The sequence below is a fragment of the Phyllobates terribilis genome, unplaced genomic scaffold (assembly GCF_046119375.1).
Source record: "Phyllobates terribilis strain yellow unplaced genomic scaffold, ASM4611937v1 Scaffold_3__8_contigs__length_932513732, whole genome shotgun sequence".
Classification (NCBI taxonomy): Eukaryota; Metazoa; Chordata; class Amphibia; order Anura; family Dendrobatidae; genus Phyllobates; species Phyllobates terribilis.
Window position 1 is genome coordinate 884606265 of NW_027362763.1, and position 144179 is coordinate 884750443.

General features: G+C 42.9%; 1 protein-coding gene across 1 annotated transcript; it reads right to left on the minus strand.

Moving 5' to 3' along the window:
* Positions 1 to 32435: 32435 nt before the first annotated feature.
* Positions 32436 to 103548, minus strand: PPP1R14C (protein phosphatase 1 regulatory inhibitor subunit 14C). The gene is made up of 4 exons (XM_073672681.1): positions 102944 to 103548; positions 56020 to 56103; positions 50637 to 50669; positions 32436 to 32712 (listed from the first exon to the last, which is right to left on the minus strand). The coding sequence occupies exons 1-4, from the start codon at positions 103184 to 103186 to the stop codon at positions 32638 to 32640; spliced, it is 435 nt and encodes a 144-aa protein (XP_073528782.1). The 5' UTR covers positions 103187 to 103548; the 3' UTR covers positions 32436 to 32637.
* Between the last annotated feature and the right edge of the window lie 40631 nt (positions 103549 to 144179).

The window sequence follows — 144179 nt, forward strand, 5'->3', positions numbered from 1 at the left end:
ATGTTGGTTCTATCTGTACTTCGACCCCCTCAAGAGGTGTGCAGGCCCGTGCGGGTAACGTGAGTACAGTTTGTCCTGGCGGTAAGGTGAGCGCCATAGCTGCTGGTACTATTACTTTCCCCAGGACCTTCCCTTCACTCGACGTCTCCTGAGCCTGGGAGGCTCGGATTAATTGTTGAAAAACCCTCCTTTGGGGGGTCCGTGGGTCCCACCGGTCTAGAGGAATCCCCTTCGGCTCACTAATCAGGATTTGCCCGATCTCTTTTAGCACATTCATTCTGATGGTCACCGGGGGTCCACTTCCGGTTCCCCCTGCGACCAAGACGACCCCTTTTTTTCCCACATCTTTTCCACACACACTCGGATCTTCATCCCCACCGCCCCTGCGACCGGGATGGGTAATTGATTAGCTGCCGCAAATCTAATTACTGGTCCCCATTCAGGCCGCGCTATCTCTGGAAATCGCTGTTGAAAGTAGGCTTCTGTCATCGTAGTCACCTGGGATCCTGTGTCAATCAGGCAGTGAACAGCCCGACCGCTCATTTCGGCCCAGACAGTTGGACTGGTGGAAACTAGGTCCTTGGGACTTCCTCTTTTTCTTTCCCCTTCCTTAGGCTCCGGGCTGTGTCCGCCAAACACGGAGCCCACTAGTTTAACCGCTGCCGCGACAGGGGCTGCCCTCGGCTAGCACAGCCCCTGGCATAATGTCCTGTGCCTCCACACTTCCAGCAGGTCGTGTCTCTGTCTGTGTAGGGCTGCCTCACTTCTCTACGGAACTCTCCTGCAGGGCGGGGCCTGAATTCAATTCTTTCCCTAGCTGGGGCAATCGATCTGGGTATCTCTGGTGTCGGTGCAGGGGTCTTCTTGAGACTGGACCATTCACCCCGCATCTCCTGTATCTCCTTTCGCATCTCTCGAGTCCATTCCGGTTCAGCTTCAGGCGGGGTGGGTACCTAGTTACTCCGGACCTTCCCTGCCAGGGCCGTCACCCCCATCTCCTGCTCTCTCACACGTGCCTCCGCCCCCACTTCTACAAAAGTCATATGTGGGTTGGCGCGCAGGCGCTCCTGCAAGGCCTGCTTCAGCTGCACATCCCTGAGGCCTGCCACAAATTGGTCCCTTAAGATCACATCAGGGGGGCCCATTCCCAAATTCCCCATGTCGTCTTTTCTAGTGATATAGGCATGCACCTCCTGTAATGCATTAACATATTGCGTCAGTCTCCCCCTCCTGCTGCACTTGGTGAAACAGCCGTATCCTCAGCTCTCCTACATTGGTGGGATCCCCATGCATCTCTTCCAATATCTGCACCACTTTTTCTACAGTATCCCGGTCATGGGGAGGGCAGTACATCACGGATTGTCGGGCCTCGCCGTCCAAGGCCAGTAAGGCTATTTCGACTAACATAGCTGGGGTCATCGGATGCATATGTAACATACTCCTAACTCTCTCAACCCAGTCCCACAGCATCATATTGTCCCCGTTGAACTTTGGGAGATTGCTGAGCATGGCCCCCCGTGGCAAGCTAGATCTAGGGGCTTCCAGGATGGATTGATCTGCAGTGTCTGTGTCTAAAGACTGCATCCTGCCGACTACGCCAAATGTAACACAGGTACTTTAGAGGCAGTGACACTGAAACACAGAGCAGCCAGTACAGGATTAAATAACAAGGGGGATTTACTGTAACAGGGTCAATCTCCACGCAGGGAGTAACAGGGAATATATGGGGACAACAAGGGAAGTAGCAGGTAATATGCTATAACTGACAATCCACAGTTGGGCTAGATGTAGCAGAGTCGACACGGTTGTAATCGTCAGTTTTTTCACTTAGCTGACTCTTGCTCCTCACAAGGCAGTTGCCGGCTGATGCCGGTGTTGCTTTCTTCTGGCTTCCCCGCCTAAACAATGCTCCATCTTCTGGCAGCAGCGGGCGGTCTCCGGTTCACTTGCTCGGCTCCAGGGATCCTGCGTCTCTTCTCCCTCTAGTCGGGCTTGACTCCCACTGTACACTGCCGCTTTTCCCGTGCAAAAACTCCTTTTCCACCCTCTTCCTAGACACGAGCTCAGCTCCCCGGTCACCTGACTCCTCAGCTCTCTTCCTGGACACACCCCCAGCTTCCCGGTCACCTGACTCATGTCTCGCAGTCTGTTTTCTCCCTGCAACAAGAGGCATGTTCCCGGCATTTCCGGATCCCTTGTTTTGAAGGTACTTACACCCCAGTCTTCCCCCTTACACCAGAGCCGGTATGTCACTCTCCACAAGGAGAAACGTTACCCCTTAGACCTCATATCTAACAGGAAATTTTCTCCCTAATATCATGTGTTCTCTTCCCTCCCACACTTCCATCCATCCAGATCACTTTCTGTCTTTGAACTGGTAAAAGAAGATGAAGTTTCCAGGCTCCTCACTTCTTGTGGTACTACCTGCACCACTGACCTATTCCCTCCCATCTCTTCCCTGTCCATCACTAACCACCTAACTTAAATATCTAACCTCTCTCTTTCATCTAGTATTGTTACTTGCTCCTGCAAACAAGCCATCATACACTCATTACATAAACAACAATCCCTCGGCTAGATTGGCATTGGTAACTAGAGACCTGTCTCTAATCTCTCCTTCATTTCTAAAGTCCTTGAACACTTGGTAAACTCCTTGAACACTTGGTCTACTCCTGTCTCATCCGCTATCTTTCAGATAAATTCCTGTTTGGCCTTTTTACATTCCAGTTTCTGCTCAATACATTCTACAGAAACTGCCTTTACTAAAGTCTCTAACGACCTACTAACAGTTACATCTAATGGCCACTACTCTCTTCGGATTCTCCTTGATCTCTGCAGCATTTGACACTGTGGACCACCAGCTCCTCCTCAGTATGCTTCACTCTATCAGTCTCAAGGATATTGCTCTCTCTTGCTTTTCCTCCTATCACTCTGACCCTTCACTGGGTCATTGGCCTGTTCTTCTTCCCCGTCTCTTTCCGTTACTGTCAGGGTTCCTCAGGGTTCAGTCCTAGGTCCTCTCCTCTTTTCTCTATATACTGCACCTATTGGACTAACCATCAGATTTGGTTCAGTACCATCTTTATGTTGATGGCACCCAATTATACACATCTCCTGACATCACCCCTGCACTACTACAAAATGCCAGTGATTTTCTGTCAGCTCTAACATTATGTCCACCCTTTATCTAAAACTGTCTTGGGGTTATCTACACCTAATATTTCCATTTCTGTGTGTGGTTCTACCAGAACTCCCAAGCAGAATGACTGATTTCTTGGGGTTATATTTGACTGAGAGCTTTCCTTCACTCCCCATATCCGATAACTCGCTCAGTCATGTCACCTACACCTCAAAAGCATCTATAGAATTAGACCTTTTCTTACCTTTGACTCTGCAAAAACTCTTACTGTTACTCTTATTCATTCCCGTCTGGACTATTGCAACCCTCTACTAAGCAGTATCCCGCTTTCTAAACTATCCCCTCTCCAATCCATCCTGAATGCAGCAGCCATATTCCTGTCTAAATGCTACACCAATGCCTCCACCAGTCATTGCACTGGTTATCTATACGCTACAGAGTAAAATAGAAACTTATCACTCTCAAAGCTTTCCACAGTTCTGTACCACTCTACATCTCCTCCTTATTCTCAGTCTGCCACACTACCTATGTTTTGCTTCACTAATGACCCAAGATTAACATCCCCTATATTCTGGACATCCCACTTCCAAGACTCCACTCGTGCTGCACCAGTTCTTTGGAATGCACTACAGACAATTTGATTAATTCCCATTACCCACAGTTTTAAGTGTGTCCTAAAAACACATTCCTTTAGACTAGCCTATCACCTCACTATTATTTTTTTTGTCCTTCCTTAATTTTCCTCAGAATCTGGTCACTTGTATCATCTGTTCTCACACCGTCCATGCACTTAATAGCACTCTGTACCTGTAGTTATGCACATACTGGCTGGTGACTGGTTCATGTAGCGTTATTTGAATGCCCCTATTATATTGAAGGCTGGATCACACAACACAAGCAATTTTTACCATCTACTTTTTGTGTCTCCCCTATTTCTTCATAGATTGTAAACTTGCGAGCAGGGCCCTCACTCCGTTTGGTATGTTAAATTATGTGTTACTGTAGTGTCTGATATTATCTCCACATGTCCCTTCTGAATTGTAAAGTGTTACTGAATATGCTGGCACTATAGAAATTAAAAAAATATATAATATTATTATATTTCCCTGCCTGCTTTAAAAACATGTTTTACGTCTAACAAAAAAAACAACCCTCCTAAGCAGTCTATATGGGCATGTAGGTCATAGAACACTGAATAAAATGATATCTAGATATCAGCGATCCAATGTCTTATTCTGGAAAAATCCAAATTTTTCTTATATGTAAATGAGCTGTTCAGGGCTATGGACAGGACACAAATCTACATTAGAATCTGCCCCCAGAGGTAAATAAAAGGAGGTGTTACCAGTGTGAGACGTGAGACATGTAACTAACACAGTACAGTAGAACTGAACTTTATCTTGTTACAAACTCATTTGCTACAGCTCTGCTGGATTACAACATTATTACAACACTGGCTGTCTATGAGATGGAAGCTGAAGTGAAAAGGAACCTGCAGATGTGTCAGGTATAATCACACACAGCTCTGCAGTGGCATCAGAGAGTGGCCACTACGTATCACACTGGTAATGCCCCTTTTCATTTAAAATCTCTGGGGCAGATTCTCATGCAGATTTGTGTCTGGCCCATAGTCATGAACAGCTCTTTTACATATAAGAAAAACATGGATTTACACCAATAGTTTGCTCATTATTAGCTCTATTGAACTGAAGTGGATATGCATTCCATAACCCATAGTGGTTGAGCCTAGTGCAAAGAAATCGTGTGAATATAACCTAAGGCATTGCTCACATCAGCACTATATCTTCCATTCTTAATGACACATCTGAGAGATTTGGTTTGAAACTGTTCCAAGCCAATTCTGATGAATACCACAGATTTAGAACTGGTTCATCAGGTTTCCTTTTAACTTTTTTCTTATATCTAGCATTAATAGTGCTGCAAACTACATTAATCTTGCCGGCCAAAAACAATGGAAGGCTAGAATTGCTAAATTCCCATGTACATCATGCATTGCTCTTTACATTGAGCATGCATTGTGCAAAAGCTTCCTTACTTACATGCCAAACAATTCTATAGAGGTCCATTATTCTGAAAAGTGTCCTTTGTCCTCCAATTGCCTAGTATACATCAGTAAACAGACCCCCAAAAATTTCATACAACAGTATCCAGTGAAACAACTGTGTGACAAATGCCGTATAAAATCTCAACTGCAATGGGTGCTACTGTGGTAGGGATAATACTTCGCAATTTTCCAAAGAAAACCACAGCACGTAAAGTAACGTTTGTTGCTTTATTGAGTCATCAAGCATATGTGGCTCCACAAGTGCTAAATTTGCCAACATTACAGTCCAAATTGCACCTTGATCACAGTTGAGTAGAAGAGCAGCAAGAGCATTGATAGCCCTGATGTAAAACTTTTACATCCGCTCTATATATGCTCATGCTCCTCTTCTACTTGGGTGTGACCAAGGTCCATTGTGAACCACAGTGAACTACAGTAGTGGCCAAAAGTTATTTGAGACATACAAATTTTGGTTTTCAGAAAGTTTGCTGCTTCAGTGTTTATAGACATTTTAGTCAGATGTTTCTATTGTTACTGAAGCACTATAATCAGCATTTCATGAGTTTTTAAACTTTTATTGACACATACATTAAATTTACGTAAAAACTCAATATTCATATTGTCATCCCTTATTTTACAAAACTTCTGCACTTCGCCGTGGCAGCTGATTATCAGTTTCTGGGACAAATCCTGACTGATGACAACATATTCTTGCCTATTCAGTGCTTGATTAGTTTATCCCAAGTTCTGTGTGTTTATTTGTCCACCTGCTTTTTGAGGATTGACCACAGGTTCTCAATGAGATGTATGAAGTTTCCTGGCAGTGGATCCAAAATTTCAATGTAGTATTCACATAGACATTTCATTATCACTTCTGTGACATACACTCCATCATGCTGGAAAAAGCATTGTTCATCACCAAATTGCTCCTGGATAATTTGGAGAAATTGCTCTTTATTCATGGCAGTGTTGTTAGGCAAAATTGTGATTGAGCCCATTCCCCTGGATGAAAAGCAACCCTGTAAATGAATGGTCTCACGATGCTTTACTGTTGGTATAACACAGGACTCATGTTCACATTTTCTTCTCCGGACAATTATTCTTCCAGATATCCCAAAAAGACTGAAGAGGCTTTATCAGAGAAAATGACCTGTGTAATAAACTGTGTAATACTAAAGAAATACTGAAAACATGATCTATTGGTGAACTTTCAGGACTAGATCTAGGGAACATTGATGTAAAGGCTGCAACATATAGTATCACTTCTAACAATATGTAAACTTACACAATTTTCTTAATGTTTAATAATTTGTTTTGGCAAGTGCAGAGATCTGAGGTTGTGGGTTGTAAGTAATCACCTAGGCAGGTTAACGATGCAACAATATTTTATTGATCACAGCCACGGTAATAAAGCAATTCCAGGTAAATGGCCAAAATACAGATCTCTCAGTCCTCCAATTCCCAATCTGGGTTCAGTAGTTCCACTGGTTTTGTAAAAGGCCATACTCACAGTCTCCCAACTTTTTGTTGGCCCACAGATTTCGTATCTCCAGCCAGTATAGTCTGTAGCCACAGTCCATGATCTTCTAGACGGCAGATAAAACGATGAAAGCACAGGTATCCAGTAGCAGCAGTCCTTTTAAGAAAGTGTAAATCCAAATGACATAATTCATAATGGTAACATGTTTATCCATTCATCCTTCCAAGTCCACAGTCTCCATCCTCTTCCTTCAATCCTTCCACCCCACTTTCTAAAACATGTCTCCACTTTCTTCCACTGGGTTCAGTCCCCTCCCATGTCAGAAGTGATCACACCCTCCCCCTTAAACATTCACTGTTTGCTAAAACAGTGAAGAATATTCTAGAAACCTTCACCTGAGACTGCCTGTAAGACCCCCTGTGGTGACGGCTCCACTGTGTCTCAATCTACACTCACCTAATGAGATTATTGGCTGTTCAGACAATGGACTCCTGAGATAAAGAGGAGATTAGTGGAATACTGGACATTTTACAAGTGAATCTTACATACTGACAAGTAAGCAGAATTCTATAAAACATAACAAGTAAATCATTAATAAAACACAATAATAATGACAAAAATGGTGGTCCGTTGCTGGAAAAGTATCATAGTCTTTAGTAGGTGGGCAGCTCCTCACAGCAAGTAATCATTAACACTTAAAACTTCTGAAAAGTTACTATAATAATACAGTAAAGATTTTACAGATTAGCCCAATGTCAGAATGCCTACCCTGCATCAGAAATTAGACCTCCCTTTAAAATGAGCTTACCATTTCCTTCCCTCTTGAGAAATGCCAATAAAGTATCCCCTTTGTGTCAAATGATCTTGTAAACTCACAGCTGTCAACACAAATGCCCAGACTTTCATCACACCTAGCAAGAAAAGTGAATAGTGTGATTGTAAATCTGGCTGAAGGCTTCAGGCATTACTAAGCAAGGAGTTTCTCAAACAAAACAAATGTCATCTACAGTATTGTATATCACTCCAGACCTACTAATAGAATGCCTGAGAAAAAAGGTAAAACACCTGCTACATTACTATATTTGTTCATAGGCATGCATGAGATTCTACTGTATGTGATAGCAAAGCTAATGTTTTGTAATTACATGTGTAACCATCTCTCTTAACATACAAATACAATAGACTCCAGAACTATAGGTACCGATATATCACAAACCTTTTCAGTTTTTGTCATTTTATTTTTCTTGTCTTTTTGCTTTGGTGAAATTTACACCAAATTCATCCAAATGGCGCAAAATGATGAATTTGGTGCAAATTCAAAGATGCTTTTTTTCTTTGCTCTTCTGCCTTATTTGCTCCTTTTTTGAGGAAAATGTCAAATAGCGACTTCACTAAGTTTTAAAATGTCACGTTAATCTTGAACTGTGTAAAAAAGAAAAATGACAAATTTTGTTTTGTATTCAACTAGGGTATTTGGCTATGTGCCCATGATGCAGAAATGCTCCGGATTTTTCCTGAGCGTTTCTGCATCTCCCTGGCAGAAAAAACGCATGCGGATTTTACATGTGTTTTTCTGCCCGGGACAAGCGTATATCCCGCGTTTTTCACATGCGATTTCGCATCTGGGTTGTCAAGCGCTTTCCAAGTGATTTTAGCATTACTTGGAAAAGTGCTTGACAACTTGGTCACACTATATAAATCCATGCAACCGGCATGGATTTATATAGTGTGACCAAGTTAATAGTTAAAAAGAATGGTAAAAAATAAACATTATACTCTCCTTCTGATGGCCCCCGGTCTCCTTAGCGATGCTAAATGACGTCATGGAAGGTCCTTTTAGACCATCGCAAGCTGCCGGGGAGCATCGCTAAGGAGACCGGGAGCCATCAGAAGGTGAGTATAATGTTTATTTTTAATTTTAAAATCTTTTTTTTTACAAGTACTACGGTACCCGGGTCTGGATGAGAGTCTCCTCTTCTCCAGACCCGGGTACCATCTGCACATTGAATCGCTTAATATCCGCATGTGCACATGTAGTGATGCGGGTATTATGCGATTCAATGCAAGTCAATGGTGGCGAAAATGGCGCAATTATGCAAAATTAATGGTAGTGCTGCGGATTTTTCCGCAATGATAATCCGCAGCGTAAATTTCCGCAGCATGTGCACAGCACATGTGGATTATCATTGAGGAACATTGCAGACCTTCTACCAAGCGTTTTTTTAAGCGTTTCCGTGGCTGAATGGCCGCTGCGGAAACACTTAAAAAACGCATCGTGGGCACACAGCCTTAAAATGCAACTGTTCAAAAATTTTGTGACATTGGACTGTCTCAAATTATGAATCGGCTTAAAACTTCTTGAAATAAAAATCACGCCCATATTGTCCAGTAATACTTAAAAATTTTTTTTTTTTAAATCTTGCATAAAAAATTTCAAAAGCCACAATAAAGTTGCTTCTAACATTAAAATAAACACAAAATAGAAATAGTCCTATACTATGTGTCCGCCAGACCAACAATACCTACAGAATGACACAATCCAAAATGCATAAAATGTAACATTTATTTGTAATCTAAAATAACAGCATAGAATAAAATAGGAAAGAAATGCCCAAATATACAGACACCATGGAATCGGCACATACTACAGCTTTGTAAATCTGATGACAGCGTAAAAAGTATACCATGAAAGTAACACATCCAAAACTACTGTACCTACAGTTGTGCTCAAAATTTTACATACCCCGGAAACATTTTTCCTTTTTTGGCCAGCGAATATGAATGATAACAAAAAAACTTTTTCTCCACTCATGGTTATTGATTGGGTGAAGCCATTTATTGTCAAACTACTGTTTTTTCTTTTTAAATCTTAATGACAACCAAAAGCATCCAAATGACCCTGATCAAAAGTTCACATACCCTGGTGATTTTGGCCTGATAACATGCACAGAATTTGACACAAATGGGTTTGAATGGCTACTAAAGGCAACATCCTCACCTGTGACCTGTTTGCTAGTAATCAGTGTGTGTGCATAAAAGCTGAGTGAGTTTCTGGGATCCAGACTCTTGCATCTTTCATCTAGCCACTGCCGTTTCTGGATTGTGAGTCATGGGGAACGCAAAAGAATTGTCAACGGATATAAGGGAAAAGGAAGTTGAACAGTATAACACAGGAAAGGGATACAAAAAGAAATCCAAGGAATTGATTATGCCAGTCAGCAGCGTTCAAACTGTGATTAACAAATGGAAAATCAGGGGCTCTGTAAAAATCAAACCATGGTCAGGTAGACCAACAAAAATTTCGTCCACAACTGCCAGGAAAATTGTTCGGGATGCAAAGAAAAACCCACAAATAACATCAGCTGAAATTCAGGACTTTCTGAAAACTAGCGATGTGGCTGTTTCAAGATGCACAATAAGGAGGCACTTAGACAAAAATGGGCTGCATGGTCGAGTTGCCAGAAGAAAGCCATTACTGAGCAAATGCCACAAAGTATCTCGCCTACAATATGCCAAACAGAACAGGGACAAGCCTCAAAACTTCTGGAACAAGGTAATTTGGAGTGATGAGACCAAAATTGAACTTTTTGGCCACAACCATAAACGTTACATTTGGAGAAAGGTCAACAAAGCCTATGATGAAAGGAACACCATTCCTACTGTAAAGCATGGAGGTGGATTGCTGATGTTTTGGGGATGTGTGAGCTACAAAGGCACCGGAAACTTGGTAAAGTTGAAGGAAAGATGAATGCAGCACGTTATCAGCAAATACTGGAGGCAAATTTGCACTCATCAACACGGAAGCTGCGCATAGGACGTACTTGGATGTTTCAACATGACAACGATCCAAAACACAAGGCCAAGTCGACCTGTCATTGGCTACAGCAGATCAAAGTGAAGGTTCTGGAGTGGCCATCTCAGTCTCCTTCTTACAGACAACTTCTTAGTAGCTGTATCTCTACGACCCAGCGGTTGCCTTCCTCTGACTAATTAACACTCTGGCCTGGTTGTATAAATACCTGCTGTGTGCTAGAGGGAGGTGCCGGCGATATTCATTACCCCTTGTGAAGGCTTGAGCAACAGCAGTACTTCTTCCTCATTGGTTCTGAGGACATTTTTTCTGAGACTGTACTATTAACCTGACCCCGGAGCTAAACTACCGAAGTCCAGACTGTATAATCTTTCCGGCCCTGAGAGACAAGCCATGAAGTATTTCATTGCGGAAAGTCTGGAGAAGGGACATATCAGACCGTCCTCTTTGCCCCTGGCGGCAGGGTTCTTCTTTGTAAAGAAAAAAGATGGCAGTCTATGTCCCTGTTTAGATTTCTGGGAGTTAAATCAAATTATCATCCATGATCCATACCCTCTTCCTCTGATTCCTGATTTGTTCAGCCAGGTTGTAGGAGCTAAGGTATTCTCCAAGTTGGATTTAAGGGGAGCCTACAATCTGGTTAGAATCAGAGAAGGGGACTAATGGAAGACAGCATTCAATACCCCGGAAGGACATTTTGAGATTCTGGTTATTCCTTTTGGTTTGACCATTGCACCTGCAGTATTCCAGCATTTCATAAATTGTGGCATCCCGGTACCCGTTCTACTACTGCTAAATGAGACAGTTGTAGTGTTGTATTAGATTTGTTCTGTTTTGTGTACTGAGTTAGGGGATATAATACATTGAATTGTAAATTGTACTTTCCTGCCATCTGCTGGCCAGTGTGTGTATATGAAGTAATGATTATTCTCCTCACAAGTGGTGGCCATAGCAATGGCTGGGAGGAGTCTCCCACAGCTCAGGGCTCTCACTTTGACTGAACTCTGGTACAGACCAGTTGTGGGCGGTTCCTGCTGCCTCAGGAAGATTGAGGAGACAGATTATTCTCTCAGAGAAGTGTTTTCAATGCCAGTCTATGCTGAGTGGACATTTTTCCTCACATAATCTTCTTCACAAAAAGAGTGAAGTGTCTTCTAGTCAGGAGAGAGAAGCTTTACATCGACTCTCCTGCTCTCTGGTTATCCTGATTGCTTCTAGCGAGGACCAGATCCACGTGGCTGCCACACCACCGACTTTGCTTAAACCTAACCCCTGCAAGAGGGAATGGCGGGATAAAAACTGTGAGTACATCCACACTTTAGTGTGTTTTCCACAGAGAGCCAATCTGTGGAGGTCCCTGCATCAGTTTAATATTTCCTGGACTGTGCATAGCATTTCCTGTAGTAACAAGTGAAGAGAACTCTGCTTCAGCCGCCTTGGACAATAACAATGCTTGTTTCATGAGGAGAAAACCATAACTTCCGTATGCACAATATACTGTGAACTTTGCCTGTAAGAGAGACTGTACCCTGTTAAATCATTCAGTAAAATTGTTATGTTTACAAGTTCCCCTGCGTGTCCACTGCTACAGGAGTGCCCCTGGGGGGTCCTATACCATCCACAAGTGCCACCTCCCACTTTTGAAATTGTTGTGGACACAAGGGAAGCGTTGAGGGGTCCAGCGACCCACTTCAGTTACCATGACATTATCTGCTGCCAGTGAGGCTACACACCCCAGCTAGCCCCTCTGCAACATCTGGTGCCTCCCCACTGGTCCACCACAAATGATATTTTCCATCATTTGGTGGAAAGGTTTGCCGTGGTCTATTTGGACGATATTTTGGTTTACTCACCTGATTTTGAGACACATCGGGGGCACGTTAAGCAGGTGCTCCAGATATTAAGGGATACCAAACTTTATGCCAAACTGGAAAAATGTGATTTCGCTGTTCAGGAGGTGCAGTTTTTGGGGTACTTGTTGTCATCTTCAGGTTTTCAGATGTATCCGGAGAAGATCCGTGCAGTCCTTGATTGGGATCGTCTCGAGAACCAGAAGGCTCTACAACGTTTTCTGGGATTTACTAATTTTTACCGGAAATTCATCCAAAATTACTTGTAATTACAGTAATTGTGAAACCCCTTACTGACATGATTAAGAAGGGGTCTGATTTTTCCAAATGGTCGGATGCCTCCCTCCAGGCTTTTTCTTCCTTAAAGAATCATTTTGGCACTGCACCTATACTCCGTCAACCCGATGTTTCCCAACCCTTTATTGTGGAGGTTGATGCGTCGGATGTTGGGGCTGGGGCTGTGTTGTCTCAGGGTCCATCCCCTGGTAAATGGCGTCCATGCGCCTTCTTTTCTAAAAAAATTGCCTTTGGCGGAGAGAAATTATGACATGGGTAATAGGGAACTTTTGGCGATCAAATTGACGTTCGAAGAATGGCGACATTGGTTGGAGGGGGCTGTTCATCCTATTAATGACCATAAGAACCTGTGATATCTCCAGTCAGCTAAACATCTCAACACAAGGCAAGCCAGATGGTCCTTGTTTTTTACTAGGTTCAATTTTGTCGTCATTTTCCGTCCAGGGGTCAAAACAGTCAAAGCTTTGTCCCGGAGCTTCATTTTTGGTGGTGACCATGAGAACCCTGCCCCTGCCCGATATTACAGAAAGGGGTAATCATTTCGGCACTTTATCCTGAACTGGAGGGTGAGGTGTTGGAGACTCATGGGGACGCCCCTGTCTACTGCCCTTCTAGAAGGTTATTTGTACCATCTAATCTGTGCTGCAAAGTAATTAAGGAACATCATAACGCTGTGACTGCTGGGCATCCAGGTGGTAAGGCAACAGCGGACCTCCTCTCTTGTCGTTTTTGCTGGCCGGGGTTGCATCGGGATGTGATTGAACATGTAGCTGCTTGTAGTATTTGTGTGCGTTCTAAGGTTTTGCATACAAGTCCGTCTGGTACTCTTCTTCCATTACCTATCCCTAGTAGGCCATGGACACACTTGTCCATGGATTTTATTACTGACCTACCTGTTTCTGCAGGCAAAACGTTGGTTTTCGTGGTAGTAGATACAGTACAGACCAAAAGTTTAGACACACCTTCTCATTTAAAGATTTTTCTGTATTTTCATGACTTTGAAAATTGTACATTCACACTGAAGGCATCAAAACTATGAATTAACACATGTGGAATTATATACTTAACAAAAAAGTGTGAAACAACTGAAAATATGTCTTATATTCTAGGTTCTTCAAAGTAGCCACCTTTTGCTTTGATGACTGCTTTGCACTCTTGGCATTCTCTTGATGAGCTCCAAGAGGTAGTCACCGGAAATGGTTTTCACTTCACAGGTGTGCCCTGTCAGGTTTAATAAGTGGGATTTCTTGCCTTATAAATGGGGTTGGGACCATCAGTTGTGTTGTGCAGAAGTCAGGTGGATACACAGCTGATAGTCCTGCAGAATAGACTGTTAGAATTTGTATTATGGCAATAAAAAAGCAGCTAGGTAAAGAAAAACGAGTGGCCATCATTACTTTAAGAAATGAAGGTCAGTCAGTCCAAAAAATTGGGCAAACTTTGAAAGTGTCCCCAAGTGCAGTTGCAAAAACCATCAATAGCTACAAAGAAACTGGCTCACATGAGGACCGCCCCAGGAAAGGAAGACCAAGAGTCACCTCTGCTTCTGAGGATAAGTTTATCCGAGTCACCAGCCTCAGAAATCGCAGGTTAACAGCAGCTCAGATTAGAGACCAGGTCAATGCCACACAGAGTTCTAGCAGCAGACACATCTCTACAACAACTGTTAAGAGGAGACTTTGTGCAGCAGGCCTTCATGGTAAAATAGCTGCTAGGAAACCACTGCTAAGGACAGGCAACAAGCAGAAGAGACTTGTTTGGGCTAAACAACACAAGGAATGGACATTAGACCAGTGGAAATCTGTGCTTTGGTCTGAGGAGTCCAAATTTGAGATCTTTTGTTCCAACCACCGTGTCTTTGTGCGACGCAGAAAAGGTGAACGGATGGACTCTACATGCCTAGTTCCCACAGTGAAGCATGGAGGCGGAAGTGTGATGGTGTGGGGGTGCTTTACTGGTGACAGTGTTGGGGATTTATTCAAAATTAAAGGCATACTGAACCAGCATGGCTACCACAGCATCTTGCAGCGGCATGCTATTCCATCCGGTTTGCTTTTAGCTGGACCATCATTTATTTTTCAACAGGACAATGACCCCAAACACACATCCAGGCTGTGTAAGGGCTATTTGACCAAGGAGGAGAGTGATGGGGTGCTACGCCAGATGACCTGGCCTCCACAGTCACCAGTCCTGAACCCAAACGAGATGGTTTGGGGTGAGCTGGACCGCAGAGTGAAGGCAAAAGGGCCAACAAGTGCTAAGCATCTCTGGGAACTACTTCAAGATTGTTGGAAGACCATTTCCGGTGACTACCTCTTGAAGCTCATCAAGAGAATGCCAAGAGTGTGCAAAGCAGTCATCAAAGCAAAAGGTGGCTACTTTGAAGAACCTAGAATATAAGACATATTTTCAGTTGCTTCACACTTTTTTGTTAAGTATATAATTCCACAAGTGTTAATGCATAGTTTTGATGCCTTCAGTGTGAATGTACAATTTTCATAGTCATGGAAATACAGAAAAATCTTTAAATGAGAAGGTGCGTCTAAACTTTTGGTCTGTACTGTAGATTCAGTAAAATGGTTGACTTTGTCGCATTACCTGCACTTCCAAATGCCAAGACACTTGCTCAGGTGTTCATAAATGAAATCGTGAAGCTTCACAGGGTTCCTTACGATGTGGTGTCAGATCGGGGGACCCAGTTTGTTTCCAAGTTCCGGAAGGCATTCTGTTCTCGACTTGGGGTGCAGCTGTCCTTATCCTCTGCCTTCCACCCTCAGTTGAATGGACAGACCGAGCGTGTCAATCAGAATTTGGAGACCTACCTCAGGTGTTTCGTCACTGAAAATCCGGAGGATTGGTCATCCTACTTACCGCTGGCAGAATTTGCCATTAATAATCATTGTCAAGAATCCACTGGCAGGTCACCGTTCTTTGTTGCATACGGTTATCACCCACAGTTTGTGACCTTTAGTGGGGGAGGAGCTTCAGGAGTTCCTGAGGAGGAACGGTTTGCATCGTCGCTCTCCTCGGTATGGCAGGGTGCTCTGAGTAATTTAAAGATCATGGGAGACAGGTATAAACGTATGGCTTACAGAAAATGCTTGCCAGGTCCGGACCTGAATGTGAATGACTGTGTGTGGTTGTCTACCAGGAATATAAGATTAAAAGTTCCTTCTTGGAAGCTGGGACCTAGGTTTATTGGTCCCTATAAAATAACCGCCGTCATTAACCCAGCAGCGTTTCGTCTTCAACTTCCTCAGGCCCTTAAGGTCCACAACGTGTTTCACAGGTCCTTACTCAAGAAGTATGTGGAACCTCTTGAGCCCTCACCTCTACCACCGCCCCAAGTAATGGTTGATAGTAATCTGGAGTTCCAGATTTCGACGATTGTAGATTCTCGTCTCCGTCGTGCAGAGGAGAGGATGTGGGTTTCAGCATCAGAGGTGAATGCTCCCTGGTTGGTTCGTTCATTTCACACCTCTTATCCTGAGAAACCCGGTCCTGAGTGTCCAGAGGCCACTCGTAGAGGTGGGGGTACTGTCACGTGTATGCCAGAAGTGACAGACAGTCCTGTAGTTGGTTGCAGGAGATCTTTTCGTTTGGCATTACAGACGTCTTAGTAACAGTATCTCTAGGACCCAGCGGCTACCTTCCTCTGGCTAATTAACACACTGGCCTGGGTGTATAAATACCTGCTGTGTGCCAGAGGGAGGTGCCAGCGATATTCATTACCCTTTGTGAAGGCAAGAGCAATACTTCTTCCTCTCTGCTGCTACAGGACGTGTGCGCATTTGTCTGGAGTCGACTAAAGCTAAGCGATTTTCCCTTGTTTGTCCCCCCTTGTTGTCGTTAGTGTTCAGTGGGGATTGACTAGCGCTCATCCCCTTCCTTCCCTAGCCTGAGCTTAACGCCAGGGAAAGACAGGGCGAGGTACGTGTGCGGTGATTGGCGAAGAACCAATTTAGGGACGTTAGTGGAAACAGGGTGACACTAGATCAGCCTAGGTGGTCTCCACTCCCTCCTTTCCCTAGAGTCTGGGCTCCCTTTGTGTTGCACTTAGTCTTTCCCTCACCTTGCGTGACAGGCAGGGGTCTAACCTGAGTAATGTATGGGCTGAATACAGCAGACCCATACATAGCTTGAAGGCTGCCGCCAAGTACTGCAATACATTATCTAGAATGGGAGATAAAGCACAATACACATCCACTAAGCATTGTACGATGCTGCTGCACACCATATTAAAACACTGCAGGACCAATTTTAGCTGATCAGCGGGAGTGGGACCACCACCAATCTCCTATTGATGGCTTATCCGATGAATAGGTCATTAATCATTAGATCCTGGAGAACCCCTTAATGTGGTTTCTCCCCTCTGCACCAATGCCATACATGTCTATGCCAATTCTAGTTTGCGCATGCTGCAGGGCTCAGAAGGAGCCATTTGTTTTTAGGAGTGTATTTTACTGGATTGTTTTTGAGAGCTGTTGCTTTTCCAGTCCTTTTGAGCTGTAACAAACATGGAAAGCATCCATTTTTACCATTGACAGATGAAAGTAGAGGATTATTTTGTTGTGGGATGCGTTGAAGTTTTTATTTTGTGCCATATAAGGGTACATTTGGAAAAACGGGGAGTTGGAAAAACAATAGCGCAATAGGGTCTTATCCCTATACAAGAGAAAACAATAATAGGAAATTTGCTCACCTGGCAAAGTTCTGTAACCACAAATATATAATGGCGAATAGTAATAGCTTCTGCAGATGTAAGGGTGTGTTCAGGGCAATTCATGCCATTCATCCCTTCCTAACGAAATAGGTACGCTGTTATGTGTATAAGGTTTTATGATTATTAACACTGAATGATTTAAATGTGTTTTATTTACATTTTCTAGTATTACATGATTAGATAGGGGTAGTGTAAGGCTAAGAAGCTAACACTAGTGTTCAGCATTCCGATACTGAAATATCAGGTATCGACTGATATTCGCGGTATCGGAGTTCCGATACTTTTAGAATATCGAATACCGGAATCGGAAGTTCCCATAATGCCTGCGCTCTGCAGTGTGTCTGAAGGATGACAAGCTGGATGGCAGCGCTCAGCTTACTGTACTTGTCATTTAGTGTTAAAGGATTTATTAAAAAAAACAATAGTGTTTTCATGCACCGTCTCTTTAAAATAGCCGGCCGGCAATTCAGCAGCGGTACCCGACAATTTAGAATAGAAAGAATAGAGCATCACACATAGATTAGATATATATGTGACTGACATGTTTCTATGTAAGAAGTACAGTGAGTGTTGATTACTGTACTTGTCATTTAGTGTTAAAATAAAGGATTTATTAAAAAAAAATTGGCGTGGGGTTCCCCGTAATTTTAGTCTCTAGCGGAGGTTAAGCAGATGGCTGGGGCAGATGTTTGAAGCCTGGGAAGGGGGTAATACCCACGGAGCATCCCAGGCTACTAATATCAGCCCCCAGCTGAATACCTAGCCTTTACTAGGTAAAAATAATGACGTGGGGTCCCCCTATTTTAATAGCTAGCAAAGGCTAGGCAGACAGCTGGGGGCTGATATTAATAGCTCAGGAAGGGTGCCATGAATAGTGGCCCCCTCCCAGGCTAGAAACACCAGCCGCCCCAGAAATGGCGCATCCATAGGATGCGCCAATTCTGGCACTTAGCCTCGCTCTTCCCACTGCCCTGTAGCGGTGGCAGTGGGGTAATAGGGCTGGGGTTGATGTCAGCTTATAATGCCAGCTGACATCAAGCCCAGGTTACTAATGGAGAGGAATCTATAAGACACCCCCATTACTAACCCCATAGTCATAGTCAAAGTTACAAAAAAAAGACAAACACCCAGAATAAAGTCCTTTAATTGAAATAAACACCTCATGCACGTCACTGACAGCGTGGGAAAATTCTCCTGCGCTCAGCGCTTCAGCAGGAGAATTCTCTCACGCTCACTGCAAGCGCAGGAGAATTTTGCCACGCTGTCAGTGACGGGCATTAAGTGAGCTCATGTCCAATGAACTCTGCTCACCTCATGCACGTCACTGACAGCGTGGGAAAATTCTCCTGCACTCAGCGCTTGAGCAGGAGAATTTTCCCACGCTGTCAATGACGTGCATGAGGTGAGCTGAGTTCATTGGACATGAACTCGGCTCATCTGGATGCCGTCACAGCCAGACACTGAGGAGCGCAAGCATGCCTGCGCTTCTCAGTGTCTGCGGCATGGCAAGCTGGATGGCAGTTTTCAGCTGCGATCCAGCCTGTCATGTGAATGCAGCAGAGCTGGAGCCGTCGTGGGAACCATGGAAAGGTAAGGATGAGGTTGCTTTATTATTTTACTTTTATAACAGGAGATCGTTGGCTTCAGCTGGAATGGGCGTGATGGTAAGTATGGTTTAACTTAGAACAATAAAGAATTGTGTCTTTATTTCAATTAAAGGACTTTATTCTGGGTGTGTGGTTTTTTTTTTAACTTTGACTATGGGGTTAGTAATGGGGGTGTCTTATAGACGCCTCTCCATTACTAACCTGGGCTTGATGTCAGCTGGCATTATAAGCGGACATCAACCCCAACTCTATTACCCCACTGCCACCACTACAGGGCAGTGGGAAAAGCGAGGCTAAGTGCCAGAATTGGCACATCCTATGGATGCGCCATTTTTGGGGCGGCTAACGGCTGGTGTTTCTAGCCTGGGAGGAGGCCAATATTCATGGCACCCTTCCTGGGCTATTAATATCAGCCCCCAGCTGTCTGCCTAGCCTTTGCTAGCTATTAAAATAGGGGGGACCCCACGTAGTTTTTTTTGGGGTCCCCCATTTTAATAGCTAGTAAAGGCGAGGTATTCAGCTGGGGGCTGATATTAGTAGCCTGGGAAGCTCCGTGGGTATTACCCCCTTCCCAGGCTTCAAACATCTGCCCCAGCAGTCTGCTTAACCTCCGCTAGAGACTAAAATTACGGGGAACCCCATGCCAATTTTTTTTTTAATAAATCCTTTATTTTAACACTAAATTACAAGTACAGTAAGCAACACTATCACTGTACTTCTTATATATGTGACTGACATGTTTCTATGTATCTAATCTGTGTGTGATGCTCTATTCTTTCTATTCTAAATTGTCGGGTACCGCTGCTGAATTGCCAGCCGGCTTTTTTAAAGAGACGGTGCATGAAAACACTGTTATTTTTTTAAATAAATCCTTTACACTAAATGACAAGTACAGTAAGCAACACTGTCACTGTACTTCATATATATGTGACCGACATGTTTATCTAATCTATGTGTGATGTTCTATTCTCTCTGTTCTAAATTGTCGGGTACCGGTGTATGCCGCTGCTGAATTGCCGGCTTTTCATGTAATACATTCTACATTATTCTTAGTTGTTTTCCTTCATGTAGAATTAACCTACAAGGAAAGAAAGGGTTTATTTTCATTCCGATATTTGTGTCCCATTGACTTGCATTGGTTTCCGGTATCGGAATCGGCGATATCCGATATTTTTTGGGTATCGGTCCGATCCAATCCGATCCGATATTTCCCGATGTCGGAAGGTATCGCTCAACATTAGTTAACACATAATCCTATACCTAACAGAAGACAAAGGCTAAAACTTTAGATAGGAAGTGTGTAGTGCCAGTGATGACAGTTAATTGTTCAAAGAATAACTCCAGTGTTGGAGGGGCTTAGTTAATGTGTTTAGGGAATTTCCCAGTTGGGAGCGGCATAGTTAAGATAAGGGAGAGAGCATTTCTTATCAGAAGTCAGAGGTACTGAAGTGCTTAGTGTGAGGTCCAAGTTCAGATGCTGTGGGCTGCTAGGAACATGTGGTTGTCAAGTGAGGCAGTAGGAGGCCAAGCAGAGAGTTATGATTGTTATTCCTATAACGTCTGTAGCCTACGGTTCCAACCAAGTAGCAGGCCTGGTCTTCTGAAATCTCGAGGTCAGTGGACGTGGAATTACTTTGGGGGCAGATGGCCGGTCGCGGGTGCAGTGCCAGAATAGACAGCGAATCCCTGAGGCTGAAGGAGCCATCAGGCTTGGGGTTAGTCCAAAATGAGCATGTAACAGAAGAGGAGTTGTGCTAAGGAGTCTATGTTGCTGTTTCCTATCGCACCTGTATCTACCTGATGAATTTGAACTGCTTAGTAAAAGTTTGAATGTTGCAAAGAACCTGGTGTCCCATGCATTGTGTGCGGCAGCTCCTGAGGACAGAAGCCTGGAGGAAGCAGATATATATAGCTCACAAGTGCACCCCGCACCCTACAGCACAATTGGACACCCATTTTTAAAGTGCCAGAGCGCAACCAGACAGCAGTTCGGTCACAACTACTGCTTTGTAGCACTTTATACAGACTCGCAAGATTATACATGCTGAATAAAATAAGGATTTTTTTTTTCTGCGCTGCATTTTTTTTTTTTTTTTTGAAGTTCACATACTTCAGGACAAACCACAATTCATTATTGAGCTTTGATGGTCATCATCCTTTTCGCATGAAGAATTCTCTACCATATGGCCAATTTGTAAAACTGCGCCGTATCAAACAGTTCTGCTAAAACACTGCATACATTTTTTTTGCATACATTACATTTAAAACAGATTACAGCAAGGTTTTCACAGAAATATAATATTCCAAAGAGCAGTCGCAAAATCGGATCCAATTGTTTCGTTATTGCAAAAAAAAAAAAAAAAAAGGAAAGATAAAAGGTTTGTGCTTTCTTTCCAATATACTCACATTATTAAACACAGCAAAAAAGGGCAGCAGTGTTTATCTGCCCAGGACTCCGAACAAATGCACCATCAGGATGCAGTAAACCCACATATTAAAGATGGCCGCAAAACACAGGTGCAAAATACTGATGAGACAAACACTCACAACCCACCAGTTAATGGAGGGGGTGACTGCTTAGTATTAAAATTGCAGACAAGAACAGCTTGTATAGGGTGCTGTTCACACATGGGTAGTGCACTGTGTCTGGCTTACAGCCTATTAGTAACGCCCATACTATTAGATTAGGCAGGCTGCCCAGCACCATCTAAGTGCACCCCATGAGGACAGACACCCTAGTTTACAAGGCCAACAATGATGGGCCTGGCTTCCCCCTGAAAAATAATGTGCAAAAAATGTATAATGAGGTATTGGTCGATATTTTGGCCAAAATATGCAAGCTTGCAATCCACGTCCTCATAATGTGTAATGTGCATCATTAACACGCTTTTTTTCATTAAAATTGGTGCAAATATAATGAGTATATAACATTTTATATACTTATAAACCTACCTGCTAGTTCAGTCATAGGGGTGTGATCCTCGTATTCAGTCATGGGCGGGCACCGCCCACTTATTTGAATTTTGCTCCCGGCAAGCGCGAATTGTAGGGCGCATGCGCTGTATGACAGGGCAAGGCAGTAAAGCTTTCAGCGCTGGGAGCCGTGCATGAGCTGTGAGGCTGTGTAGTTTCCAGCTTCACTGCGCAAGCGCTATGACGAGCTGCTCCTGGCGCGTGCGCAGTGAAGTTCCCAGCTTCACTGTGTGCGGCCGGAGCTGCCTCCGAGGGGGTGAAGATGTAGACGTTGGGGGATCCCATCATTTTCTAAAAAAAATCATAGCCACATCCCTGACCAGCCCTGCTATGAGTTACCGTAGAGGAAGATGTGGGCATGACTTGTGTTATTAAAAGGAAATACCGAACTATGACCAGTGACAGTCCTGGGAGACACCCGGCTTCATTGAACCTCAGCAGCCGGGTGTAAGCATCCTAGCTTTAGAGAGGCACACTGCGCATGATTGGAAGTGCAAGAGACTGCTAAGTGGGCATGGAGACACCAACACCCCATGGACTTGTCAAAGGCTTCATTTACACATCATAAACAGACCTTTAGAAATACATTTTCTAAAGATCTGTTTAAATGTAACAAAGGAACTGTTAAGAAGGGAATTTACATATGTAAACAACTGCTGGTGGTTCTGGGGCACAGGGGACCTGACATGAACAAAAAAAAAGGCAAATTGGACATAATTTCACATAAAACGTCACTGGGAAGAGATGACTGAGAACAGATTCGGACTATTCTGCCAATAGTCTCAGGTCAGATCTTCAAAGTACATTTTCTTTGAAATGCCGAAGCATTTCAAAGAATATACTTGGCTGCAATCATGCATCCAGGCTGTGATTCACACCGTCTGTGGTTTGGGTAGCCTGAATCAGCAGACAGGTTCCCTTTAACTTTGTTGTGCAACGGTCATTAATTTTGGGAAATGCATATTTTCATTAGAATGCAAATGGCAAGGGTGTGTGTCAGATCTGCAAAAATATCAGAATACTCAAGAGTAGTTTATTTTTAGCGGGTATGCTTTATCTGTAGAGGCTGTGGACTCATCGAACTACACATTTCTTAACATTACCTTTCAACCCCTTCAAGCCATGGCCAAATTACTTTTCCTCTATTAACCCCCCACTACAGCACCAAAGGAGGATGTCACCCCACCCCAATAGGGACAGGAAACACAAAGGTGAAATAACCCCTCCCTCATCCTCCCTCCAGTGTTTTTCCTGTCCCTATCGGGATGAAGAGGTCATCCAGTGGGCTCTGTGCTGGCGGCAGACACCTAGCCATACCTTTAAGCCGGACAGCTGGGACCGAGCGGTCTTCTCCTCCAGGACTCGGGACCCCCCCTCCCCACCGAGTCCGCACCTGCGGGTAAGGTCCGGTGGGTGTCGTGCTGGAGGCTTCCTCGAGCTTTCCAGCCCAGCTCCTCTCCCCAGCGGCATCCGGAGTGGCTCAGACGATGTCCATAGCAGAAGAGACGCGTGCCGGATCTCCAAAGTGACGAGGACCGCTGGCTTAGGTCACTTCCGGTCTGTGTTGCACCCTGGAATGCAAGAGCCAAAGAACTGCCAGAAAGTGACATGGGACGCCAGAACAGGGTCCCCGAGGTTACTTCCGGTCGGTTTAGGGCGCGCACACACAGAAGGCTAAAACAAAAGGGAGAAAACTGCAGGTGGTGATCTCAGTTGTTCCTGCTTCACACTTGGACCAAGGGGGAGGAGCTTCCCCACCCCCCTCCCCAGGGGAAGGAAGGAGAGCACCGAGTCCAGTCACCTATATAAGAGCCCTGCACAGAAGATATCTGAAGGCAGGACCTAATCCGTTTTTGTAGATTGTACACTGGATGGTCGAAAATCTCTCTTCTCCATGTCTGCGGAGCCCAGCGTGATTCGAGTCCCATTAAGTTCTGACACCTTTCCTAGGTGCAGGTTAAAATTGATACAATTACCCTTCTCCCTCTTTTTTAGGGGGACAAGGATCCTGCACCAGGAAATAAGTTTAGCCAGAAGTGTGCTACATGTGCAAAAAAAAAGCTATCTTCTTCAAACTAAAAATATCTATGCCAAAAATGCATGGAGAAAATTATTAGGGAAGAGCAGCAGTCTCTTATAGATGAAATCAAGGCGATTGAACCTCTTGACGGCCTCTTGACGGCCTATCTTCATTGGCCTCCTTCTCCCAATCCACTTCCTCAGCCTTTGGAGGGGAATCAGAAGATTTCCCTGGAAGAAAAAAAAAAGACTCGGACTCACAGGATGAGATATCCCTTCCAGAAGACCTCAGAGGAAGGTTAACTTAGCCCAGCAGAGGAAGGTCTGGAAAATAAGAAATATTATTTCTCAGTGGAATCTATTTAAGACCTCCTCACAGCGGTAAGAAGAACGATGGAGGTAGAAGAAGAGAGGCCCACTAGATCGGTCCTGGAAGAGATGTTTGGTGGTCTCCGTTCAAAGAAAAAGATGGGGTTCCCAATAGATAAAAACATTCAGGACTTGATCCTGGACGAATGGGAAAATCCGGAAAGACGACTGAATATACCAACAGAATTAAAAGATCCGTTTCCGGTAGATGAAGAAACCTCAAAATGTTGGACCGAGATACCCAAGGTCGATATTCAGGTGGCAAGAGTCGCTACCAAGCCAACATTGCCATTTGAGGATTCGTCACAACTAAAGGATCCTCTGGACCGCAAGATGGGAGAACCTTCTCAGGAAATCCTGGGAAGCATCAGCAGCCCTTCAGAACACAAATGTAGTCTCCACATGTATTGCACAATCCTTGTCAAGATAGCTTAACCAACTTGAAGAGCATCTGGCTATGGGCACATCCAGAGAAGAAATACAAGCTTCCCTACCTTTACTGCAGAAGGCCACTTACTTTCTGGCAGATGTTTCAGCGGAATTTGTGAGTAACCGCCAGGGCAGCAGTCCTATCAAACTCCACAAGGCGAGCACTATGGCTGAAATTGTGGAACGGTGATGTGGCCTCCGAAATAAAACTCTGTTCTATTCCCTTCCGGGGAGAATATATGTTTGGCCAGGCCCTTGACGACCTCCCGGAGACTTTATCCCCTCCGTCCCGGCTGCCGGCAGCAGTAGACTGAAGGACATGCCGACGTCAGCGTCACGTAATCCGTCACATGACTGACGTCAGCGCAGGTCCTTCATTCCATCGCGAACTGCCGGCAAGCAAGGAGGAGCGCACTGTGGGCCGCCAGAAGGCAAGTATATTTTTTTTACAGTTTTCTATGGTACCCAGGTCCGGAGGAGTCTCCTCTCCTCTCGACCTGGGTACCATCCGCACATTAGAACACATGGAATGCGCATCTACATTTACAGTGATGCGTAATCCATGCGATCTAATGCAAGTCAATGGCGGCGAAAACACAGCACTTCCGCAAAATAATTGGTAGTGCTGCGTTTTTTTCCGCAATGATAATCCGCAGCGGAAATTTCCGCAGCATGTGCACAGCACATGCGGATCATCATTGGGGAACATGGCAGGCCTTCTACAATGCGTTTAAGCGTTTCTGCAGTATTTTTTGCCGTTGCGGAAACGCTTAAACGCATCGTGGGCACATGGCTTAACTCATCTAACCTCCCTGAGATTAAAAACCGCCCTGATGTCTGGCCTAAGAAACCTGCTATCCTTGGGAGCTATTTCACCGATCCCAAAAAGAGAAAGACACACAGGCCACTATTCACGCCTGTTTAGAGTAAAAAAACAAACGGCACTTACAGAATAATAAATCTGAAACCCTTAAACCAATACATCTACCGAAGATTCAAGATGGAGTCCATCAAATCAGCAGTTCCCTTGATATTCTTATCCTATGTGATGGCAACTATCGACTTACAGGATGCATACTACCTGTGTGTTCTATTAGACTCCGCCAGACAAACCTTCTTCCTACCAAAGGACAAGTAGAGACTTTTGAGATGCAAGATAACAAATCTGAAGACGCGGAACAAGGTGTCCCTAAGATTTGCCATGTCAGCCCTCTGCTCCATGACAGCCTACATCCAATCCGTAGCCTGGGCTCAACCTCACACCAAGGTGTTGCAAACCTATATTCTCGCACAGTGGGATCCCCAGACTCCCTAAACAGGAAGATCATGATCCCTCATTATGTGAAGACATCCCTGTCATAGTGGCTCAGCCAAAGAAACCTAAGAACAGGGGTTCCATGCACTCAGTTCCCTCTGATAACAGTCACAGTAGATGCCAGCAAGACTGGATGGGGAGCAGTCGTTGCCCAGACCCCTTTCCAAGGGGTCTGGACAGAAGAGACCAGCAGACAATCCTCCAACTTCCGCAAATTAAAGGCAGTAGAGGAGGCACTCAAAATAATCGGCTCCAATCATTGCAGGCAAACACGTAAAAGGTCTATTCAGACAACATGACTACCGTAGCTCACCTTTCCCATCAAGGGAGTGCAAGGTACGAGAATCTAAAAAGTATCTCAACAAGAATATTCTTCTGGGCAGAAAGACATCTTCGTTCCTTATCAGGTCTGCACATAAAAGGGCTCAGACAACAGCCAGGCCGATTTTCTGAGCAGAAGGAATATCCATCCGGTGGAATGGGAACTGAACATTTTCCACATGCTGATGAGACGACGGGGTCATCCGGAGGTGGACCTTTTTTGCAAGACGCCAAAATATCAAGGCAGAAAAATAGTTCTCCCTAGATCCAGACAACGTATGCTAGGGGATAGATGCATTCGCTCATCCGTGGCGTTTCAATCTAGCTTATGCCTTTCTCCCAATTCTATTGTTACCCAAGACCTTACAGAAAGTAAGGACCGAGGAGGTCAAGATAATCTTGATAGCTCCCATTTGGCCAAAAAGGAGCTGGTTCTGTGCACTAAACAGTCTAAGCATAGAAGGACCCCTCATTCTGCCAGCAATCAAAAACCTTTTCCACCAGGGTCCAATACTCCATCCAGATCCAGAGAACCTCCATCTAGCGGCCTGGCTTCTGAGTTCACAATCCTGAAAGCCAAAAGGACTCTCAGACCGAGTAATTCATACCCTACAAAGAAGTAGGAAACAAACTCCATATACAGCAAAATACGGAAGACCTTCCTAACATGGTATAAACCAAATACGCCAGATCTTCGTCATCCTGACATGACCCAGATCTCGGATTTCCTACAAGAGGGGCTGGAAAAAGGCCTTAAACCCAGCACCCTCAAGGTACAGATCACAGTGCTAAGTGCCTATTTTGACCAAAGCCTGGCCGAACATCGATGGGTAAAAAGGTTCATGACAGCAGCTACTCATCTGCGTCCCAGAATAATCAGCCACGTTCCCTCCTGGGATCTTAATATCGTCCTTAAAGGTCTGATACTACCACCGTTTGAACCTTTGGCCTCAATAGAGCTGGTAAGTTAGCTTGGAAAATAACTTTTTTAGTAGCGATTACCACGGCCAGGAGAGTGGGAGAAATGCAGGCTCTCAGTGAATGACCTGTATTTGAGAATTCTGGATGATAGGATTATTCTACAACTGGACCCATCTTTCTTACCAAAAGTGGTCTCAGACTTTCATAGATCACAGGCGAATCCTCCCCTTCTGTCAGAACCCAAAAAATAAAAGAAGAATTCTATTCTTTGGACGCAAAGCGGGTCGTTCACTACCTCTAAAAAACAGAGGCCTGGAGGAAGGATCAGAACCTCTTTATTCAGCCATCTGGTCAGAACAGAGGAAAGAAATTCTCAAAGAGTACCATTGCTAGTTGGATCAAGAAAGCAATTGTAGAATCATATCAGATCCAAAATCTCTCAGCGCCAGAGAAGCTGAAAGCGCACTCTACTAGAGCCATGTCTGTCTCCTGGGCAGAGAAGGCTAACGCTTCCCTCGAGCAGATATGTAGAACAGCTACCTGGTCCTCGGTCCATACCTTCACCAAGCATTACAAACTTAATTTAATCCAAGTCCATTGAAGACTTGGCCTTTGGGCAGAAAGTGCTTCAGGCCATTGTCCCTCCCTAAACATGAGTCTTTGGTGCTCCTGCTTTGGTGCCGTCGTGGGTGGGTGGGTGTATTATTGGAGAAAATAGAATTAGACTTACTGGTAATTCGGTTTCTAATAACCCTCCACGAAAGCACGGATAATTCCCTCCCTGGCTTGGTTAGCCAAAAATCATTTAATTTGAATAAGAATAAATATAATTTGAAGCATTCATACTTGTATGGTCCTTTATAAAAACACATGAGGGAGGGGCTATTTGACCTCTTTGTGTTTCCTGTCCCTATTAGGGTGGGGTGACATCCTCCTTTGGTGCTGTCATGGAGCGTTATTAGCCTTAGACTTACCAGTAATTCAGTTTCTATGTGCCCACGATGCAGAAATGCTCCGGATTTTTCCTGAGCGTTTCTGCATCTCTCTGGCAGAAAAAACGCATGCGGATTGTACATGCGTTTTTTCCTGCCAGGGACAAGCGGATGTGAAGCGTTCTTCACATGCATTTCCGCATGCGGGTTGACAAGCGCTTTCCAAGCGATTTTAGCATCAATTGGAAAGTGCTTGTCAACTTGGTCACACTATATAAATCCATGCAAACAGCATGGATTTATATAGAGTGACCGTAAAAGAATGGTTAAAAATAAATCTATACTTACCCGCAGTCTTGCTTCCCTCCGTTCTCCCTTGCCGGCAGATTGCGGTACACAGCACTGAAGGACCTGCTGTCAACTGACTGACGTCAGCGCAGGTCCTTCAGTCCACCTCGAGCTGCCGGTATGGGAGGACGAGCGCAGCGGGGGCCATCAGAAGTTAAATATAACATTTTTTTATTTTATTTTTTTTTTCACAGGTTCTGTGGTACCCAGGTCCAGAGGAGAGTCTCCTGTCCTTCACACCTGGGTACCATCTGCACATTGAAAACCGTGGAATGCGCATCTACATATGCAGTGATGCGTAATCCATGCATTCCAATGCAAGTCAATGGCGGCGAAAATGGAGCACTTCCGCAAAATAATTGATAGTGCTGCGTTTTTTTCCGCAATGGAAATTTCCGCAGCATGTGCACAGCACATGCGGATTATCATTGGGGACCATGACAGGCCTTCTAACATGTGTTTAAGCGTTTCTGCAGCGTTTTTTGCCGCTGCGGAAACGCTTAAAAAAACGCATCGTGGGCACACAGCCTAATTCTATTTTTTTTCCCTCCACTTCTTCAAAGATCCATAAACTTATTTTTCCGTCCACAACTGTATGATGGCTTGATTTTTTTTCAGGACGAGCTGCACTTTTGAATGACACCACATTTTATCACGTGATGCACTGGAAGAGTGAAATTTTTTTTAAAGTGTGTTGAAGTTACAAAAAAAGTGCAATTCCATAATTGTTTTTTGGATCTTATTTACCATGTTCACTGTATGGTAAAACTGCCCAAGCTGGCAATATGATTGGTATCTTAAAATCATACTGACTTGAACATTTAATTTTTTTTTGTTACGTGGTGAAAAAAAAACACAAGACAATTTGCTTGTGTTGTCATTTTCAGAGACCCTTAACATTTTACATTTTCGAGATATGGGGCTATGTAAGGGCTTATTTTTTGCGCCCTTAACAGGACGGTTTTACAAATACCATTTTTCGTTCGCCTCTGTTATGCAACTATGTTGCGGCAGACATAAAACCCCTAATTTTTGAGTTTAGATATCTCGTTAAACCATTTACCGATCAAAATTAATTTTATTTTGGCAGATCAGACTTACGAACGCAGCAATCTGACTCATTTAATAAGCCATCAGCAGGGAAAGATGCAAGCTTGGCTAGAGAGTCAGGCACATGACATACCGTATTTTTCGGACTATAAGACGCCCCTAGGTTTTAGAGGAGGAAAATAGGAAAAAATATTTAAGCAAAAAATGTGGTAATGATGCCCTGTTATAGGGGAGGAAGTCTGCTGCTGACACTGGTATTGGGGTAATGTCCCCCAATTCTGTTAATATCCTCCATCCTGGTATGTATGGTGCCCATCCCATCCTGGAATGCATGGCACCACCTTGAGCCCCGATCCTGGAATGCATGGCACCCCCTTGAGCCCCCATCCTGGAATGCATGGCACTCTTGAGCCCCCATCCTGGTGCCCACAAAAAAACAAACAAAAAAAAAAACACATACTCACCTCCAGCGCTGTCCTGCTCTGCTGCTGACACTCACTGTGTGAGCCGCACATGGCAGGGCGCGAGCATGGTGTCCCGGCCATGCGCCCTCACACAGTGTGAGAGCGCGCACACTGTACCGCAGCGTGGCTCCTGCTGCCCTCTGTGGTCAGTGTGCCTGCTATTAAAGACCATGGATATTCACTACAACCCATGGGAGTGGGTTGTAGGGAATATTCATGAGCTTTAATGGCGGGCACAGACCGCAGCAGGAGCCGCGCTGTGGTACAGTGTGCCGGCTATTAAGGAAAATGAGTATTCCCTGCTCCCCACGCCCATGGGCATGGGGAGCAGGGAATATTAATTTCCTTTTCTGCGGGCACAGCGCAGGCTGCAGCAGTCGGCTGCTGCCTCCTGTGCCCAGCTGCTGCTCCCCCAGACCTCCTACCACGCAGAGCCACAGTATATACAGGGAGATAGTATTTGGACTATAAGACGCACCCCCCCACTTTCCTCCAAAATTTTGGAAGAAAAAAGTGCGTCTTATAGTCCGAAAAATACGGTAAATGTATGTCATGTGTCGTGAAGGGGTCAATTTTGGGTTAAAATTTGTTTCATTAACCCAAGTTGCTAATAAAACAAATGCGAATGAGAAAAACTTCAACATGGATGGTCCTTAATACAACTACTTTACATGGCTGCGCGCCCCCCAAAAAAATAAAAAGCAGACACATGACAATTTGACACAGCCAGTGTTTTATTTCAGCAAATATTCTTGTAAATAAAATGGTCAACAATACAAAATAAACCTAAAATTTGCCAGTAAGGAACACTGGAAATGTATCAGTTTGAAAAAAAAAAAAAAAACATTTTAAGAGCACCGTTTACATATAATGCTTTATCGGCATTGGCTTCTGTGCGATATTCCTATGCGAGGAAAAAATATATATATATACCACCATTATATATCACACAAAAAAGAAAAAAAAGTTGCACTATGGGTCAACCTTGCAAATATTGCTATAAAATCATTCTAACTTTGGCAGAACCATAGAAGCATTACAGAACAAGCCTATTTTTAAACGCAGTGCTTTAAAGCTGTTAAAGAGGTTGTATCAGCAATTCTGAGACATGAAAGTGTCTAAAACATATTCAGATTATTATTTCTTACAACTAAAAAAAAAATAAAATTATGATTGCCATCATCTTAACCTCAGCACCTCAATCCCATGGAATTGGTGATACATCCTCTTCAACGTTATTTCAAATATCTTCAATAAAGTGCTGGTAACCTTACTCTATGTTAACAATGAAATGAATTGTAAACCTGAAAAGGTCTTTATGATTCTGGATAAAAAAGGTAACACCTTTGGCAACATAATGTAAAAATTGAATTTTTTTTTCTAAAGGAAACATCCACACGTACAACCACTTATTTCTAGGTTTTGAAAGACACTTGTATCTGTAACAAAAGAAATTAAAATATTCAGAGGTATTGGAGTGATCGTAAACCCATTATTACAGTGTTTGCCCTTATCTCCATGAAAGCAGAACAAACAAGTCGAAAAAGGCCAATCTAACACTGATAAAGAGCCAGAATGGCAAAATCCACTACAAAGATTTACTTGTGTGGACAAAAACAAACTAAAAAATTATTTTTAAGAACGACGCAATTATTCAGACTGCAAAAGGCAAGTCTATCAGTTAGATTTACTATTGTATTTTTTTTTAAGTGACCTTTTTGCATAGAATTTAAAGTTGTATAAATCTGTATGTCCGTTAAGGTGCAAATCTTTTCCCATTTTGTGTTCATTTGGGAACGGCAGTCTGGTTTGCAATTTTTAGGTTATGCCAATACAACATAAATTTCCATGTCAGAAGAGAGCACTTTAAATATAATACAATCCCAAGCTTAGAGCCAACAGCCTTCTTGGGTGGCTGCTGCAAAAGAAATTAAATGGCAGCCATTGAGACGAAAGCCCACGGCACCTAAAGAACACAACTGCTCAAGTCCACCATGAGGATAACTACTCCTACAGAGACTCTTTTCTAGGTTATAGAGGAGATCCCAAGACTGGGGTAGCAGGTCTAATCCTGGAGTTTTTATGCCTTGAATAATGAAACCTTCAGCATTATACATGCTTTTAACATCAGAACCAGACTGATGGGATAAGTCAGTGTGAACAGATCTCAACATAATAAATCTTGCAACTATGGATCTATGGTTGGATCCACAAAAGGTGAGAAATATACTTCAGTGCTTCATTGTTACATAAACAACGGCAAAACCTTTAAAAACAGTTGAATTATATTTTTAAAGGGAAGTTCCAAACATAATTGATGAGATTATGACCATTATTAAAAAAAAAAAATACAAAAAATGCATTTATTATTATTATTAAACTACCACAAAAACAAGTATTCAGTTAAGAACTACATCTTGGTATACCCCACCCCACCATAAAACAGCAATATGTAGAGTTCTTAAGTTGCCTTGAAAAAGCTTGTGGTCTTGTGTCTTTTGCAATAGAAGTGGTCATGACCAATTTATATATCCTTTTTCTGAGGTGGACTCAGTTTCCGCATGCCTTGTATCCTGGACAAAAGTTGGTTGATAAAATCCTATAGGTTGAAAAAAAAAATAAAAATAAAACATTTATACATCGGATGTTGACATATGGATACATTACATCAGAATAATTAAGAGGGATTTTTCAGAGCTAAACTAAAAAATTACAGTCAAAATATAAACTCGTAATTTTTCATCTGAACTTTTTTTTTTTTTTTTAACCATAGTTAAGTTCCCACAAAAGCTCCATCTCCTCGTCACTGCTGCATCAAGAAATCCTACTTTCTCAAAACATCACCATACACATTTGAGAGAATTAGACCCAACAATTACTGGTAGTCTGGAAGACTATGTGCTGACCAAAGCAAAAATACTAGAGGGTAGCAGGCATGATGGAGTCACTACATCGCGCCAGCAGTGCCTCAGTACACCGCGCAAATGGGAACTGCAGGGAAAAATGGGATTAGGCAAGTAACGTTTTTTATTTTTAAGCATCATTCTGCGAGAGGTGGTGGGGGAGGGGTGTTCTGAGTAGGTACATCATTCTGCATGGGGGCATAATACTGTAAAAAATAGCTGCATGTGGATATTCTGCTTAGGGGCTGTGGGGACATCATACTGTGTAGTCAGGCTGTGTGGGGACTGTGGGCAATATTGTATTAAGAGCGGTTATTCAGAACAGAAGGGCTGAATAACAAGCTCTATGATTTACCGCTTTATACAAACTTATATGTATTATCTGTAGCAGCTAATCAAAACCAACAGGTCGTACTGTAACATGTATTAGCAGTAATAACTAGTCAGACTTAATTATGATTATTAATTCTAATTTTATATTGATTTGCATCACTTAATATTAAGCAGGATTAAGTTAGGTCCTCCTCAGTGACTCATGTAGACCTGTGGGAAAATCAATTACCCACCACTGTGCTACAGAAATGCTACAAGGACTTAAAGAGTAAAAGCCATTGTAATATTGATTTACGAAATTAAAAATGATTAAAAGTTGCTTATTTTCAGGTGTAATAGCTTCGAAATCAGCTTTTTTTCCTCTTCCAGAATTGGTCACTCAAAATTCTCAATTCTGAGGTAAAATCTGTATTCAGTGAAGACTTCCTCATTAATGAGAGGAGATGGCAGCTGCTACTGATACAATTCTATGTAGATAGGATGGGGAGAAGCTAAAGCCAGCTGCTCCCTTCTCCCCTATAGAACAGTATCACTAGAAGAGGCCATTTCCTATCTCCGCAATGTAACAATCTGTCTTCACTGAATACAGATTTTAACTCCCAATTTTGAGAATGACTGATCAATTCTGGCAGAGAAAGAAGCAGATTTCAAAGCTATTACAAAGTTGCTTATTTTCATGTATACTATTGATTTATGTAATAGAAATGAAACGCAGATTACTCTTTAAGCACATGAAAATGCAGTGCTGGTTTCCTTGATTTTAAGCCTAAATATATGTCTTACATGCTGTATGAATTCAGATTTAGTCTGCACAATTTTTCAACAGGGAAAAGATGCAAAATACTACAAAAACATAGAAATCAAGGAATATGATGTTGTTTGGGAGCAGCTTTTTTTTTTTTTTTATATTGTACTCTATAGATAAATAGATATGACAACTTAGATGGAAGTTGCATTGTGCAGAAAATCGTATTTATTGCTTTATTTTCAGGCATTAATTTTACTTTATACTTTTTCCCCCTACCTTTTTAAAGCTATACTGTGCACCATTAGACCATTCAAATTTTATGCATATTAGCTAAAATATTAACCCCTTTGCAACCTTGGGTGTTTTTTTTTTTGCATTTTCGTTTTTTGCTCCCCTGGTTCCCAGAGCCATAGTGTTTTTATTTTTTGGTCAATATGGCCATGTGAGGGCTTATTTTTTGCGGGACGAGTTGTACTTTTCAATGCCATTACTAGTTTTACCCCATCGTGTACGGGGAAAAAATTCCAAGTGCGGTGAAATTGCAAAAAAAAAAATGCAATTCCACAGTTTTTTGTGGTTTTTCTTCTTCTTTCCACGTTCACTGGATGCTAAAACTGACCTGCCATTATTATTCTCCAAGTCATTACGAGTTCGTAGACAAACATGTATAGGTTCTTTTTTATTTAAGTGGTGAAAAAAAATATCCACAGTTTGCAAAAAAAAAAAAAAAAAAGGCGCCATTTTCCAAGACCCCTAGCGTCTCCATTTTTCAGAATCTGGGGTGAGGGCTTATTTTTGCGTGCCCAGCTGAGGTTTTTTATTGATACCATTTTGGGGTAGATACGATGTTTTGAACGTCTGTTATTGCATTTTATTGCAAGGTTGCGGTGACCAGAAAAATGTAATTCTGGCGTTTAGAATTTTTTTCTCGTTACGCCATTTACCGATCGGATTAATTCTTTTTTTTTTATATTGATCGGGCGATTCTGAAAGCAGCGATACCAAATGTGTATGAGGAGTTTATTTTTTATTATTTTATTTTGAATGGGGGGGTGATTTAAACATTATTTTTAATTTTTATTTTTTTTACACTTTTTGCTTGCTTCAATAGTCTCCATAGGAGACTAGAAGCAGCAACTGTCTGATCGCCTCTGCTACATAGAGGTGATCAGCAGATCACCTCTATGTAGCAGAAATGCTCCTGTACTATGAGCGCCGACCACTAGGTGACACTCACCGTAATCTTTACATGACAACCACTTGAGTCTGCTGCAGACCCAGGGTTGTCTTGACCACCCATCGGTGACCCACGATCAAGTGACTGGGTCACCAATGGGCGGGGCTAATGCCACGCTTCCGGCGCGGCAATATTAAATGCCGTTGTCAGAGATTGACAGCAGCATTTAACATGTTAAGAATCAGCTGACATGTGCCCGGTTCAGTGCGGGCTCAGCGCTGGAGCCCTCACTGAACTGGGGGTGATGGCCTGGGGCGTACTAATACGCCCGAGGCCAATAAGGGGTTAAAATTGTATTTTTCTGCCTTTACGTAATTAACTAAATTGAAATGCAATAATGAGTGTTTAAAGGGAAGACATAAAATAATTAATTTTCCATAACAGAATACTATTACAACGGGAAAATATTTTAAAGACAGATGTAAATCTGTTCAGAGCTTCTGTACATTGCAAAAATAACCAAGTTGTCACATCTCCAAACTGATAAGCATGGTTTTATAAGGAAAATCCCAAATCTGACTCATGAACAGCAAAAGCTAGAAACTCGGCAGCCTGCATTCCTTTTAGCACTCAGATTTTGTTAAATCACAGTTTGGCTTAGCATAACCCAACATGTATGAGCCAATATTACAGCTCCATTCAGATCCTAATCATTATTCCCAATAAGAGGAAGCACCGTATTCCGTCATTTTATCCTACCATGGTGCCAGCTACACTAGTAAGAATTTTTAACCCCTATTTTTTTTTCAATGGATGCCCATTTATGAGAAGACATAGGGCCCGATTCAAAGCTTTTACGCCTACATATACTGGTGTAGAAGGCTGTGAAGATACGGGGTCTTCCATGGGCATAATACTACTCAGACAACACAGGGTGAGGGTAAAACAGTGTGGCAATACTTTTGTTGAACCACAAAACAGACAAACACAGAACAGTCCAAGCAAATACCCACGATGGTACAGCATTACACAGGCTCAACCTTCCGCTGGCTCACCAGGGATAGAACAGCTGCAACTCGAACTTCCAGGGTCAACTGCCTCAATCAGTGGCCCCCAGCTTTTGGCGGTCCCCCACAGAGGAGAGAGCGGCAAGCTTAGGAAGCAGATAGTCCATTGAGGTACAAGGCTAGGAGACCCGTGGGGCCCACCCTGGCCTCCGAGAGTTTCCATGGGGCCAGATGTCCAGCTGGTCCCAATCTGGCTTCTCCAAATGCCTCCATGGGTTCCAGGCGACTGAAGGGTCCAACCTGGCAACCACAAACATATCCATGGGGGTCAGGTGACTTAATCGTCCTAACCTGGTCTCCCCAAATGTATCCATGGGCTCTGATGGTCAATGGAGCAGATCCATATCTTTCCAGTCAGGGCCATATACCCATAGGCCAGAATCATGTAGAATCCAAATCTGTGTCTCTTTGGATAAAGCCATGCTACCAAGCTGATGGTCTGAAGAGAGTCTGATCTTTGATTCTCCTTGTAAAGTCTTTCAATTCTGCCTGCTATAGAGGCATATGGTCCTTAAATAGTTCACATTTGTTCTTCAAAGTACACATCGACAGGGCAAGGGTTAGGGAGGGTATTATTCCACAGGGCTGAGGCTAAGTGCCCACGATGAAGAAATGCTGCATATTTTTTCCACATCTCCCTGGCAGGAAAACCGCATGCGGATTTTACATGCATTTTTCGTGCCAGATTGACAAACGCTTCTATCGTTTTTGCATGGAGGGGGGGGGGGAGGGGGGGGGTCTTTAAATCAACATCTAGCTGGCTTTAGTACAGTGCTGGCCAAAAGTATTGGCACCCCTGCAATTCTGTCAGATAATACTCAGTTTCTTCCTGAAAATTATTGCAATCACAAATTCTTTGGTATTACTCTTCATTTAATTTGTCTTCAATGAAAAAACACAAAACGAATTGTCCTAAAGCCAAATTGGATATAATTCCACACCAAACGTAAAAAAGGGGGTGGACAAAAGTATTGGCACTGTTTGAAAAATCATGTGATGCTTCTCTAATTCGTGTAATTAACAGCACCTGTAACTTACCTGTGGCACCTAACAGGTGTTGGCAATAACTAAATCACACTTGCAGCCAGTTAACATGGATTAAAGTTGACTCAACCTCTGTCCTGTGTCCTTGTGTGTACCACATTGAGCATGGAGAAAAGAAAGAAGACCAAAGAACTGTCTGAGGACTTGAGAAACCAAATTGTGAGGAAGCATGAGCAATCTCAAGGCTACAAGTCCATCTCCAAAGACCTGAATGTTCCTGTGTCTTCCGTGCGCAGTGTCATCAAGAAGTTTAAAGCCCATGGCACTGTGGCTAAACTCCCTAAATGTTGACGGAAAAGAAAAATTGACGAGAGATTTCAACGCAAGATTGTGCGGATGGTGGATAAAGAACCTCGACTAACATCCAAACAAGTTCAAGCTGCCCTGCAGTCCGAGGGTACAACAGTGTCAACCCGTACTATCCGTCGGCGTCTGAATGAAAAGGGACTGTATGGTAGGATACCCAGGAAGACCCCACTTCTTACCCAGAGACATAAAAAAGCCAGGCTGGAGTTTGCCAAAACTTACCTGAGAAAGCCTAAAACGTTTTGGAAGAATGTTCTCTGGTCAGATGAGACAAAAGTAGAGCTTTTTGGTAAAAAGCATCAACAGAGTGTACAGGAAAAAAAAAAAAAAAAAGGCAAGAAAAGAACACGGTCCCTACAGTCAAACATAGCGTAGGTTCCCTGATGTTTTGGGGTTGCTTTGCTGCCTCTGGCACTGGACTGCTTGACCGTGTGCATGGCATTATGAAGTCTGAAGACTACCAACAAATTTTGCAGCATAATGTAGGGCCCAGTGTGAGAAAGCTAGGTCTCCCTCAGAGGTCATGGGTCTTCCAGCAGGACAATGACCCAAAACACATTTCCAAAAGCACTATAAAATGGTTTGCGAGAAAGCACTGGAGACTTCTAAGGTGGCCAGCAATGAGTCCAGACCTGAATCCCATAGAACAGTGTTCCCCAACTCCAGTCCTCAAGGCCCAACAGGTCATGTTTTCAGGATTTCCTTAGTATTGCACAGGTGATGGAATTATTGCCTGTGCAGGTGATGGAATTATCACCTGTGCAATACTAAGGAAATCCTGAAAACATGATCTGTTGGTGGGCCTTGAGGACTGGAGTTGGGGAACCCTGCCATAGAACACCTGTGGAGAGATCTCAAAATGGCAGTTTGGAGAAGGCACCCTTCAAATATCAGGGACCTGGAGCAGTTTGCCAAAGAAGAATGGTGTACAATTCCAGCAGAGCATTGTAAGAAACTCATTGATGGTTACCGGAAGCGGTTGTTCGCAGTTATTTTGGCTAAAGGTTGTGCAACCAAGTATTAGGCTGAGGGTGCCAATACTTTTGTCTGGCCCTTTTTTGGAGTTTTGTGTGAAATGATCAATGATTTGATTTTTGCTTCATTCTCTTTTGTGTTTTTTCCTTGCAAGCAAATTAAATGAAGAGAATAATACCAAAGAATTTGTGATTGCAATCATTTTCAGGAAGAAACTGAGTATTATCTGACAGAATTGCAGGGGTGCCAATACTTTTGGCCAGCACTGTATAATATGCAATTAGCATAGTAAGCATCATTGTTTCAGAACCAAGAGAAGACAACAATCAGGGTTATACAAATACTGGTCTGTCCTTCTTGACCAGCCAAAGAAACACACAAGTTCTAAAGTCAACACAAACAATAGTGCATTTCTCTTGGCTTATAAAATCTAGACATCTGGCTGATTAAGCTAAGAAGCAGTTTTGTCACAAAGGCTTTGAAAAGTTGCAACACAACTGGAGGCGGCGCTAGAATTATGGAACTTTTGGTGTTCTTGTTCCAAAGTGGGCAGAGATGGGATAAGGGCATGAAGAGCGGCGGTGTTTCCCATGCCATAAGTATTAATCCAGCAGGGACTTTTGCTGCATACCACTTGTCAAACACGCCTGATTATCTATCTACCTACACACACAACCAGTTTAGGAACATACTGTATGACTCAAGCACATTTCACCAAGACAGACGTTCACGCCAGTCTTCACAATTCGGGCCCATAGAGTGATTGCAGTGTAAAAGTACATTTTCTCTCCTACATACACTCCGTGTGTTCTAAAGGCAGCATAGTTTACAAATTTAGGCCAAAGAAAGTTTAAGAAAAGAGAACACTTTTTAATAAAGTTGTTCTTTTAAGAGCATTTTGGGACAATTATAGGAAGGTAACATGACAGCACAAAATTAAAACCTTCAAATGGTAGGCATATGCACTTCTGATTTTAAAGGTGCATTAAAAAAATGAAGTATTTAAATTATTCCTTGTCCTTCACTCCTATTACTCTCTGTAAATTCAGAGACCTCACATTTGCCTAATGAATGGATGGTTAGTTCTAGAAACCTGATCCAAGGACTGAATGAAAGAAAAAGACTTAGAAGTGAAAAATTACTTCTAGTTCCTTGAAATTGTACAATGAATGATTAATACTTGGGGCTTACAAGTATCAAATTTATGAATAATCTATAGCCTTTCCTGGAGTGTTTCACAATGACTGCTGCAAAGAAGAGTTGTTGGGACTTCTCACCCACAGACATCCCATAAACAGTGGCAGCAAGCTATGCATCTGGGTTGTGTTGCGTTGGGCTTTATGATCAATTCACATTAGAGGGGAACAGTAGATCAATCCCTTTGTAGGTGCACACACATTACATGCTTGGATGTCTATATGACAACTGGCTTTTTGACCAGCCATATAATTAGTATGAAAATCTGGATTATTACAGGATTTTTATTTTACCATTAAAGTACACACAATTTGCTGACCACTCAGTCTGTAGAGCAAAGCTGAAATCGTGGGTACAGAAAAACAAGTCAGCAGTAGTGTTGAGCATTCCGATACTGAAATATCGGGTATCGGCCGATATTCGCGGTATCGGAATTCCGATACTTAATTCCGATACTTTTACAATATCGGATACCGGAATCGGAAGTTCCCATAATGCCAGCGCTCTGCAGTGTCTGTGAAGGATGACAAGTTGGATGGCAGCGCGATCCAGCCTGTCATCAGAATGCCATCCCAGCGGGGGAGAATTCTCCTGATTGTTTAAAAGCTGGCAGGCGGTATAAAGCTGCCGGCTTTTAAACAATCACACAGCCCCATACTGCTTCCCCGCAGCCTCCCACCCCGATCCTCCGCTCCCCTCGCCACCTCCCATCCCGATCGTAAGTTAGGACCGGGCGGGGAGCGCAGCTCCAAGGAGCGGGGAGTGAAGGACCCGGGCGGGGAAGCCGGCAGTGAAAAGACTTCACCGCCGGCTTTCCCGTTCTGTGCTGCGCTTTCCCGCCGGTTATTTCAAATGAACAGCTGAGGTATCAGCTGATGCCGATCAGCTGTTCATTTGAAGTCGCCGCGTTGCCCTCAGAGGGTTCATGTGAGTTCATGCTTGACTGCATGAACTCACATGAACTTTCCCACGGCCGCACAGGTCAGCCTCACCTCCCAGACCATCAGCCCGTCATGATTAGTGTGTGTGCGCGGTGTCTGTGCGATGTGTGCGGTGTCTGTGCGGGTGTGTGCGTGCAGGCAGACATAGGCCGATGTCACACTACTACTCCCATCGGCCTATGTCTGTCCCCCGTCCACTCCTGCCAGCAGGATCAGCTCGATGGGAGCAGTAGTTCCCATCAGACTGATCCTGCTATTTAAATTGCCCTACTGTGTCCCCAATAAATGTTAGATACATGTCATTGGTGGCCAGTGGTTACCTACAATAAATTAGTTCATACATTACCTGTCCCAGCCGATCGCCACCTAAAATAAAGTAAAAAATAAAAAAAATACACCTATACTCACCTAGACACCTAATTCCCCGAAGCCATCGATCTCCTGTAATAAAATATAAAATAAACCACAACCTTATCCTTACCCCTCCGTAGCAGTCCACGAGTGTCCCACGAAGATCTCCAGTTCAGAGCAGCCACATAGAATGTGACCGCTCTGAACCGCTGCCGCCGCTAGAATGACGGGGCCGTAAGGGTTCACCGGAGTTCAGGCAGCGCTGCTCCGGTTAGCTCCTTTACGGCCCTGCTGTATCGTGAGAAATTCCCACGGTACAGCAGTGCCGTAAAGGAGGTCTCCAGAGCTGCGCTGCCTGAATTCACTCCGGTGACCTCAGTCAGTGGCTCCCGCTGCCGGGAGCGGACGTGTTCCCGGCAGCGTGAGCTTACAGCAGCCATGCACAGCTGTCACCATCTCCAGATGTGACAGCTGTGCATGGGAGATCAGCGCAGGAACGTGGACAGGTAACAATTTATTTGAAATAAAACACACAATTTTATTTAATTCTTAGTTTACTAAAAATAATAATTTTTTTCTGGGTGTAGTGTGTTTTTTCTTTTTAACACTTTGTAGGTTAGTAATGGGGGTGTCTTATAGACGCCCATCATTACTAACCTGGGCTTCATGGCAGCTGGCGCTGACATGAACCCCACCACTATTACCCCCTGCCACCGCACCAGGGCAGCGTGGAAGAGCGAGGCTAAGTGCCAGAGTTGGCGCATCCTATGGATGCGCCATTTCTGGGGCGGCTGACGACTGGTGTTTCTAGCCTGGGAGGGGGCCAATATTCATGGCACCCTTCCTGGGCTATTAATATCAGCCCCCAGCTGTCTGCCTAGCCTTTGCTAGCTATTAAAATAGGGGGGACCCCACGTCATTTTTTTTGGGGGGGTCCCCATTTTAATAGCTAGTAAAGGCTAGGTATTCAGCTGGGGGCTGATATTAGTAGCCTGGGAAGCTCCGTGGGTTTTACCCCCTTCCCAGGCTTCAAACATCTGCCCCAGCCGTCTGCTTAACCTCCGCTAGAGACTAAAATTATGGGGGATCCCACGCCATTTTTTTTTTAAAATAAATCCATTATTTTAACACTAAATGACATTTGAGGAGTTAATAAAGATGCAGTCCCTAAATTATTATTTATTTTTTAATTAATTTTTCCCAAAACTTTTGACGTGGGCTTCGCCATATTTTTGTATGCCAGCCAGGTACAGCATCCAGCTTCTATGAACGTGCCATTTTCCGGGGCGGCTGCGGACTGCAATTTTCAGCGGGGGGCAGAAAGCTTGGGCCTCCCTGCGCTGCAGATTCCATCCCCCAGCTGCCTAGTTGTACCTGGCTGGACACAAAAATAGGGAGAAGCTCCACGTTTTTTTTTTTTTAATTATTTCAGGAAATTCATGAAATAATTAAAAAAAAATTATGTGGGGCTTCGCCCTATATTTGTGTCCAGTCAGGTACAGCAGGCAGGAACGGGCTGCCCCCAACCACCAGCTGCCTATTTGTACCTAGCTGGACACAACAATATAGGGAAGCCCTTTTTTTCTTAATTATTCCATGAATTTCATGAAATAATTAAAAAAATAAAAATACGTGGGGCTTCGCCCTGTTTTTGTGTCCAGCCAGGTACAACAAGGCAGCTGGGGGCTGGAATCCGCAGCGCAGGGAGGCCCAAGCTTTCTGGGCCCCACCCGCTGCAAATTGCAGTCCGCAGCCGCCCCAGAAAATGGCGCGTTCATAGAAGCGCCATCTTCTGGCGCTGTACCCAACTCATCCAGGGCCCTGGTGCGGTGGCTCACTGGGTATGGATGCGCCATTTCTGGGGCGGCTGACGGCTGGTGTTTCTAGCCTGGGAGGGGGCCAATATTCATGGCACCCTTCCTGGGCTATTAATATCAGCCCCCAGCTGTCTGCCTAGCCTGTGCTAGCTATTAAATTAGGGGGGACCCCACGTTATTTTTTTTGGGGGGTTCCCCCATTTTAATAGCTAGTAAAGGCTAGGTATTCAGCTGGGGGCTGATATTAGTAGCCTGGGAAGCTCCGTGGGTATTACCCCCTTCCCAGGCTTCAAACATTTGCCCCAGCTGTCTGCTTAACCTCCGCTAGAGCCTAAAATTAAGGGGAACCCCACGCCAATTTTTTTTTAAATAAATCCTTTATTTTAACACTAAATGACAAGTACAGTAATCAACACTGTCACTGTACTTCATATATATGTGACTGACATGTTTCTATCTATCTAATCTATGTGTGATTCTCTATTCTTTCTGTTATAAATTGTCGGGTACAGATGCTGAATTGCCGGCCGGCTTTCTTAAAGAGACGGTGCATGAAAACACTATTATTTTTTTAAATAAATCCTTTACACTAAATGACAAGTACAGTAAGCAACACTGTCACTGTACTTCTTATATATGTGGCTGACATGTTTCTATCTATCTAATCTATATGTGAAGCTCTATTCTTTCTGTTGTAAATTGTCGGGTACCGGTGTATGCCGCTGATGAATTGCCGGCTTTTCATGTCATTCTACATTATTCTTAGTTGTTTTACTTCATGTAGAATTAACCTACAAGGAAAGAAAGGGTTTATTTTCATTCCGATATTTGTGTCCCATTGACTTGCATTGGTTTCCGGTATCGGAATCGGCGATATCCGATACTTTTTGGGTATCGGCCCGATCCAATCCGATACGATATTTCCTGATATCGGAAGGTATCGCTCAACACTAGTCAGCAGTCATGTCATCATTAGAAGAAAGAGGAGTTGGAGGGTTATTCCCAACTCGGCCTTTCATGGCAGAAATGGGAACCACGGTTTCTAGATTGAACCACCAGAAGTGGGGTAATGAAAAAGCAGAGTGCAACTGCGCTATGCCATTTGTGAGACTCACAAAATTGAATGGGAGTTATGGCAACAAAGCAAAGAAAGCCACGCTGTTTGTGTAACTCCTGAGATGTGGAAAATAGCTCACTATGCAACACCGATTAAATCCGACAAAAAAAGTCACAATCATACATCATACATCATGCAGCTGTGCGTTATAACTCCTAAAGTACTGGCTACCAGAGGAAGTTATTTCTGTCTCGAAAATGGAAAGCATAGATGGGAATAAGCCTTTAACTCCTTCACGACATTTGACATGCCTATACGTCATGGCCGGCTCGGGGTTCGTCATGGTGATCGTGCGTGTTTGGGTCTGCCAGCTACGGTAGCCTGTTTAGACCATGCAAGGAGTATTATCTAAAAAGGCTTCTGTCAGTGTAACATTGATAGCTATAATGCATTGCAGTGCATTATAATAGTGATCAGGGTAATACAAGTTGAAGTCCCATAAGTGGACTAAGTAAAATAAATAAAAATTTTAAAAATATTAAAAAAGAAAAAAAAAAATTATATTGTGGTTGTATACTATATATACTGGCCCGAAGAATAAAGCAGTCGTATCGCTTACCACGTGGTGAATGGAGCTCTAAAAAAAATAAAAATTTGCGCAGGCGCCGGAAAGTGGCCTGCGCAATAGAAACCTGTGGCGCAGTGCACAGAGATGGGCTGGGATGAAGCAAAGCGTGCTCTATGCGAGCAGCGCTTTGTGCATGGCCAGAAGTCAGGGAGAACAGTGCACGTCACAGGGCCCTGTGATGTGCAGGGGAGGGGGGAAATGATAATTAAGCAGAGATGCGGGATTTAGAGGAATAAAAGCATATAGGCGGGGATTGCTTGGCATCCCCCGGACGCCAAGCCTGTACAAAACAGAATTGATTAAAGCGCTTTTCTCTGCAATCATACCTCTACTATGGGCCATACAGGATGTATAGATTTACTTTTCTATACAGTGTATGACCATAGTAGAGGTCTGATATCACCAAGAGGGGGAGGGGGGGTAGATTCCCTTTAAGCTTGCATAAAAAAAGGGGCGTCGGCCAGTTTTGTGCATCTCTGGGACACTGCTGAAAAGAGGCCAGAGAGTCCACAGTAACTCTGCTGCCTCATTATAGTGAATGGTTCCCTAGAGTTTCATCTGAAATCACATCATTCGGAAATTTAGATGTAAGTGCTCAGTGTAGAGAACAGGATAAATGTGATCCAAAATGTTATAAAAATGTTCCCAATAAAAGATTCAACTCAGTCTTCAAAAAAAAGCAAGTCCCCACTCAGGTCTGTCATCTGTCAATGGAACTATAGGGGCTTCCAAGTTACTGGTGGTACAAAGGCTCTGGAAAAGTGCTATGGCTCCTCGCCCCCCAAAAGAAATCCAGCGAATTTTCTGCTCCCAAATTCAAATGCCCCCTCCCTTCTAAGCCCCAGTGTGCCTAAACCACATTTAGTGTCCACATGTTTTGCATTTCTATAGCGATGAGTGCCCGCCTAATTTACAGAGGCATGAGCTGGGCATAAATCTACTGGGCACTACAACGGCAGACTTACAATTTTCACTTAGCAACATCAACTGCTGCTTGTTTCTGGAAAAAAACCATGAGTCAAAAGCATTACTACACCAGTAGATAAATTCCAAGAGGGGTGTAATTTCCAAAATGGGTTCACTTATGGATGGAGGGTGGGAAATGAGGGAATATGTTACCTCAGGGGTTCTTCCAGTGGGTTCCGGCACCCGCAAACTATAAGAGCACAATGTGCACTATAATATGGCGCTCCTTCCCTTCTGAGTTTTGCACTGTGTCTGAAAAGTATTACATGATTACATGTATGGTATTGGCACACTCAGGAGAATTTGCACAAACTGAGAGGTCCATGTGGTGTCAACATGCTCACAGCACCCCTAGATGAATTCATGGGAGGGGGGGGGGGGGGCGTTTTGTAAAATGGGGTCACTTATGGAGGGGTTCTGCTGTTCAGACACATCAGGGGCTCTGCCAATGTGACAAGGCACCCTCAAACCATTACTGCAAAATCTGAACTCCAGTATGACGTTTCTTGCCTTCTGAGCTTTTCATTGTGCCTCAAAAGTAGTTGTCAACCACATATGGGTTATTTGCATACCAAGAAATGGCACTGTTCATTTTCTCCTATTATCCCTTTTGAAAATTAAAAAACATTTTCCATTTGCCAAGCCCAATGTTCTACAATTCAGTGAATCGCCTGAAGGTTATAGAAGCTCACTACACCCCTAGGTGAATTACTCAAGAGGTGTAGTTTCCAAAACTGGGTCACGTGTGGGGGTTTCTGCTGTTTTGGCATGTCAGGGGCTCTTCAAGCATGACATTGCATCAACAATCTATTACAGTGAAAACTGTGCTCCAGAATTCAATTCGCACTCCTTCCCTTCAGTGCCTCACTAGGTACCCAAAACAGTAGTTTTCTACCACATACAGGTTATCGATGTACTCTAACGAAAATGGACTAGTTTGTTTTGCAATTTCCCCTTGTTAAGCTGGCGAAAATGAAAAATTTGAGGCTGAAGCATTTTAATTTTTTTCTTCAACATCGCTTTAATTATTGTGAAGAACCTGAAGGGTTAATAAACTACTTTAATGTAGTTTTGAGTACTTTGAGGGGTTACAGTTTTTAATATGGTGTCACTTTTGGGTATTTTCTATCATATAGGCCCATCAAAGTCACTTCAAATGAGGTGTGGTCCTATATATATATATATATATATATATATATATATATATATATATATATATATATATATATATATATATATATATATATATATATATATATATATATATATATATATATATATATATATATATATATATATATATATATATCTCTATCTCTATCTCAACTTTCTTGGGAAATTGCTGATCATACATACACTTTAAAAAAAAATATAATGCAGATGTAAAGTAGACCGGTAATAGGAAAGATGATGATCCAGCTCCACAGACTCCAATAGTAAAAACAAATGTCTTATTTAGAATTTTTTTTAAATATCCAGATGGCAATAATGTAACTCCAGTGTGACACTTATTCATTCCAAGTTTAAGAGCGGTCATCGCTCGAAACGCATCTGGTAGCGCATCCCTCCTTGGAGCCCCTGTGTTTCCCTTATAGTATTGTTCTACCAGCTGGAATTACATTACCGCCATTTTGATATTTTTAAAAAAATTCAAAATAAAAAGACATTTGTTGCTACTATTGGAGTCTGTGGAGCTGGATCATAGTCTTTCCTATTACCTGTCTACTGAGCGCAAGTAGCAGCGCTGATCACGGATCCCAGAGACACCCAGCTGGTTCATGGAGGTGAGCTGTTTTTTTTTTTTTTTTTTTTTCTTTTCCCTTTCCAGATGTAAAGTAGACATGTGGTAATTGTTATTTATTATTAATTGTGTATGATAATCTGGTTTAAAGGGCATAACTATCGGAATTTTGATGAAAATTTTCAAAGTTTCAATTTTTCCACAAAAACAGACCCAAATTTAGCACTAACAAAGTACAATGCGTCATGAAAAAAAATAAATCTTCAAATCACTGAGATACGTTGAAGTGTTAGAGTTATTACCACAAAGTAAAACTGGTCAGATTTGTAGAATTTGGCCTGGTCAGGTAGGTGAAAACAGTTTCATTTTTACCCTATAATATATAGCTAATAGTTTGACATTGGGCTCCATATTTACCTCTATAGTTTAGAAATATATAGTAAAGCTTTGTAGACGATCTACACCGCGTGCAGAATTATTAGGCAAATGAGCATTTATCACATGATCCTTTTTATACATGTTGTCCTACTCCAAGCTGCATAGGCTTGAGAGCCAACTACCAATTAATTAAATCTGGTGCTGTGCATCTCCGTAATGAGGAGGGGTGTTGTCTAATGACATCAACACCCTATATAAGGTGTGCTTATTAGGCAACTTTCTTTCCTTTGGCAAAATGGGTCAGAAGAGAGATTTGACGGGCTCTGGAAAGTCCAAAATTGTGAGATGTCTTGCAGAGGGATGCAGCAGTCTTGAAATTTCCAAACTTTTGAAGAGTGATCACCGAACAGTCAAGCGTTTCATGGCAAATGGCCAACAGGGTCGCAAGAAGCGTGTTGGCCAAAAAAGGCACAAAATAACTGCCCATGAATTGAGGAAAATCAAGCGTGAAGCTGCCAAGATGCCTTTCGCCACCAGTTTTGCCATATATCAGAGCTACAATGTTACTGGAGTATCAAAAAGCACAAGGTGTGCGATACTCAGAGACATGGCCAAGGTAAGGAAGGCTGAAAAACGACCACCTTTGAACAAGAAACATAAGATAAAACGTCAAGAATGGGCCAAGAAATATCTTAAGACTGATTTTTCAAAGGTTTTATGGACTGGTGAAATGAGAGTGACTCTTGATGGGCCAGATGGATGGGCTAGAGGCTGGATCAATAAAGGACAGAGAGCTCCACTCCGATTTAGACGCCAGCAAGGTGGAGGTGGGGTACTGGTATGGGCTGGTATCATCAAAGATGAACTTGTGGGACCTTTTCGGGTTGAGGATGGAGTGAAGCTCAACTTGCAGACCTACTGCCAGTTTCTGGAAGACAACTTCTTCAAACAGTGGTACAGGAAGAAGTCTGTATCGTTCAAGAAAAACATGATTTTCATGCAGGACAATGCTCCATCACATGCCTCCAACTACTCCACAGCGTGGCTGGCCAATAAAGGTCTAAAAGAAGAAAAAATAATGACATGGCCCCCTTGTTCACCTGATCTGAACCCCATAGAGAACCTGTGGTCCATCATAAAATGCGAGATCTACAGGGAGGGAAAACAGTACACCTCTTTGAAAAGTGTCTGGAAGGCTGTGGAGGCTGCTGCACGCAATGTTGATCGAAAACAGATCAAGCAACTGACAGAATCTATGGATGGAAGGCTGTTGAGTGTCATCATAAAGAAAGGTTACTATACTGATCACTAATTTTTTTGGTTTTTATTTTTGCATGTCAGAAATGCTTATTTCTAAATTTTGTGCACTGATATTGGTTTACCTGGTGAAAATAAACAAGTGAGATGGGATTATATTTGGTTTTTATTAAGTTGCCTAATAATTCTGCACAGTAATAGTTACCTGCACAAACAGATATCCTCCTAAGATAGCCAAATCTAAAAAAAAAACCACTCCAACTTCCAAAAATATTAAGCTTGGATATTTATGAGTCTTTTGGGTTGATTGAGAACATAGTTGTTGATCAATAATAAAAATAATCCTCTAAAATACAACTTGCCTAATAATTCTGCACACAGTGTAGAGTATTCATCTGGAGCATTTAAGAACTTTAGTAGTGTAATTTACACACTGATCAATGAAACCATGTATACAAAGTTATTGTCACCCAAGACTGGACATTGCTCTTCAATAAAAATAATAAAAAAAAAAAGGCCATATATGTAAAGGCTACCCAACAGCGGATACATGCTGCCTGATTCACGGGTTGCATGTATCGGGTGCTGGCTGTATGATAGTCAAAAGTATCTGGCTGAAATCAAACAGCAGTGTTTCAGAGAAAGCCCATACTTTAAAGCCACCAGGAACCAAGCCACACAGGAGAATAATAGAAAAGTCTGGTCTCCAGAGGCTTTTCCCACCCACACCCCTTATGTGATGGATTTCTCACTGCATGTGTAGAGAGACCTGTCAATCATTGGCAGTGGGCGGGGAGAAGCCTTTCTACTAATTGCCCTTGTGGATTGGTTCCTGGCAGCTTCTAATGCACTTTTTTCTCTGAGACGCCACAGCATTTCTGGGTCAAAATATACCTAGTTTAAATCATATATCCAGACTTATGCATGCTACCCATGAATCAGACAGCAAATACATCAGCTGTCAGGTCCTCTTTAAAAATGTTAAATAATGCAGGTATTGATGGCTTCAAGTAATTGGTAATTGTACATGATGTTTTAGAAGGTTATAAATTGTGTAAGATTATGAGGTGCTTATGTCAGGGAGTGACATTACCAAATTCTCAGACCTTTTTATGGTCTGAACTACACGAGATCAGAAGTGTCTATGTTTGAGATGAATTGCATCAGCTCTCATTCATCTAGCTTGACATTTCAGTACATAGAGGTGGGAAAGTGATAATACAAGACATTTACTTGCATTATGTAATTTGGAAAGCATAACCTTGGAGGAATAGCGCTGTCAAGTGATTTGGCTAAGGTCATACAAATGCAAGATTATGGCTCTGTATTCCCATCCTATTCTCCTAAATATAGGACACCCGGTTCTAAAGATCAACCATCTTTTTATTTGGGAACAACGCTGCACAAAAATGCCTCATTTTAAGCAAACTGAACCTCAAGGTTTTATCAAATTTGTTGGACTTTCCTACACAAGAACTGATATTGTTCGCAACTAGTTTGTACAAGGTCAACTAAGTTTATTTTGAATTTGAGTGCATATTAAGGAATTGCAATTTGCTCACTAGTGCTGAAGCATGGCATTTTGTAATACAAAATTAGAATATGACTATATAAGAAAAATAAAAAAAGTGAATTACCTCTGTTGGTTTGTAGCAGTCTACTAATGATTCCTGAAAGAGAAAATACATAGAATGAAGATAAACAACAGTGTCACCAATCTTAAAGGGAAGCAATCAGAAATTGACCTAAGTGTTTTTGTTTTTTTTTGTCAACTCAAATTTGGGCAATGATATTTTTCTTCAAATCAATATAGGGAAAATATATATTCTTGTACCGTGTTAGCCAGTAGATAGAAAAATATTTAGATTTGAGAGTCCTCAGGGGTTGATACCTTTTAATGGCCAACTGAAAAAATGGTAGCAAATTGCAAGCTTTGAGACTACGCAGGTCTCTTCATCAGGCATAGTATAACACAAAATCTGAAGTCACATTTAGGCAGAGTTCACACGATGCGTTTCCGCGGCGTTTTTGCAGTTGCGTAAACGCATGAAAAACGCATGGTAGAAGGGCAGCAATGTTCCCCAATTGAAATCCGCATGTGCTGTGCCCATGATGCGGATTTTTCCGCAGCATGTCAATTAATTTTGCGGAAACTCTGCTCTTTTGCTGCCATTGACTTGCACTAGACCGCATGGAATCCGCATCACTGTATATGTTGATGCGCTTTTCATGCGGTCTAATGTGCGGATGGTACCCGGGTGTGGAGGAGAGGACTCTCATCCAGACCCAGATACCATTAAAAAAAAAGAGAAATAAATAAATATATATATATATATATATATATATATATATATATATATATATATATATATATATATATATATATATATATATATATATATATATATATATATATATATATATATATATATATATATATATATATATATATATATATATATATATATATATATATATATATATATATATATTTTTTTTTTTTTTTTTCACCTTCTGACGGCCCGCGCAGTGCTCCTGCTTGATTCCCCGCACTTCGCGGTTGAATGAAGAAGGACCTTCGCTGACGTCAGAGTCATGTGACGGGTCACGTGACGCTGACGTCGGAAGGTCCTAAAGTCTTCACTGCCGGCAGCCGGGACCGAGCGAAGCAGGACACCAGGGGCCATCAGAGGGTAAAGTATATATTTATTTTTTTGACATTCACACACTATATAAATCCATGCCGGTTGCATGGATTTATATAGTGTGAAGTTGACAAGCACTTTCCAAGTGATGCTAAAATCGCTTGGGAAGCGCTTGTCAACCCGCATGCGGAAATGAAAGTGAAGACCGCTTCATTTCCGCATGTCCCTGGCAGGAAACCGCATGTACAATCCGCATGCGTTTTTTCCTGCCAGAGAGATGCAGAAACGCTCAGGAAAAAATCCTGAGCATTTCTGCATAGTGTGCACATACCCTTATACACAACAAAAAATGCAATAGGTAAGACAGGTGATGAAAAGCAAAGTTATTATGGAATAAACAGTTCTGGCTATAAATATTTTAGCAGTTAATAGATAAGGAGTGTGAAGGTTTTATCGTCCTGTAACTAGGTTCAGTGTTATGATGGCCTCAAGTCTGAGGAGCACATTCCTTAGTTGGTGCAGAATGACAAATCCATGCAACACATTCATTCCTGCTCTGAAAGCGTTAAAGGTCACCATCAGTTTATATTCAGAGATTCTTTTTTCTCTTTGAGATTTGAAGTTACCTTTTAATACCAGTAACTTCATGTCTTTTGTGCTGTGATCAGGGGAACAAAAATGCTTGGCTACAGGTAGATCTATTCTTTTTTCTTTTATTGTGTGGCGATGATGATTCATCCTTGTTCTAAGTTTTTGCCCTGTCTCCCCTACATAAAGACCCCCGGTGGACATTTGGTACATATAATTAAGTACACTACATTAGATGTGATACAGCTGAACGTACCTGGGATCTTATAGTCCTGATGTGAATTGGGAATCTTTATCTTGTCTGTGGTCATTATAAACGGACAGGTTTTACAATTTTTTCTGGTTGCAAGGAAAGGTACTTGTAGCTGGAGGAGATGACAGGGAGCTTCTGACAATGATGCTTCTTAGATTTGGGGGCTGCCTGAAACACAGAAGTGGGGGGTCTGGAAATATGGATTGCAATCGGGCATCTTTTTGTATTAAGGGTTGTAGTTTCCGTGCAGCTCTTCTTAGCGCCTCCAGGTTTGGATTGTAGGTGACTACTAGAGGCACCCGGTTGTTTTCTGGTTTGGTTTTGTAATATAGGAGATGATTCCTTGATATTCTGGTGGCTCTTGTAATCTGGTTCTCAATTGTTCTTGGATGGTAGCCCTGTTTCAAAAAGGTCTTTCTGAGGCCATCAAGGTGTTTTCCAACCCTATGGATAGAGACATATATCCGATTGTATCTGTTGGCTTGGCTGTAAACAATAGAGTTTGTGTGTTTTGGATGGAAACTGTCCCATTTAAGGTATGTAGGACGGTCGATGGGTTTCCGGTACAAGGATGTCTCTATTTCATTGTTATGTAGCTTGATGGTGTCCAAAAAGTTAATTTCAGTACAGGAGTAGTTGAGTGTTAGGTTGATGATGGGATGAAATCGATTAAAGTGTTCATGGAACGTCTTCAGCTGTTGCTCAGACCCCGTCCAGATGATTAAAATATAGTCAGTCAATGAAACGATAGTAGGCCAGAGGCCTGATGGGACACAAGGACAAAGTCCCTTTCAAGCTTGACCATGAAAAGATTTGCGTACTGTGGAGCCATTTTACTTCCCATCGCTGTACCAGTTTCCTGTAGATATATGTTGCCATCAAATTCAAAGTAATTGTGGGAGAGTATGAATTCTGTAAGTTTGACCACAGTATGAATTCTGTAAGTTTGACCACAGTATGAATTCTGTAAGTTTGACCACAGAAGCCGCAACAATTCCTGTATTTTCTATGAAGATTTTGCAGGCATTTCCTCCATCCTTGTGTGGGATATTAGAATACAAAGATTCCACATCCATGGTGGCCAGGATGGTTCCTTCTGGTAGAGGACCTATTGCTGCTAGTTTATCAGTAGGTCTGTTGTGCCCTGAATGTAGCTGGGTGTACTCTTTACCAGTGGTTTAAGAACACACACTACCCATCCAGAAACTGGCTCAGTAAGGGTGCCCACACATGAAATAATTTGTCTTCCAGGATTTCCAGATTTGTGGATTTTGGGGAGCATATAGAATGTCCCTATTCGTGGACTCTCTGGTATCAGGTCATCGGCTCTTATGGATTCGTCAGGCAGACAAGATACCAACTTGTTTAGTTCCTTGTGATAGTCCTGTGTAGGGTCAGACTCCAGTTTTTTGTAGTAGCGCGTGTCCATCAGTTGTCTTTATGCTTCCTTCATGTAGTCTGATGTGTTCATCATCACTATTGCACCACCCTTGTCAGCAGGTTTAATGACGATTTCTTTGTTGGTTTTCAAAGATTGTATGGCCTCTCTCTCCTGGGCACTGATGTTGGATGCTAGTCTCCTGTTTGTGCCAAGCCATCAGATACAATCGGATATGTTCCAACCCTATGGATAGAGAAACACCTTGATGGCCTCAGAAAGAACTTTTTGAAAACAGGGCTACCATCCAAGAACAATTGAGAACCAGATTACAAGAGCCACCAGAATATCAAGGAATCATCTCCTCCAAAACCACCGGGAGCCTCTTGTAGTCACCTACAATCCAAATCTGGAGGCACTAAGAAGAGCTGCACGGAATCCAGACCCCCCCACTTCTGTGTTTCAGGCAGCCCCCAAATCTGAGAAGCATCATTGTCAGAAGCTCCCTGTCATCAGCTACAGGTACCTTTCCTTGCAACCAGAAAAAATTGTAAAACCTGTCCGTTTATAACGACCACAGACCAGATAAAGATTCCCAATTCACATCAGGATTATAAGATCCCAAGTACGTTCAGCTGTATCACATCTAATGTAGTGTACTTCATTATATGTAGCAAATGTCAAGCAAGGAAATTTGTATAGCGCAATTTGCGAAGCACTACACCAAGCACAAACTGCGCTATACAAGATTTCCCTGGACTCCCTGTCCCCTGAACCACATTAATTATGTGATTCCATGAATCCTTCCTCTTTTTACCTGGACGACCCCTTACCTAGCGACGGTTGATAAAGACCGATCTTTAGGTTGAAACGTCCTCTGTTGCTTCAAACAATCATCTACTTCTATTTTTTGGTGGTGAATTGTTAACATTAAACGCATTTTGAAAAAAAGACACCTCCTGAGTGAGGCCGATTACCGATATTTGATTGCCGGGTACCGCCCCGTTCAGCCAGCACCACCACCCTCTGAGCTGAGGCGACTCCTTTTGTTTTTCAATTTTCCCTATAAATTGGAAAACTAAACAAACTTCATGAAAGTTAGATTCTACTGGATGGATGCACTCAGGATTTGTAGGGCTTAAAAACAAGGAAAACAAAAAAAAAGAAGTGGTGTGTGAATGAGAGTTATAAAGAATGGCAACTCATTAAATCAAGGCTTTTCTCATTACCCATCTATATAGGTTACCAAGCACAATTGATCAGAACCATTGATAAACTTTGAAAAAGGGAGTGGGAACTGGTGTTTAGGGGCCCACACACAATGTTGTGCTACATGATTTATCATGACGAATAAGAATGAATAATAATATAAATCAGAGATGTGTCATTCAGTCCGAAGCCTCTATAGACTATGCATGCGCAATGCACCTGCGCAGTCTGGCCGCAGACAGAAAGACACATCCACATCCCAGACAGGGATGAGGAGTGTGGCGTAGGAGATCACGGTATGTGTAGGAGCTGAGAGCATACCGTGATGTCCTGCGCCATAAACACATACCGTCCTGTTCAGGACAGTTATCTCTGGAGAGGCTGGGGGAGGAGTGTGGCGCCGAAATCAGTGCCTGTGCATAGCACGATATCCGGCGCCATTTTAGTGAAGACAAATTTGCACGGTGTCTTTAACAAAATGGCACCAGTCAGCGTGGTATGCCTATGCGCTTATTCCGGTGCCATTTTGTTGAAAAACTCTGCACATTTGTCTTCAATAAAATTTTTAGTAAAATAATGCAGGCGACGCGCTGCAGGGGAGCGGTGGAAAGGTGAGTAGTGTGTGTTTTTTTTTTTTTTTTTTTTTTTCCTTCTTATGGCTGGAGAAGCCTATACCAGGCTGGGGGCACCTATACCAATAAAAATGCTCGCCAAGAGAAGAGTAGTAGTGTTCGGCATATCAATTGTTTCCAGTGGTATAAACATACACTGACTAGAATGCTCCCATTATAAAAGAAAAAGGTGATACTTTTTTTGTAGGAAGCCTCTGTATACATTATAGTCAATGACACTATTCCAGTGTGAAAGCACCCGTATACTTAGTGGGTAGATTTCTATATACGCTAAAAAGTAGATAGTGTAAAAGGTAACAAATATGAAGGCTGTACCTGTAATTTGACAACCCGTTCTTCTTCACTAGCTGCATCTAGAAGATCGTCTATATCTATTTCTACTTCTGGCATTTCTTCTTCCTAAAAGCAAACAAGGATACAATGAGTTGGAATAACAAGTGTTCACAATATGCTAAATAGTACAATAGACAAGCCAGCAGTTGTGTATAATTTACAATTTATTATTATAATTATTCATTAGGGAATCCTTCTGTGAACTCAACTGAACAGTTGCAGTAGTGTGCAGAAATCCAGCCAGCGTCAGAGCAGCGCTTGTAAGCTGTATAGCACCTAGGAAACCGGCCACCTCTGGAATTTGAGGCAACAAGCAGGAAAGTAGCACATTAAACAGCCCTCTGTTCTTGAGAATGGACAGAATGTTTGTTTAATAGGAGATAAAATTGCAAAGTTGATGTTTTCACAGTAGTTTAGAGGGGAGGGCTCAACTTTCTAAATGGTTAAAATTTTAATCACTCTAAGATACCAAGACATTTCAACAATTTTTTGTTCTTATTCTTCTACAATTTTAAGTAACTTATTTGAAAACAAAATAAAAAGTAGTTTATTCCCTAAAAAGTCCCTGCATTAGGTTGTTTCCCCAGTATCTCCGACACCAACATTAAACCTGTAGTTTGGAAAGACAACTTTTATTAACAGTTCTGCAATAAAGCTCTGCCCCCACAGGACTAGAAACAGGACTGAAGCTGGGCTGGAGATGGTCAAAATAATGTGACAGGTTCCCTTTAGTTGATTTTCAATCTCTGGGGTCTTCTACATCACAAACTCTCAGGAAAAAAATCCTGAGCATTTCTGCATCGTGGGCACATAGCCTTATGGTTAGGCCTACTTTAAATGAGCCAGGATCTCTAACATAGCATTTGTTTTGTGCGGTGCAGTAATATGACTAGCAGAACAATCACATATCTATGCACAACAGATTCATTCTCTGAAATAACCCGGAACCAGCGTGGTTGAGGAGGCTGAAGAAAAGCAAATTCCCAAGTATGCCTACGTCAAAATAGATCAGATACACAAGAACTGCAGGGCAAATCTGTTATTCCATATCCAATGGACAAAAGTGATGCAGGAAATGAGCACAGAGCAAGCAGTCACTAAATATGAGTAGGTGCTTTTATTTATTAAAATCAAGATTATATGAATACATGTAGGTGCCATCAGCAGTAATTTCCATTGCTAGGGATGAGATGCAACCTAAGGTGGAGACCATCCAAATGCTGAACGTGTAGGATAATAGGCACCACTTGACGCCATAGCAGAAAACACTGTTTCACATAGCTCTGTATTGTGCTGAAAATTACAAGCGAGCAGACTGCACGCAGCATGTACAAGTACAACCATTTAGTTCCCTGAGAGAAGATTATAAATAGCAGCAAACAGAGGGAAAATTCACAACAAACTGTTCTGAGCTTCCTATCAGCACAGCACCAGTGTCTGTGCAGCCAATGTCGAGCCAAGTGGCCTCTGGTAGGTTTTGGCTCTACACTGGGACATCAAGGATAAGTTGTAGGGACATTTCATGATCAGTTCAGGAAATGTATAGTCATAAGCAGAATGTAACTGGTCTAGAACATATGAGAAGTAATACTAATACAGTAAGGAAGAAGAGAAAATTGTATGACAATGTTCATTTGCTGGACTGGTTCCTTGTACACCATAGAAAACTCCTGGCAACTACCAAATCAATAAATCCATGAAAAAAAACAAAAACAAGCAAAAACCCTCTAATGATCTACTAACAGCTAAATCTAATGGTCACTACTCTCTGCTGATTCTCCTGGATCTTTCTGCAGCATTAGACTTGGTGGATCACCCACTCTTCGTTACAGTGTGCCTGCTCCATCAGCCTCAAGGATACTGCTCTTTTAGATCACTTCCTACCTACCTATCTGACTGCTCCTTCATTGTATCTTTTGCTGGCTTCTCTTAAAATGGGTAATCCTGTCTAAATGAATCTGCATGCGTTTTTTCTGCCAGGGAGATGCAGAAATGCTGCAGAAATTTTCTGCTTCATTTCTGCATCGTGGGCACATAGCCTTAATCTGCTCTTCCACTTACTGTCAGGGTTCCTCAGTTCTAGGTTCCCGACTAGTCAACCTATATACTGCCACTATTGGGACAAACCATCAGTAGATAAGGTTTTAAATACCATCTCTATGCTGATGACACCCAATTATACAGTCTCTTGACATCACCCCTGCATTATTAGAAAATTATTTAAGTTATTTTCTTTCTGCTGTCACTAACAATATGTCCTCCCTTTATCTAAAACTGAATCTGTAAAAATTGAACTCCTTTGTGTTTCCTCCCTCTACCAACCTTCCCAAAGCAATATTGCCATTTTCATGTGTGGTTCTACCATTACTCCCCAGTAGCACGCCGGCGGTCCAGGGGTTATATTCAACTCTGATCGGATGTGGAGAGTGAAGGAAAGTGCTCTCGCTTCGTTCACCTCAAAAACATCTCTAGAATCTGACTTTCTTACATTTGACTTTTGATAAGAGCTACAGTAAGTTTTTGCATTCTCATCTTGACTATTGCAACTTTCTACTAATCTTTCTCCCCCATATTAAACTCTCCCCTCTCCAAACCATCCTGAATTTGGCAGCCAGGATCATATTTCTCTCCAACCGCTGCAGCGGTGCCTCTACCCTGAGCCAGTCTTTGCACTGGTTGCCCATCCACTATAGGGTTCAATATAAACTTATCACCCTCACACACAAAGCTCTCCACAGTTCTGCCCTATATCTTCTCCCTCAACTCTGACCATCACCCTAACCTTGCCCTCTGTTCCACTTAGGACCAACATCCTCAATCCGAACCTTCCATTCCAATCTCCAAGACTTTTCGTGAGCTGTGCCAATTCTCTGGTATGCACTACCCAGGACAATTGATTAATTCCCAATACCTAGTGTTTTAAGTGTGCCTTAAAAACCACATTTCTTTAGACTGGCCTATAGCCTCACTTATGTAACCATTCCAGTTTTGCCCTTTCAAGATTTTCTTCCAAATCTGGTCCCTCAACGTTTGTTTACACACCCTCCATGGACTTAATATCACTCTGAATCTGTACATACATATACTGGCTGGTGACTTGTTCATGTAGAGTTTTTTTGAATACCCAATTACATTATATTGATGGCTGGACCGTACAATATAAGCACTTTACCATTTACCTGCGTGTCTCCCCTATTTCCTCATACATTGTAAGCTTGTGAGCAGGGCACTCACTCCTCTTGGTATCTGTTGAATGTGTTACTATGTAAGGTCTTTGTCTGTATAAGTACCCTCTGAAATGTAAACTGCTGAAGAATAGGTTGGCGCTATAAAAAATATAAAAAAAAAACAAAAAACAAAAGGGTTAGGACTATAGCATTTTCATTAAGCCCTGATCATAGAAAATTGTTAGCTCTACACTTGGTGTATACAGCAGGTGTACCCACAGGGCTCCTTTCACCAAGTAATTTTTCCTTCAGTAAGGCTGATACACCTAAATGTTTTCATTGCTCCAAGGAAAATAGTAGTAGACTACACTACTACTGTGCACAATATTTTTTTAACCACTTACCGACATAAGACGTACCGGTACGCGATATGCTGGCTCCCTGTGATGTGGGCTCACACGTTGAGCCTGTATCGTTCCCGGCACATGACGGCTGATTTAAATTAGCCATCATGTGCCTCCAAAAGCTACGGGTGGTGCAGAACTCCGCTCGTGGCTGTTAAATGCCACTGTCAAAGTGACAGCAGGAGTTAACATGCGCTGGCAGTGGGCACCAATGGGTTGTCATGGCAGCCAGGGGCCTGCTAAAGACCCCTGTGCAAGCCAGTTTTTAGCTGGCGCTCATAAGTGTTAGTCTCTTATGATTGACTTTCACTATACATAGCAGTATGGATGCACTGCTATGTAGAACACAAGTGATCAGACAATCACAGCTTGAAGTCCCCTAAGGGGACTATTGAATACAGTAAAAACAAGGTTTTTTAAAAAATAAGAAAATCAAACCCACAAAAGTTCAAATAACCCCACCCCATTCTATCCCATTAAACATAAAACAATCACACACAGTTTGGCATCTGTGTACTCATTTGGATCTGGAGAATTATACTGCCAGGTCAGTTTTACCATATAGTGAACATTGAAAATAAACCCCCATTGTGAAATTGCACTTTGTTTTATAACGTCAATGCATTTGGAATTTTCTTTTCTTCTTTCTAGCACATCACATGATAAAATGGCATGGCGTGAAGGGATTAAATGCTGCCTGATATCTATGGGTAAAGTATTCCTGCTGCATTACTCTACTTTGTATACGTCGCAGCCTTCCATCAGGGGTATACAGGCGGAGGAGATATACATAAAAACAGAGGCTCAAAACTTAACATGACCATAATACACTTTTTTTTATAAAAAACAGTAGGAAGAGAGACAATCCTATTAAAAAGAACATTAGTTTTGAACATTCTCAGATTTTACCTTTTATGTGAGATTACAAAATCATTTACACAGAGTGAAAGGCGACCTATAAACTTCAGTTGCATCAGAACGAGGTAAGATGTGAAGTGTCAGGAAAACCTTGTTTCTTGCAGAACAGGTTGCTTTATATAGCAAGTTAACAGAAGTCAAACCCTCCAGAGAAGTGCCACCAGCCTTTCATTGACTTTTAATGTGTGTTTTTATATAGGAATAATAGGAAACCAAATATTTGCCCAGGTAAAAGTAAAGGCTAAGCACACTGAAGTTTGCCACAAAAGCTTGTGTTTTGTTTTTGTTTTTAAAAAAGAAAAAACAAACATACATTCAGGCTTATTTTAAAATTACACGACTAAACTATCCAAGAGATATGGAAACCACAACCTTTGGTGTTAAAGGGAATCTATCACTGGGCTTTCTCCATCTAATCAGAGAGCAGCATAATGAACAGAAAGACTCAGATTCCAGCAATGTGTCACTTACAGGGCTACTTGATGTATTTGAATAAAATCACTTAGCAGTAGACCACCACTAGAGGACTAGTAAACCTACTGTTATAGTACTCCATACAGAAATGATGAATATAACCCCGCCCCCACCATGGATAGGCAGCTTTCTGGCTATGCAGTGTGCAGAGAATGCTGCCAATCATTGGTGTGGGCGGGGTTATACAGCGCTCAGCATTCAGAGAACTGCTAGACCTACAGCAGAGAACAGGGATATCAAAGCTGCAGCACCCAGCAAAGTAAGGGATACATTACTAGAACACAAAAAACATTGCAGAATGTCACCTTGTCATCTGCTGCTCTCTAGTTTAAATTTATTTTTATAAGAGTAGAAGTCTAGTTACGGTTTAAAGCAGATTATTCCCAGACTTATCTTCTCCAGATTTATTACAACTCTTCTCAATTTTTGAGATATTATGAATTTGCAAACTGACAATACAAGTCTTACAAACAGCCAAAATAGAACATTTCAGAACCAATGTGTAGCAATGTATATGTTTTCACTTTATAGAGATAATACAAAAACGACATACGATGAGGTCATGCCAATTAAATATCACAATGGTAAAAATAGCACCAAATGGAATGCAATCATTGCTGACAAGCTACACGCGCAAACAACTATAACTCAATGTCAAACAGGCAAACACAAAACAGCAAAGACAATGTTCTATAGACCAAAATAGCTGTCAGGTGGGTGTAAGGAGAAAAAAAAAAAAAAATTATGTTCAAAGCCCACAAGACACTCCTTCATTCTTTCATGTAGGCACAAAAAGGCAGGAGACAGTCTTCTGTGTGATAGCCCACAATAAACCATGGGCTGGAGGTCTACAATAGTCGTTTTGAGTAGCATCAGCCATTTATTGTGCTCTGCGTTAACCAATTTGTAGTTCTGCTTCATAAGTGCAAAATGAATGGAATTTTTTTTTCCATTGTCTAAAGGGGATGTCCATGATTTATATCTGGTCAGTGGATGTCTGGCAACTGGAAGTAAACAGTGTATGGAGCTGGGGCACATTGTGTCGTGGCCGTTATTACGCACTGCAGTTTGCTCCCATATGTAGAGTATGGATCTGTGGTGTTCCACTCTGGACACAGTTTACCTCCAACTTCTGCGGACCTGCAAACAGCTGGTTGGTGGGGGTGCTAGGTTTCAGACCCGTTCCAATCTGATAATCTTAAGAATTGGTCATCAGTTTAAGGCTGGGACAACCAATTTAAAAGGCAAAATGGATTCTACAATGCATTATTTAAAAGAAAGAAAAAAAAACAAAAAACACACACATGCCACAAACACCTTTCTATATATACAAAGTGCTCAGCTTAATTTAATTAACTACATCCCCTATGAAAGTAAGACTTTGTTCTCGCATTTAGTGATATATTAAACAATTTCCAAGACAGATTTTCATAGAACATTTTTAACCCATAACATGAAGAGTAAGGTTAATACCATAATCTTCATTTTTGCACCAAATAATTTGAGTTAAACTGAATACACCCCACAGAAAAAACTACTACATCTAGGATTGTGTGTGACCTCCATGATTAAGGGACAATACCAAATTCATAAGTTAGATATTACAATAACTCCAACTTTTTCCATTCTTCAAGATTAACCTCTTTTAGAGCCTGGATGCTGGATGGAGAGTGATGCTCAACTTGTCTCTTCAGAATTCCCCATAGGTGTTCGGTTGGGTTCAGATCAGGGGACACTTGGCCACTGAATCCCTTTCACCCAGTTCTTCAGAAATGCAACATTGGCTTTAGATGTGTTTTGGATCATTACCATGTTGGAAAAGTGCACGTCTACCAAGGACACTGAGCGATGGTAGCATCTCCTCTTTCAATATAGAGTACATTGTGAACACATGATACAAGCAGCACACTGCCATATTCTACCATGCATTTTTCTTTGTACTCAATCTTTGCAATGCCTTACAGTTTTGACATCAGTTAAATGTTTTGTTTTGTTTTTTTTTTAATCTTGATCTCATCACTCCAGAATATAGAGTCCTAGTAGTCTTCATATTTTCCAGCATGGGTTCAGTCAAATTTAGGCTGAATTTACGCTTTGACAGCGGCATTTAACAGAGCCGCGCCGGAAGAGAGTCACTTACTCCACCTATCAGTGACCCAGTCACGTGATCGTGGGTCACTGATAGGTGGGCAAGGCAACTCTGGGTCTGCAGCAGACTCCTGTGGTTGTCATGTTGATTGCTATGAGCGCCGCCTAGTGGTCGGCGCTCATAGCACATGAGTATTTCTACTGCATACAGGTGATCAGCGCGTCGCCTGTATGCAGTAGAAGCAATCAGAAAACTGCTGCTTCTGGAGACTATAGAAGCAAGCAGAAATTGTAAAAAAAAAAAAAAAGATAGAGATATATATATATATATATATATATATATATATATATATATATATATATATATATATATATATATATATATATATATATATATATATATATATATATATATATATATATATATATATATATATACATATATCTAAAAATTTTTATACATATAGTACCCACGTAGTTTGAATCACCCCCCTTTTGCCCCAAAGTAAAATAAAAAAAAAACACATATTTTGGTATCGCTGTGTTCAGGATCAGAATATACTTTCAATCGCTGCACTGAGTAAAAATATCTAAGATTCCATCACGTACAGTTTTTTCACAAACGATGACTATAGGTGCTCTTGTACCATACTTTGACCCCTTTGCATAACCTTTGGTGGATGATTCGGGTGTCATTAGATTAATTTCTAACGAATGGACTCTGTGCAGAGATTGGCTGCTGTAGGTAGAGACTTTGGGAATTTAGGAGGGATATGTATATGTAGAATACATAATCTAATCCTACAGGCAAACACTCGATTAAATAAAAGCATGATAATCAGAAAAGCACATACTCACAACTATTACAGATTTGTGTTGTATGGAGCGGTAGGTAATACAGTGCACATAGTGCCACTAGGCCCAATGGCAATCTATGGATCTGCTGCAATAAATGCAACTATAGAAATGCTGACCTGTCACATTAGACCTCATCACAGGAACCCTGGGGACAGATGAGCCCGGATCAGGGATTCCCCAGAACACAAGACTTGTCACGTTTACTATAGGGAAGGCAAGCCGATTTCAGCCTGCTCAAAGAGGATATGCAAAGCAGTAAAATATGAGGCAAATTGTAGCCCTGTAGAAAAATTATAATGGCATAAGGGGATCCCTAAGAATGGAAACCTTCTTCCCTGTGGTAGAGCTGTTGGCACCACTCCATATGTAACTGTTACTTACGACAAAGACATTTTAAAATATGTAGATCATGTTGTCTTACATATATTTAAGTTACGGTAACTATGTAAGCCTTGGCATATTTACATGGCATTGTGTAACCTATACAAAGACTGCTGAATAGGAATTCTACAATATTGCCAAAATAAAAATAGATTAAGGCAAGTCATTACAAGCTCGCTGTGCTTTTTTTAAATGGAATCTGTCAGCAGGCTTTTGCCATGTACAGTATTGTAGGGGAAAAAAAGCCCGATTCCAGCGATAGGTCACTTACTGGGCTGTGTTTTGCAGTTTCAGTACAATCAGTGTATAAGCAGGAGATCATTACAGGACAACTGGCCTAGTGCATCCTAGTCCAACCACTGATTAGCCGCTCTCCAACACTATATGATGTAGACAACTATGGTGTGGGTATACACAGCTCAACATCTGCTAGATCTGCAAGAGAAAACTGTTCTTGTATCACAACTGCTGCACCCAGTAAGCTAAGTGATACATTGACGGAATCAGGGTCTCTGCCCCTACATCATGCTGCTGTTTGATAGACATATCAAAACCTGCACAAGAACATAAAAATAAAGGGCATATGTATTTAAGGAGCTGTGGTACACCTGTAAAAAGGTAGGCTTCTGTAAGCTATAGAAAGTCTTAAAGGAAACTAGGAGCCAATTCTTACATCAGCAGAAGCAAGCAGAGAACAAACTGCAGATAGCACACCATTCATTTTCATTTTTTGTTGACTTTTAGACATACAAAAAACGATGTAACATATAAACAGTCATGTCTAGTCATGCCACGCCACCAAAAAGGTTAAATGTCTACTTAAAGAGGACTTTTCACCAGTATTACCATATTGATCTGGCCACATCATGGAATATAGTGGCAGCAGAACTAAAAAAGGTTTGTCTTTTTGCCAATTTCTACTGATTCAGGTGACATTAACAGAGATTAGCCTCTGTGGTAGTTACTCCAGAGAAGGCCAGAGCTGGCTGTGACACTACAAACACCACTCAACCTGGCCCTGGCACAGAGCTAGAGTGCAAGAAGAGGGAGAGGAGAACCGTCAGTGCTGTGAAATGAAAGCTGCAACATGTCACACAACTCTGGATCTGTGCCACATATCAGGGCAGTATTCCCCAACGTCTGGGATAGAAGCAAAGATCGTAACATACATAGTAAAATAGGTTGAATAAAGACCTAGATCCATCAAGTTCAACCTTCCTCCCCCAATTGTACTCCCCACACTTGTTTTATTTAACTTGGACAACCCAATATATAAATACATTTACTGCAATATGCTCCATGAGATCATACTCTAAACAATATACAATAACTTTGCAAGGTAACATAGTAAGATCTGCAGATATTTTAATGAGATTGTCAAGATTATCACAGCCCGGGAAGGTCACGCCGAACCACCCCCAAATCACTTGAGCAGGGCTGAGTTGTCGGAATAAAATGGACCGACTCGACTCCTAAAAAAAAATAAAATAAATTGGGTACAGTAGTTCAATACAGTTTGTGGGGAATATTTTTTCATAAGAATTTGGGAAAGTTATGAAAGGTCTTATAAATGTCTGTCCTATTGCTGATCTAAGAGTCTAGACTTTTAGTTGAGATTAATCTGTGCTGCAGTTTATGTACATGTTAAAGTAGTGAAGCTCCTCCTCTACAGATAAGGGAAAAAAAAACAAAAAAAAAAATAGGGAATGAATGCCTCATCTCAGAACTGCTGGAGTGAGCAGGAAAGCAGGAACAGGTTCTTGCTATTATAACTGATGATGCTTCAAACATGATAAGTACAATTAAAACTGATGAATGAGAATAATGAATGCGAATAGCAGCTAGAAGAACACTTCAGATTCAGTATCTTGGAGATGGAAGGCTACAGTCCTTTTCTCATGAGGGAGGAACAAACAGATATTACTACAGCAAAATAATTTCTTACAATTAGATGATCTTGTTGAAGCTGCTTCACAGCTCTCCTCTATTAACATGCGCCATGTTGTGCACACGCTGCAGCTGGCAATAAGAGATGGTTCTGACAGCAATAGCCAATTTGCAGACTCCTAAAATTGATTCCATCTTGAAGAGCCATGCTGGAAAAGGGGCAATTGTGGAATTACAAAATTTTTCACTTGCTCTCAAAGAAGTAGAAGCGTTCAATCGTTCATCAAAACTGACTGTGCATGAGGCAATTCCTTTATACCCTGAAATTGTTGGAGAAGTGGTCCATGTGGTTACTGTTTTGCCATCAACCCAAGTTAGTGTAGAGAGGTTGCTCTCCAGCTTTAACCCCTTCGCAACCCTGGGATTTTCCTTTTTTCGCATTTTCATTTTTTGCTCCCCTTGTTCCCAGAACCATAGCGTTTTAATTTTTTGGTCAATATGGCCGTGTGAGGGCTTATTTTTTTGCGGGAAGAGTTGTACTTTTCAACGCCATTACTAGTTTTACCACATAACGTACGGGAAAAAAAAATTCCAAGTGCGGTGAAATTGCAAAAAAAGTGCAATACCACAGTTTTATTTATTTATTTATTTTACGCCGTTCCTCATGTGGTATAAGTGATTAGAGGACTTTATTCTTCGGGTCGGTGCGATTACAGCGATGTCAGATTCATATCGGGTTTTTATGATTGACAGCTGTCACACTAGAAGACACTTTTTTTTGCATCGCCATATTTTGAGAGCTATAATTTTTTCCATATTTCGGCCAACAGTCATGTGGCTTTTGTGGGACGAGTTGACGTTTTTATTGGTACCATTTTCAGGCATGTGACATTTTTTGATCGCTGTATATTGCAATTTTTGGGAGGCAGAATTAACAAACCGCAACAATTCAGGAATTGTTTTTTTTGTTTGTTTTTTTTATGCCGTTCCGCGTGTGGTAAAATTGATAAGGCAGCTTTATTCTTCGGGTCCGTACGTTTACAGTGTTACCACATTTATATATTTTATGTTTTGGCGCTTTTGCATAATAAAAACTATTTTAGAGAGAAAAGAAAAATTTTGTATCGCTTTATTCTGAGAGCTAGAACTTTATTTTTCGGCTGTACCATTTTTATTTACATTTGTCTTTGTGATCGCATTTTATTACATTTTTTGTTTGGCGGTATGATAAAGCATAGTTTTTCGCTTTGTTTTTTTATTTATTCCCCCACATCCCCCCGTGCTCACTAAGGGAACAGTAGTGGAACAGTTTTATAGGTCAAGTCGTTCAGTAACGCTGCGATACCAAATATGTGTACTTTTATTGGTTCGGGTTTTGTTTTTTTTCAGAATATTTATTCATGGGTACTGTATATTTTGGCGGGATTATTTTCTCTTTTTTTAATATTTTTAACCCCTTAAGCCCCGCGGGTGGTTTGCACGTTAATGACCGGGCCAATTTTTACAATTCTGACCACTGTCACTTTGAGTTAATTACTCTGGAACGCTTCAACGGATCCCCCTGATTCTGAGATTGTTTTTTCGTGACATATTGTACTTCATGATTGTTGAAAATTTTCTTCGATATCACTTGCGTTTGTGAAAAAAAACGGAAGTTTGGCGAAAATGTTGAAAACTTTGCAATTTTCAAAATTTGAATTTTTAAGCCCTGAAATCAGAGCGATAGGTCACACAAAAGAGTTAATAAATAACATTTCCCACATGTCTACTTTACATCAGCACAATTTTGGAACCAAAATTTTTTTTTGTTAGGGAGCTATAAGGGTTAAAAGTTGACCAGCGATTTCTCATTTTTCCAACAAAATTTACAAAACCATTTTTTTAGGGACCACATCACATTTGAAGTCACTTTGAGAGGTCTTTATGACAGAAAATACCCCAAAGTGACACCATTCTAAAAACTGCACCCCTCAAGGTGCTCAAAACCACATTCAAGAACTTTATTAACCCTTCAGGTGCTTCACAGGAATTTTTGGAATGTGAAAGGAAAAAAATGAACATTTAACTTTTTTCACAAAAATGTTACTTTAGACCCAATTTTTTTTATTTTCACAGGGGTAACAAGAAAAAATGGACCCCAAAATTTGTTGTGCAATTTCCCCTGGGCACGCAGATACCCAATATTTGGGGAAAAACACTGTTTGGGCGCACGGCAGGGCTCGGAAGGGAAGGAGCGCCATTTGACTTTTTGATTGTAAAATTTGCTTGAATAATTAGCGGACGCCATGTTGTGTTTGGAGAGCCCCTGTGTGCCCAAACTTTGGAGCTCCCCCACAAGTGACCCCATTTTGGAAACTAGACCCCCCCCAAGGCACCTTTATTGATGCATAGTGAGCACTTGGAACCCCCAGGTGCTTCACAAATGGATTCGTAAAAATGAAAAAAAAAAAAAAAAAAACACTTTCACGAATCAATTTGTGAAGCACCTAGGGGTTCCAAGTGCTCACTATGTATCTAGATAGGTGCCTTGGGGGGTCTAGTTTCCAAAATGGGGTCACTTGTGGGGGAGCTCCAATGTTTGGGCACACAGGGACTCTCCAAATGCAACATGATATCCGCTAACAAATTGAGCCGATTTTCCATTCAATTTGTTAGCGGACACCATGTCGTGTTTGGAGAGCCCATGATGTGCCTAAACAGTGGAGCTCCCCCACAAGTGTCCCCATTTTGGAAACTATACCCCTCAAGGATTTTATTAAGGTGTATAGTGAACATTTTGAACCCAGAGGTACGGCACAGAATTTGTTTACATTAGATCATCATATTGAATAAGTTGTCATTATTCTTGAGCGCAAGTGCTCGCTACTTGAGTTTGCATCGGGTACTCAGGTATGCACCATGTACAGCGTGTGCTCGAGTGACATACTAGAGTCCCTGCTCCGCATGTTTCACGGTTATTAGACACCCAAAAAAAAAAACATGCGGGGATCGCTCGTGCATGGCAGGCAATCCCCGTAAAGTTTTTTGGCCGCGAAGCATATGGGGCAGAGACTCGAGCATGTCACTCAAATACCCACGAGATACTCAATGCATACCAGAGCACCCGATGCAAACTCAAGTAGCGAGCACTTGCTCTCAACACTAGTCGCCATATCGTCATCTTTTTTTCTTACTTTTGAAAAAAAATCCCAACCCCAGCCCTAGCCCCAGCACAACCCTAGCCCCAAACCCAGCCCTAACCCTAGAGTTTATTTTTGACGCTGTTCCTTGTGCGGTATAAGTGATTAGATGACTTTATTCTTCGGGTCGGTGTGATTACAGCAATGCCAGAATCATACGGGGTTTTTAGGACTGACAGCTGTCACACACTAAAAGACGCATTTTTTGTAAAATCTAGTTTTTGCATCGCCATATTTTGAGAGCTATAATTTTTCCAGATTTTGGCAGACAGTCATGTGACTGCTCGTTTTTTGCGGGATGACTTGATGTTGTTATTGGTGCCATTTTCAGGCACGTGACATTTTTTGATCGCTTTCTATTCAGATTTTTGGGAGGCAGAATAAACAAAAAACAACAATTCAGGATTTTTTTTTTTTTTTTTACCGTGTTCACTGAAGGGGTTAACTAGTGGGACAGTTTTATAGGTCAGGTTGTTCCGGACGCGGAGATACCAAATATAAAAAAAAAAAAACAATAAAAGTACACAATATTTATTGATGGGTACATTATTTTTATTTTTGGTGGATTATTTTTTTTAGTTTTTTTTTTTATTTTTGCAAATTTTTTTTTTTTTTTTTTTTTTTCCCCACTTTCACACAGTTTATACACTTTATTACTTTGTCCCACTCTGGGACTTTCACTTTTTTTTCTCTGATCGCCTGCATGGCACAGGAATGCAGCACCATCCCTATGCCATGCAAGCTGTCAGAAATGCAGTGTGAAGATTGCTTGGAGATGCACTGCGCATGTCCAAGCAATCTTCCTGCTGTCTAGTGACCCGGATGTTGTCATGACGACATCGGGTCGTCATGGCAACACCCGGGAAGCCTTTGCAGACTGCGCTGGAAGCCGGAAGAGGAGGTGAGTATCGGCGATCACCTCCCCTTGCCCCCGCAATGCCGCGATCGACTTCGATCGCAGCATCGCGGGGGTTAATGTGCTGGGAGCGGTGCAGGACCGCTCCCTGCACATAGTACCGGGTGTCAGCTGTGACAATCAGCTGACACCCGGCGGCGATCGCGCCCGCACAGCCTGTGTGCGCGATCGCCATGACGTACTAATACGGGTCTGGCTCTTAAGTCCCAGGGCACAGACGCGTATTAGTACGGCAAATGTTGTTAAGGGGTTAAAAAGGTCTTCACTTTGACACTTTGTCCCACTATGGGACTTTCACTTTTTGCAGGCTGATCGCTTATATAGCATAGAGATGCAGCAGCATCTCTATGCTATACAGCCTGTCAGAGCTGCACAGGCAGAAGTCACTTTGATTGCGCATGATCAAAGTAACTTCCTGCTGTCTGGTGACCCTGATGTCGACATGACATCAGGTCCACATGACAACAACCGGGACCCGGCAAAGACACCAGAAAGGGGGTAAGTAAGCCGAGCTTGCCACCCCTTGCTTCCGGAATGCTGCGATCGACTTCGATCTCTGCATTTTGGGGGTTAATTTGCAGGAAGCGGTGCGGCACTGCTCCTTGCACATAGCACCGGGTGTCAGCTGTGAGAATCAGCCGACACCCGGCAGCGATCGTGCCCGCACAGTCTGTGTGCGGGCCCGATCATCGGTCAGAAATAGTACGTACCTGGTCCAATCGTTGGTCCAATCATCCCAGGTCAGTATGACATACTATTACTGACCATGTCAGAAAAGGGTTAAATTAGTGATGTGTAGAGTGTAAACATTAGCTGAGCTATGTGTGAGATTGAACAATACCTGTGGCCCAGTGAGGTGTGATATTGAACAATGCCTGTGCATCTGAATGGCAGACCAGGGTAGTGCAGTACCCAGTCAGTGTTTAATAGGGGCAGAACCATATGCCTTTCTGAAACTACTGCTGGGACCCTTCTGTTGTACTCCTGCTCCATCAACTGGGGATCCATGAGAACCTAATACTGACAATTCATTGATGGGTGAGGACGTTCCAATTTATATCTTTTTTTTACTATATCTAATTCACCATTGGGGTGATTGTTGGTGTATATTTATGACCTAACAGTCTAAAATACAGCCTTTAAGGACGTCTGTAGTGTTTTGGTTTTTATCAAATGCATAGCAGTGCTACACTTTAATTGTGGTGTATACCATTTGATATCACTATCAAGTTCATTGGATTTTTTTCCTTTTGACAGGCCCACTTCTAACATCAACTCTACACTTATACATTTATGTGTGGAGTTGTACACTGGTCATTACTTGTTAAATATTGGTGCAAGAATACATCCTAACGTGGCACCATACATGCCTTATGGATGTTATTGCACGGCAGTACTGACCATACAGGTCTTTGTTCTCTTTGTATGTTTTTATCAAGGCAAGTGATTAGATTAAAAGTTCTGTTTTAGTTACCTTAGCTGCTATTACAATTCACCCCCACCACGATGCCAAAACCAGAAGAAGATTTGAAAACTGAGAAATTAAAAACGTTTAACAATTTTTTTTTTTTTTTTTGTATTTTGATACATGGTAGCATTGGGAATGACTGCATTACAGTATTACTAATGTGATGTGTATGGATGTTTATTTTTATTAAAGTGAGCGCTTTTCAGTTTGATAGCATTTTTTTTTTCCCCCGGATGTAAAACAGACACATACAAACATAAAATATGGTCAAGGCAATACTTTGTGAGCTAAATGCATCAGATGCACAAAAATCTTTACTGAAGTATGCTACATAATATGGCTTTTTTTCAGATCTTAAGCATTTTGCCCCAGCATTTGTAAGACTAGGGGACTGAATCTGTGCATCAAGTCTACATAAGTTAAGACCTTTTCATGACTTGAGTGTGCCGCCTCTTACCTGCCGGCTATTCTCTTGATTTGCTGGCCTAGCATCATTGTTGCAGCAGGAAGCACATGTGATGTCGCGCCAGGTTAGCTGATTAAAAGAAGCGCAGTAAGGTACTAGACTGCTCCTGTGCAACGACCACAAAACATTGTTGTGGCCGATTGAATGGGACATGAGACTCGATATCCATCAACTCTAGGATATAGGAAAGTAATGCAGACCGTGCTATTCTATAAGTTGACCAAACTATACCTTAAAATGAGGTCCATTATTGAAGTGTGCTTAGCTGGTACAGACTGCTTAGACTGAATACCAGTGTAGCAGAAGAGGACAAATGTGAAAGCAGCAACAGCCGCATAGCTACTGGGAAGGCAGCAGTCTCAACATCGCTGTGTAGTAAATCATGTTATATTTGAGAAATAATTTGAACCTACAGTCATTACACAGCAATTACGTTGCCATCAAAATAAGTAATACATATTTAATTAAACATTATGCATTCATATACATACGTCCTTTTAAAAGTAGGTCAGAATACCTGGCTAGTGAATCAGTAAACCATTAATGACAAACTGTATTTAGGAGGCTCGGAGTTAATCAAAACTCACATACTGTGATAGAAACTGTCATTCAGATGGATGACTAAAGATTTACATTTCTGCATATGACTCGCCCCCTGGGCCGTGGGGCACGCGGATCCGGGCGATAGGGAGACGTTGGGGGTAGTAGTAGTGGTGGCCCGGTCCCGCGGCTCAGGGTGGTCAGGCCATTGGTAGTCTGCTACGTACTTCAGATAATGTCCGACTACGCCACCCGTGGATTGCGGTTATTAGGAACCGCCGCTGCAAGGCAGTCCGCTGGGGCTGATGATGGGTGCAGCTGAAGTGATGCGACTCCCCACGGGAAGAGTGCAGCCCCAGGGCAGTGTAGTGGATGTTGGGAGGGATGGTAGTGCGGGTCCCGGTGCTGAAAGTGCTGGAGGCGCGAAAGAGCACACAGACAACGTACTGCAGTCCAATGTCTTTTACTCACAGTTCAGGTAGTCCAGGTCACTTGTGCACAGATAGTGACCGCCCGAGCCGTGCTGCGTCCACCAGGTGTGGGGCTCGGTCAACTCCCAGGCAGTTCAGGAGCATGGCACAGGACCCCTTTTAATCCTCTCTCTGGCCTGCCTCACCAGTGACCCACTTTTGTCCAGCTGCCGCGGACTTGTGCAGTTAAACGTGGGCCCCGTCCTCCGCTGTCCTATATGGTGCCTTCCTAGCAGGTTTGAGGAGGTGTCGCACCAATAGATGATCACGACGACCGGTCTTTGGCTGAGGGTTGTTTCTCCTCCACCAACTTGGGATCCGGTACCCTTAATCTGCCTGACCCTTCACCCTGGATTCTCGTGGGTTCTTAGGGTCCCTTCCACCTTCTTGTTCCCGAGCCCTTCTGTTTCTCTGTCTCTCCTTCTCTTTCTCTGTTCCTTTCTTGTTCCGTTCTCTTGGAGCCGAGATGAGCCAGAATCTCAGCTCCCCTTCACCTCCTCCTCGGCCTCTTCACTAGGCCCTCCTGGAGTAGAGCTCCTACACAGCCTCTACTCCCCGTCTTCTCCTCTGGCTGAACTGACCCAGAACTAAGATGGTGCCCACCTTTTATACCTCCCTCTAGCCATGAGTCCAGGTGACTAGCAACCAATGGGCTCCTTCCTACGCTCAGGAACCACCCCCTATCTGCCCCTACAGCACTGGGTGTTCCACCCCTCCCTCCCCACTCCAGCAGGGACATGGTCGGTCGTGCCTGCACTTATGTCTAGTGGGAGCACCGTTGAGCTGTCCCTGAGAAATGGGGTGTGTGTGCTGCATGCAGCTAACTGAGCCCTGGTCCATACTCCATCCTTACCCGAGAGTGGAATATCACACCTCTGGTCTGAGGTGCAATACCCCTGTAGCGGCCGAGCCCTCGGGGCGCTACACATATGTCATTCAACCATCCAAGGCAATGAAGTCAGACAAGAATAGCTGTATATGGGGAAGTTCAGCGTCACTGAGAAGAATCGCTGAAAAATTAAGAAGTTGGTAAATAAAGTGCAATAAGATGGTATCAGAACACTCAGACTGTTAAAGAAAATCTAAGGGGTTATTCCCACCTTCATAGGTTGATATTGGCGGATAGGATTTTCAAAAATAACCGCTTTTGCAATTTGCTCATTAAAAGTTGCAGCAGTTCTTGAGATACTAACACTTGTTTATAGCTCGTTGCCTAGAAGGCCGACCACTGAGCTGAAGCTGGTTGGATTTAGGAGGTAAAATTTTCCTTCAGCAATCCTAGCCAACATCAAAAAGCAGGGCTTACAAGCTCAGAAGAGCTTGTAAGCACTGCACGTTCTGACAAGCTCAGAAGAGCTTGTAAGCACTGCACGTTCTGACTAGTAGCAGTGGCTGGTCCTCCAAGGAAATGAGTAGTAAACAAAAGTTATTATCTCAAGAACCTTTTAAATAAAGATTTTTCACCAAGTCAAAAGTGGCTAGTTTTTGCTTTTATTTTATTCCTGTTTTTTTCCAAGTTGTGGGTTTTTTTGTTATTTTTTCTAAATCTGCCATACGGTTCTAAACATATGGGTCTTTTCATGCCGTGCTAAGTGTTTTTTTTTTTTTATATTAAGGGTTCATTGCTTGCAGGATTCTCTGAGGTAATGTGTTTAGACTGCTCTGCATTTTTACTTTGTGAGCAACGTCCTCTTGGGCAAGACCACAATAAGTAGCACTAGATGTCTCATATATCTAGAACTGTATGGAGGAATGAAAATAAAGAAAAAAAATAAATATTTATACTTGGGGGGAGCAGTGAAAATAAAATAAAGCAAAAACTAGCCACATTTGACTTGGGCGACAGTCATCTTAAAGAAATTGCACACCTGTCCAGGGGTTGTGCCTTGTATTCAGGGCTGTGGAGTCGGAGTCTGTATAAAAAGAACCGACTCAACTCCTTAAATATATAATAAATTGGGTACAGTAGTTCAATGCAGTTTGTGGGGAATATTTTTTCATAAGCATTTGGGAAAGTTATGAAATGTCCTATAAATGTCTATCCTATTCCTGATCTAAGGGTCTAGACTTTTAGCTGAGGTGAATCTGTGCTGCAGTAAATTTATCACTTAAACATGAGTCATGTATGAGGGAGTCGGAGTCATGGAAATTGAGGAGTCGGAGGTTTGGCTTACCAACTCCACATCCCTGTTTGTATTGCTGTTCAGGTTCAATTAAGTCAATAGAGTTGAGCTGCAATACCACAACATGTGGACAGAAAAGGCATAGTTTTTTTGGGGAAAAAAAAAAGCCAGTATTCTTTTCTAACCCCGACAACCTTTCTAGACCACACAGACCATAACCCAGCATACTCACCTTTTCAGTCTTCTGCTGTTCCAATGGTGAGGTTTCCCAGTCCTCTAGCCTATCCAAGTTTACTAGCCCCTTCTGAGGGCATGTCATGTAGACACAACCACTGCAGTGTGTCTTCAGCAGTCACCATTCGTGCTGACGCAAGAATTACCTTTGGGATCAGGAATGCATGTTATTTTGTTTGCGTATCAACTAGTGTGGAAAATCTGCATTTTTTTGGCATATATTCCTGAGAAACTATCCACATATAATCCAACACATGCGAACTTAGCTCTACATTACCATCTTAACCAGATGGGACTGGCAGGCGGGATAAGTCCGTTGCTACACAGCTTTATAGTCGTCATATTCCTGCAAGGTTTATTATGCTGGAAGCTTGGAGATCTGTACAGAAGCCATGACACTAGTATGAGCTCTATAGGAGATAAGCCATGATGGCTATTGCTCTGTAGGTTACGGTTCTATTTTGTGAGTGAATATGAATAAAACCAGAACAAATCCTATTGATTCAAACTTTTAGAGAATGAAACGATGTGCGCGCAGGGTTAGATTCTAAAATAATTTATCATAGGAAAAAAAAAAAAAAGGTTCTTAACACAGTGAGTCAACAGAAACCAAAGTCTAGCTGTCAGCCTAATACCAGATTTATGCAATTGCCGAGGGCAACAAATTAGGAAGGTGAAAAGTGATGAAGACATTTGTGATGCAACAACATAAAGCTCTTCCCTCCACTTAAGCAGAGTTTCGTTAGATCAGCTAATGCTCATTCAAAAAGAAGCAGAAAAGGCAAGGTCCAATGGATTTCTTCACATTAGTATGACATACCATATACAGTACAGACAAAAGGTTTGGACACACCTTCTCATTTAAAGATTTTTCTGTATTTTCATGACTTTGAAAATTGTACATTCACACTGAAGGCATCAAAACTATGAATTAACACATGTGGAATTATATACTTAACAAAAAAGTGTGAAACAACTGAAAATATGTCTTATATTCTAGGTTCTTCAAAGTAGCCACCTTTTGCTTTGATGACTGCTTTGCACTCTTGGCATTCTCTTTATTTATTGTGAAGGTAATTTCTATGTAGTATACGAATAGTATCCTGAAAGAGCTTGGGCAGCCCTTTCAGAATATGGAATTTTTATTTCTCTACGTGGCCCCCCTTGTCTTGCTGTAAGCCCAGGACAAAGCTATTGTCTTGCGCTGGCAAGTCAAGCATATGCAAGTGATAATTCACCCCTTCCCCCATCACCCTCTTGGCCAGGTCAATGCTTGAGTAAGACTGCCCCCAGCAAAGCATGCGCAAATTGAGATCTCTGCTCTCCATCAAGCAGGGATCTAAATCTGCGCAAGCTCCACCTCTGGCAGCTATTTTCCTTAAACCCACTGCCAGGAAATCAATGTACATATATTATTGTGCAAAAGGTGTCCATAGCCTTAAAGTCCTTTTTCTACAACTAATGAAAGACCAGCACACATTTAAAACACTTAAATGCACCACCGAAGTAATGCTACTAATGTAAGGCCCCTGCACTTTGTTCTATACTTACCATCTGCTGTCGGACATTTTCCGTGCCGTTTGGTTTCCAGCAGTTTGTGACCTGCTGGATTGCTCCAGCATTTCTTGAAGCAAGCCAGAGGCCACTTTTCATTGCAAGTCTATGAGAGCCTCTTTCTGCCTGTCAGTAAGAAGTTGCAGTCACAAAATGGTGATGCGGATCCTGCACCGGAATCAGCCGAGGATGGCAGGTGGAGAGTATAAGGCTATGTGCACCCGATGCGTTTTTTCCCCTGTGCGAAAATGGGACAAAACGCTAGGTAAGCCATGTGCCAGCTAACGTAATGACAATCCTTAAGTGCTGTGCACATGAGCAGCAATTTTCCGGTCAGGATTGTTATTGCGTTTAAATCTGCAGCATGTCAATTATTTGTGTGTTTCTCACCCATCAACTTCAATTGAGACAAATCAGCAGCAAAAATGCAGGTATAAAAATATTTGTGCATTTTTGACTCATTTACTTGAATTGAGTCAGTCAAATATGCAGCAAGAATCTGCAGCAAATTCACAGAGAATTGCCCGCGGGAGACTACTCCTACCATCATCCTACAGCTGCTTCCGCTGGAACAGGCGTGGCTGAGGGGAGAAGCTAGTCTAGCACAGAGACGGAGGAGACTTCGACTCCAAAAGGGAATTTTACACGCTGCGGTCCTGAAAGACACGCTGCATGTAAGTGTCCGAGGGTGAGCCGCAGCCTCAGATGCATGCATAGTGGACATGGTATTTCTAGAAATCCCATCCACTATGCTGTAACATCTGGGCGCTGCGGGTTTGACACTTCATAAATACGCAGTGTCAATCCCGCAGCATTTCCTGATCATGCCCAAACTCACCGTAGCATTCAATCTTTGCTGCGGAGAGGCTAGCCTCCCCTGCAGATTTTTACTAATTTTAATGTCATTACATGCGGTGGATACGCATGCACTGACAAAACAAGTGAGGCATTAGAACACAGCGTTTTGGACGCAGAGAAAATACGCTGCATCCAAAGCACGGCAGGTTGCAGATTGTGGGGATGTAGCAGATAGCCAGGAAACATGTTGGCCTAATGGCCCCTTCCTAGGCTAAAATAACAGTTCTCAGCTTCCCCAGAAATTGCATGAATGGGGGATTAGGGGTTATGGGATTAGGCGTCACTGACACCAATCCCCCTTTGTTTAGTGTCAGACACACTCATTACTAAACCTGTAAGTAAAGAGTTAAAGAAACATACAGAATACAACAAACGTTCTTTAAATCATTTAAATTAACCAATATACTCACCCCAGGTCCGACAGTAAGGTGATGTCCTAAGGTTTTGTTTTTTTTTCCTTCAAACATCTTTATTTAGCTTTAAAAAGCACTCATTGCTGTACAAAAATATCAATAAACGCACGGCTTTTTTTGTTTTTTTTTTTGCTGCTAAAAGATGCAGAAATTTCTGCAATCAAATCCTGAACATGGGCACAACCCACTGCAGCAATATAATGAGAGATATAGAAAAAAATATATATATATTCTCATATTGCACCACTGGGATAGCTATGTTAAACATACACAAGTGCTGGAGGAGTGGTACTTTAATATATTTGCCAATGGTAGACGGACGAAACAGGACTTGGATAGAATGGGTTTTATTCTATACAATTCTTCTGACCTGTTAATCCAATTTTTCCTGCTAAGGGACACATTGCTGCAGAAATGGTTTCCTCAAAAAAAAAAAAAAAAAAAAAAAAAAACCAACTACTTAACATGTGCATGTACAATTATACAAATGTCCCATCCCAACAGAGAGGCTTCACTTTAGCACCAATGAATTAGAATTTTTTCTTCAATATAAAAAAAAAAAAAAAAAAGTTACAACATTGTCACATGATTACTGATTCACAAAGTACTAAAACATCCAGATTGTTGCCATACATGTTGCTAGGCGTGTTCACAACTATTCTTTAGAAGGTGTGTAGTCTGGTTAAACCAACTACAGTAATCTATGCAATTAGCTAGTGATCCTTCAAACAAAACATTATAGGATACTGGTATAATATAAGCTATACAAGTCATGGCCAAAAATGTTGGCACTCTTTAAATTCTTCCAGAAAATGAAATATTTCTCCCAGGAAATTATTGCAAATCACATGTTTTGTTAAACATGTTTGTTTTTTTTTGTATATTGGTACACAAAAAAAAAAAAAAAAAAAAAAAAATTGGACATGTCGTCACACAAGCTCCCAAAAAAATGGGCTGGACAAAATTGTTGACACTCAAATATTTGGTTGTACACCCTTTGGAATAAATAACAGCAATCACTTCCTACCTCGCAACTGGAACTTTTCACTACTCTTTTGCAAACTGCTCCAGGTCTCATTTGAAGGGTGCCTTCTCCCAACAACAATTAAGATCTCTCCACAGGTGTTCAATGGGATTTAGATTCGGACTCATTGCTGGCAACTTCAGAACTCTCCTGCGCTTTATTCTTTTCCATTCATTTCTCGTTGCTTCTTGAAGTATGTTTGGGGTCACTGTCCTGCTGGAAGACCCATGACGTAAGACGCAAACTCAACTTTCTGACAATGGGCACTACATTGCGACCTAAAATCCATCAGTAATCTTGAGATTTCATGATGCTTTGCACACCGTCAAAACACCCAGTGCCAGAGGCATCAAAACCTCTTTGAACCGCCACCATATTTGACTGTAGGTAGTGTTTTTTTCTTTGTAGGTCTCATTCTGTTTTGGGTAAACAGTAAAATGATGTGCTTTACCAAAAAGCTCTAAACTTGGTCTCATCTGTCCACAAGATGCTTTCCCTGAAGGATTTTGGCAAACTGTAGTCTAGCTTTTTTTTTAGGTCTGTCATCAGTGGGGTCCTCCTGGGTCTCCTGCCATAGAGTTTTATTTCATTCAAATGTCAGATAGGCTCAGGATGCATCAGTGACAGTGTGAACTACAAGACAGATTAAATTTCTTTGAAACTTGACTGGGACTACTTATCCACCATCTGGACTATCCTGCATTGCAGCCTTTCAATTTTTCTCTGCTGTACAGGGAAATTAGCTACAGTTCCATGGGATATAAACTTCATGTTGCACACCGTGGACAAAAGGAACATCAAGATCTTTGGAGATTGGACTTGTGATCTTGAGATTGTTGATATTTTTCAACAATTTGGGTTCTCAAGTCCTCAGACAGTTCTCTCCTCCATGCTCAGTGTGGCACACAATGCAAAGATAGAGTCAACTTCTCCGTTTATGTTTTCAGGTGTGATTTTTATATTGCCCACGCCTGTTACTTGCCACAAGTGACTGAACAAGCACCACATGCTTGAAACAAAGTTGTTTACTCACAATTTTGTCCAGTCCATTTTTGGCGTTTTGTGTGAAAATATGTCCAATTTGCCTTCTATTCGCGTTGTTCCAATACATACAAAGGAAATAAAATAAGATATGGGGGAAAAAAAAAAAAAAAAACACACACAAAATGCATGTGATTGCAATAGTTTTCTAGAACAATTTCAAGGGTGCAAACACTTTCAGCCATGATGGTATAGTCACGTGTTTAGTTTGGCACAGATTTTAGAGAGCATTCCTCAATTATGTCAAATCTCTCCAAAGCATATAAAGCCTGCTTGCCTAATCTTGTCCATCAGAAGCCTTCCAAGAAAACTTCGGTCCAAACACAGAAATGGGAAGCACACCATCCATTTTCTGCAGTTTTCACACAGAAAAAGGTAGGTATTGGCCCTACTGAAGGGGTTGCACCATCTTCAGGAGCACACTGCTCAACCTTCCTCCTAGCTTCTTGCTTGCAAGGGAGGAGGTGTGGGCTCCTGCTTAAAGCCCCCTTCACATGTTTGGCCAAAAAAAAAAAAGTAGTTACTTACCGTAAAAGATTTCTCACGAGCCCATGACGGCACCACTGAGAAAGGGGGATCCGCCCTTCAAGGCCAGGAAATCTACAGATAAGAGAGTGGTACCTCTCCTGCATCAGCTGTTTACAGAGCATGAGAGGACCACCAGATTAGTAACACAAAATTTAACATTTTAAGAACTTATCAGAAACACCATGTGGCTACAAATAGGCAACAAAGTGTGTGCACCCACACATGAAGGGAGGGAATGTACGGGTGCAGTCATGGGCTCTGAGAAATTCTGTTACCGGTAAGTAACCAAGTCTTTCTCCTTCCCTCATGACGGCAACACTGAGAGAATTACAGAGAAGTGAATCATTGGGGGGGGGGGGGGGGAATAGCACAGTTTCCAGAACCCTTATCCCAAAAGTAAGGTCTGAAGAAGAGGTAAAGTCTAACCGGTAGTGATTGATGAAAGTAGGGGGGGGGGGGGGGGGGGGGGGACCAGGTTGCCACTCTACATATCTGATCTATTGTGGCACCGGCCATCTCCGCCCAGGAGGCAGCCACCGCTCTTGTTGAGCGGTCCTTCAGTTTCTCTGGGGCAGCTTCCCCGCGTGAGGAGTACAATAGTGTGATGGCTTCCCTTATCCATCTGGCCAGTGTGCCCCTAGAAGCTTCCCCCCCCCCCCCCCTTACGAGGGCCCTGAAAGCAAACAGAGAACTATCCTCCCTATACTTGTGTCGCCTCTAGGTAACAGATTAGGCACCTCCTGACATCTAGCGTATGCAAGCCTCTCTTTCTTGTTCCTAGGATTGGCGCAAAGAGAAGGGAGGGCGATTTCCTGAGACCTGTGGAATCTTGATGCCACTTTTGGTAGGTAGGCAGGGTGAGTTCTCAGAGTAACCCTATCCTCCAAGATTTGTGTGGATAGTGCCTGAATATCACTGTCCCTACGTGCAGATGTGAGAGCTACTAAAAGCGCTGTCTTGAGGGATAGGGTGTTTAGGGAAACTCCTTACAGTGGTTCAAAAGGAGCCTTTGTTAAAGCTGAAAGGACCAAGTTTAAATCCCAAGGGGCAGTATTTCGAGAGGGGATAGGTCGGGATTTGGATGATGCCTTAATGAACCTAGATACCCATCTATCCCTGGCCAGATCAAAGTTTTATAGGGCTCCCAGCGCCACAACTTGGACTTTCAAAAGGTACTTGTGGCTAGGCCCTGCTCCCAACCCCTCTAAGAATTCTAGGATAGCCGTTAATGGAACCTCCCCTCCTAGCCTGGAACTTGAGACTGAAAGGAACTTCCTCCAAGTTTTCCCGTAAAGTTTGGTGGTCACAGATTTCCTACTTTGTAGTGTGGTGATGAGATTTGGGGAAAATCCTTTGTCCTTCAGAAGAGCCCTCTCAAATTCCAGGCTGTCAAGTGTAAGTTTGATGCCCAAGGATGAAGTACCGGACCCTGCGAAAGAAGGTCCAGAAGCACCCATGGGTCGGAGATTGACACTATCCTCAGCCAAGAAAACTACGCCCTCTTTGGCCAGAAGGGGGCTATCAAGATTATTCTTGCTTTTACTTCCCTGATTTTCCTCAGAACAGCTGGAATCAGGGCAGTCAGAGGAAAAGCATAAGCTAGAGGGTGACACCATGGGATCATAAAGGCATCAAAAGCTATGGGGTTCCCTTTGGGGTCTAGAGAGCAGAATGAGTCAGTTTTCTTTTTCTGACTGTTGGTGAACAGGTCTATGGAAGGACGTCCCCACATTTGTACTATCTGACGGAAAACTGACTGATTTAACTCCCACTCGCCCTGTCTTAGTTGTGTCCGGCTCAGGAAGTCCGCCGTGTGATTTTCTATCCCTTTTATGTGTAGGTCTGATAGGGATTGTAGGTTTTCCTCGGCTAATTGAAAGAGGACCTCAGTCGCTTGCATCAGAGAATGGGACCGGGTACCCCCCTGGTGGTTCAGGTACGCTACTACTACTCGGTTGTCCGAGAACACCCTCACGTGGTGGCCTTGGAGTGTGTGTATGCAAACTCTACGGCTAGAAGCTCCTTCATGTTTGAGAAAACTGGCTTCAAGTGTTCTGTCCAGACCCCCTAAGCTACAAGATTGCCCATAGACAATCCCCTCAACAATCTTCCCCCATCACTCTAGGGAAAGTGTGGTTTCTGCTGATAGCGTTAGCTGCCCTTTAGAGATTTTTCTACCTTTAAAATTTCCCACTGCAGGGCCCTGGTGTGTATTTGGGCCCATTGGACGGCCGGAAAACAGGTAGTCAGGGAGCCTAGAAGGGACATGGCCTTCCATAGGGTCATAGATGGGTGGGCCCGTGATATTTGGTCTATGATCTTGTGAATTTTCCCTGTGGGAAGACGACACTCTTGTCTTTGAATCCAACACGATGCCCAGATATTCCTGTATCTGGCATGGCTCTGTTTTGGATTTTTTCAGATGCAAAAGCCATCCAAAGTGTATCAAGGAATCCATGACCTTTTCTAGATGGGCTCTGCAGTGCAGGAAGGAACTGCCCATTACCAGAAAGTCGTCCAAGTATGGAACGACTAGGATGTTCTGTTCCCTTAGATGTGCCATGACCTCCGTAATAACTTTGGTGAATACCCTTGGGGCTATGGCGATGCCGAATGGAAGGGCTGTGTATTGATAGTGTTTGACCACTCCACCTATGGGAACTGCTACTCTGAGGAATTTCTGGAAATCTTTGTGTATGGGGACGTGATAATAGGCATCCTTTAAATCCAGAACAGCCATGAAACAATTGGGAAACAGCATTTTCACTGTTGATTTTATTGTCTCCATCTTGAAGGCTTCCACCTTCAAAAGCCTGTTCAGCCTTTTTTTGAATTTATAATCGCCCTGTAAGTCCCATCTGGTTTCTTCCTCAGGAATAGTGGAGAGTAGCAGCCTTCACCTTTTTCCCCAGTCAGGACCTTCTGAAGGACAGCTTTCCCATCAGTCCTCGGGTTTCTTGCTCTAAGGCCAGCTGCTCCTTGTTTGAGGACCTTTTGGGGGTTAATACAAAGTTTGGCTGTGGAAATGAGAGTAACTGGAATTTCAGACCTGATTTTATTAGGTCCAGAATCCATGAGCTGTTGGATATTTTCTCAGAAATTCTGATCCCCCACCCGGGGAAAACCCTCATTGGGAGGGTTGAGGCTTTCTGCTATCGTTGGGGGATTTGTTGAATATGAACCCACTTATCTTGATCATTAGGGGGCTTTCTGCAGATAAACCTTTTGCTCCGAAAGGGCTTCCTGTAAGCAGTGTTAGATAGGATAGGGAACCGCTTTTTATTGTCCCCAGCTTTCTCTAAGATGTCATCAAGGGTGGGCCCAAATAGAAATTCACCCTCACAGGAGATGGAACACAATCTTGATTTTGTTTGTAGGTCCCCGGGCCAACATTTAAGCCAGAGGGCTCGTCTGGCCGCGTTAGCGAGCCCTGTCGCCCTAGCTCCTCATCTGACAGTCCGCTGCCCCTTTCATTACCGGGATGGATTCTAGTATTGTCTCTCTAGAAGTTTGTCACAGTTGTGTTTCAAGCTGGTCTAGCCAGACCATTAATGACCCTGCCATACATGTGGCAGCTACCGCAAGTTTTAACCCCTCCCCCAGCGGCTTCCCAGGAACCCTTTTAGGAAGGTGTCTGCTTTTTTATCCATGGGGTCTTGTAAGACACCAATGTCCTTAAATGGGAGGGAGAACTTCTTTGAGGCTTTAGCAATCGCAATGTCCAGTTTTGGCGCTGGGTCATCGAACGGGTACTTTCTTTTTGGGGAAAGGAGGCCCTTCCTTTCTGGTCTTTTCCACTCTTTAATTAAAAAGAGTGAACTTGCTCGTTAAGTGGAAAAGATCTATTTTTTTGTTCTAATCCACTGAACCTATCCATGTCCTGGATAGATCTCTTGGGCCGGGGATCTGCTAACCCCATGGTGGACCCGACGGCCTTAATGAGACTGTTTCCTCTATAGGAACACAGTGCCGTCCTCCTCTACCTGTAAATCAGGAAGAGGATGACGAAGAAACGTACGTGTCTGAATCTCCGGGTGGGGGGGGGGTATATGTTTTTATTTATTTATTTTTATTTTGTAAGTACCCCCCCCCTTCCTAAGGGACTTAATGGTATCTTCAACCTGCGATTTTATCAGGTATTCAAGTTCTGAGGCAAATTTCGGAGTTTCCTCGCATACGGTCTGATCTATACAGGAACTGCAGAGTCTTTTATCCCAAGTAGCGGGTAAGACTTCCGTGCACAGGTCCTATTCTTAGTTTTGCCTGTACTTTCATCCCTAATAAGAGAAAGAAAGAAAGAAAAAAAAAAAAAAAAAAAGGGGGGGGGGGGGGCATGTATGAGGGAGCCAGAGTCGGAGTCGTGGAAATTGAGGAGTTGGAGGTTTGGCTTACCGACTCCACAGCCCTGGTCACTGGGTCCTTCCCAGTCTAAAAATGCCAGCCAGCAGCCACCCCAGAAGTTGAGCGTCACAAGAGTCCTTAATTTTGGCACTTCACCTTTTCTCTTCCCTGTTTACCAAAAAAAATTTTTTGGGGGGGGGGGGGGGGGACCCCACATCATTTTCTTCATTTATTCAGTTAATATATGTACAGTAACCAAGTCACTAATTATATAGCGCACGGATATCCATTTATCATCTATATTTCTGCACATCTTAAACACCTAAAAATCGGTAATTTCTAGTCTGCATGCCATTTTGGTACGTTACACACGGATGTGCAGTAGCTATTGTCACCAGAAGAAAAAAATATATATTTTTTTTTTCACACACCACACACTTTTGGGTCACACGGTATGTGTGAAATATTAGCAAAACAAAAGTTCATTTTAAAAATGGTCTGTGATCGTGTATGGCAGTGGTCCCCAACCTTTTTTGCACCAGGGACCGGCTTGAAGCAAGATCATTTTTCCATGGCCCAGCAAGGAGGGGGTGGGGTGGGCGGGGCTTTGGTCATATGGGGACGGGGTAATGGAGGGATTTGGAGTTTAGTGCATACTTATCATATAGTGTAGACCAGGTCCCCGCCAGGAGCCCCACATAATGTGCTGTGCCAGGAGCCGCATCACTGAGGCCCCATCACGCCCTGCAGCAGGACAGGGCAGCTGTCCTGACAGCTGCTGTTCAGCTGCATTTACTTCATCCCAGGGGCGGACACAGACTGTAGTGGGCCCCTGTGCAAGAAATTTTTGGGGGCCCCCCCGCCCTTCATAAGGCAACAAAGTTATGTAAACATAACCCCCCCATGTGCATCTCTCACCCCCCCCCCCCCATGTGCAGCTCACCCCCGTGCATCTCTCATCCCCCTCCGTGCATCTCTCATCCACCCCCCATGCATCTCTCATCTCTCCCCTCCCTCCCATGTGCATCTCTCCCCTCCCCCCATGTGGATCTCTCATCTCTCCCCTCCCCCCCATGTGGATCTCTCATCTCTCCCCTCCCCCATGTGCATCTCTCATCTCTCCCCTCCCCCCATGTGCATCTCTCATCTCTCCCCTCCCCCCATGTGCATCTCTCATCTCTCCCCACTCCTAGTTAATTGTATTTAAAAAAAAATAAAAAACTTGTTATACTTACCCCCATGCGATCCCTGCAGAATCCTGGCGCTCATCCAAATCGCTGACACCAGGTTCTCCTGACTTCCGGCCATGTGACGGCGCAGTCACATGACCGGAAGTCAGGGAAATCATGAAGGTGCTGCCGCAGCAGCGCAGCGCTGAGATGTCCCGGACCCGGCGCTTAGCATGCGGCCGGGGGCCCCATGAGGAGAGAGACGCACAAGAGGGGGGCTCCGAGGGGGCTCCTACCGGCCGGGCCCCATACTGGAGTCAGGGCAGTCATACCCTGATGGCAGCCCTGCTGGAGGCTGGAGGGGCCCCCTCTCCCCGCGGACCGGCTGAAAAACCCCAACGGCCCGGTCCTGGTCCGCGGACCGGCGGTTGGGGACCTCTGGTGTATGGAACACACCACATCTAGGCAGGGGAGGAAGCAAAAAGAGTATACAGACATTACAGCACAGGATCACAGTGGACTCATTTTGTGAGGTAAAACATTGTTTAAAAACAGGCAGGGAAATGTTTTACCTCACAAAATGAATCATCTGTGATCACCTGCTGTAATGTCTGTATTGTCTTTTGCTTCCTCCCCTGCCCAGGAGATGTCTGTCTGACTGTGTACAGAACATACCACAATTTTTAAAATGAACTTTGGTTCGTGGGAAAAACCTTTTAACGCCATGACGTACTAATACGCGTCTGTGCCCTGGGCTTTAAGAGCCTGACCCGTATTAGTACGTCATCGCGATCGCACAGCCTGTGCGCGCACGATCACCGCCGGGTGTCAGCTGTGACAATGTGCAGGGAGCGATCCCGCACCACTACCAGCTATTAACCCCCGCAATGCTGCGATCGAAGTCGATCGCAGCATTGCGGTGGCAAGGGGAGGTGATCGGTATACTCACCTCCTCTTCCGGCATCCAGCGCTGTCTGCCGCGGCTTCCCGGGTGTTGCCATGACGACCCGATGTCGTCATTACAACATTCGGGTCACCAGACAGCAGTAGGATTGTTTGGACATGCGCAGTGCGTCTCCAAACAATCTTCTCCCTGTCCAGCGCTGACTGCCTGCATAGCACAGGGATGGTGCTGCATTACTGTGCCATGCAGGCGATCAGAGAAAAAAAAGTGAAAGTCCCAGAGTGGGACAAAGTAAAAAAGTATAAAAACTATCAGAAAGTGAAAAAAAAAATAATAATCCACCAAAAATAAAAATATAATGTACCCATCAATAAATATTATGAAAAAAACCAAAACAATAGAAGTACACATATTTGGTATCGCCGCGTCCGTAACGACCTGGCCTATAAAACTGTTCCACTAGTTAACCCCTTCAGTGAACACTGTAAAAAATAAAAAACAATGCTTTATCATCATACCGCCAGCCAAACAAAAAATGGAATAACACGCGATCAAAAAGACGAATATAAATAAAAATGGTACCGCTGAAAACGTCATCTCGTCCCGCAAAAAACAAGCCGCAATACAGCTCCATCATCCGAAAAATCAAAAAGTTACAGCTCTCAGAATAAAGCTATGCAAAAAAATAATTTTTTCTATAAAATAGCTTTTATTGTGTAAAAGCGCCAAAACATAAAAAACGATATAAATGTGGTACCGCTGTAAATGTACTGACCCAAAGAATAAAGCTACCTTATCAATTTTACCACACCCGGAGCAGAATAAAAAAAAAAAAAAAAAAAGGAAAAAAAAAAAAAAAAAATCACAATTCCTGAATTGTTGGTTTTTGTTTATTCTGCCTCCCAAAAGCTGGAATAGAAAGCGATCAAAAAATGTCACATGCCTGAAAATGGCACCAATAAAAACGTCAACTCATCCCGCAAAAAACAAGCCGTCACATGACTGTCGGCCAAAATATGGCGATGCAAAAACTAGATTTTACAAAATGTGTCTTTTAGTGTGTGACAGCTGTCAATCATAAAAACCCGATATGATTCTGGTATCGCTGTAATCGCACCGACCCGAAGAATAAAGTAATCTCATCACTTATACCACACGAGGAACGGCGTAAAAAATAAACGCTAGGGCTGGGGTTGTGCTAATGTTAGGGTTGGAGTTGTTTTTTTTTTTTTTCAAAAGTAAGAAAAAAAAAAAAAGACGATATGGCAACTAGTGTTGAACGCAAGTGCTCGCTACTTGAGTTTGCATCGGGTGCTCGGGTATGCACTGAGTATCGCGGGAGCTCGAGTCTCCGCCCCATATGCTTCGTGGGCCAAAAAAACCTCGCGGGGATTGCCTGCCATGCACGAGCGATCCCTTTTTTTTTGGGGTGTCTAATAACCGTGAAACATGCAGGCGGGGACTCGAGCATTTCACTTGAGCACCCGTGATACATGGTGCATACCGGAGTACCCGATACAAACTCAAGTAGCGAGCACTTGCGCTCAAGACTAATGACAACTTATTCAATATGATGACCTAATGTTATCAAATTCTGTGTCGTACCTCTGGGTTCAAAATGTTCACTATACCCCTTGATGAAATCCTTGAGGGGTATAGTTTCCAAAATGGAGTCACTTGTGGGGGAGGTCCACTGTTTAGGCACATCAGGGGCTCTCCAAACGCGACATGGTGTCCGCTAACAAATTGAATGGAAAATCGGCTCAAATTGTTAGCGGACACCATGTTGCGTTTGGAGAGCCCCTGTGTGCCTAAACATTGGAGCTCCCCCACAAGTGACCCCATTTTGGAAACTAGACCCCCCAAGGCACCTATCTAGATACATAGTGAGCACTTGGAACCCCTAGGTGCTTCACAAATTGATTAATAAAAATGAAAAAGTGGAAAAAAAAATATTTTCATTTTTATGAATCAATTTGTGAAGCACCTAGGGGTTCCAAGTTCTCACTATGCATCTAGATAGGTGCCTTGGGGGGGGGGTCTAGTTTCCAAAATGGGGTCACTTGTGGGGGGGGGGTTCCACTGTTTAGCCACATCAGGGACTCTGGAAACGCAACATGGCGTCCGCTAATTATTCAAGCAAATTTTACAATCAGAAAGTCAAATGGCGCTCCTTCCCTTCCGAGCCCTGCGCCCAAACAGTGTTTTTCCCCACATATGGGGTATCTGCGTGCCCAGGGGAAATTGCACAACAAATTTTGGGGTCCATTTTTATCTTGTTACCCCTGCGAAAATAAAAAAAAATTGGGTCTAAAGTAACATTTTTGTGAAAAAAGTTAAATGTTCATTTTTTTCCTTTCACATTCCAAAAATTCCTGTGAAGCACCTGAAGGGTTAATAAAGTTCTTGAATGTGGTTTTGAGCACCTTGAGGGGTGCAGTTTTTAGAATGGTGTCACTTTGGGGTATTTTCTGTCATAAAGACCTCTCAAAGTGACTTCAAATGTGATGTGGTCCCTAAAAAAATGGTTTTGTACATTTTGTTGGAAAAATGAGAAGTCGCTGGTCAACTTTTAACCCTTATAGCTGCCTAACAAAGAAAATTTGGTTCCAAAATTGTGCTGATGTAAAGTAGACATGTGGGAAATGTTATTTATTAACTATTTTGTGTGACATATCTCTCTGATTTAAGAGCATAAAAATTCAAATTTTGAAAATTGCTAAGTTTTCTAAATTTTTGCCAAATTTCCGTTTTTTTCACAAATAAACCAAGTGATATCGAAGAAATTTTACCACAAACATGAAGTACAATATGTCACGAAAGAACAATCTCAGAATCAGGGGGATCCGTTGAAGTGTTCCAGAGTAATTAACTCAAAGTGACAGTGGTCAGAATTGTAAAACTTGGCCTGGTCATTAATGTGCAAACCACCCTTGGGGGTAAAGGGGTTAAATCTGCAAGTCAAAAATATGCAACATGTGCAAGAGACTACAGTATTCCTATTCACTTTGATGGCATCAAAGAAACTATTCAGGGTCTGCACAGGGAAAAAAAAAAAAAAAAAGAAAAAAAACCAACAAATCTGCACTGTGTGCCCAGGCCCCAAGTTTAAATTCTGGCAGGTTTACCAGAGCAGCAGCTACAGGGAAAAAAAAAATAAAGATATTCTCCCTACAGCCGCTAGCATTCAATCATTGTGGTGGTGCAGGGAGATGTTAGACACCGATCACTACACAGTGAGCATGCTGGGATCACTCCATGGCATATTGATTGATAGCAGGGGCGTAACTATAGTAGATGCAGGGGTTGCAATTGCAGCAGAGCCCTGGAGACTAGTGGGCCAAAAAGGTCACTTTGCTCCATATGAAAAGACTATTAGGGTATGTGCACATGATCCTTTTTTGACAGCGCTTTGAATGCAGCATACTTGTGCTGCGTCCAACGCGCTGCACAGGTGAATCCACATGTGTTCATTACGAAGCGGTGAAGCCGCATGTGTTCATCCTTTGCACTATAGAATTTCTGTTGCGGAAACCAGAGGAATTGACATGTGTCAGTCTGTGAAGACGCGTCGCATGTCCGTCTCCGGGGGTGAGCCGCAGGTGCACGGAGACGCATAGTGGGCATGGGATTTGTATAAATCCCATCCCCTATGCTGTAACATCTGGCTGCGGCAGATTGCACTCAGCACAAGTGCACTGTATGCAATCCGCAGCGTTTACTTACAGTGTGCACGTACCCTCACAGACCTGGGATAGATCGGGGCCCTGTTGGACATTTGCATTGGGGCGCACGAACTTCAAGATATACCAGTGATTGACAGCCATTTGTACAGTGTGTTTACGCAGAGCAGGCCGTCAACATGCTAGGGAGTGATTACCATAAACTCACTGTGTAACGAGTGGTGACTAACATCTCAGTGCACCACCCCAAAGACGGGAAACGAGCGGCCACAGGGAGCGTGTAATTGCATTTTCTCCCAGTAGCCGCTGCTTTAGTCAGCATGTCAGGCATGATTTAAAACACTTCTTTACATGCAGAATACCACTCTATCTGCAGGTAAATAGCAGTTTTATAGGAGACCGATTTAACGGAAGTAGCTCTGAACGTTGCTGTTAGAGGGTGATGTCAGCTGTACAACACAGCCTGCACATATATTTCACATGGTTATTTATAAAGATGTGTGCACATGTTTTAGATAATGATGCCATTTGGTACAACTAAGTAAACCAAGATGTTTAATGGCTTATGGTGCCACGGACTACAAGAATAGGGGGGAGGGAGGGGCTTAACTGTAGATCCCTTAATATACTGGTTAGTGAAACTCATGTTAATGGCATGACCGCAACATACCATCATCACCAGATCAGCATGTGGCATAAAGTATAATGGTGTAGAAGGGAATAGTTACCACTATTCTGCAAACACAATACATGCCTAGCAAGAGGGCTGCGGGAGAAAGACAAAGCTTGCCCTATAGCATATAGGAAGAAACAATGCCTTTTGTTTTATAGCCTCAAGTTGTCAACTACAAGTTTGTACCCTATTATCAGAGAAAGCTCAAAGATTTGTGGAGAAACAAGAAAATTACATATCAGGAATAAAAAGTCACAGCACTTGTACAGTAAAATAAGAACACTCTTCACTACTTGTCAGCGAGTAGTGATTGAAAATTTAATTCCAGGTTAGTGTTAGGCTTTGGAAGTAAACAATCTACTCAAAGATATGGATTACTGTCCTCCATTACAGCCATCTGCTACCCACATTCCCAATATTGTCCACACTGTCTCTGGACAACTATCAGATCCCAGAGGAGTAGGGCAAGGGCCTGGCAGCTTGCAATAAGCACATCTACCAGAGAGGACCCTTTACTCCAGATTTGGACACTGATAGTCAATAAAAGGTTGGTTGTTCTCATTTCTACCATCTCCTTATTCACACCAGTGTCCATCTTTCATTTCTTCTTGAAGACTGTAGAATAAGTTCTGCAGTTCATCATCCTTGTCCAAGAACGCCAAGACATCCAAACGTAAGCAAAAACTAAGATAGGGTGGTTTGTAAGTGGAAATGTTCTGCTCTGATAAAACAATGACTGTGCTTCTAGATAAGAAATACTGTATGTCATAACCACACAGATGTGAAGATGGCTAACAGCACGCCCTAACCAATGATTATTTAATACACCGGACTAATGAAATATAGCCATAGAGCAGGCCTCAGTCACAGACTAATGAAATGTTTCAACGGTGATGCACTGGGATATAATCCTATGTGGAGAATGTGAAATTTAGAGGCACATGTCCACTGGGAACAGAAAGGATGGGTGGGATAGCCAGTGACTTAAAGCACATTTTTTTTATTTTATTACTCTTCCACGTATACACTTGTGGCAAGTCTTTAGAGATCCAATCCCTGAATTTTCATATGCGATAGTTGCTTGGCCAAAGTAGATTTTAGCCAGGTTCCTTTGAATATTCATCTGAAGCAGTGAAGGTGGCCCCTTTAACCAAGCTTTAAAAATAAACCCTAATTATTTGAAGATTTGTGTCCAATATGCATGAAGCTTTGAACACTACAATATCAGGTGTGCTAGATCCTCATAAGACACCCTACAATCACCACAGCAGGAGGATTCCCTTCTACAAATGCAGAGCAATAATTTTGGGGAATAATAAAGATAGTTTACACATTGTATAAAAAAAAAAAACCTGAATACAATGACATATTACTAACTCCGCTACATGTAATTGATCATCAACATCCATGATTAATTTCCAAACTAAATTAAGTAGTTACCTACATAACATAGATATTAGCCAGTTTATACAATATGAAACATTTGTGGGGCACCATATTAAACCTTGTTACTCAGCATAGTGCACCATGAATGTTTATATTGTAAAAATTAAATTATGTCCCCAAATTCTTACTGTAATGGCCCATCTATAAGAGTCAATCTGGGCTATTCATAGAAATGCTTATTCACAACTACCATTTAGACACGTAATCAAAACACTATAAAGGGAACCAGTCACTGGATCCATTGCGGGCAGCATGAATTCAGAGCCTGACTGCGCAATTGCAGCCCAGTATATAATTTTTTTTCTTGAACACTCCAGCATTTCAAAGAAAATATACTTCAAAGATTTGGCACCTCCCCGGCCAGCATTTCACAGGAACTGCTCTAGGTGACTGAAGGGTCTCGCTATATGAGAGACCTGTGAACCATCTGCAGCGCTCCTGAGAAAAGCCAGCCTGGTATGATGCTGGACTAATTTCCTCAACCTTGATTGCAAGATGAATCTTAAAGTATATTTTCTCTGAAACACCAGGCTTGGATTCATGCCACCTTAGGTTTGAGCAGAATGAATCAGGTGACTGGTTTCCAAATTTATTAAAATGAATATATATATATATTTATCACACACACACACACACACACTTCTCACTAAATTAGAATATCAAAAAGTTAATTTCAGTTCAATACAAAGTGTGAAACTCATTATATAGAATCATTACAAACAGTGATCCATTTCAAGTGTTTATTTCTGTTATTGTTGATTATTGCTTATAGCCAATGAAAACACAAAAGTCATGATCTCAGAAAATTAGAATAATTAACAAAAAAAAAAAACCTGCAAAAAGCTTCCCAAGCATTTAAAAAAGGTCCCTTAGTCTGTTTCAGTAGGCTCCACAATCATAGAGAAGACTGCTGACTTGACAGATGTCCAGAAGGCAGTCATTGACACACTCCACAAGGATGGTAAGCCACAAAAGGTCATTGCTAAAGAAGCTGGCTGTTCACAGAGTGCTGTTTCCAAGCATATTAATGGAAAGTGGAGTGGAAAGAAAAAATGTGGTAGAAAAAAGGTGCACAAGCAACTGGGATAACCGCAGCCTTGAAAAGAATTGTTAACAAAAGGCCATTCAAAAATTTGGGGGAGATTCACAAGGAGGGGACTGCTGCTGGAGTCATTGCTTCAAGAGCCACCACACACAGACATATCCAGGACATGGGCTACAAGTGTCGCATTCATTGTGTCAAGCCGCTCATAACCAATAGACAACGGCCGAAGCGTCTTACCTGGGCCAAGGAGAAAAAGACCTGGACTGTTGCTCAGTGGTTCAAGGTGGTGTTGTTTTCAGATGAACGTAAATTTTGCATTTCATTTGGAAATCAAGGTCCCAGAGTCTGGAGGAAGAGTGGAGAGGCCACAATCCAAGCTGCTTGAGGTCTAGTGTGAAGATTCCACAATCAATGATGGTTTGAGGAGCCATGTCATCTGCTGGTGTAGGTCTACCTGTGTTTTATCAAGACCAAAGTCAGGGCAGCCATTTAGCAGGAAATTTTAGAGCACTTCATGCTTCCCTCTGCCGACAAGGAGATGGAAAGGTCATTCTCCAGCAGGACTTGGCACCTGTCCACACTGCCAAAAGTACCAATACCTGGTTTAAAAACAACAGTATCACTGTGCTTGATTGGCCAGCAAACTCGCCTGACCTTAACACCATAGAGAATCTATGGGGTATTCTCAAGAGGAAGATGAGAGACCAGACTCAACAATGCAGACGAGCTGAAGGCTGCTATCAAAGCAACCTGGGCTTCCATAATACCTCAGCAGTGCCACGCCACATTGATGCAGTAATTGATGCAAAAGGAGCCCCGACCAAGTATTGAGTCCATTTACTGAACATACATTTCAAGTAGGCCAACATTTCGGATTTTATAACTGCTTGAAAAAAATGTTTTTTAAAGTATTCTACTTTACTAAGATAATTAATGACCTTTGTGTTTTCATTGGCTGTAAGCCACAGTCATCAACATTAACAGAAATAAACACTTGAAATATATAGAGTCATTACAAACGGTGATCTAAGAGTTTAACTTTTGAATTGAAGAACTGAAATTAACTTTTTGATGATATTCTAATTTTGTGAGAAGTACTTGTATACATATACACATATATTTATTAACCTATTTTTTCAGCAGCGCAGTGTTCCTTGCAAGCAGGTCATGTACTGCCAAAAACATTGTATTCCATGGGCACGTAGAAATGTTAATTAACCCCCACCCCTTAGTGACGGATCCAATTTTGACATTAATGACCAGACCAAATTTTAGAACTCTGACCAGTGTCACTTTATGCAGTAATAACTCTGGGATGCTTCAAGGTATCCCAGTGTTTGAGATTGTACTATATGTTACTGGTAAATTTAGGTTGCTATAGGTTTTCCGTTATTTGTTAAAATATCAGAATTTTGGCAAAATATAAAAAAAAAAAAAATTTTCAATTTTTAGATCCTTAAAACCAGTTAGTCATGCTGTACAAAATAAACATTTCCCATATGGCAACTTTACATCTTCAACATTTTTTCAAACGTTATTTTGTTAGGTTTTTAGAAGGGTTTAAAGTTAAGCAGCAATTAAAAAAAAAAAAAAAAAAAAAAAAAACCACACCCTTACAAAACCTGTTTCTTTAGGGACCTATTCAGATATAAAAAGGACTTTGCAGGGCTTGTATATTGGAAACCTCACCAAAAGTGATAACATTTTAAAAACTGCACCCCTCAAATACTTTAAAACCACTGTCATGAAATGTTTTAACCCTTCAGGTGCTACACAGGAATTAATGCAAATTTTAACTCACAGGTAACCAAATCGAATTTGATAACATTAGGTAGTCATATCGGAAATGTTTTGGTTTGTTTATCTCGAAAATGTTGCTTTAGCCCCAAATTTTTCACTTTTGCAAGAGGTAACATGAAAAAGTGGACCTGGAAGTTTGTTACCACTTTCTTCAGAGCACAGAGATACCACACAAGTTCTGTTTGGACACACGGCAGAGATCGGATAGGAAGACGGGACATTTGATATTTGGAATGTAAATTTGGCTGGAATAGATTGCAGACACCATGCCTCATTTGCAGAGCCCATGAGTTACCAAAAGTGACCCCATTTTGGAAACTAGACCCATTAAGGAATTCACCTAGGGGTGTGTGGAGCTAGTTAAACCCTTAAGTGTTTCACAGAACTTTTTAAAATGTGAAAGTGAAAAGGACAATGACTTTCTGCTAAAATGTCGTTTTGGCCCCAAATTTGTAATTTTCACAATGGCTAATAGGAGAAAAAAACAGACCCGAAAATTTGTTACACAATTTCGCCTGAACGCAATGATACCACACAAAAAAAAAAAAAAAAAAACCACACAAAGCTTGTTTGGGCACATGGCAGGGCTCGGAATGGAGAGTGCCATTTGATTTTGGGAGCATAAATTTGACTGGAAGAACAGGTAGTGAATGCCATGTTGCATTTGCAGAGACCCTGACATGCCAAAACAGCAGAAACCGCCCACAAGTGACCCCTTTTTGAAAATTAGACCCTTTAAGGAATTCATCTGTTGGTGTACTGAGCATTTTTAATCTACAGGCGATTCAAACTTTATAACATTTATATATATTTCTCATTTGTTTCCCCCACCAAAATACTGTTTCAGCATCAATTTTATAACTTCTTGAAGCACAATTTGCTATGCAATTACCGAACGTGGCAGTACACCACTATTTAAGCACACAGCAGGGATCGGATGGGAAGGAGCACTACTTGGCTTTTAGAACGCAGATTTCGCTTTAATAGATTGTGGGCTCCATTAGCCGAGCCCCTGAGGTGCCAACAAAGCAGAAACCCTCCTAGATGACAACATATTGAAAACTTCACTGCTTAAGGAATTCATCTAGCGGTGTAGTGAGTATTTTGAACCCATAGGTGCCTCACAGAATTAAACATCGGGATGTGGATATATAACATTTTAGTAGTAAAAGTGTATTTTTTATTATATGCACATTTAATCAGGTACACAAGGGTTAATCAGCAAAACTGAACCCTACAATTTACTGCACAACCTCTTCCGAGCGCCACATGTCGTCAGAAACGAATGTTAGACCAAGCATCAGGACTGAGAAAGAAGGAGCGCTATGTGGAGCACAGATTTTGCTTGAATAGTTTGCGGAGCCCCCAAGGAGCCAGAACACCAGAGATTTCCCCCCCCCCCCCCCCCCCACACACACACACACACACACACACACACACACGAGACCCCATTGTAAAAGTTACACCTCTCAATGAATTCATTTACAGCTTCACTGAGTATAATGTAACATCCATGCCAGGCTTTATTCTGGAGAATTGCAAATATGCCAGTTTAATGCCCATACATTCTAACCCCATACATTGTACCCAGATTGTTAATCTGGTGACACACCCTGTAAATTGTGAAGTGCACTCTCCCCACTACAATAATGGCAAACATTACTGCGGCTCAGGAGGAGTGTGGGAGCACAGTGAACAGAGCTGTACAAGAGTTTTTTGTTTTGTTTTTTTACACGACGAGTTGGAGATTTTTTTTGTTGTTGTTGATCGCCTTTTAATCGATTTTTCTGACACACAATTCAATTGTTATTTTTGCGCAGTTCACCGTGCGGTAAAAGTGATAAGACAGTTTTGTTCATCGTGTCAGTGCGATTACAGCAAAATATATAATATATATTTTTATGCTCTGCTGCTTTTACAGGTTAAAAACAATATTTTACAAACATTGATTTGCTTTGTCACATTCTGAAAGCTGTAACTTATTTTTTTTTTCTCCCAAACGAGCCATACTAGGGCTTTTTTTTTTTTTTTGCGATTGAACTTTTTGATAGCTTTTAATTACATTTTGTGTGCGTGTCAGTATGATTTTTTACCTTTTTTTCTTTTAATGGTGTTCGCCATACGGAATCAAGTTCCAGTTTTATATATTGGGTCGTTCCGGAAGTGGTGATACAAATGTGTACTTAAGTTTTTTTTGTTTTATCTAGGCAAAGAAAAATCTGCATGCATGTCATTGGCCAATACACAAACTATCATATACCACCCAGAGTCGTGAATCATTATCCAACTATCTTTCTCATATGAGTTTGTGTGTAACAATGATTTCATGAATTTCACTATTAACTAAAGGTGCATTTTATTACAATACCCCAAAGTGTAAAATCTGAGAGGGTTGGTGGTGGGAATCTTGGTTTTAAAGAGAATTTGTCACCAGGTTTTTGCTATGTAATCCGAGCGCAGCATGATGTAGGGGCTGAGACCCTGATTCCAGCGATGTCACTTACTGGTCTACATTCTGTCATTTTGCTACAATAACTTTTCACTGCTGCAGATCTAGCAGTTCTCTGAATGCAGAGCTCTGTGTAACCCCGCCGAAGCAACAGATTGAAAGAAAGCTACCAATCAGTGGTGGGGGCAGGGTAACAGACCAGTTGACTAAGGCACCTAGTACAGTAGTGAACCTTCTACTGATAAAACACTGATTTTATTGAAACATCACAGCTCAGTAAGTGGAACTTCACTGGAATGCAGCTCTCAAATTACACTGTAACACGCTGCTGACAGATTACATCACATAATTTGTGAAAGTCTACAGGTAATGATAGTCCTTCCCATTTGTTTTTTTTAATCTCTGACTCCTATAGTGAATGCAGAATTTCACAGTGCAACAGGCAAAAAAAAATATATATTCCTCTCTGATAGATGCAGATCAGAGGGCCTCACCTCTGGCATGTGTAATCGCTCTATAAAAATATATTTAACCAATCTTCCCAACCCCGGAGATAAAAGAGCATATCCCATTATAAATTTATTAAGGTTGAGTTAGTGCTTGTGGTGTGCCAAACATATTTAATAGGACACTACACTAGAGAAAGGCGGTCCGGACGGGTCACCTCCGGGACTGGGCCTGTTGCCAGTTGTTGTTCAGTGTCCCTTTAACAAATATTTCCTCGTCACAAAACCTGCAATGAAGGTTTCTTAACAAGATGTATATATTAACTGACAAGAGTGTGAAATCCCCCACATACACACGACAAGTTACCAAATTAAATTACCATGTAAGCTATGAGAGAATAGGATCAGTATATAAATAACCCACAGAACAGAACAAGCACTGTCCTTTCTGTGCCAGGTCAGATCAGGTCATTCTGGCCCAATCTTTTTCAAGAGAAAAGTCTATTCAGACCAAGCACATTAACACCACATTGGAGCTGCATCCCCAGCTCAGGCCATAATGACAGACGAAACTGACTTTACTCACAGTCGATTAGGTTACACATATGACAAGCCTGCCCCATGCCATTGTGCCCCCATATGATTAAACATTTTCCACCTCCTATAGGTTACAGTGCTAGAAAAAAAAAATCAAAGTATTTTATGAACTCAACTGACTTCATATCAAAGTAGCCCTGAAATTTCCATGGACATATGTCCAACCCTATGCATCAAACGTAAATATGTGAAAAGTTCAAATGCTTTCCCAAGAGCTCAGTGTACGATTATCTGTGTGTCACAGACAGCACTCCTACCTATACTAGTGAAGAGGGCTGTACACATGTCGGTGCCTTTTAACAGATCAAGCAAAGTGACAGACATTGCACAGTATCAGATCAAAATAGTCTATGGGTCTGTTAAAAATTAAATAGATATACAGTACAGACCAAAAGTTTGGACACCTCATTTAAAAGATTTTTCTGTATTTTCTTGACTATGAAAATTGTACATTCACACTGAAGGCATCAAAACTATGAATTAACACATGTGGAATTATATACTTAACAAAAAAGTGTGTGTAGTGAAATATGTATCTGAGGGGATTGGATACAAGCTAAGGGTTAACTCAACAACACACACTGGTCACAATCTAAGCACAAGCTATCTTCCCAGTCACACTGACTCTGGTCTCCCCAGGGGGTGTCCTACCACCAGGGCAATAAATCACTCCTAAAGGAAGCCTCAAAGAGGAAGAGAAATGATAAGAGAAGCCATCTCAAATAGTGAACTTCAAAGTTCAAGAGACCTAGTTAGAGGGACAAGGAACATTTGTACAACATAATATATGCACGGCTAAATTAGTGAGGGTCCAATCATAGATCCAGAATTAGAATGTGTAAATGTAAGGCTGGTGTAGAAATTGACCCCCAGTCTGGGTCTATAACTGGATCCTCCAGGCTAAAATCTTTTGTCACAGAGATGGGGTAGCCAAGCACTGCTGTGATCATCCCATATTTCCAACTTCCCCATCGGGCTACAGAAGACCAAGTTTAGGGTTCTGTAAATTCTCCTGTTTATTTTCATACTGTTTGCATATCTGTATGTCACTTTTTATTCCCATTTTTTTAACATCTTTTTATTATTATAAGCACTGTACTTTTTCTATTAAAGCTTAAAACTTTAATAAGCCTGAATCTTGTATGCGCTAAAGAACCCATAACCCTAGGAAGGGTGTGATTTTGTTGATTGTCTGATAGTCTTAGTTTAGGGGACCCATCGGCCCCAAATCCGGTGGGTGGTGGCAGCGTGTGTGAAGCAGGGTGCGCAGTCTGAGTTGGGGTGTGATTGATGCTCCCTTCAGCATAGGGAATAGTGCTGGATTGAGTGAGAGGAGAGAGATTAACCCTTGCAGGCGCAACCCCAAGTCACGTGCTGAGGAGCAGGTACGTGACAGTGTGAAACAACTGAAAATATGTCTTATTTTCTAGGTTCTTCAAAGTAGCCACCTTTGGCTTTGATAACTGCTTTGCACTCTTGGCATTCTCTTGATGAGCTTCAAGAGGTAGTCACCGGAAATGGTCTTCTAACAATCTTGAAGGAGTTCCCAGAGATGCTTAGCACTTGTTGGCCCTTTTGCCTTCACTCTGCGGTCCAGCTCACCCCAAACCATCTCGATTGGGTTCAGGTCTGGTGACTGGAGGCCAGGTCATATGGCGTAGCACCCCATCAAACAAATGGCACCCAAAATCCCATAAGGGATGACCCACTATAATATGCCAAGCACCCTATAAAAATCATTAATGTCACTATATAAGAGTTTTATACAGACACAGGCGGGTGGTCTGCAAAATAAAACCGCTCTATAGACTAATCTGTGAAAAACATGGGATAGAACATAACGTAAAAACTGACTTCTGAACGAGGCCTTGTGGTTGTCAATGCATGTATAGCACCCAGTGTATTTTATTATGGCGGCCTCCATCCTTTAGAATATTGTACATGTATCCAATCACACTAGAGGAAAGCATTATGGAGCTTGCCTGCAACAAATAGAAATATTACAGTCTAAAAGGTGGAAATACTAAATTACCCCCACCATTAGCTTGCAGTGGTAGATGAGCGGCTGGTGGGACCTCATCACCCCTGTAGTGTAGTGAAGTATTACACGCCCTCACTGAAATTAAAAGGGTCAAGAACTTGATGCAAGAAGTGCTTCAGAGCGACTCACCACTCCAACAGAAAAGGGGATCCATGAATTTCAGATGCTTTTTGGGACCAACAGATCGTGCTTGAGAAGGATGGAAAGTCATTTAAGGCCTAAACAGATTCACATCCAATCTTTATTCTACAGAAATGGGGGGGGGGACAGCCAGTTACATCGGTCCTAAGACCGCTGGTGACCAAGCAAGAACCTCAGTGGAAAATAAATTCAGGTGTCAGTGAAGAAAATGTGGGCAATCCAGGGGTAGACACATCATTGGTGCAACCGCACAGGAGCCCATGAGGTAATGGGGCCCATTGCTACCTGCAAACCAGGTGGAATTGTGCATGATCATGAGTTATTGGATGCAAAGGGCCCATATACTGTTCTTGCACAGGGGCCTCTTCAGTCTGTGTCCTCCAGTGGGACAACCAGTGTACCGGGCTCCTGCCGTTTGTCCAGTACTAAAGATGGACAGCTTTGTCTGACTTCATTTCCCCCTACAGCCTTAACTACTGTATAAGGGGGCCTGATAGATTAGTGTCCAGGTATACATGCCCCCCCCCCCCTACAAGCCGCATTACCGTGCCCTTGGGGTAAGACTGTGGCAACATTTACTTGGCTCCTCATTGTCACACATACATTTAATAAGAGTCTTACAGACGAGTCACAATTCAGGACTAAACCCTTCTTAAGTCTCATCTGACGGAGGCTCGGAGAGCCAGACACAATAGCTGGACCCAGACAGTACATGTAATGGCATTAGCTGAAGGTGACCCAGGCACCGAGCATTACATGTACCAGGCAAGAGACAGCACGCTGCCAATGCTCTAGTGTGCCCTATACACCCCTGTATACCAGGATCACAGCCATATACAGAGCTGATAAAGCAGACCGTGAACAGTCTGTAAATTCTAGACACCTAAAGGGGCACTCCACATAAGCCCCAGGTTCTACATGGCAGAGCTGCTGCTGTCAGGCACATCTACATACACAGGTGTAGAATGAAGGTCTATAGGGACTGAGGCCAGTAAGCAGCACCCATGGGGGCAGCCACCCTGCTGAGCTAGCTTTACTGCCCCCACTGATGATTAGCACGGCCTGCCTCTCCACAACCAGGGCCGGCTGATACCCTAAACTCCCTTCTGTTTAGGTCCCTTGAACTCCTTACAGTGACGTCACTAGTGCTGTATATAGAATATATGTGATGAGACAGTACCTCGCAGCCATAGAGCTCGCTGAGCTGCTCCACTATCCACTCCTCCAGCACCAGCCGCTTCCTCAGCTCCTTCCTGTCGTATTTCACAGTCACTTTGCCCTGCTGCTGCCTCCTCTGCTGCTGCTGCTTAGCCGACATTTGCGGGGAGTCTTCTCGGGCTCCGGGTGCAGCCAACGGGGTCTGAAAGAACACCCTACCCGCGGCGGCAGCAGGGCTGGGCTCCGTGCCGCTCACTGCAGACATCTCCCTGAGTGGAGCCGGGTGCGCTGGCTGGATGCGAGGACCGCGCAGTGATCCAGACACCCCCCGCAGGACGTGTGCTCTCTCCGATGTGTGCTGAGCCCGCAGCGCCCTACTCCTTCATCACCACAGTCCGAGTATTATTCCGCCCGCTCTATATAAGGCGCAGCGGCTGCTTCTAGTCCCTGATATGCCTGCTGTCATCCGCCGTCTGCTCACCTCGCACCTGCGCTCCCTCCTCCCGCACACTGCCCGCTTCTGGTTCGCTGCTCCTTCAGGGGGAGGGTCTCTCGTTTTCCAAAAATTAGCAGCAGGGGAGGAGACCATTATCCGCCAGCCGCGCTCCTGTCACAAGAGGGGCAAGTAGGTGCGAGAGGGGCTGCTGTCACGTGACTTTCCCATAGCCTTCACACTGTGTGCCAATATGATGGGGGAAGGGCTCATCATTATTGCATTTGTGACTGTTACATTTTGGGTGTTTTACTTCATTTTGTTTACTCTCGCACTTTTAAAAGTCACTTGTTTTTTGTATAGTTTATAGTCACCATTGTTAGGGTTTCTAGATGTTTTTGTCCGATTCATCCTTCTTGCGACTTCAAAAAGTCTCAAAACTTGTCACAAATGTTCTGTCTAGCTGAAAATGTGAAAAATAAAGGCTCTGATTCATCACTTGCGGTTTTTCAAGTTTTGTTTTTTTTTTGGTTCATGATATTTGTTGCAATTTTTTATGCCAAATTTGTAGAAACGGCGCGCACGGTTCAGGGACCAAAATGTTCTTTATTTTTGTCTTTAACCGTCTTATGCAACATTTTAGCGCAAACAGGTGCAGAAATGTCACAAAACTTTGGTGGCAAACACAATCACTCCAGATGGAGTCTGGAGCACATTTGCACAGAAATTTTGAGACTTTTCAAAAAGTCGCAAATGCTGATTCAGAGCAAAAACTGCAGGAAACCTCAAGCTGCGCCCAAAATGACAAAAGAAACAGGCGAACACATAAAGTACTGACTTTTAAAAAAAAGTGGAAATGAAAAGATGAATATGGCATAAACAAAATAAGCACAAAACAAAGAAAAAGGCACAAAAGCAATGATGAATCGGGCATAGAGAGCATTTTCATTAATTGGGAGTGTCTGCCGAGCAGCATGCGCCTCTGTGTGCTACGCCAGAGATCTGATATCAGTCACTGACTGGAGTAAGATTCTGGGGTGAGGTACGGCACAGCTTGTCATGAATTAACCGTGTTGTAATGCACCAGCTCTACCCATTTTAGTGGAGGTAGGGGAGACTGGCGTGAAAATGCTAAAAGTCACAACATTTTTGTGCAACTCCATTACTAAAATTTAGAGCTTCAGAAACAGCCTCTTGGCAGGAAAAACGCATTAACGCATGTTTTTGCATGCGTTTCTATGTATTTTTATCCTAATCATGAACAACACTGAAAGAATAGACATACAGCAGATCTGAAACTTCTTCAAATCTGCAAGGAAAAAATAAGCAGATTTGATTTCAGGAATCTCATTCAATTTTCCGGTGCAGTAAAATACGGCTATTTTCCCTGCAAAAATGTACATACTTTTACTTACTCTGCAAAACTTGTCAGGAACCCCTTAGGCCTCATTCACACGTCCATGTTTAAACACATATGCAAAAAAAATGGCAGCGGTGTCATCAGAGTTTTAGATCAATGTGTCATCAGTGTATGGTCCAGGTGTCCGTTTTTACCATCACTGTGTCATCAGTGTTGTTCATGGATGGATAAATAAATGACAAAACTTTTATCCTTTGCAATGTTAAATACGGACAGCACACTGATGACATTAATGTGCTGTATTTTTTATTCACAGAGCCATAGACTTGTATTTTCATCTGTGCAGCCAGAAAAAAACGGACGTTTCTCCGTGAGTTTCGCACAGACACATGGTCCGAGAAAAAACAGAGGCATGTGAATAGAACCATGGATTATAATAGGTACATGTTCTATCTGTGAAAAATGCAGATAGAACACTTACGTGAAACATGTACACGAGGCCTTAGGGTTGCATTTATGCAGCCAAAGCACCGCCAACTCGTAGCTGAAACCACGCCCACTTACATATAGCCAATTAAATTGATGAGTGGGCATGGTTTGGGTTGGGTGGGCTGAGTTTTGTCCACCAAACACTTGAATTTTATGCCCAGTAAGAGCCACTAAGAACATTCAGTGGCTCTCACTGGGGTGCCGGCTCCCATCGTTCATAGCAGGGAGCCGCTTCATTTCCTCAGTTCGTTCGCTAATGACACATCACTAGTTTCTATGGATCAATGAAACTCTATGGGTCAGTGTGCTGTCGGAGAAAAAGACGGATAGCATTAGGACATGTCACATGGATTTGTGAATGTAGTCATAGGCTTCATTCAGACGTCTGTGTTGCACATACAGTTAGGTCCATATATATTTGGACAGAGACAACATTTTTCTAATTTTGGTTCTAGACATTACCACAATGAATTTTAAACAAAACAATTCAGATGCAGTTGAAGTTCAGACTTTCAGCTTTCATTTGAGGGTACACACATGAAAATTGGATGAAGGGTTTAGGAGTTTCAGCTCCTTAACATGTGCCACCCTGTTTTTAAAGGGACCAAAAGTAATTGGACAGATTAAATAATTGTAAATAAAATGTTCATTTCTAGTACTTGGTTGAAAACCCTTTGTTGGCAATGACTGCCTGAAGTCTTGAACTCATGGACATCACCAGACGCTGTGTTTCCTCTTTTTTGATGCTCTGCCAGGCCTTCACTGCGGTGGTTTTCAGTTGCTGTTTGTTTGTGGGCCTTTCTGTCTGAAGTTTAGTCTTTAACAAGTGAAATGTATGCTCAATTGGGTTGAGATCAGGTGACTGACTTGGCCATTCAAGAATATTCCACTTCTTTGCTTTAATAAACTCCTGGGTTGCTTTGGCTTTATGTTTTGGGTCATTGTCCATCTGTAGTATGAAACGACGACCAATCAGTTTGGCTGCATTTGGCTGGATCTGAGCACACAGTATGGCTCTGAATACATCAGAATTCATTCGGCTGCTTCTGTCCTGTGTCACATCATCAATAAACACTAGTGACCCAGTGCCACTGGCAGCCATGCATGCCCAAGCCATCACACTGCCTCCGCCGTGTTTTACAGATGATGTGGTATGCTTTGTATCATGAGCTGTACCACGCCTTCGCCATACTTTTCTCTTTCCATCATTCTGGTAGAGGTTGATCTTGGTTTCATCTTTCCAAAGAATGTTCTTCCAGAACTGTGCTGGCTTTTTTAGATGTTTTTTAGCAAAGTCCAGTCTAGCCTTTTTCTTCTTGATGCTTATGAGTGGCTTGCACCGTGCAGTGAACCCTCTGTATTTACTTTCCCGCAGTCTTCTCTTTATGGTAGATTTGGATATTGATACGCCTACCTCCTGGAGAGGTTCACTTGGTTGGCTGTTGTGAAGGGGTTTCTCTTCACCATGGAGATTATTCTGCGATCATCCACCACTGTTGTCTTCCGTGGGCGCCCAGGTCTTTTTGCATTGATGAGTTCACCAGTGCTTTCTTTCTTTCTTTCTCAGGATGTACCAAACTGTAGATTTTGCCACTCCTAATATTGTAGCAATTTCTCAGATGGGTTTTTTCTGTTTTTGCAGCTTAAGGATGGCTTGTTTCACCTGCATGGAGAGCTCCTTTGACCGCATGTTTACTTCACACCAAAACCTTCCAAATGCAAGCACCACACCTCAAATCAACTCCAGGCCTTTTATCTGCTTAATTGAGAATGACATAACGAAGGGATTGCCCACACCTGTCCATGAAATAGCCTTGGAGTCAATTGTCCAATTACTTTTGGTCCCTTTAAAAACAGGGTGGCACATGTTAAGGAGCTGAAACTCCTAAACCCTTCATCCAATTTTAATGTGGATACCCTCAAATGAAAGATGAAAGTCTGAACTTCAACTGCATCTGAATTGTTTTGTTTAAAATTCGTTGTGGTAATGTCTAGAACCAAAATTAGAAAAATGTTGTCTCTGTCCCAATATATATGGACCTAACTGTATGTGATCTTTCAGTGCTTTTCATGGATATAAAACGTACCCATTACAGTGCATGGGGCTGTTCACATGTCTGTGTTTTTCATGGGCCATGTGTCTGCAAAAAACTGAAGGAGACATGCCTGGATTCTTCTGGTATCACGGATGAAAAGTGCCAATACAAGTCTATGGGTCCCTAAAAAACACCTACTACATTCACGTGCCATCTGCATGGTGTCCGCGTTTAACATTGCAAAGGATTGAAGATTAATTTATTTACCAATATGTGAAAAACACTGATGAAACATTGATGACACCGGTACCATTTTGATGATTTCTCACTTCTGAATGAGGTCTAAAGTGCCTGTATTTTTATAGGCTTAAGAAAGGCAAATTATGGCCGAAACGTTGCCTGCTTTCTCTTCCTGTTTTAACTGATATGGAATAAAGATCAACTTTTTAGTAAGAACCTTTTGGCTTTGTTACCTTGGCTTCTCTGAAATTTCTATGAGGCCTAAGGTGTATTCACACTGCACAATTATAGGAAACAAGTGTTCTTAGGAATAATCACTTCCCAATAATCGTGCAGTGTAAACTGGCTGCTGATCACTCGACAAATGAGCTAAACTTTCATTCGTTGGGTGAAATGATATTTTGATTTGCTTAAAAGATCATCCCGTCTGGGTACTGCTAAGTTCTCACAAAAAAATTTTGCTACGTTTTTAACCCTGTATATTTTCGCTAAATGAAGCATCTTACAGTTCCAACAAAGTGGATGGCATTTATAGAAATCTCATGCCCACTGTGCTTTTATTCATGCTGCGTAAATTGACCTACGGTGCGAGTTTGAAGTATGCAACATATCAATTTCTCTTGCGGGTACGCTTCAGAAACACACTGTTAAATGCATGTATTCCACACATGACTGTATGAATAAAGTTTAGTCATAGCCAAATACCAGGAGGTTTCAAAAACAAAGCAGCTTTATTTAAAACATGACATACCCAAAAGATACAAAAACCAAATCAAAGTAACTTAACTTACCCACTAAGTGCAAAAATGCTGCAGAAAATCTGAAACATCAAAAACTCATTAAATAGTCTTTGTGGGAACGTAGCCTAATCAGGACAAGTGCCGCCGACAGCAATGGCTATCTATGGGCACAGAACAAACTATTAGGCTACGATGAGTATTTCACTTGAATGGGAGAGTTTCATCTGATTTATGGAACAAATACTGCATGCTGCAATTTATTTCACGCACAGATTCGGTCTTTGAAAAATATTGTTCATCTGCACTGCCTCATTGAATAACAATGGTCTGTATTTTTCATGGATAGCGCTTGGATTGTAAATACGGACATGTGATCGAGCCCTAAAAGGAAGAAGAATGTCTTTCAAATATCAGAAGCGTACTGTGGTCTTGCAGTATATAGTACAACCCCTGGCAAAAATTATGGAATCACCGGGCTCGGAGGATGTTCATTCAGTTGTTTAATGTTGTTGAAAAAAAGCAGATCACAGACATGGCACAAAACTAAAGTCATTTCAAATGGCAACTTTAGGGCTTTAAGAAACACTAAAAGAAATCAAGATTAAAAATGTTGTACTCAGTAAGGGTAATTTTTTTCAGACCAAGCAGAGGGAAAAAATTATAGGATCACTCAATGCTGGGGAAAAAAATATGGAATCCTGTAAAACAAACACAAAAGAACACTCCAATACATCACTAGTATTTTGTTGCACCACCTCTGGCTTTAATAACAGCTTGCAGTCTCTGAGGCATGGACTTAATGAGTGACAAACAGTACTCTTCATCAATCTGGCTCCAACTTTCTCTGATTGCTGTTGCCAGATCAGCTTTGCAGGTTGGAGCCTTGTCATGGACCATTTTCTTCAACTTCCACCAAAGATTTTCAATTGGATTGAGATCCGGACTATTTGCAGGCCATGACATTGACCTTATGTGTCTTCTTCATTCTCAAGGAATGTTTTCACAGTTTTTGCTCTATGGCAGGATGCATTATCATCTTGAAAAATTATGTCATCATCCCCAAACATCCTTTCAATTGATGGGATAAGAAAACTATCCAAAGTATCAATGTAAACTTGGGCATTTATTGAAGATGTAATGACAGCCATCTCCCCAGTGCCTTTACCTGACATGCAGCCCCATATCATTAATGACTGTGGAAATTTGCATGTTCTCTTCATGCAGTCATCTTTATAAATCTCATTGGAACGGCACCAAACAAAAGTTCCAGCATCATCACCTTGCCCAATGCAGATTCACGATTCATCACTGAATATGACTTTCATCCAGTCATCCACAGTCCACGATTGCATTTCCTTAGCCCATTGTAACATTGTTTTTTTCTGTTTAGGTGTTAATGATAGCTTATGTTTAGCTTTTCTGTATGTAAATCACATTTCCTTTAGGCGGTTTCTTACTGTTCGGTCACAGACATTGACTCCAGTTTCCTCCCATTCGTTCCTCATTTGTTTTGTTGTGCATATCCTGTTTTGGAGACATATTGCTTTAAGTTTCCGGTCTTGACGCTTTGATGTCTTCCTTGGTCTACCAGTATGTTTGCCTTAATAACCTTCCCATGTTGTTTGTATTTGGTCCAGATTTTAGACACAGCTGACTGTGAACAACCAACATCTTTTGCAACATTGCGTGATGATTTACCTTCTTTTAAGAGTTTGATAATACTCTCCTTTGTTTCAATTGACATCTCTCGTGCTGGAGCCATGATTCATGTCAGCCCACTTGGTGCAACAGCTCTCCAAGGTGTGATCACTCCTTTTTAGATGCAGACTAGCGAGGAGATCTAATTTGATGCAGGTGTTAGTTTCGGAAATGAAAATTTACAGGGTGATTCCATAATTTTTTCCTCAGAATTGAGTGATTCCACAATTTTTTCCCTCTGCTTGGTCTGAAAAAAATTACCCTTACTGAGTACCACATTTTTAATCTTGATTTCTTTTAATGTTTCTTAAAGCCCTAAAGTTGCCATTTGAAATTACTTTAGTTTTGTGCCATGTCTGTGATCTGCTTTTTTTCAACAACATTAAACAACTGAATGAACATCCTCCGAGCCCGGTGATTCCATAATTTTTGCCAGGGGTTGTATAAGCAATCCTGATCACAAGTTCAAGTCCACTAAGGATATTAAACAAATAAATTAAAAAATATATAAAAATTGAAAACACCCTCCTTTGCCCCAATTTTAAATAAAGAAAATAAGCATATTTGGTATCATCACAATTATAAAAGTCTGGTCTATCAAAATATAAAAATAACCAATGAAGTAGACACTGTAAAGAGAAATAAAAGACCAGAATTGTAGTTTACGTTCACTACACCTCCTTAAAAAAATAAAAAAGGATCAAAATGTCATATGTACCCCAAACTGGTATCTATAAAGCTGTCAGCTCTCCACACAGAAGTCAAGCCCTCACACAGCTAAATTGACAGAAAAATCTCAGCTTTTTTTCCCAACACTTTAATAGAAAAAAATGTATGTAAGTTTGGTATAGCAGTAATTGTACTGATGAGGAGAATTATGGTACCTTGTTGTTTTTACCATACATTGAATACCATAAAAAAGCTCCACAATGGTGGAATTGCAGTTCTTTCACCGTTTTATCCCACTTGGAATTTTTTTGTTCCTTTTTTTCAGTACATTTTATGGTAAAATGGACGGTATAACTCAAAACTACAACTCGTCCTGCAAAAAAAATCAACCCTTCATATGGCTATGTCGAAAGAAAAAATGGTATGGCTCTTGGAAGAAAGGGAGGGAAAGATGCAAACATAAAACCGAAAATTACTGCAGAGGCAAGGGGTTAAAAACCCATGATAGCTGGACATTTGGCATTGTGACCCATGAACTTCAAGTTTCGTCACTAAATTCCAAGTCATGTGCTATGAAAAGTTAGAGGAACGCTATTGGTATATTTTCCAGGAAATACTGCCTGGAGTCTTCTTTGCTTTCTACTAATTCTACCTAACGAGAGACAGTTTACCACTGGCTGCACAACACACCATATAACCAAACTGCTCTGAGCTCTGGAGGCTAAAAAACCCAATATCTCATTTATTTACACCAAAGTCATGTACTGAGCTACTTATTAATTACTATATATTTCTATGGGCACATGTACCTCACTGGGTATGTGGACTAACACCTCCGGCAGTGCTTTCCCCTGCCATCAATAAAGTATAAGTATGTTACGATACTGGCGTAGTACTGCTGGAAACCAGTGGCCGAAGGAGCACAAGCAGGAACAGCAAGTGGAAGTTAGCAAAGGAGTTGTAGGAAACAATCCGTAGATAGGTAAGAACAGTCTGGGTAAGAATGTTCAGGAGCTGGAGACTGGAACTAGGCTAACAACTAGACACAATACTCAAGTAATGACTGACAGATCCATGTGGCTTTAAGTAGGCCGAAACAGGAAACAAGATGGATCCCACAGGTTCAGAATCTGCCATCTTAGTATATGGCAATTGCAGAACACAACAATAGCCTCCAGTGATAAGGAGTGGGATTGCAGAACAATTATAAGATGAACAATAGCATCCACTAGTGGTCAAACTATAGAAGGACAACAGGAATTCTGACAAAGTAAGGCCTCATTCAAACAGCAATGATGGGGTCACAAGACAGCGGGGCTTTTCTCAGAGACAATCTGTGCTTGAAAGTTATCCTGCTTATTTGGATCAAATAGATATTGAAGAAAAATTCTGATTGTGAGTGTGGCGGTCATTTTTTGCAATATTACAGAAATAATAATGGTCATTTTTTCCTCATCTTATTGTCACAAATAACATTATTTTTATAGCCACATGTAAACTAAACATTGACATTTTCAGGCACATAGTCATTGTAACATGGCCGTCAGGTCACAGCGCCCTTCTAAATTGCTAGCCAATCAATACCCACAGTCCTGTTAGCCAACCACGGTGCTTTTTTTGTAGCTGTGCCAGCCATAATCACCTCTCTACAGTGTCATTGTCACGAGTGTGTCAGAAGTGACAGACAGTCGCCCTGCAGTTGGTTGGAGGAGATCTCTACATTTGGCATTACAGACATCTTCTTAGAGTCTGCTTCTAGGACCCAGCGGCTACCTTCCTGTGTCTAATTAACTCCCTGGTCTGGGTGTATAAATACCTGCTGTTTATCAGAGGCAGGTGCCGGCGATATTCATTACTACTTGTGAAGGCTTTATGAAGAGCAGTACTTTGTCCTCTCTGGAGCTTGGGGATGTGTGCGCATTTGTGTGGAGTTGTCTAAAGCTAAGAAATTTCCCCCTGTTTGTGTACCCTTGTTGTCTATAGTGTTTAGTGGAGATAGACTAGTGCTCATCTCCTCCCTTCCCTAGCCATAGCCATACGGAAGGGAAAGACAGGGCGAGGCACGCGTACGGCAATTGGTGAAGAGCCAATGCAGGGCCGTTAGGGGAGACAGGGTGACGCTAGATCAACCTAGGAGGTCTCCACTTCCCCCCTTTCCCTAGAGTATGGGCTCCCTTTCCCTCTTCCCTTTGAGTTGCACTAACTCTTTCCCACACCTTGCGTGACAGTCATTCCCCCAAAGTGGCAATATTATCTCACTGACACAGATCTGATCTAGGACGGGTCACTCAAGCTGGGAAGAAAGATAGGCCCTATAACCATGCCATCCAGATAAACAGAGCTTCCGGATAAGTTCACTTGTCATTTCAGCTTAACTTGCCATAAATAGTGGGGATAAATGGTGTAACAGGGACACTTTCCCAGAAGATAGTCTCCAGATGGCGGGAACAATATATAAGATACAATGGCAATAGGAGATTACTTCTACTGTTCTCCAGTAGTACAGCTGTCACCTCAGTGTAATTAATGGAGCAAAGCACTTAATTAGAACATAATCTTCCATTATTTTGGCTTCATCTGTAATATACCTATGTCATTTCAGATTATTTACAGTGAAACAGAACCAAATTGCTGTTTGAATGGTAAGAAGATGGATGTGCAGCATTCTAGATCAAAATCCTTGAAGTTAATGTGAGTAAATAAAACTGTAAAGTGCCGTAAGCAGAATCGTCGAGAAGTACTGCACTGTGATAAAAGTTTTTAAAAAAAAGCAATATAACACTTTTTACTGCTGTCATTATCAACCTATGTACTTACAATATAGTGCAGATACTCTAAGATCAAGGATTTGAGACTGTGGGTAGCAGGTGACCCAATGTTTTTTTTCACAATTATGACTTTTTAGGGCTCGTCATTATTGCATTTGTGACTGTTTGTTAAATTTTGGGTGTTTTACTTCATTTTGCTTACTGTACTCATCTTTCCATTCGCACCTTTTTAAAGTCACTTGTATTTTGTATATTTTATAGTCACCATTGTTAGGGTTTCTAGATGTTTTTGTCTGATTCATCGTTCTTGCGACTTCAAAAAGTCTCAAAACTTGTCACAAATGTTCTGTCTAGCTGAAAATGTGAAAAATAAAGGCTCTGATTCATCACTTGCGGTTTTTCGAGTTATTTTTTTTTTTGATTTGTGATATTTGTTGCAATTTTTTATGCCAAATTTGTAGAAACGGAGCGCACGGTTCAGGGACCAAAATGTTCTTTATTTTTGTCCTTAACCGTTTTATGCAACATTTTAGCGCAAACAGGTGCAGAAATGTCACAAAACTTTGGTGGCAAACACATTTGCACAGAAATTTTGAGACTTTTCAAAAAATCGCAAATGCTGATTCAGGGCGAATACTTCAGGAAACCTCAAGCACCACCCAAAATGACAAAAGAAACAGGTGACCATAAAGTACTGACTTTTAAAAAAAGTGGAAATGAAAAGATGAATATGGCATAAACAAAATAAGCACAAAACACAGAAAAAGGCACAAAAGCAATGATGAATCGGGCATACCTATGTCATTTCAGATTATTTACAGTGAAACAGAACCAAATTGCTGTTGAATGGTAAGAAGATGGATGTGCAGCATTCTAGATCAAAATCCTTGAAGTAAATGTGAGTAAATAAAACTGTAAAGTGCTGTCCGGATTCCATACACATTAAAGTCATCTGAACCCGCCAACTTGAGTGGGACTGACTGATCTAATGAGTATAGATGATGTCAGGAAAGACTGAGAAAACATGCACATACAGCTGAACTGAGCAATCTCTGCATGAGGTGTAATGGCAGGGGGAAAAAGCTTCTACTTGCAACATGCCTGAAAAAGAGCCACAAAAAAATAACATAAGGGAAGAGTCAGACGGCTTTATAACTCGGACGGGGATCAGAACGCAGTGCAGTAGTCCCGACCTGAGCATGACAGCTGCATTGAAATACATGCTGTTACACTTTGGTCGAGAGGGCCTCCGGCCAGTCCGAGCATTGCGTTCCGATCCCCATCCAATTTGTATGGCCATCTCACTCTTCCCTAATGCACAGCCAACAAAGCCGCTTCAGGAAAAAGACAGCTTTTTCCTGAAGCAACTTCACTTAGAAAAACCTCGGCTACACAGCCAGCATCTTAAAGACGTTGTGTGCACATGCCTTAAGGGTGAATCCACATGTGCCAACTTTGCTGGGGATTTTAACGGCAGAGTTTTTACCGGTAAAATTTGCAGTGGATTCCAGAGAAAGACTAGTGGATGAATATTTACACACCTCATTCATATGTTGCAGACAAACTGAAAAATGGACACTGTTTTTGGAAATGTCACAGATTTTGGGTAGAGATTTCAGCACTTTCAGCGTGGCAGGTGAAAATCAGCAGACAATCCCAGCAGTGAATTTGCTGCAGGTTTACTGATTAGATTTTTATTTAGCCTTGCTTTCATTATGTTTCTTCCTGGAAAACCTGGGTGCCAACATGTAGGGCACTGTCACAACTACTAAGTGGGTTGTTCCCCACCTTTCCTGGAGTCCATTAAGATAAATGTCTCCTGGATAAGCAAGGTAGGAAAAAGATTATGGGGTTTTCCAAGAAATGTCTTTTTCCACCCTATAGGCTTGCAGAGGTTAAAAATAACATCTATACTCACCCAGTTCTGCCTCTATATGATGTGTACATCCACTTTCCTTGGTACAATATTGTAATGTTATTACTTTAGGCAGTTGTTTGGCTTTATCTTGATGTAGTGTTTATTAACTACTGGTGGAAACACAGGTTTAGTGACTCATTGAAAGGCTCCTCATAGTCACCACCTGCAGGCTATAGAACACCCACACCTCATTGTTTAAAATATGGTTCACTAAGAGTTTTATTAATACCATAATATAGGTCTTGTAAAAAAAAAAGTCAGGGATCAGATCTGAATTAGATTTAATTGAAGCTGTAATATTGCAGCTGGCATTTTCTTCTGAGAAAAAGCACAGTCTGCTGGATATCATCATGTGACTTAAATCCACTGAAATGACACTAACGTGACATAAAGGTCACTTGGCCGAGCGTCAACATCACAGATTATATGAATAAAGGCAGCTTTAGCCTTTTAAGTGTATGTACAGTCACATACACTATATAAAAAGACACATATGCATGTTTTTCTCAATATCTGACATGAAATCAGGATAAACCTTTCCCATTTTAGGTCATTTAGGATTACCATAATGATTAATATTTGCCAAATGCCAGAATAATGAGAGAGAGAATGTTTTAAGACATTTCTATTACTTACTGTAAAGTCAAAAGTTTACATACACTAAGATTACTATGCCTTTAAACAATTCTGGACTGCCCATATGATGATGTCATGTGTTTGGAAGCTACTGATATGTTTTTTGGCAACATCTGAGTTAATTAGAGACACACCTGTGGATGTATTTTAATGCACACCTGAAACACACTGCTTTTTTGTGTAGCATCATGGGGAAGTTTAATAAAGAAATCAGCCAAGATATCAGGAAGAGAATTGTGGACTTGCACAAGTCTGGCTCATCCTTGGGTACAATTTCAAGATACCTGAAGGTGCCTCGTTCATCTGTACAAACAATTATATGTAAGTACAAACAAGATGGGAATGTCCAGCCATCATACCGCTCAAGAAGGAGACGGATTCTGTGTCCCAGAGATGAACGTGCTTTGGTCCCACATGGGCATATCAACCCAAGGACAAAAGCAAAAGACCTTGTGAAGATGATGGCGGAAGCTGGCAAGATTGTGTCAATATCCACAGTGAAACAAGTACTGTATCAATATGGGCTGAAAGGCCACTCTGCCAGGAAGAAGCCATTACTCCAAAAGAGACATAAAAAAGCCAGATTGATGTTTGCAAATGTACACAGGAACAAAGACCTTCATTTTTGGAGATATGTCATGTGGTCTGATGAACTAAAATTGAACTTTTTGGGCATAATGACTATCGTTACGTTTGGAGGAAAAATGGAGAAGCTTGGAAACCTAAGAACACCATCCCAACTGTGAAACACAGGGGTGGCAGCATCATGTTGTGGGGTTGTTTTGCTGCAGGAGGGGCTGGTGCACTTGACAAAATAGATGGCATCATGAGAAAAGAAGATTATGTGGCAATACTGAAGCAACATCTCAAGACATCAGCCAGAAAGGTAAAGCTTGGGCGGAAATGGGTATTCCAAATAGACAATGACCTGAAGCATACTGCCAAAATGGTAACAAAGTGGCTTGAGGATAGCAAAGTCAATATTTTGGAGTGGCCATCACAAAGTCAAGATCACAATCCTATTGAAAATTTATGGGCAAAGCTGGAAAGGCAGGTGTGAGCAAGGCGACCTACAAACCTGGAAGAGTTACACCAGTTTTGTCAGGAGGAATGGGCCCAAATTCCGACCAACTATGGTGAGAAGCTTGTGGAAGGATATCCCAAACGTTTGACCCAAGTCATTCAGTTTAAGGGCAATGGTACCAAATACTAATGAAATGTATGTAAAGTTTTGGCTTTGCAGTAAGCAATAAAAATGCCTTGAAACATTCTCTTTCTCTCATTATTCTGGCATTTGCCAAATGTTAAAAATTATGGTAATCCTAATTTACCTAAAACGGGAAAGGTTTATTCTGATTTCACGTCAGATATTTAAAAAAACATTAATCCAAAAAAGGGTCCAAAAGACGTGAGGTCAGACAACTTCAAAAATTGATACCACACAAAGGGTCTATTGCGGCAAGCAACCGCTAGACAGGAAGAGATTCTGACAAAATTGAATAAATAAAATGACAATTTTTTATTGATATAAATATAAAAACAAGAAGCTTTAAAATTAGGCAAGGGAAAAACCTCCAAAAATCAGGGAATGGACACACCATAGATCCGCTGTGTTTGTCTCAAGAATACCACGAAAGGGCATATATATGAGGAACACTATTGCCACACTAATATCCAGCATTTCTTCATTAACAAGCTACTCTTATTTCTCATGTGTGCCACCTCCAGCCTTTATGCACATGAACCTATAATTAGTACCAGCTACACACAGTGGTTGCAGTAGCCTCCTGTTGCTGCTAGTTTTTTGATTTTTTTTTATATTTTGGGTCATTTTGACTATGTATATGCTATGAATTAACTCCTTATGTCGCACTTGCGCTATATTAGAGTATTATATTCTTTGAATAAATATACTTGTCATTTTGTGTTTGAGCGCCACCCTGAGGTATACGATCCTGTTAGCACTACCAACTATATACTGTATACGCAGCGGACCTATGGTGTGTCCATTCCCTGATTTTTGGAGGTTTTTCCCTTGCCTAATTTTAAAGCTTCTTGTTTTTATATTTCTATCAATAAAAAATTGTCATTTTATTTATTCAATTTTGTCAGAATCTCTTCCTGTCTAGCGGTTACTGGCCGCAATAGACCCTTTGTGTGGTATTTAAAAATACATGCATTTGTGTCTTTTTATCTAGTGTATGTAAACTTCTGGTTTCAACTGTAACTACAGTACTTTGCTTTGCCCTTAGCTGGGCAGACAGAACTGTACTTGCACAGGAGCACGATGGGGGACACTGAATGGATGACATATGATGCGTCATACACACGAAGCTGGGAAGGAGAAAGATGATTTTAAGCAGAGAGGAGGCACCGAATTAAGACCAGAAATTCCTATCGGACCGGACCACCCGTCTGTGAGTATAATAATGGCATGTGCCCACGATGCTGAATTGATGTGGATTTTTCCTGAGCGTTTCTGCCTCTCCCTGGCAGAAAAAATACATGCTGATTTTACATGCGTTTTTTCTGCAAGGTAGAAGCGTTTTTGCATGCATTTTCGCATGCGTTTTTTCAAGTGCTTTTCCAAGTGAAAAAGCACTTGACAAGTTGGTCGCACAATATAAATCCATGCAACTGGCATGGATTTATATTGTGTGACCAACTTATGCTGCTTTAAATGCAGCATCAATAGTAAAAAAAAGAATTAAAACGTAAAAAATGAAAAAAAAACATTATACTTACCTCTCCGGTGGCATCCTCTGTCCTCGGCGTCCCGCGGTGTTCTGAAAGGACCTGCGGTGACGTCATTTAGTCAGCTGACAGGTCCCGCGTCCGCCGATGTCAGAGGTCACATGACTAAATGACGTCACCGCAGGTCCTTTCAGAACACCGCGGGATGCCGAGGGCGGAGGACGCCACCGGAGAGGTAAGTATAATGTTTTTTTCTATTATTTTTTATGTTTTAATTCTTTTTTTACTAATGGTACCCGGGTCTGGAGGAGAATCTCCTCTTCTCCAGACCCAGGTACCATCCGCGCATTGAACCGCATAACATCCGCATGCATACATAAAACCAAGCAATGTGAACTGAGGTCTAAGATGGTACACATGCAAGAAATAGGAGCATGTTCACACTAGCAAAAAGAAGCAAAACCTACAAAAGACAAAAAATATATCTCATACCCTACCATCATTATATATAAATGTAAAGCGAAGTTGCATATTAAATATAAGGAACTTAGTGAACTATTTTTGATCAAAAAAAGTAAACAAGCCGTCCCACCAGCGACAAGGTGACCCTAAATTGGGACGGTACCTACACTGTCTATATTAAAAACCTTACTGTATATCAAAGTTGAAGTAATGCATATAAAAGGGTAGACAAATAGGACCGATTCCCAACTCCAGACCACCTAGGCCCGTGGTAAGCTACATATATACTAATCAGCTCAACAAAGGGGATGCCACACCCTTAATTTGCACGGAATGCAAACAAGACAAAAAAACAAGCAATGTGAACTCCCCTTTGTTGAGCTGATTAGTATATATGTAGCCTACCACGGGCTTAGGTGGTCTGATATTGGGACCCGGTCCTATTTGTCTACCCTTTTATATGCATTACTTCAACTTTGATATACAGTAAGGTTTTTAATATAGACAGTGTAGGTACCGTCCCAATTTAGGGTCACCTTGTCGCTGGTGGGACGGCTTGTATACTTTTTTTGATCAAAAATAGTTCACTAAGTACCCTATATTTAATATGCAACTTTGCTTTACATTTATATATAATGATGGTAGGGTATGAGATATATTTTTTGTCTTTTGTAGGTTTTGCTTCTTTTTGCTAGTGTGAACATGCTCCTATTTCTTGCATGTGTACCACCTTAGCCCTCAGTTCACATTGCTTGCTTTTTTGTCTTGTTTGCATTCTGTGCAAATTAAGGGTGTGGCATCCCCTTTGTTTAGCTGATTAGTATATATGTAGCTTACCACGGGCCTAGGTGGTCTGGAGTTGGGACCCGGTCCTATTTGTCTACCCTTTTATATGCATTACTTCAACTTTGATATACAGTAAGGTTTTTAATATAGACAGTATAGGTACCGTCCCAATTTAGGGTCACCTTGTCGCTAGTGGGACGGCTTGTATACTTTTTTTGATCAAAAATAGTTCACTAAGTACCCTATATTTATTATGCAACTTTGCTTTACATTTATATATAATGATGGTAGGGTATGAGATATATTTTTTGTCTTTTGTAGGTTCCGCATGCATACATGTATAAACGCGGATGTTGTGCGGTTCAATGCAAGTCAATGGCGGCGATTTCGCCGCGATTACACACAAGAAATGGTTGTGCTGCGGATTTTTCCGCAGTGATAATCCACAGCAGAAATTTCTGCAACATGTGCACAGCACATGCGGATTATCATTGGGAAACATGGCAGACAACTTAACAAGCATTTTTAATGCGTTTTCACGGCGGAAATGCCGCCGTGGAAATGCATTAAATCCGCATCGTGGGCACACAGCCTAAAATATATTTTTGGTGCCTTGCATAGAGCATTGGGGACATATACACAACACTTACTTTATATGGAGAAAACCTGGTTTCTGATAGACAATCCCATAAAGTCCAAGTTCAATATGAAGGCACAAACAATGGTGGGAAGAAACAGGTAACCTGGGAGAGCAAATGTTAGGTCTTATCTTTGGAAAGTCCAAGTACAGTGCTCACTTTCTGACTGTAAGTTTGTTTCACAGGAGATTTTGTAGGGATGTCATTCATCACAGCCTCCGTATTCATACATTCCCAGTCTTTCCAGGCTTTAAGCAAATTGACGTGATATACTTGTTCGTGTTTCCTCTTCCCGGGCTGGTATACTCTATTAACTCCCTCACCTTTTCCCAGACTTCATATGGCCCTTGCCACTTAGCCAATAGCTTACTCTCTGCAGTGGGCACTAATACCAATACCCGATCCCCTTCTTTAAAGAACCTAACTGCGGCCTTTCTATTATATGTTCGGCTCTGCACTGCCTGAGCATCCAGGAGGTGTTCCTTTACTATGGGCACGACCGCCGCGATCCGGTCCTGCATACTCGCCACGTGTTCTATTACACTCTTTTGTGGGGTAGGTTCCTATTCCCACGTCTCTTTGGCTACGTCCAGCAGACCCCTAGGATGCCTGCCGTACAGTAGCTCAAAGGGTGAGAACCCCGTGGAAGTCTGTGGCAAACATTAAATAGGGCAGTAACATGTCCCAATCCCTCCCATCCTTGGAAACTACATTTTTTAGCATGGACGTGAGGGTTTTACTAAACCGCATGACTAAACCGTCAGTCTGTGAATGGTACACCGATGTCCACAACTGCTTTATTTTTAGCAGTTTGCACAGTTCTTTCATCACCTTGGACATAAAACGAGTCCCGTGATCTGTCAGGATCTCCTTAGGTAGCCCAAGGCGACAGAACATGGCAAACAGCTCCCAGGCAATAAGTTTAGTCGAAGTGTGGCATAGCGGAATGGCCTCTGGGTAACGGGTGGCATAATTGACGACCACAAGTATGTGTTAGTGACCCCAAGCTGACTTTACAATGAGTCCCACCAAATCTATTGCAATCCCAGATGAAGGCACGCTAGCCGAAACGGGCGTAGGGGAAGTGGCACCATCGTTTGGCATACACATGTAAGTTACCATCTCTGCGGTTTATAACTCTATCCACTGTCTGGCAGTTGTGGTATTATTGTTTATCTATAGTGAATAATATTTTTGCACTTTGCACTTTACTTGTATTCATGGATGTTAGCAGTATTGTAGCTATTTACCCTTATTTATTTCCTTTTTTAATCAACTGCAGTTTGTTAGGATAGTTGTATTTCTGTATCATGTATTGCAAATTATTATAAATCAAGTATGTATGCCAATCTATGGTGCCCTATTTTGGCTATAACCACTGAGCACCATTTACCATTTTAGATTTCATGTGTGTTGTTTTTAATATTTACTTTAATAAAGTTAATTCTATTATTTATTATCAGTTCTTGGCACGTCATTTTTTATATGTTTTGACATTTATTTTATGGTAACGATATACAGGCAGTTTGGAGTAGTAGTTCAGTTTTTTTTAGAGGTTGTAGTATTATATCCTCCATGTGTGGTTCCACCATTACTCCACAGCAACATGCCCGCTGTGTTGGTGTCATGTTTGATTCAGCGCTTTCCTTCACTCCTCACATCCACTTGCCCATGTCACCCAAACGTCAAAAACATCTCTTTTCAACACTTAACAAACAGGCAATCCATGCATGTGTTGTATCTGTCTAACAGCAAAACATGCAGCCACAGGGACTCAAATATATTATCCGAGCCTTACAAGATACTCGGATAACACCAGAGCGTGCAGGGATAACAAGTTATCTGAGCACGTTGGCTCATCACTAAGGCCACGGCCCCACTATCAGTATTCGGTCAGTATTTTTTTTCAGGAGTGGGAGCCAAAACCAAGAGTGGGTGATAAATGCAGAATTGGTGACTTGTTTCTATTATACCTTTTCTCTGATTGTTCCTCACCTGGTTTTGACTGCCACTCTTGAGAAAAAATACTGACCGAATACTGACCAAATACTGATAGTGGAGCTGTGGTCTGAAAGACATAAATACACACACATTTGCACATCAAAACAGTAATTTAAAAAAAGAGCAGAAATGAGGGGAGATGGGGACTAGTTTTGCTCTTCACATTTCCCTTCCTGACAGCGGAGGTCAGCACCCTAAGTTGAAGCGGTATGGCGCCCTCGCTCCTCGTCAACTGCCCCTATGTAGCCCTACCGCTACTTAACTGACCAGGCATTCTCCATAGGGGATCAGATAATATGAAATGAGCACATAGAAATAAACACAATATAGATACTAGTGGGTTGAGGGGTGTATATGTATATCGTTAATATATTTCAACAATCTGACCAGAAAAATAACCCTAACAAAGTCCAAGAAGAAACATATATGATGTCCTTGTGAAACAAAATCAGATCATAAATGCAACTTCAGATCATAAATGGCCGGTCAAATGGCAGTGCAATTAAAGCCACAAAAGATCCATATACATCATAGTCATGTTTCTATGGATATGGACTATCCTAATATACACTGCTCAAAAAAATAAAGGGAACACTCAAATAACACATCCTAGATCTGAATGAATGAAATATTCTCATTGAATACTTTGTTCTGTACAAAGTTGAATGTGCTGACAACAAAATCACACAAAAATCATCAATGGAAATCAAATTTATTAACCAATGGAGGCCTGGATTTGGAGTCACCCCCAAAATTAAAGTGGAAAAACACACTATAGGCTGATCCAACTTTGATGTAAGGGCCTTAAAACAAGTCCAAATGAAGCTCAGTATTGTGTGTAGCCTCCACATGACTGTATGACCACCCTACAACGCCTGGGCATGCTCCTGATGAGGTTGCAGATGGTCTCCTGTGGTATCTCCTCCCAGACCTGGACTAAAGCATCCACCAACTCCTGGACAGTCTGTGGTGCAACGTGAAGTTGGTGGATGGAGTGAGACAGGATGTCCCAGATGTGCTCAATTGGATTCAGGTCTGGGGTACAGGCGGGCCAGTCCATAGCTTCAATGCCTCCAGCCACATGAGGTCTGGCATTGTCCTGCATTAGGAGGAACCCAGGGCCAACTGCACCAGCATATGGTCTCACAAGGCAGTCAGGCTACCTCTGGCGAGCACATGGAGGGCTGTGCGGCCCTCCAAAGAAATGCCACCCCACACCATTACTGACCCACTGCCAAACCGGTCATGCTGAAGGATGTTGCAGGCAGCAGATCTCTCTACGGCGTCTCCAGACTCTGTCACGTCTGTCACATGTGCTTAGTGTGAACCTGCTTTCATCTGTGAAGAGCACAAAGCGCCAGTGGCGACTTTGCCAATCCTGGTGTTCTGTGGCAAATGCCAAGCGTCCTGCATGGTGTTGGGCTGTGAGCACAACCCCCATCTGTGGACGTCGGGCCCTCATAGCACCCTCATGGAGTCGATTTCTAACCGTTTGTGCAGACACATGCACATTTGTGGCCTGCTGGAGGTCATTTTGCAGGGCTCTGGCAGTGCTGCTCTTGTTCCTCCTTGCACAAAGGGGGAGATAGCGGTCCTGCTGCTGGGTTGTTGCCCTCCTACTGGCCCCCTCCACGTCTCCTGGTGTACTGGCCTGTCTCCTGGTTGCGCCTCCAGCCTCTGGACACTAAGCTGACAGACACAGCAAACCTTCTTGCCACAGCTCGCATTGATGTGCCATCCTGGATAAGCTGCACTATCTGAGCAATTTCTGTGGGTTGTAGAGTCCGTCTCATGCTACCACGAGTGTGAAAGCACAACCAACATTCAAAACTGACCAAAACATCAGCCAGAAAGCATTGGTACTGAGATGTGGTCTGTGGTCCCCACCTGCAGAACCACTCCTTTATTGAGGGTGTCTTGATAATTGCCAATAATTTCCATCTATTGTCTATTCCATTTGCACAACAGCATGTGAAATTGATTGTCAATCAGTGTTGCTTCCTAAGTGGACAGTTTGATTTCACAGAAGTTTGATTTACTTGGAGTTATATTCTGTTGTTTAAGTGTTCCCTTTATTTTTTTGAGCAGTGTATATACAGTGGGGGAAATAAGTATTTGATTCGTTGCTGTTTTTGTAAGTTTGCCCACTGACAAAGACATGAACAGTCTATAATTTTAAGGATAGGTTAATTTTAACATTGAGAGATAGAATATCCAAAAAAAATCAAGAAAATCACATTGTATAAATTAGATAATCTTTTTTGCATTTTGCAGTGAGAAATAATTATTTGATCCCCTACAAACCATTGTGAGGTCTGGCTCCTACAGACAAGTTAGACGCTCCTAATCAACTTGTTACCTGCATTAAAGACAGCTGTCTTACATAGTCACCTCTATAAAAGACTCCTGTCCACAGACTCAATTAATCAGTCAGACTCTAACCTCTACAACATGGGCAAGACCAAAGAGTTTTCTAAGAATGTCAGGGACAAGGTCATAGACCTGCACAAAGCTGGAATGGGCTACAAAACCATAAGTAAGATGCTGGGTGAGAAGGAGACAACTGTTGGTGCAATAGTAAGAAAATGGAAGAAATAGAAAATGACTGTCAATCAACATCGATTTGGGGCACCATGCAAAATCTCACCTCGTGGGTATCCTTGATCATGAGGAAGGTGAGAGATTAGCCTAAAACTACACAGGGGGAACTTGTTAATGATCTCAATGCAGCTGGGACCACAGTCACCAAGAAAACCATTGGTAACACATTACGCCTTAAAGGTTTAAAATCCTGCAGTGCCCACAAGGTCCCCCTGCACAAGAAGGCACATGTGCAGGCCCGTCTGAAGTTTGCCATTGAACAACTGAATGATTCTGTGAGTTATTGGGAGAAGGTGCTGTTGTCAGATGAGACAAAAATTGAGCTCTTTGGCATTAACTCAACTTGCCGTGTTTGGAGGAAGAAGAAGGATGAATACAACCCTAAGAACATCGTCCCAACCGTGAAGCATGGTGGGGGAAACATTATACTTTGGGGGTACTTTTCTGCAAAGGGGACATCACGACTGCACTGTACTGAAGGGAAGATGGATGGGGTCATGTATCACAAGATTTTGGCCAACAACCTCCTTCGCTCAGTAAGAGCATTGAAGGTGGGTCATGGCTGGGTCTTCCAGCAAGACAATGACCCAAAACATAAAGCCAAGGCAACAAAGGAGTGGCTCAAAAAGAAGCACAGTAAGGTCATGGAGTGGCCTAGCCAATCTCCAGACCTTAATCCCATAGAAAACTTATGGAGGGAGTTGAGCTCCGAGTTGACAAGCGACAGCCTCAAAATCTTAATGATTTAAAGATGATCTTCAAAGAGGAGTGGACCAAAATTCCTCCTGACATGTGCGCAACCCTCATCATCAACTACAAAAAACGTCTGACTGCTGTGCCTGCCACCAAGTATTAAGTGTTGTTTGCCAGAGGGATCAAATACTTATTTCTCACTGCAAAATGCAAATATATTTATCTAATTTATACAATGTGATTTTGTTGATTTATTTTTTTGGATATTCTATCTCTCAATGTTAAAATTAACCTACCCTTAAAATTATAGACTGTTCATGTCTTTGTCAGTGTGCAAACTTACAAAAACAGCAAGGGATCAAATACTTATTTCCCCCACTGTATGTATATGTGTATGTATGTATGTATGTATGTATGTATATATATATATATATATATATATATATATATATGAACAGTTGTGTACTTAGCTTAATGGTGTCTTTTTCCGATTCTTTTTCTCCTCCTTTGGTCATTCAGGGATCCATCAGGGAATTCCTTCAATCAGGACAAGAAAAGGAAACTATTAGCCAAACTGCAATGAGAATAACAGCTCACATGTCCAGGCAATATGCCCCCACATAGCCCCCTGCATACAATATGAGACCCCACACAGCCCCCCATATACAGTATGAACCCACACACAGCCCCCTACATACAATGAGCCCCCCATAGCCCTGTACATACAGTAGGAGCCCACACACAGCCCCCTACATACAGTATGAGCCCCCCATAGCCCTGTACATACAGTAGGAGCCCACACACAGCCCCCTATATACAGTATGAGCCCCCCATAGCCCTGTACATACAGTAGGAGCCCACACACAGCTCCCTACATACAGTATGAGTCAAACACAGCCCCCTACATAGATACCTAGATACGGTAAGAGCTCTCACACAGCCCCATAGATACAGTATGAGCGCCCACATTACTCTCTTTATACAGTATAAATCCACACATAGCCCTCTACATACAATATGACACCACCCAGTCCCCCAATATAGAGTATGAGCCTCCACGTAGCCTTCTATATACAGTATGAGCCCCCACATATAGTATGAGTCCACACACAGCACCCTATATACAGTATGAGCCATCACATAGCCCCCAATATACAGTATGAGCCCCTACATAGCTACGGTAAGAGCCCTCACACAGCCCCATACAGTATGAGCGCCCACATAACTCCCTTTATACAGTATGAATCCACACAAAGTCCCCTACATGCAATGACACCACACAGTCCTTAATATACAGTATGAGCCCCCACATAGCCCCCTGCATGCAGTATGAGCCCCCTACATACAACATGAGCCCCCACACAGCCATATACATACAGTATGAGTCCTCATGTAGCTCCCAATATATAGTATAAGCCCCCACATTCCTCCCTGCAGTCCCCAAACCCACATGACAACATTAATCTGTAGCCCCCAAGATAATATACTATGCAGCCACTAGCAGCCCCCACAGTCACATACCCTGCGGCCCCCACGGCCACATAACCTGCAGCCCCCCCATGGTCACATACCCGGCGGCCCCCCAATGGTCACATACCCTGCAGCCCTCTTTGGTCACATACCCTGCTGCCCCCCATGGTTACATGCCCTGTGGCCCCCCACCATGATCACATACCCTGTAGCCTCTCCCATGGTCACATACCGTGCTGCCCCCCATGGTCACATGCCCTGCGCCCCCCCATGGTCACATACCCTGCGGCCCTCCCCATGGTCATATACCCTGTGGCCCCCCGTGGTCACATACCTTGCGGCACACAGGGTGACATGCCCAAGTCACTCTCTCACAGAACAGGATGCTATTTGCATCTTACCATCACCAGGAGCTGCCAGCAGGAGGGAACAGGAAGCAGGGCAGCAGAAGATGTGCAAGGAGGCGGAGCCAGCACTGAGCACCACACAGGTCCAGAGCTGCAGTGCAGGAGCCGACAGCCGGGAATCCCAAGGACTCTGCGCGTGAGTACATCAGACGTGGGCACGCAGAGTGTGCTGCGTATTCGTGTCTGCTACATTGTCATGCAGGCAGCGCGCGCACATAACATTATAATGAGGGCAATATGGCCATGGGCCTCACCCCGGCGCTTCGGGCCCCGGGCAGTAGCCCAGATTGCCCTCATTATAATCCGCCTATGAATACAAGCACTTTTTATCATTTACCTTTCGTGTCTGCCCTATATACTCATAGATTGTATGCTGACAAGCTGGGCCCTCATTCCTCTTGGTATCTGTTGATTTATGTGTTATTCTGTAATGTCTTTATTGTCTGTGCAAGTACCCTCTAAATGTAAAGTGCTGCGGAATATGTTCTATAAAAATAAATATAAATTATTATTACAGAAGTCCCAAATTAAAAGGATTTATCCTGGTAAAGTACCCTTGTAGGATCATTTCGCAATGCTGTCACTCTTAGCTTAGCAAGAAATGCTGTTGCTGGGCCATTCACTTGTTGACTTGGTAGCTCTGATCACATAATTGACACACACATTATGAAAAAGTAAATTGGGCTTTTATTAGTGTTGAGCGAGCACTAAAATGCTCGGGTGCTCGAAGCTCGGGCCGAGCTCACTGTGATACTCGGGTGCTCGACCCGAGCAACGAGCCCAATGTTAGTCTATGGGAGACCCGAACATTTTTGCGGCGGCTCCCCCGGCAGTCTGTAGACAGCCTAAAAAGTGCCCAAAACGATAGTGACAGTGCTCAAATGACATGGGGACAGCATGGGGATCGCCCCTGGAAGCATTTCTGACCCCCAGGTCACTGCTGTCAACAACGTGGTCAGAGGTATTAAGCCACTTTTACAGGCTCACAATAAAACGTTCAAAAACGAAAGTGAAAGTGCTTTCCTGTGAAATATGTTAACCCCTTAACGACCATGGGTCTTTCTGTTTTTGTGTTTTACTTTTTTGCTCCCCTTCTTCCCAGATCCAGAACTTTTTTAATTTTCGTTCAATATGGCCATGTGAGGGCTTATTTTTTGCGGGACGAATTGTACTTTTAAACACCATCACTGGTTTTACCATATCGTGTGCTGGAAAATGGGAAAAAAATTCCAAGTGCAGTGAAACTGCAAAAAAAATGCAATTCCACAGTTGTTTTTTGGGTCCTTTTTTTACCACGTTCACAGATTGCTAAAACTGACCTGCCATCATTATTTTCCAGGTCGTTACGAGTTCATAGACACCATACATGTATAGGTTCTTTTTTATTTAAGTGGTGAAAAAAAAATCCAAAGCTTGCTAAAAAAGCAAAAAAAAATGACGCCATTTTCCGAGACCCTTAGCTTCTCCATTTTTCGGGATCTGGGGCCAGGTGAGGGCTTATTTTTTGCGTGCCGGGCTGACGTTTTTATTGATACCATTTTGGGGTAGATCCGATGTTTTGATCGCCCGTTATTGCATTTTATTGCAAAGTTGTAGCGACCAAAAAAACTTAATTCTGGCGTTTAAAATTTTTTTCTCGTTACGCCGTTTACTGATTGTACTAATTCTTCTTTTATATTGATAGATCGGGCGATTCTGAAAGCGGCGATACCAAATATGTGTATGTGGGTTTTTTTTTATATATATATATATATATTTTATTTTGAATGGGGCGAAAGGGGGGTGACTTAAACTTTTATATATATATATATATATATATATATTTTTTTTAAAACTTTTTTTTACACTTTCTGCTTGCTTCTATAGTCTCCAGAGGAGACTAGAAGCAGCAGTTGTCTGATTGCTTCTACTGCATACAAGCGATGAGCAGATCGCTTGTATGCAGGAGAAATGCTCACTTGCTATGAGCGCTGACCACTAGGTGGCGGTCATAGCAATTGAGACATGACAACCACAGGCGTCTGCTGCAGACCCTGAGTTGTCATGCCCACCCATTGGTGACCCGCGATCACGTGACGGGGTCACTGATGGGCGGGGCTTAGGACTCCCGGAAGCGCGAGTTAAATGCCACTGTCAGAGATTTAACATATTAACAGCCGTGGGTGGATTGCGATTCCAATAATCAGCTGACATGTGCTCGCTTCAGTGCGGGCTCACCACCGGAGCCCCCGCTGAACCAGCCTTCCCGATCTGGTGCGTACTATTACTGACCAGGTCAGAAAGGGGTTAAGGAACATCATTTCCAGGGTAAAGACTTGTGTATAAGGTAAAATAAATAACCAAAAACAAAAATACTCCTCCACACCTTGGGCTATGTTCACAAGTAGCATTTTTTATGCGTTTTTGCACGTTTGTATTGCTTTCAACCGTGACAAATGCATTCACCGGGAAATGTCATTTTAACATTTTACAACTAGAGATGAGCGTTGTTCTACTCGAACTGTTCGCCAATCTCAAATTCGAGCTGTTTTGGGCGGTGTTCGAGCCGTTCGGCGAACACGAACAATTTGAGAAAAATTCGGCTGTTCGAGGTTATGTTCGATAACTGTTCGTGCACCAAAATCATAACTGGATTTTTTCTCAGTAATGATGAAAATTAATGTTAATACGCAGTTTGAGTGTACAGCGGGGTGGGGGGAGGGGCAGGGGATGGATCTCTGCAGGAACAATGAAGATCTCCATTTTTTTTTTCTCTTTCCCGCATTTACAGTGGGGAGGTGCAGTCTGTCAGCCTATCAGCAACGCACACACGGAGCGAAGTGCTTTTTTTCACACAAGCAAGGGCATGTGTCATTGGCAGTGTATGTCACATGTCCTTGCCCTATAAGACCAAGCCATTTTCCCCGTCGCCACCATTTTCTCACTGCTGCAGCTGCGTGTTAGACGGCACCGCTGTTGCTGTGTGCGCTATACCTTGTTAATTTCAAGCCAATTTTCGCACAAATCTACAGATAGCTTGGGAGTAGGGAATAGTTGTGATTGCAGTCCTTTTAAGGACTAGGTTACAGCATTTCCTATGACTTTTATCAGGCAGGTCTGTGCTCTTAAATAGATAGGTTGTGGGAGTAAAGACTAATTGTAATTGGAGTCCTTTTCAGGACTAGGTTACATCAGTTCCTATCAGTTTTTGCCAGGCAGGTCTGTGCCAGTGCTGTGCAAGTTTTTTTCACAGCATTTGGCTGAATCTAGCAAAGCTAATCCTTTTTGGCCTATTGCAGAGTGTGTTAGTCAGTGGAGTAGCCTATCTGTGTTGCAAGATATACCACCTGTGTATAGAATACCAATTTTTTTACTGCACCTAGTGAAGTAAAATCTTTTGGGCATAGCATCATTCTATTAGTCCATCTATACTGACCTCCATTAGGTTGCAAATTGAATATAATTTTTTTCTGCATCTAGCTCTGAAAAAATATTGGGCTTCTAGCTGTGTGTGGGACTTGTTGTATTAGTCCATCTATACTGACCTCCATCAGGTTGCAAACTGAATATATTTTTTTCTGCATCTACCTCTGAAAAAATATTTGGCCTTCTAGCAGTGTGTGGGACTTTCTCTATTAGTCCATCTATACTGACCTCCATCAGGTTGCAAATTCAAAATAATTTTTTGTCTGCATCTAGCTCTGAAAAAATATTGGGCTTCTAGCTGTGTGTGGGACTTGTTGTATTAGTCCATCTATACTGACCTCCATTAGGTTGCAAATTAAAAATAATTTTTATCTGCATCTACAGTACCTCTGAAAAAATATTTGGGCTTCTAGCTGTGTGTGGGACTTGTTCTATTAGTCCATCTATACTGACCTCCATCAGGTTGCAAATTGAATATAATTTTTATCTGCATCTAGCTCCGAAAAAATATTTTGCCTTCTAGCAATGTGTGGGACTTTATCTATTAGTCCATCTATACCAGGGGTGGGCAATTAATTTTCCCGAGGGGCCACATGAGAGACTGTGACTGTTGGGGAGGGCCGAACCAATAGGGTGAAATTAATTCTGCTCAATATTAATATTAACATATTAATTCTAATTATTATTATTAATGATTACATAAATATGAATTGTGTAACTTAATATTGAGCAGAATTAAGTGTGCTGACATCCCCCTATATACAGCTTGAGCCCCCACACAGCCTCTCTATATACAGCATGAGCCCTACACAGCCCCCCATGTCCATTATGAGTCCCACACAGCCCCACAAGGCCAGCATGAGCCCCACACAGCCCCCCCATGTTCAGCATGAGCCCCACACAGCCCCCCCCCCGTGGCCAGCATGAGCCCCACACATCCCTCCCGTGTCCAGCATGAGCCCCACACAGCCCCCTCATGTCCAGCATAAGCCTCACACAGCCCCCTCATGTCCAGTATGAGAGCCCAAGAGCCTCCCCAGTGTCCAGCATGACAGCCCTCCCCAGTGTCCAGCATGACAGCCCTCCCTAGTTTCCAGTATGACAGCCCCCCAGTTTCCAGTATGAGAGCACCCCTGTGTCCAGCATGACAGCCCTCCTTATTGTCCAGCATGAGAGCCCCCCAGTGTCTCCAGCATGACAGCCCTCCCCAGTGTCCAGCCTGACAGCCCTCCCCAGTGTCCAGCATGACAGCCCCCCCTGTGTCCAGCATGACAGCCCCTCCTGTGTCCAGCATGAGAGCCCCTCTGTGTCCAGCATGAGAGAGCCACTCTGTGTCCAGCATGAGAGCCCCCCCCTGTGTCCAGCATGAGAGCCTCCCTGTGTCCAGCATGAGAGCCCCCCTGTGTTCAGCCTGAGAGTACCCCCCCTGTGTCCAGCATGAGAGTGCCCCCCCTGTGTCCATCATTAAAGCCCCCCCTATGTCCAGCATATACCTACCTCACTCCCTGTTCCCCTGGCGCTCCTGTCTGAGAAGCACTGACTCTCCGCAGTGCACAGGCTGACGCCATCGCGTCAGCTGTTTCTAATGCTGATTGATGGAAGAGCGAGGTAGCGGCCCCTCCTCCACCAATGCATTCACAGCGGATTGAGACCGCGGATTGAGACAGCGGTGACGGCGTGTGGGCAGGCAGTGACGGCGGGCAGTGACGGCATGTGTGTGAGCTGGGAAGGGCATAGTGCGGCCCGTGGGCCACTGTTATCAGCCCCTTGGCAGTCTTGGTCCAAGGGCCGGACTGGAACAGCCAGAGGGCCGAATGTGGCCCGAGGGCCGCACTTTGCCCAAGTCTGATCTATACTGACCTCCATCAGGTTGCAAATTAAAAATTATTTTTATCTGCATCTACCTCTGAAAAAATATTTGGGCTTCTAGCTGTGTGTGGGACTTGTTCTATTAATCCATCTATACAGACCTCCATCAGGTTGCAAACTGAATATATTTTTTTCTGCATCTACCTCTGAAAAAATATTGGGCTTCTAGCTGTGTGTGGGACTTGTTGTATTAGTCCATCTATACTGACCTCCATCAGGTTGCAAACTGAATATATTTTTTTCTGCATCTACCTCTGAAAAAATATTGGGCTTCTAGCTGTGTGTGGGACTTGTTGTATTAGTCCATCTATACTGACCTCCATCAGGTTGCAAACTGAATATATTTTTTTCTGCATCTACCTCTGAAAAAATATGTGGCCTTCTAGCAGTGTGTGGGACTTTCTCTATTAGTCCATCTATACTGACCTCCATCAGGTTGCAAATTCAAAATAATTTTTTGTCTGCATCTAGCTCTGAAAAAATATTGGGCTTCTAGCTGTGTGTGGGACTTGTTGTATTAGTCCATCTATACTGACCTCCATCAGGTTGCAAACTGAATATATTTTTTTCTGCATCTACCTCTGAAAAAATATTGGGCTTCTAGCTGTGTGTGGGACTTGTTCTATTAATCCATCTATACAGACCTCCATCAGGTTGCAAACTGAATATATTTTTTTCTGCATCTACCTCTGAAAAAATATTGGGCTTCTAGCTGTGTGTGGGACTTGTTCTATTAATCCATCTATACAGACCTCCATCAGGTTGCAAACTGAATATATTTTTTTCTGCATCTACCTCTGAAAAAATATTGGGCTTCTAGCTGTGTGTGGGACTTGTTCTATTAATCCATCTATACAGACCTCCATCAGGTTGCAAACTGAATATATTTTTTTCTGCATCTACCTCTGAAAAAATATTGGGCTTCTAGCTGTGTGTGGGACTTGTTCTATTAATCCATCTATACAGACCTCCATCAGGTTGCAAACTGAATATATTTTTTTCTGCATCTACCTCTGAAAAAATATTGGGCTTCTAGCTGTGTGTGGGACTTGTTGTATTAGTCGATCTATACTGACCTCCATCAGGTTGCAAACTGAATATACTTTTTTCTGCATCTACCTCTGAAAAAATATTGGGCCTTCTAGCAGTGTGTGGGACTTTCTCTATTAGTCCATCTATACTGACCTCCATCAGGTTGCAAATTCAAAATAATTTTTTGTCTGCATCTAGCTCTGAAAAAATATTGGGCGTCTAGCTGTGTGTGGGACTTGTTGTATTAGTCCATCTATACTGACCTCCATCAGGTTGCAAATTAAAAATAATTTTTATCTGCATCTACAGTACCTCTGAAAAAATATTTGGGCTTCTAGCTGTGTGTGGGACTTGTTCTATTAGTCCATCTATACTGACCTCCATCAGGTTGCAAATTGAATATAATTTTTATCTGCATCTAGCTCTGAAAAAATATTTGGCCTTCTAGCAGTGTGTGGGACTTTCTCTATTAGTCCATCTATACTGACCTCCATCAGGTTACAAATTGAATATAATTTTTATCTGCATCTAGCTCTGAAAAATATTTGGCCTTCTAGCAGTGTGTGGGACTTTCTCTATTAGTCCATCTATACTGACCTCCATCAGGTTGCAAATTAAAAATAATTTTTATCTGCATCTACCTCTGAAAAAATATTTGGGCTTCTAGCAGTGTGTGGGACTCATTGTATTAGGCCATCTATACCAAGCTCCACCAGCTTTGAAATTAATAATAATTTTTAGCTGCATCTAGCCCTGAAAATAATTTTTCCCAATAGTGGTAGCAATAGAAATATGGGGCGCGCGCCTGGCTAACAAAAATATACGCTTCATAACACAAAACACCAGCCTAGCGCACTGCATTAATAAGATGGCATCATCGTCTCTCCCAGTGCTAGGCCTACTACGCAGGCTAGTATTCCTGTGCCTAAAACACAATGTATGGGTCCGCGCTAGCCACTATGCTGAGTGGTATAAAGCTGCTGCTAACGCTTTATAACAATTCAATTGGCAGATTTTCACAGAGCTCTTCCACAACGCCCACCCATCGGGCAACAGTTGCCCACCCTCCCTATGGGATCTAGTGGCGAATAGTTGATGCCATTAATCAGAGCGTCAGTTGCCCCGTCAACGTGGCAAGCATACGGTAAGGCATGGGAAGAGTGGACACGACTAGTAGCAGGCAGACGGGTTGACCAATGTGAACAAGCCAGATCACAAGTCACCATAGAATTTCTCCACCAGCTAATGATGAGGGGCATATCAGGGGCGTCAGCGCAGCGGTGTCTGACCGGAGTAGCATTTCACTTCCAACTACTGAATTGGGGAGATGTGACAAAGATTCATCATCAGACAATCCATAAAAGGGTGGAAAAGGGGTCAGCCAAGTCAGGAATGTAGACGTCCCGTCCCGTGTCACTAAAACTGATTTCTCACATCTTATCCCTAACACCATTAACATGACACTCACAATTTGAAGCAACACTAATGTCTACTGCATTTCTGATCGCCTTCTTCGGGGCGCTATGTATAAGCGAATTAGTCCCTCAATCCAAAATTACCACCAGTGGACGCTTATTACACCAGGAAGTAGTCATAGCCAATAATGCAATATGTGTACGCATACACCAATCGAAAATGGTTCCAGCGGGCAGGGGTACTTGGGTACTTCTACAACCCACAAACGGTACACTGAGTCGGGTAACAATAGTAAAAACATATCTAACCATCAGATCACAAAGTAATTTCTTCCTATCACACATTGATGGAACGCCATTATCAAGATACCTGTTCCAAGCTATATTTAATAAATGCATAACATCGGCAGGGAACCACCCCAAAGATTACGGGACACACTCATTCCGCATAGGTGCGGCCACGGAAGCAGCAAGAGCAGGACTGTCAGAAACGGAAGTTCAGAGGATAGGGAGATGGCGATCCACGTGTTTGGCGAGATACATAAGACCGGACTTGTTATCCTAACGTGGTTTGTTTCTTTTACAGGTGACGCTAAGCCAACAGTGTGAGTGATAGGCCACTCGTATATATATTGGGCACAAAAAAGGGCGAAAGTCCGCCCAGGCGGGAGGAAATTAGAGTTTCATAACACATATTTCAACTGGAGAGGTATTAGAGGCCTGCTATGGCCACAGGTACTAAGGGAGGTAATCAAGGTAGGGAGAGAGGCAAGAGGTCCGGTCATCTTAGTTATACAGGCCGGGGGAAACAACCTAGGTCATCACAAGAGCGCATAACTAATGGCAATAATGAAACTAGACACTGAGCGCTTCAGAGAATTTTTCACAAAATTAGCTATAGTATGGTCAGAGATTGTGCCGATAGCGGTATGGCAAGGTGCGCGAGACATCACGGCCATCGAATGGACAAGGCGGGTAATAAATATTCGGATGGCAAAATTTAGAAGAGACAGAGGCGGTGTAGTGATACGACACCGACAACTGGAAGGAGATAAAGCAGGCCTCATACGGCCCGACGGTGTTCACTTAATAGATATTGGACTGGACATATTCCTGTCAGGACTCCAGGACGGAGTGGAACAAGCGTTAAGAGTGATGGGTGGGGGTCAGAGTCCTGCATACGAGTACGCTGGATCCTCCGTGGCCTGGAAATAGAAAGGACATGTTGGAGAGTTACACTTGTTGGCCAACTTGCCGGAGTGGGGACCCAGGGCATGCTGCAACAAGCTGAATTATTTTAGAAATAAAATGCCTTTCTAATGGAATGAGTATAAAGAGTTAATAAAGCTGTGACCGATCCTCACCCATCTAGTTGTAAGAGTTACATTATTGGGTTGTCCATGAAAGGGGGGCGGTAGGGGGGCTGAGCATCTGGGTTTGGTTGGGGGTCCCCACAGTCTGCCTAGGCTAGATTAATTTAAAAATTCTTATTAGATACACAGGCGGTGCAGCTTGCTTCGCAGCTGGGCTACTACGCCCAAAGTATTGCCTAGGCTAGATGCAGTTAAAAATTCTACGCTGACTAGCAGACACTGAAGATTTGGAGCAGAACTCTGAGTAAACAGCTCTTCAGACTCAACCATCTGTGTTACCCCAAGCCATAGTGTATGTAGTTTCTTACAGTTAAAAGGGGGGGTGCGACCCAACCCACCTGGAATTGACGATGCCAACGTCACGTAAGACACAGCAAGGGGACTCCCAAAATTGTGGCACAGACACCACTTAACCCTAGAACGCATACCTGTGGCCTTGCAGGCCCGCCCAGTTAATTGTTTTCTATTTTCTGCAAGATTGCTTTAGTTAGAATTTTGAAACTCTAGGTATTCTTCATGTATATAGTTGTTTGTCATTTGAGTTTGAGTTATTCCATGTTATTTGCACACGGGCCTAAAGGGCCCCAGGTATGTGAAAGTGTAGATTTTTATGGTCATGCGTTCTAGGGTTAAGTGGCATCAATTGCCCCACTGTTGCTTAAAACGGTTGGTGAGGTGATTTTACCAAATCCCCAAGCTTTTAGTCTCCCAAGGATGACACAGGGGTAGAAATGTCCTTGCGAATCCATGATTTGATCATCTTTATGAACGTGAGTCTGTCTACATTCTCAGTGGACAGCCGCGTGCGCTTATCTGTCAGCACACCACCAGCAGCGCTGAACACACGTTCAGAGAGAACGCTGGCTGCATGGCATGACAAGATCTCCAAGGCATGAGTGGCGAGCTCCGGCGATTTTTCAAGATTGGAATACCAAAATGAGCAAGAGTCCAGTGGCACAGTCATGGCTTCGATGTTCACTTGGAGATTCTCCTGTACCATCCTCTCTAGGCATTGACTATGTGTCAGTCTTCTTGTCTCCTGTGGCCTTGCAAAGGATGGTCTAAAAAAGTGGTGAAACGATTCCACAAAATTGCTGTTACCAGCAGATACTGTGTTACTGTTACTGTTTGAGTGATGAAGACTCGACAGTCCCACCGTTGGCAAGTTAGAACTGTGAGATTCACTACGTGCACCACTGGTGTTTTGTGGAAAAGCACATGTAAGATTCTGCAACAGATACTCCTGCATTCGTCAATACCTTTTTATGGCAGGAATTATTTCGGCAAATATACTTTTGTAGCGGGGATCTAAGAGTGTGGCAACCCAGTAGTCGGGATTACTTCGAATTCTGACAATCTGGGGGTCATGTTGCAGGTAGTGCAGCAAGAAGGCACTCATGTGTCTTGCGCATCCAGAAGGACCAAGTCCTTGTTGTGTTGGTAGCGAGGTAAGAATCATGCTTCCTTCCTCTGCCCTCTCCCTCCAACCTCGCACAACAGAAATGTGATCAAGGTCTCCCTCATCTGATGAGTCTTCCATGCCCATTGCCAGTTCGTCTTCCACTTCTTCCTCGGCTCCTGCACCTTCCTCAACAGTTTGGCTGCTACCATGCGCCCTGGTTAATCCCTCTCCCCCACCCTCCCATGCCTGCCGCCTTGGTGCTGCCAACCGTCTGGACCTTGGAGATGTTATCCCTTCCGCACACGACTCCTCCTCTACTTCCTCCACCTCCTCTTGTCCCACCACCTGACTCCGAATTCTGTTTAACATGTGCTCCAGCATGTAAATCACCGTAATAGTCATGCTGATAATGGCATCGTCAGCACTAAACATCTTCGTCGCCATTTCAAGACTGTGCAGAAGGGTGCATAGGTCCCTGATCTGAGACCACTCCTCCAGCGTGATTTGCCCCACCTCTGGATCTCGTTGGCCCAGGCTATACGTCAGAACGTATTGCACCAGGGCTTGTTGGTGCTGCCACAGTCGCTGCAACATGTGCAGAGTTGAATTCCACCGTGTCGGCACATCGCATTTCAGCCGGTGAACTGGCAGGCCCAACGACTTCTGTAGAGATGTAAGTCGTTGAACTGCGGGATGCGAACGGCGGAAGTGAGCACACAGCGACCATGCACTCTGCAGAAGGCCATCTAGTCCGGGATAGTGGGCTAAAAATTGCTGGACAACCAGTTTCAACACGTGAGCCATACAAGGCACGTGTGTGACATTGCCCCGGCGAAGTGCCGCACCCAGGTTTGCAGCATTGTCGCACATGGCCTTCCCTGGTTGCAGGTCCAGTGGAGACAACCTTTCATGAAACTGGGTCTCCAGAGCTGACCAAAACTCCTCAGCTGTGTGACTCACATTTCCCAAACATTTCAAAGTAAACACTGATGCGTTGAGCCCTGCTGCCAGCATAGTAAGGAGGTGTGCAGGATTCCTTCTGCGCAGTTAGAAAGCAGGTGGCATTACCAGACAGGCTTTGGGTGCAGGTGGAGGACCGAGAGGAGGTTGAGGAGGCAGAAGCAGTGGAGGAAGTTCGAGATAAAGAGGATTAACACACAACTCGTGGGGACGGTAAGACTTGGACAGCAGCCCCTTGTCCTGCTGTCACCATAGTTACCCAGTGCCCAGTCAGCGACATGTAACGCCCCTGTCCATGCCTTCTCGTCCAAGTGTCTGTGGTGAAGTGCACCCTGTCACACACAGAGTTTCTCAAAGAAGCGGTGATGTTGTGTGCGACATGCTAGTGGAGCGCAGGCACACCTTTCTTTGAGAAGTAGTGCCGACTGGGCATCAGGTACTGGGGCACTGTGACGGACATAAGGTCTTGAAAATCCTCTGTGTCCTCCAGGTGGAAAGGCAGCATTTCTGTAGCCAACAGCTTGCAGATGGTGAAATTCAACCTCTTAGCTTTCTCATGGCTAGGAGGAAATGGTCTTTTACTTTTCCACATCTGAGGGACCGAGGGCTGGCTGTTGTGCTTAGACGGTGTTGAGTAGGGTGTCCCCGGCAACTGCCGGTCTGTGAGGAAGATGCAGGCGGACATGTTAGGTTGCCTTGATCCAAAGGTGGTGCTCTCGATGTCGGAGAGCGCTCAACACTAGCAGGTGTTTCCACTTCCCAATGAACTGACGACCTGCCAATCACACTGGCTGTTGCGGGTAAAGAGGTGGCAGGTCTGCGTCCAAAAACATGTGTGACTGCTGTCCCCCCAGTCACAGAGGATGAAGAGGCTGCGGATGCACAAGATGGGGCAGACGGTGGTTGGCCCGGCCGGCTAGGCCGCATTGTAGCACAGTGAGCTTCCCACTGCAACTTATGCTTCATATCCATGTGACGGTACATGCATGAAGTACTCAAACTATGTATTTTTTGGCCTCTACTTAGCTTTTGCTGACAAATATTACAGATAACACGAGTTGGGTCATCCTTATCGATCTGAATAAATGCCCAGGCTATGCAAGGCTTAGAGCCCATGTGACCTGAAGAGCCACTACGACTTGTGGTCAGAGGCAGAGTTGTGGTTGAGGATGCAGTTGTTGACGTGCTTCCAGTACTCCGTCTCTGTTCAGGAAGGCGCAACCTAACCTCGTCGTCAATAGCATCTGTGATGCCCCGCTGCGCTTGGTATCACAGATCCTACAAGAGTGCATTGATGGAATCCTCCACAAGAGGCCCCCATAAACATTCACACATCTCCACCTTCCACCTCAGACCAGCAGAGGGAGCCCGTTAGGGATATAAATAGGGAAGGTGGAGCTAGGCAGTTCAGTTCCTCTGAAGAGTTCCTGCAGTAGAGAAGCCTAAGAGAGGTCAGTCTGCAGTGGAGCTCAGTCTAGTCTAGAGAACGCAGTTAATAGTTCAGCAGTGGAGCACGAGGCTCCTGCTTGCTAGATTCAGGGAGCCCAGATAGAGCTTAAGGTGTGCCGGTGCCGTAAGATCAGTGAAGCGCGGCAAGCTGCCGTTAGTGTGTATAGCTTAGTGAGGGCCCGAGTAGGCCGAAGGCGAGTGGCGAGTTAGTACATAAGGGGCAGAGGAGCTTAACCAGCTCACCCCGAAGCATTTACCGGACACAGGATCCGAGCTTACCGGTATCTCTATGACCCAGTAAGGCATAACCGGAATCCCTGGAGAACTACAAGTCCCAGGATCGCTAAGGTGCTGATATGTAACAGAGCCAGGAGACGCTTAGGCCCCGCATACTGGGAGCGTGAACTCCAAGAGAAGGCCCTACCACAAGGTCAGCCAGCGCAGGACAGAGACAAAGTTAGGCCTAGCTCCAGGCAGGTCAGAAACTTACTACGCAGAGGCAAGAAACAGGAGGCCCTACACCCGCTCATTGGGGAGGATCCTGATATGCACCCTTCACCCTACAGTGCTCCGGGATGTGCCTGAATTTCCACCAGTAAAAGGTACTGAAGTGACTACCGTGTCCGTTCCCGTTCTTGCTCTGACCCAGCTGGGTCTCGCCTGTCCTGCATTCCCCCTGCATACGCTGCCCTGAGACCTAGCTCCACCTGTGGGGAGCTATACCATCGAGCTGCCTTATCACCGGCCTCAGTGGACTGCTGCAGCGCTGGTGCTTGTCACCAGATATCACAGGTGGCGTCATGAACTCTTATAAAATTAACAATTATCCACCCTTTTAAAGAGAGACCCCAGGGTACGGGCCAGGGAGCCGACCACCGCGACATCCCCAAGGCCAGGCAAATGCCCGGGTACCGAGTCATCCCTATCCCCAGGGCTAGTCACATCCTCCTCCACCTCCTCTGCTGACCTCATCGACTGTCTGACTGTGGGTTGACAGTAAGTGGGATCTCCAACCTCGTCATCATCACCCTGTGTGTTATCACACCCGTCGCCCTCAGAGCCAACCTCTTCCTGCCCTGACCGAAAAGTCAAGTTGTCGCTCCAATCAGGTATTTGAGTCTCATCATCGTCTTCATCATTGTCTCCACCAACAGGAGTTACAGTTTGGGAACAAGGGTCTACATTATGCTCAGAACCTTCTTCATCTGGTCCTGGATCCAACTTATAAAGATTCTGGGCATCGGATCAGATCATTTCCTCATCTGGATTAACAGAAGCTCTGGAGCAGACCTCCGTTTCCCAGGCTATAGTATGAGTAAACAGCTGGGCAGACTCAGCCATCTGTGTTACCCCATACTCAGACGGGCAGCTGGAGACTTGGGAGCTGTGAGGAAGCAAGTGCGATTGGGGTGACACCTCTGAGGACTGGAGTATTTGTGATGTTGAAATTGAGGTGATGGAGAGCCCACTTGAAGGAGCACTTGATATCCGTTGAAACACCTGCTGTTTTTGTGCCTCATCTAGAATTTGTAGCGATGGGCGTGTCCGTAAGAATGGGATCGTATCACATTGTCCACGAAAAGAAGTCGACATCTTAGTTTGGCTGGAAGATGGTCTTTCTTCTGCAGATGTTACTCCCCCCCCCACCGTGGGGGGCCTCGACCCACCGGCGGACAGGCACCAGTATTGGGATAGGGGGGCTGGCCGTCAGAGTCCACCGCGGCTCTGGCACAAACCCGGCGACACAGAGGTGGCACAGGCAGGAACGGACTGGCCGTGTCGGCTTCTCACTTTTTGGATTTTAGAAGGGCATGACATGCCTATATCTGTGTCTCCCCCTCCTTTTACTCCTCCACCTCTTTTCTTTTCGCATGACTATATGTACTTGTCACTTTTCCATGTGTTAGTTGTGTCTTCTGAGCAGTTTGTCAGCTTTTGGACACCTTTGAAGGTGTTTTCTATGTGTTTCTATGTGTTTTTGTTTGCCTGCCATTGGTTTTAACGGTGTTCGAAGGTGTTCGACGAACAGTTCGACGAACAGTTCGGCGAACACACGTGTGTTCGACGAACCGAACCGAACTCGAACACTACGGGGGTGGCTCAACACTATTTACAACCTTATCTGGCCATGTGCTGTGTGACACATGCATACAGTGCTAAAAAGACATGGGAACAGCATGGGGAAGACCCCTGGAAGCATCTCTGACACCCAGGTCACTGCCTAAAAGTGTGCCCATCAGAAGTGATCCTTGCCGCATCAGAAGATGCAGACTTGCAACTATCCCCGTGCAAGTCCTTGTCCCAGGGCAGTGTTCAATTGTACCTCCCCCATAACTTGCAATACAAGCGCAAGTATGCAGCCTGCCACCCACCCACCCCCCAGGCTGCAATACCATACTGCTAGCTTGCTTGCACTTGAAATTGGGCCTTTTAGGCATGTGGAGGTGGAATCTGGCCACCACGTCATGGCTGCGTCGGTAGCCTGGTATTCATACTCAGTCCCCAGCCGCCCGGCGGCCGGGTGTCCATGCTTGGTCCCCAGCCGCCAGGGGGCGGCCGGGTGTCCATACTCAGTCCCCAGCCGCCCCGCGGCCGGGTGCCCACACACAGTCCCCAGCCGAGTGGGGGTGGCCGGGTGTCCATAAACGGTCCCCAGCCGCCCCTATTTGTCCCGGTGCGCCTTATACACAAGCGCGCGTACCAAAACATTACCTGTGCCCTCCCCAGTGCATTTAGTGGGAAGGACAGCCTAACCACAAACACGTGGACAAGTGAATGTGGCCAGGAATGGTCCATCTCACTGACGCCTTCACACTGGGTTAATATTGTGGAAGCCGGGACACAGTTGGACACTGGGATGCAACACGTCCTCCAGACATAGAGGATTGCGGGTCCTGGGTCAATCAGGCTTCAACACAAAGTTCAGAAGGTAGACAGCAGCAGTGGTCGGCCTCCTACACAACGAGTAAATTATTCATGATCATGAGGCCATCCACCTCCTTAGCTTTCTGTTCCTTGGAATGCAAGCGCATGTATGTAGTAGCAGCTAGGCCTGAGGTGGTCAGCGTTTTGGCGCATATTCTACCTCCTTCGAGGATTGCTGGATGTTTTCCTGCTACTATCCCAGTTCTATGACTCCCGTTAAAACAAAGCTTCAGGTGATGAATGATGGATGAGGTGGTGGCAAAGGAGAAAGAGCAGGAGGAACAGGGACCATTCACATCAATATCAGGCCAGCCAACCACACATGTCTTGTAGGATATGTTTCCGTACCAAAAGGAGCGGTTCGGCTACCCAGTTATAAGGCATACAGTGAATGCAATGCCTACCAAAAATTTCGAGGCACTCCAATGCCCCTTGGAAGTGACATGGAGGTCAGAGGGCCTTAACTAAACCATTTTTTCCATTTATAGCAACTGGGTCTCCTGTACACTGTTGGTCTAAGCAGGGAATGGAAGGCTTTCCAAAAATTATTAGGCACTGCAATGCCCCTTGAAACAGACGTGGATTACAGCGTATTAAAAACCTTCTACCCATTATTGGGGAGTGGGTCTCCCTTAGTGTTCGCCTATGCATTGAAAAGCAAAAGCTGACAAAAATTAGGAGGAAATGCA

Bases quoted from the DNA above. Each gene is read 5' to 3' on its own strand.
- PPP1R14C (XM_073672681.1), bottom strand. From the start codon at position 103,186: ATGTCTGCAGTGAGCGGCACGGAGCCCAGCCCTGCTGCCGCCGCGGGT. The intron at 56,104-102,943 runs GTACTGTCTCAT...GTTTGCTTTTAG, and splicing joins GCGAGCTCTATGGCTGCGAG to GAAGAAGAAATGCCAGAAGT. The intron at 50,670-56,019 runs GTACAGCCTTCA...TTTCTCTTTCAG, and splicing joins AACGGGTTGTCAAATTACAG to GAATCATTAGTAGACTGCTA.